This window comes from Salvelinus fontinalis, chromosome 34 (genome assembly GCF_029448725.1).
Source record: "Salvelinus fontinalis isolate EN_2023a chromosome 34, ASM2944872v1, whole genome shotgun sequence".
Classification (NCBI taxonomy): Eukaryota; Metazoa; Chordata; class Actinopteri; order Salmoniformes; family Salmonidae; genus Salvelinus; species Salvelinus fontinalis.
Window position 1 is genome coordinate 26,669,552 of NC_074698.1, and position 144,179 is coordinate 26,813,730.

The window sequence follows — 144,179 nt, forward strand, 5'->3', positions numbered from 1 at the left end:
CCTCCTCTCCCCTGTAACTATTCCCCAGGTCGTTGCTGCAAATGAGAACGTGTTCTCAGTCAACTTACCTGGTAAAATAACGGTAAAATAAAATTAAAATAAATAAATGGTCATTATGGCCAAACAGTTTTATTTTTGTTTCATCAGACCAGAGGATATTTCTCCAAAAAGTACGATCTTTGTCCCCATGTGCAGTTGCAAACCGTAGTCTGGCTTTTTTATGGCGGTTTTGGAGCAGTGGCTTCTTCCTTGCTAAGCGGCCTTTCAGGTTATGTTGATATAAGACTCGTTTTACTGTGGATATAGATACTTTTGTACCTGTTTCCTCCAGCATCTTCACAAGGTCCTTTGCTGTTGTTCTGGGATTTATTTGCACTTTTTGCACCAAAGTACGTTCATCTCTAGGAGACAGAACCCGTCTCCTTCCTGAGCAGTATGACGGCTGCGTTGTCCCATGGTGTTTATACTTGTGTACTGTTGTTTGTACAGATGAACGTGGTACCTTCAGGCATTTGGAAATTGCTCCCAAGGATGAACCAGACTTGTAGAGGTCTACAATTTTTCTCTGAGGTCTTGGCTGATTTCTTTTGATTTTCCAATGATGTCAAGCAAAGAGGCACTGAGTTTGAAGGTAGGCCTTGAATACATCCACAGGTACAGATCCAATTGACTCCAATTATGTCAATTAGCCTTTTAGAAGCTTCTAAAGCCATGACATAATTTTCTGGAATTTTCCAATCTGTTTAAAGGCACAGTCAACTTAGTGTATGTAAACTTCTGACCCACTGGAATTGTGATACAGTGAATAATTGAAATAATCTGTCTGTAAACAATTGTTGGAAAAATGACTTGTGTCATGCACAAAGTAGATGTCCTAACCGACTTGCCAACACTATAGTTAGTTAACAAGAAATTTGTGGAGTGGTTGAAAAACAAGTTTTAATGACTCCAACCTAAGTGTATGTAAACTTCCGACTTCAACTGTAACTACCTCATCTATCACTGATATTGTTATTGATATTTTTCTTGTACACACTGTATATTATTTTATTTATTTTGACACTTTCTGATATTGCTACTATGCAAGTAACCATTTGGCTGTACAATTTACACCTTCTGTAGAGACTAGAGGTCGACCAATTATGATTTTTCAACTCCGATACAGATACCGATTATTGGAGGACCAAAAAGGCTGATACCGATTAAATCGGCCAATTTTTATTATATGTATTTGTAATAATGACAATTACAACAATACTGAATGAACCCTTTTATTTTAACTTAATATAATACATCAATAAAATCTATTTAATCTCAAATAATGAAACATGTTCAATTTGGTTTAAATAATGCAAAAACAAAGTGTTGGAGAAGAAAGTAAAAGTGCAATATGTGCCATGTAAGAAAGCTAACGTTTAAGTTCCTTGCTCAGAACATGAGAACATATGAAAGCTGGTGGTTCCTTTTAACATGAGTCTTCAATATTCCCAGTTAAGAAGTTTTAGGTTGTAGTTATTATAGGACTATTTCTCTCTATACCATTTGTATTTCATATACCTTTGACTATTGGATGGTCTTATAGGCACTATAGTATTGCCAGCCTAATCTCGGGAGTTGATAGGCTTAAAGTCATAAACAGCGCAATTCTTGAAGCACAGCGAAGAGCTTCTGGCAAATGCAGGAAAGTGCTGTTTGAATGAATGCTTACGAGCCTGCTGCTGCCTACCACCGCTCAGTCAGACTGCTCTATCAAATCATAGACTTAATTATAATATAATAACACACAGAAATACGAGCCTTAGGTCTTTAATATGGTCAAATCCGGAAACTATCATTTCGAAAACAAAACGTTTATTATTTCAGTGAAATACGGAACCGTTCCGTATTTTATCTAACGGGTGGCATCCCTAAGTCTAAATATTGCTGTTACATTGCACAACCTTCAATGTTATGTCATAATTATGTACAATTCTGGCAAATTAATTCCGGTCTTTGTTAGGAAGAAATGGTCTTCACACAGTTCACAACGAGCCAGGCGGCCCAAACAACTGCATATGCCCTGACTCTGCTGGCACAGAACGCTAGAGAATCGACACAATTTCCGTAGTTAAAAGAAATTCGTTAGCAGGATATACTAACTAAATATGCAGGTTTAAAAATATATACTTGTGTATTGAATTTAAGAAAGGCGTTGATGTTTATGGTTAGGTACACATTAGTGCAACGACAGTGCTTTTTTCGCGAATGCACTTATTAAATCATCACTTGTTTGGCAAAGTAAGCTGTGATTCAATGATAAATGAACAGGCACCGCATCGATTATATGCAACGCAGGACAAGCTAGATAAACTAGTAATATCATCAACCGTGTGCAGATAACTAGTGATTATGTTAAGATTGATTGTTTTTTATAAGATAAGTTTGCTGCACTCCCTTAACAGGTAGTTAGCCTGCCATGCAGTCTCCTCGTGGAGTGCAATGGAATCGGCCATAATCGGTGTCCAAAAATGCCGATTACCGATTGTTATGAAAACTTGAAATCGGCCCTAATTAATCGGCCATTCTGATTAATCGGTCGACCTCTAGTAGAGACCCATCCACTTGGCAAATAGTCTGGGTAGCCATTTGATGAGCTGTTCAGCAGTCTTATGGCTTGGGGGTAGAAGCTGTTTAGAAGCCTCTTGGACCTATACTTGGCGCTCCGGTACTGCTTACCGTGCGGTAGCAGAGAGAACAGTCTATGACTAGGGTGGCTGGAGTCTTTGACCATTTTTAGAGCCTTCCTCTGACACCGCCTGGTATAAAGGTGCTGGATGGTAGGAAGCTTGGCCCTGGTGATGTACTGGGCTGTTCGCACTACCCTCTGTAGTGCTATGCGGTCGGAGGCCGAGCAGTTGCCATACCAGGCAGTGATGCAACCCGTCAAGATGCTCTCGATGGTGCAGCTGTAAAACCTTTTGAGGATCTGAGGACCCATGCCAAATCTTTTCAGTCTCCTGAGGGGGAATAGGTTTTGTCGTGCCCTCATCACGACTGTCTTGATGTGTGTATGGAGACAGAATGAATGAAAATGAATGAATGAACTAAATTCCTCAATTGATTTTATATTGACAGGAAACAACTCAGCTGCAGTACACTCACGTGGCACGTAGCAGGGGCTATCAAAATCACTGTCAGGACACCCCTCCACAGAGCCCTGCACAAAACTGGCAGATGAATTAATATCCTGAGAACAGAGGGACAAGAGAAAGAGTATGCTGGGATGCTGAGTAGCATTGACACAGCCTGGATGATGCAAGCTTGTTAGTGCAAATATTGAATACAATACAATACAATACAATAGGGGATGATTTCAGCCCTCTACAAGACATTTCTATCTGCGACACACTCACAATCAACAGGCCATCCAGGGGGACTCTGGAGTGGAACTCCTGGATGCAGTCCTCCACCAGCTCTGTGTCTCTGGGTTGGTGAAGTCAGGGAACGCTGTCGAACCAGGCCACACCTGGACACAAGAAGAGTGAGGTACCAAACATGCATACCTTTCCACACAACACACACACCTGCATGCACGCACACACACGGCTTTAAGAGGGGGTTTTGTTTTGTGTAACCTTGCTTTTCAGCGGACACATTTCTTGAATACACAATGGACTTACACAATGTTTTTTTCAAGCCTGTTAAAAATATGTTATTTCCAAACTATTCAGAATATATGTAGCCCAGTTTACAGTGGGTCTCCAGATAGAGGAGAAGTGAGAGTTTTAGGTCTGACCTTCCCTAGGAGTGTCTGTCCTGTAGAGTTCCTTCCGTCATAGCTAACGTTTACCCCATCTTCTTCCCCCAGGGTACCCTATGATGCCTCCTTATTGGTCACTGGGGTTCCACCTGTGTCGCTGGGGTTACCGGTCCACCAACGCAATCCGAGAGTTGGTGCGACGCATGCACAACGCCAGGACAGCTGATCACTGGTATTCTCTGCATGTCAGCTCAACAGAACCTGTCCACTCACTACAACCTGCACAACCTCTATGGGCTGAAGGAGGCTAGCGCCACCCACAGGTCAGACAGGGATCAGTGTCACATAGACTGTTCTCTCTACAGGGATCAGTGTCACACCTTATCCTGAAAATATGTTGGTACATTTACGTCTCTGGTTGTTTGAATGAAGCAGATTTTATTTACCTTGTGTAGATTACAAATTTGCCATCTTTAACTAGTTGGAGGATCCATTATAGCAGAAGTGACAGTGTTGAGTCAAATAAATGTTGAATCTATGTTTTACCTTGTTTTAAGACTGTGACATGACCTTCCATCTTTGACATTTTCTCAGTGCCCTGGTGAAGGTCCGTGGGTCATGACCCTTCATTCTGTCCCGCTTCTCTTTTCCTGGCATCGACCGTCCACTTCTCCTTTCCTGGCATCGGCCGTTTCTCTGGGGTTTGGACAGGACACGTGCGGCGCGACTGGGAGCACCTCAGAGCCACATTCCCAAAGCCAATTTATACCCGTTCATAATTAAGGTCTTTTACTATGCCTTTCTTACAGATACAGGGGCCTGGTATAGCCATCCACCATTATCCGTGTCCAATTGCCCATCAAACTGCCTGGCTCTCTTGCACGGTCCATCAAAAAGTTTTCACTCCAGGAGTATATAATCCGTCGGGCCTTTAGGTCCTGGCTATGTCTCAAGGACAGCCGCGGCCAGCGCTGTAATTGTTCACGATTTTGGAAAAGACTGTCCAGCTTATTCATAAGTGTTATGAAAATTGGATAATCCACCCATTTAAAACTAAACACAGGAATAAAAAAGTGTACATCTTTGCATGCTATGGAAGATACAGGAGAATTGACAGACTTTGTAGCATTAGCACCATCATAAAGTTCACAGGCTAAAATTGTCACTTTGGTGTCAGGGCTATAGGCCATTGAAGCGATTCTCAGGGCCTTCAGATCACTGCGGCCGCAGACCTGTTCTTCCAACGCATATCCGGGCACATTTGTACCACTCAGGCCCTGTTCAATTTTACAGAGCGCCAGCCTAATCTTTAGCCATTCTCTCATCCGCAGAGCAGGAGAAAAACTCCCAGGTTTTGCCTGATAAAGGGGTTTGGGGCCACTGTCTGTGAATATCTTTACCGTAGAATCCTCCGGCTGGAATATGTAAGACATATGTCCCTCACTCGTACCCAAAACTCCTTTAAAACATTCTGGAGCTTCACACAGAACTTCCTCAAGACTTTGGTCACTGGGTTCATGACAAGACGCTCATAACATACCGAAAATTGGCATAGGTGTCATTTTTGTTTAATATTCCGGGTGTTATCATGTACAGTCTTACACATGTATTGTTCTGGGGCTTTATAAGGCATCTGCAAAGCCCAATACCCCAGGACATTCGTGTTTCATAGACAACAACCCGGAGGGCAATAAAATAGGGGGTCCTTACTCTTTGAAATGCTTACTCTTTGAAATGTTCATTCCCCCCCACCCCGTTCCAAACAGGACACTAGACATCAAACATCATGACAACTTCAAAGACACTATAAAAAAAACGATTTTCACACTATAAACCGTGAGAAACAGGAACAGGATGCCCAAACACATGGTCACTTCCTACCCCCCGCCCCCCACCCCACCAGGATGTCCTGACCGGAAGCCCAAATATGGGCATGCACACGTCATCATGACATAGGGTCATAAATCAACATTTTGACGTGTGACATCTACTTTACTTTCTCTGAAGTAGATCAAGACATTATCTATGGAAGACATGAACGGTAAAATAACGAAGGAACCCCTTTCAAGTACAGCCGCAAGTTATTACAGGAATTATAACGCGTCGACTATTTCTCTCCAAACCATATACCTTTGACTAATCCGGAAACTATCACCTCGAAAACAAAACGTTTATTCTGTTCCGTATTTTATCTAACGGGTGGCATCCATGAGTCTAAATATTCCTGTTACATTGCACAACCTTCAATGTTGTCATAATTACGTAAAATTCTGGCAAATTAGTTCGCAAAGAGCTAGGCGGCCCAAACTGTTGCATATACCCTGACTCTGCGTGCAATGAACGCAAGAGAAATGACACAATTTCACCTGGTTAATATTGCCTGCTAACCTGGATTTATTTTAGCTAAATATGCAGGTTTAAAAATATATACTTGTGTATTGATTTTAAGAAAGGCATTGATGTTTATGGTTAAGTACACATTGGAGCAATGACAGTCATTGATTGATGTTTTTTATAAGATAAGTTTAATGCTAGCTAGCAACTTACCTTAGCTTACTGCATTCGCTAACAGGCAGGCTCTTCGCGGAGTGCAATGTAACCAGGTGTTAGAGCATTGGACTAGTTAACTGTAAGGTTGCAAGATTGGATCCCCCGAGCTGACAAGGTTAAAAATCTGTTCTGCCCCTGAACGAGGCAGAACGTTCCTAGGCCGTTTGTCACGACTTCTACCGAAGTCGTTGCCTCTCCTTGTCCGGGCGGTGTTTGGCGGTCGACTTCACCGGCCTTCTAGCCATCATCGATCCATTTTTCATTTTCCATTGGTTTTGTCTTGTCTTCCCACACACCTGTTGTCAATCCCATTCATTACCTGTTGTGTATTTAACCCTCTGTTTCCCTTCATGTGTTTGTCAGAGATTGTTTTTATGTCAAGTGTTGTTTGTTTGGTGTATAGGTGCGCGACGGGTCCTCGTACCCATTGTTATTTAATGTATATATAATTCTCGTGTGTAGAGCATGTCATGGTGATTTATTAAAAGTCTCCATCTACACTTCATTTACTCTCCTGCGTCTGACTTCCCTGCCACCTATACACACGACGCTGACACCGTTATTGAAAATAAGAATGTGTTCTTAACTGACTTGCCTAGTTAAATAAAGATTAAATAAAGGTGTAAAAAAATAAAAAAATAAAAAAAATACCAATTTCCGATTGTTATGAAAACTTGAAATCGGCCCGATTAATCGGCCATTCCGATTAGTCGGTCGACCTCTAATTTGATCTATTCAGTTGTGGAGGTTTGGAGTTGGACATGCGCTCCGATGTACGATAGACAGTGGTCACCAGATACTGACTGGTTTTCTGATCCACACAACCTACCTTCTTTCAAGGTATCTGTGACCAACAGCTGCTTATCTATAATATATGCCATTTAGCAGACGTGTTTATCCAAAGCGACTTACAGTCATGCGTGCATACATTTTATGTATGGGTGGTCCTGGGAATTGTACCCACTTCCCCGGTGTTACAATCGCCATGTTCTACCAACTGAGCGACAAAGGACCAGTCTGTATTCCCAGTCATGTGAAATCCATAGATTAGGGCCTAATAAATATAAGGAATTCAGTCAATTTACAAACATGAACTGTAACTCAGTAAAATCTTTGAAATTGTTGCATGTTGTGTTTATATATTTTTTCAGTGTATACGAATCACAATACAAATAGGAGAAGGACCAGAGAGAAATTAAAGCTAATATCACAGGGTATCTAAACCCAGAGGAACATCGCGTGACTTCCAGGAACGCTTGTGAAACAGACCAGGGGCCGGATTCACAAAACCTTCTTAAGAAATGTATTCTTAACTGCCATTTTTTCCATAACTATAGACTTAAGAAAGTTAACCTGTCTAGGACTAGGGTGCCGCTAGCGGCACACCCCCCCCCACCCCCACTGAAAAGGCAGAGCCGCGAAATTCAAAAAAAATATTTTTTTTAAATATTTAACTTTCACACATTAACCTGTTGAGGATGGGGGCGCTGTTGTCACTATTTATGCTAATCGTGTAATTTTTGAAACGGCTTCCCACAAAATTCTTGATCGTACAATATGCATATTATTATTATTATTGGATTGAAAACAGTCTATAGTTTCTATAGGAGTTGAAATTTTGTCTCTAAGTGGAACAGAACCCATTCTACAGCAATTTCCCTGACATGGAGTCAGATTTCAGAAATTTTGGCCCCTGATCTGGAGTCAGTTAAAAGGTCACAGTTATTGCTATGAGTATACGGACACTGCTTACGTCTTCCCCTGGATGCCTTTACGTGATGACGATTTGAATGGGGTCGATTGCGCGTTCACAGGCACTACAAATTAAAAAAACCTGTAGCTAGGAACTCTTTTCTTGCTGCGTAATGCGCCTGGAGGACATCGACCCGCACTTGTTCCAAGCATTAGTGGAGGGAGTAATATTACTCTGGTCATGTTTCTACTCGTTATGGGAGTTAAAAACATCATAAGGTAGTTAATTTAAAGCGTTTTATAGCAATTTATATCCGTTTAGTGCGATTTTGGGACATTTATTTCTGAAACGCTGTGAATTGCTGGGCACGCTTCCAGTTCATCCCGAACGCAGTTGGCATTTCCACATGGCAAGAGGACAGCTTTCCACCAAAAGACGATTAGACCCAAGAAAGGATCCTTTGCCCAAGATACTGATGGAAGAACAGCTCAAAGTAGGACATTTTTATTATGATAAATCGTGTTTCTGTCGAAAAATGTTAGTGGCTTAGGACGCCATGTTTTTTGACGTAGCTTCGCTTGGCGCAAACTGTATTGAAAAGTAAGGATAATTTAAAAAATGTAATTCCGCGATTGTATTAAGAATTAAATTGTCTATCAATCCCTGTCCACCCTATATTTTTTAGTCACGTTTATGAGTATTTATGTATAAGAGTAGATCACTGTCTAATATGGCGCACGGACATTATCTCACCAGCTGGGCTACATTTCACATTGTCTAACCATGATTTTGGTGGCTAAATATAAACATTTTCGATCAAACTCTATATGGATTGTGTAATATGATGTTACAGGAGTGTCATCTGAAGAATTCTGAGAAGGTTAGTGAAAAAATAATATATTTTGGCGATGTTTACGTTATCGCTCACTTTGGCTAGAATCAATGCTGGGCTGCTATGTGCTATGTGCTATGCTAATATAACGATTTATTGTGTTTTCGCTGTAAGACACTTAGAAAATCTGAAATATTGTCTGTATTCACAGGATCTGTGTCTTTCGATTAGTGTATGCTGTGTATTTTTACGAAATGTTTGATGATTAGTAAGTAGGTAAACACGTTGCTCTATGTAGTTATTCTAGTCCATTTGTGACGGTGGGTGCAATTGTAACCTATGCCATCTACCTGAAATATGCACTTTTTTCTAACAAAACCTATCCCATACCATAAATATGTTATCAGACTGTCATCTGATGAGTTTTTTTCTTGGTTAGGGGCTATAAATATCTTAGTTTAGCCGAATTGGTGATAGCTACTGGTGTTGGTGGACAAATAAAAGATGGTGGATTATGCTAATGTGTTTTTAGGTAATAGATGTACATCTTTACATATTGTGTCTTCCCTGTAAAACATTTTAAAAATCGGACATGTTGGCTGGATTCACAAGATCTGTGTCTTTCATTAGCTGTATTGGACTTTAATGTGTGAAAGTTAAATATTTAAAAAATATATTTTTTTTGAATTTCGCAGCACTGGTTTTTCAGTGGGGGTGGGGGGGGAGTGCCGCTAGCGGCACCCTCATCCTAGACAGGTTAAAGTCCAATACAGCTAATGAAAGACACAGATCTTGTGAATCCAGCCAACATGTCCGATTTTTAAAATGTTTTACAGGGAAGACACAATATGTAAAGATGTAAATCTATTACCTAAAAACACATTAGCATAATCCACCATCTTTTATTTGTCCACCAACACCAGTAGCTATCACCAATTCGGCTAAACTAAGATATTTATAGCCCCTAACCAAGAAAAAAACTCATCAGATGACAGTCTGATAACATATTTATGGTATGGGATAGGTTTTGTTAGAAAAATGTGCATATTTCAGGTAGCTGGCATAGTTTACAATTGCACCCACCGTCACAAATGGACTAGAATAATTACAATGAGCAACGTGTTTACCTAACTACTAATCATCAAACATTTCGTAAAAATACACAGCATACACTAATCGAAAGACACAGATCCTGTGAATACAGACAATATTTCAGATTTTCTAAGTGTCTTACAGCGAAAACACAATAAATCGTTATATCAGCATAGCACATGTGCAAACATTACCCCAGCATTGATTCTAGCCAAAGAGAGCGATAACGTAAACATCGCCAAAATATATTATTTTTTTCACTAACCTTCTCAGAATTCTTCAGATGACACCCCTGTAACATCACATTACAACATACATATACAGTTTGTTCGAAAATGTGCATATTTAGCCACCAAAATCATGGTTAGACAATGTGAAATGTAGCCCAGCTGGTGAGAAAATGTCCGTGCGCCATATTAGACAGTGATCTACTCGTATACATAAATACTCATAAACGAGACTAAAAAATATAGGGTGGACAGCGATTGATAGACAATTTAATTCTTAATACAATCGCGGAATTACATTTTTTAAATTATCCTTACTTTTCAATACAGTTTGCGCCAAGCGAAGCTACGTCAAAAAACATGGCGTCCTAAGCCACTAACATTTTTCGACAGAAACACGATTTATCATAATAAAAATGTCCTACTTTGAGCTGTTCTTCCATCAGTATCTTGGGCAAAGGATCCTTTCTTGGGTCTAATCGTCTTTTGGTGGAAAGCTGTCCTCTTGCCATGTGAAAATGCCAACTGCGTTCGGGATGAACTGGAAGCGTGCCCAGCGATTCACAGCGTTTCAGAAATAAATGTCCCAAAATCGCACTAAACGGATATAAATTGCTATAAAACGCTTTAAATTAACTACCTTATGATGTTTTTAACTCCTATAACGAGTAAAAACATGACCAGAGAAATATAACAGGCTAAACTAACGCTTGGAAAAATAGCAGGTCGATGTCCTCCACGCGCATGACGCAGCTGGAAAGGAGCTCCTACCTACAGGGTTTTTTAATTTATAGTGCCTGTGAATGCGCAATCGACCCCATTCAAATCGTCATCACATAAAGGCATCCAGGGGAAGACGTAAGCAGTGTCCGTATACTCATAGGAATAACATTGGCCTTAAAACTGACTCCAGAACAGTGGCCAAAATTTCTGAAATCTGACTCCATGTCAGGGAAATTGCTGTAGAATGGGTTCTGTTCCACTTAGAGACAAAATTTCAACTCCTATAGAAACTATAGACTGTTTTCTATCCAATAATAATAATAGTATGCATATTGTACGATCAAGAATTTTGTAGGAAGCCGTTTCAAAAATTACACGATTACCATAAATAGTGACAACAGCGCCCCCAGCCTTAACAGGTTTTAAGCAAAGTTGCTATTCCTCAATAAAAAGTTATTGGAAATGTTAAGGTTTTTCCTAAGTTTCTTCTTAAGAAAAAAGTGAAGAAGGATTCTTGAAAATAATGCTTTAGGATTTCTTCTTGGAAATGTACTTAGAACAGCTAAACCCTTGTCTTGAGACGAATGGATACTTTTGTAAACACAAACGTTTTCTTGCACCACAGACACAGTTAGCTACCGGATATTTAAATACAGCAAGTAAACAAATAAAAAAAAATTATAATAATTGCATTATCTAGCTAGCTATTAATTAACAATATATTACAATATTCTAGAAGTGTTAAATAGCTAGCGTTATCTCATCAATTTGCAAAGAAGAACTTGGCTAACGTTAACGTCGTTAGCTAGGTTGTTGGCTATAATGTCGGGACGCGTTGGCTAGCTAAGGTAGCTACCTAACTTACCGGTTGCTCAGTCCCTCTACCACCATTTCTCCTATCATGGACGATGTAACGGCTTTCTTCCTGGGATGAAGGAGAGGACCAAAATGCAGCGCAGTTAGTGTTCAACATTTTTAATTAAACAATAAACGATGAACATTAACAAATAACCAAATAACAAACGTGAAAGCCGAGACAGTCCTATCTGGTGCAGAACACAAACACAGAGACAGGAAACAACCACCCACAATCCCCAACACAAAACAAGCCACCTATATATGATTCTCAATCAGGGACAACGATTGACAGCTGTCTCTGATTGAGAACCATATTAGGCTGAACACAGAAACAGACTAACTAGACACACAACATAGAATTTCCACCCAGCTCACGTCCTGACCAACACTAAACAAGCAAAACACATAAGAACTCTGGTCAGGACGTTACAGTACCCCCCCCCCCCCCCTGAGGTGCGGACTCTGAACGCACCCCTAAAACTCAAGGGGAGGGTCTGGGTGGGCATCTGTCCGCGGTGGCGGCTCCGGCGGTGGACGAGGACACCACTCCACCACTGTCTTTGTCCCCCTCCTTAGCGTCCTTTGAGTGGCGACCCTCGCCCACGACCTTGGCCTAAGAATCCTCCCCAAGGCCCCCACATGATTTAGGAGGTAGCTCAGGACAGAGAGGTAGCTCAGGACAGAGAGGTAGCTCAGGACAGAGAGGTAGCTCAGGACAGAGGGGCAACTCCGGACAGTGGGGCAGCTCAGGATGAATGGCAGCTCCGGACTGAGTGGCAGCTCCGGGCTGAGTGGCAGCTCCGGGCTGAGTGGCAGCTCCGGGCTGAGTGGCAGCTCCGGACTGAATGGCAGCTCCGGACTGGAGGGCAGCTCATGACTGGAGGGCAGCTCATGACTATAGGGCAGCTCATGACTGTAGGGCAGCTCATGACTGTAGGGCGGCTCATGACTGGAAGGCGGCTCTGGCAGCTCCTGACTGGCTGGCGGCTCTGGCAGCTCCTGACTGGCTGGCGGCTCTGGCAGCTCCTGACTGGCGGCTCTGGCAGCTCCTGACTGGCTGGCGGCTCTGGCAGCTCCTGACTGGCTGGCGGCTCTGGCAGCTCCTGACTGGCTGGCGGCTCTGGCTGCTCCTGACTGACGGACGGCTCTAATGGCTCGGGACAGACGGCGGCTCTAATGGCTCGTGGCAGACGGATGGCTCAGACGGCGCTGGGCAGACGGATGGCTCAGACGGCGCTGGGCAGACGGATGGCTCAGACGGCGCTGGGCAGACGGATGGCTCAGACGGCGCTGGGCAGACGGATGGCTCAGACGGCGCTGGGCAGACGGATGGCTCTGACCTGCTGAGGCGCACAGTAGGCCTGGTGCGTGGTGCCGGAACTGGTGGTACCGGACTGGAGACACGCACCTCAAGGCTAGTGCGGGGAGCAGGAACAGGGCACACTGGTTTCTCAAAGCGCACTATAGGCCTGGTGCGTGGTGCCGGAACTGGTGGTACCGGACTGAGGGCACGCACCTCAAGGCTAGTGCGGGGAGAAGGAACAGTGCGTACAGGGCTCTGGAGACGCACAGGAGGCTTGATGCGTGGTGCCGGAACTGGAGGCACTGGGCTGGAGACACGCACCACAGGGAGAGTGCGTGGAGGAGGAACAGGGCTCTGGAGACGCACTAGAAGCCTGGTGCGTGGTGTAGGCACTGGTGGTACTGGGCTGGGGCGGGAAAGTGGCGCCGGATATACCGGACCGTGCAGGCGTACTGGCTCCCTTGAGCACTGAGCCTGTCCAACCTTACCTGGTTGAATACTCCCCGTAGCCCGACCAATGCGGGGAGGTGGAATAACCCGCACTGGGCTGTGTAGGCAAACCGGGGACACCATGCGTGAGGCTGGTGCCATGTACACCGGCCCAAGGAGACGTACTGGAGGCCAGATATGTATAGCCGGCTTCATGGCACTTGGCTCAATGCTCAATCTAGCCCACCCAGTGCCGGGGAGGTGGAATAACCCGCACCGGGCTATGCACACGTACAGGAGACACCGTGCGCTCTTCCGTGCGCTCTTCCGCATAACACGGTGTCTGCCCGTACTCCCGCTCTCCACGGTAAGCATGGGAAGTGGGCGCAGGTCTCCTACCTGACTTCGCCACACTACCCTTTAGCCACCCCCCCCCAAGACATTTTTGGGATTTCCTCTCGGGTTTCCGTGCTAGCCGCGTACCTTCATAACTCCGGTTCCTCTCACCGGATGCCTCTGTTCTCCTAACTGCCTCCAGCTGTTCCCATGGGAGGCGATCCCTTCCAGCCAGGATCTCCTCCCATGTGTAGCAACCCTTGCCGTCCAAAACGTCTTCCCATGTCCATTCCTCCTTTCTCTGCTCCTGCTGTCGCTGCCGTCGCTGCCCGTAGCCACGCTGCTTGGTCCCTTGTTGGTGGGTGGTTCTGTAACGGCTTTCTTCCTGGGATGAAGGAGAGGACCAAAATGCAGCGCAGTTAGTGTTCAACATGTTTAATTAAACAATAAACGATGAACATTAACAAATAACCAAATAACAAACGTGAAAGCCGAGACAGTCCTATCTGGTGCAGAACACAGAGACAGGAAACAACCACCCACAATCACCAACACAAAACAAGCCACCTATATATGATTCTCAATCAGGGACAACGATTGACAGCTGTCTCTGATTGAGAACCATATTAGGCTGAACACAGAAACAGACGAACTAGACACACAACATAGAATTCCCACCCAGCTCACGTCCTGACCAACACTAAACAAGCAAAACGCATAAGAACTCTGGTCAGGACGTTACAGACGACACCTTATCCTCCAGCTGGTCCACATGAATGGTCTCTCAGCTCCCTTCTTCTTAGCAGCCAACTTGATGTCGGACCACTTCTTTTTTACGGCGTCACTGTCCTTTGCCATACCCCAGACGGCAGAGACAGACTCTGCCAATCTTGCCCATCCTCTATTTTTGGTGTCTGCAGTGACCCCGCAGTTATCAAGTCTCCCCAACAGCAACCTTTTCCTGGCTGCTATTTCCTCCACCATCACTTCAAGCTCCTGTTTGCTGTAGTTTTTATTGCGCTTTCCTTGGTTATGCATTTTTGATTTTGATGTACAGTAGCTAACGTTAGTCTGGCTATAATGTGTGAAAAAGAAAGTTTTTTTGTGTGTGTATAAAGGGTTCGCGAGCCAACTAATTCTCGAGGCATAAAGCAAAAAAATAAATGTAATAAAATGTAAATATCAACACTTTATTATAGTGGGCCAAATCCTATCATCCCTGTCACATAGGCTTATTTATTAGCTTCAAGCACGTCACTAATGTCAATGCCACATAAGAAGATATTTACGAAGTTTTGACTCATCAGTAGGAAAGATTTGTTTCTCTTTTGGTCCATCCAACAACAGAGCGATACAAACCTTGTTTCAGCAGGATGTTGTATCTATACCTTATGTCATGCCTTATTAGAACGGATTTATTGATGATATCTGTTGGAAAAAAGTTGGGATGTTGCCACACACATACTTACTTGTTAACAAAATTAAGGAAGTTTCCTTTAAAATTATTCATAAATATCATCCTGCCGACCGCTATATGAAGAATTTTAAGGAAAACATAAACTCAAATTGTACCTTTCGTAATCACCACCCAGAAACGGTGTTGCATCTTTTTTGGCATTGTATTCATGAAAGGAAACTGTGGCAAGACATCAGTAGATTTATAATTGAACACATTTATGAAGATTTGAAACTTTTGTGGAGAGATGTCCTGCTTGGATTCTTTACCAACGATAGAAATAAGCTGAAACAATTATTCTTTTGGCCACATTTCATATTCACAACTGTAAATTTACAAACAAAACACCACATTTTCTTACCTTACAAAAAGAAATTGAACTGTATTTTAAGACAATTAAATACTCTACCTAACAAAAAGCTGTTCGAATAATAAGTGTATGTACTGTATGTTCCTTAAGGTCCTTGTGTAATGTGATAATGTACCCCCTATCCCAATTGTCCTTTATATATATTATTTATATATACTTGTGTTCCCACATGTACTTCCTGTATTGATTTGTGTTAAATAAAAATAATTACAAGGTATTTACGAAGTTCTTAAGAAATATATTTACGAAATTCCTAAGTAAACTACGAATTCCTAAGAACATTTTGAGGAATTGCATTAATGAACTATCTCATGAACTTCTTATTTTTTTGTCTTAAGCAGCTTCTTAAGTTTTTTCGTAAGTAATGTTTTGTGAATCCGGCCCCAGGCCTAGGTTTAGGTTTTGTGAAGTCAGAGAGAAGTGAAAAATTCTTCCTTAGTTGATAATTTTCTTGAAATCTAAAGGTATACCTAGATTCAAGCAAATGTCTTAAGTAGTTGAACATGTTATAATGTCGAACCTCGTGAAAGTGACAAACTGACAGGTTTTCATTTGTCAAAAGCAACTATATATCAAAGGAGTGCCTTTGATTTTGACGGCTTGCACATGCGCAGTTCGGCACGAAACGACCGTTAGATCCGATGACGTGTTTCTACGCATGAGCTTAGCTAGCCAATGTCGCCATGACATTGCCTACTAGTGTGATCGGGGATTTCTCTTGGAGAAGCAGTTTATTCATACTGTGTTGTCTTTTCTTGTTACGATCGTCTGAATGAATGGCCCAAGGCGCAGCGTACTTAGAGTTCCATATGATTAATAAATATTAAACTCACCAAAAACAATACAGAAGAAAATGAAACGTGACGTTCTGGGCTGCTCACAGGCAGCTACACAAAAACAAGATCCCACAAACAGGTGGGAAAAGGCTGCCTAAATATGATCCCCAATCAGAGACAATGATAGACAGCTGCCTCTGATTGGGAACCATACCAGGCCAACAAAGAAATAGAAAACATAGATTGCCCACCCTAGTCACACCCTGTCCTAACCAAATAGAGAATTAAAAGGATCTCTAAGGTCAGGGTGTGACATTTCTAATACTAATACAGGCGACTAATGGCTAAAAACAGGAAGTTGTTCGTTGCTGGAAGCAGATCGCAATGACCTTTATTACCAGGAAAAACACGCCCATCCCCGTAACCCCGCCTCCACGTGAAAAAAGTACCACAATTCAGTGGAGAGAAAAAAATATTTGAAGGAAGGTGGGGAAAGAAAACAAATGTATTGCAAGGACAAGAACTGAGAGTCAAAATAAGTTTTTGGACCAAAGAAACTAAGATTGGATGCAAACATCAACTGAATGCTTTCAAAAATAATTATCAATACGTTTTAAATACAAAAATGTTTCATACAATTTAATATTTTTAGTTTACATTTATTTTTACTTTTCAGTTTAAACGTGCATTACTTCACTTTTGCTTACAATATAATTTTTTTCATTTATTTTCTTTTGGTCCAATTCTTTTGAACTCAAATTGGCTCCACAAAGCACACCAAAGACGACATTAACGATAAATAAAATAAAAATTGCACTTCTAAAATACTATTTCACACCATAGCCTGCCGAATTTGCAAGATAATTATTTCAATTTGAAATTGGCACAAATTAAAATGTGGCACTGACTAGACCCTGGATTGATGTTTCATCATAGTCTCAATGAAGAGTTCGGCATTCGACCAGCCATGTGTGACATGCATGCACAGTTACAAGCCTGCTAGAGTTGGCTGCAGGAATGTGAAGCTAACTGAAGCGGAGTAGATCTAGCTTGCTTCGTAGTATACCACTCTGATGGGTTACTGCCCTATGCAGTAACAAATTCAGTGCAATTCAAATAAATACACAAATAATAAACTGCAATGGAGGATAGGATATATGGAACAAAACCCAGACAGCCAGGTACACAGTACATTTGACATTTTAGTCATTTAGCAGACACTCTTATCCAAAGCGACTTACATAATTCAGTCTCTTTGGTCCCTTCACTTGGGCAGATGACCAGTGACAGGCCTCCCAACTACCTCACTCATCTTATAACTCTCTCAGTACTGCCTCCAACCACCTCCTCTTACCCTTGGCCTCTGTCCCTTCCCCGTCACTCACCCCCTAGCCTTCTCTCCCACAGCTTACGCTTACCTCCCTACTAGCCTGGTGGAACCAGCGGTCAGGCTGGCTGCACCCGGCTGCCTCCCTACATACATTGCAGTAACAACAGCTTTATTATTTGACATTTATTTTTTTGAAGTTGGCCAAAACCCCAAACAGTTGCATGATAGTAGCAGACCTGATTATGAATAACACTATAACATGTTTTAATGCTTTAATCACACTTTTATTGTTGAAAGTAATTGATTGGAAGAAAATTGGTGTTGAGAGATAACAAGAGAAAAGGGTTTCGACTTCTGGACATTTGGATAACTGCTCTCACACTATTCTCACATGGGGTTCAGGAGAAACCCACTGAAGGTGGTGACATTAGAGCTGTCGCGGCTAGTAATTTGCAAGCCCTCGGGCAGACGCATGTAGACAGCATTCCCCTTTTCCAGTTGCAAGGTGATTGCATTTGTTGCGAAATCTTCATTGGATCCCTTTTTGGCCCCTAGCCACGCAAACAATATCTCCTTGCCATCCTTGTACATGGCTGCACCAACTTGGTTTCCATTGCACCAGCAATACACGGTGAAGGTGAAGTAGTAGACTCCACTCTTAGGAGCTGTAAACACTCCTGTATCAGAGGGAAAGCAATGAGATTTTCCCAATTAGTAGATGGTTAAAGGACAAGGTTTTTTTGCAAGCATGCGCATGCTTTTTTGTTTCCATTGTGGTGATATGAGAAAGCACGCACATGCTCGCACATGGAAAAGTATCACTTGTGTGTGTAGCTCACCTGTACTCAGATACTAATAGCTAATCTGTGATCTGTGATCACATATACATTAGCTCACCTGTAGTCAGATAGTTATCACATTTCCAGTATTAGTTATTTTCTGATGATCCTAGATCAGTACAACCATGGTTTCTTTGTTACATTTTCTGCTGACATCCTGTTTCTACATGTCTGATTATCAGCTTCATATACCTTTCCTGCTGACATTCAGTTTCTACATGTCTGGTGATGAGTTCCAATATCCCGGTAAATCTCAGTAAACCCTAGTGTAGTTACATCCATTTAATTTTTAACCATTCTTTTTTTTTACTGCAGGTACCAACATGGTAAAACACAGCTGACCAGTACTAAGATAGAAATATAAAGCTCACCTGTGTAGCGGTTATAGCCATTACCAATGTTTGTGATCACCTCGCTGAAGATCAGGGTAGTGGCAGAGGTGCTTGGTCCAGTGTTGCCATAACCATATTCCATAGATACACCTGGTGGTGGTCTAAGCGCCGCTGAAAAAGCCACCATGGATGTATCTATGTAAGGGAAAAGCAACACAAAATTAGCTTATTATGAAAGAAAAGTGGTATTTAGCAGAGAGCCATTGCATTGACAATATTTTAACCGTAACTATCAACAATATGATGAAGCCCTTATGAAACAGACACAGAGCCAGTCAAAAGTTTGGACACACCCACTCATTCCAGGGTTTTTCTTTATTTGTAATATTTTCTACATTGTAGAATAATAGTGAAGACATCAAAACGATGAAATAACACAAAGGAATCATGTAATAACCAAAAAAAGTGTTCAACAAATCAAAATATATTTTAAATTTGAGATTCTTCATATAGCCACCCCTGTCTTGATGACAGCTTTGCACACTATTGTGATAAAAAATATCTGTTGTATTCGGCGCATGTGACAAATAACATTTGATTTGAAATTGACCTCAACTGTGAAATATTAATTAAAAAATCCAAACCATTTTGCATCCTCTTGAGCTCATCCACCATGGACCTCAGTTCTCTGACCTCAGTGCGAATAGAGTCATCCATCCTGACTATCTGGTGTTCCTTTGCCGTTTGGATATGCTCAGGTGCATGGCACCCATTTATATTCCCTGCAGGTCATAAAAAGAAAAAAAAAAACGTTATTGCAATCGGGACGTGACATGGGAGTGTTTTAGTTTGTTTTCGGGAGAAATGTCATTTTCTGATTCTGAGGAAAATCTACTCCAGCATGTTGTTACTGTAGGGCGTGGGTCCCAAAGACCCTCCCCATTATTGATTAAGGGGACCTTAAGATTCATATGTTTTGCTGCAGGCCTTATAATAAGATACGGTTGTTACGTGTCTAACCCTGATATAGATAGCTTGTGCAACGTATAGTGGCAGTCTTTGTGGTTAAGGCTGTTGCGAGAGTGTGCTTGCAGGCTAGGTCTGAGTCAGACTGAAACTAGATAAAGGGAAGTAACCACTGTCTGGTTTTGATGGACAATTGTAATAAATTCAGAGAAGCTACTGTACTAGGTTGCCTTATAAGGTAGCCTCAGCTTATTGATACACACATACATTGACGTAGGTGATCATACCACTAGGGAGTGATCACATGTATAAAATCAGCTGAGCCCTTAGGGGTGCAGAACTTACTCGGAAACATGTGTGCTATGTTCCCGTTGTCAACTTCTGTCTGCAATTGCATTAATAAAGGTTTTTGATTGATTTAATTAAAGATATTGTCTGAATGCTAATTTCACCAATGAGCCAATGATTGACAAGGAACAAGGAACGTACCCCGACATTACCATTAAATATTAATTTGATTTATTTCATTCATGCTCGCTTTCGACAAGACTGAATTATGCAGAACTAACAGTTACACTAGACAATACTTTAAAAACACAATATACTACATTCAATTTGTTTTAAAGGTCCTAGTTTATAAGAAATTAGAGTTAAAAAATGTCACATTTGGTTATTTAAAATTCTGATGGAAGTGGCGATGACCTATCTGTCCTTGCGTGGATGCTGGACAGTTGTGGAGGACTCTTGACAGTACTGTCTCCTCTTCTCTGTTGTAGGATCTGTTTTGAGGCAAGCCAGCAATACTAGTTTTTGCATTCCTCAAGAGCAACTGTTATGAGCTTCTTGACATTGAGCCTTTCCTGGACTTTGCCCAGACAGGGTGTCAGGGATATTTGTCTACATTCACTTTTCTCTCCAGGACTGGAGACCTTAGGAACGGGGCAGATGGATGTTAGCCCTCTTCCACACTGTAGGTACAGAGCCCAGCTGAAAGGAAGTGTTAAGTGTGTGACCACTGGAGCTAGATCCTATTTTTAAAATCCTGATACGATCTGGACCACATGCTTTCTTTGCCTGTGTCTTGAAAGAGCTTGTTTCATGTGTGCAATGTTGCATAGTTCTCCCTCCCAAACTGGCCTACGATGAGGAAATGCCATTTTCTGACTCTGAGGAAAATGTATTGTTGAGTGGGGTGCTGCCTGGTTGGGTCTAGTATTACAACAGACCAAGAATGTGTTTCTTCAGAATCTGATAATGAAGCTGCATAAAACGCAACTTCTTCAGAATGAAGGAGTGGCAGTATGGTAGCTCAATTCTGAAGAAGTGCTGATGTAAAAGGGGCGATCTGTAGTTCAAACAATAACAAAGTGTTCCTCCCTGCCACTGTTTTGGTAAACACAGGATGGATGGGGTTAGAGAAATGTATGGACAGAGCTATGGATGCAAGGACTGACCATCCATGAGATCGAAATGATAGATTCAATCATGTTTTAAGGATGTACAATAAGATATACAACGTTTGTTTACAATTACATTGTTTACAAAGAATAGAGTGAAAAAGGTTATATTTGGGGTTCTGATGGTGTCCTCTGTAGCTCAGTTGGTAAAGCATGGCGCTTGCAGCAACAGGATAGTTAGTTTAATTCCCAGGACCACCCACAAGTGAAATGTATGCACACATGACTGTAAATTGACTTTGGATTAAAGCATCTGCTAAATGGCATATATTTAGTATCAAGCCTCAATCCAGTCCCACCAAAATGTCTGGATTCCATAAATGTTCTGTCTTTCATTATACACTTGTTTATGTGCTAATAATACACTCAATATTTGATGGATTTTCTAAATACAAAAAGAGTTGAGTATTTTACTCCATTATGCAGCTGTTCCATTTATCAGAATTATATTTTTAACCTTTTATAAATGTTGACATTGCTAGGGTAAGCCAGTTGAACTAAGTTCACGGGGCATTTATAAGTTACCTACTTCAAGAATCAATGAGTAGACAGTATATTGTTAATTTAAAAGTCAACAAATGAATGAAGCAAGATTTCTGCTTTGAGAGTGTCATTGCCTGATAATGAGGAAAAAAAATTGTTGAGTGAGGTGTTGCTACAGATGAGGAATAGAGTTTCTTCAGAATTGTTAGGCGTGTATATGGGAGGCGAAGTCAAGTGCAGGAGAGCGGAGTATATTAAACAGGCGCACTTTAATACCGGTCAACAACGACAGCACATAAAACATACTAGTGCCAAAAACACGGTCTATAACAAAAGTGCAGTGCCTGACAGAATATCACGTAACAATAAACAATTACACACAAAGACATGATGGGGAACAGAGGACTAAATACATGTAGATTGATTGGGGAATGAAAACCAGGTGTGTATGGAACAAGACAAAACAAATGGACATGAGTAATGGAGCGGCGATGGCTAAAAAGACGGTGACATCGATCGTCGAACGCCGCCCGAACAAGGAGAGGAGCCGACTTCGGTGGAAGTCGTGACAAGAATCAAGAAATGACACTCCTTAAAACTTCTTCACAAATGAGGAATGGCAGCATCGTGGGTTGAGGCAGCGGGGAAGAGGCGAAGTAAGAGCCCAGTGGGCAAAGGTTGGATGTAAAGACAAAAGATAGCATCAGACAAAAAAAAGAAAGAATCATAGCCCAAGTCCATAGACCTTGTTGGCTATATTGCACCTCCCTACATTTCACACAATATTTTATTGCCAATAATTACCAATATTGAAACGATTTATCACATAGGCCAACTACTGTCTTTTTGGTAAGCCACTGTATATTTAGCTTTGTGTTTAATTTATAGCAAAAATATGAATACAATGAGAAATTCCCATACTTGAATGGGCTTCAAATGTATATAATCAAATTCATGAAAACGCGGTGTCGTGGAATAACTAATTATTGAGGAGAGACCTTGTTATTTAGTCAAACAATTGAGCTTTAATAAGAATTGCAATAATGTAGCTGTCGACCCCACACTCTGAGATGGGAGGTCGAGAGCTCAAATGACACGAGTGCAGGAACCTTATATAGTCAGACTGTCTTATGCAAGCATATACAAAACACGTGATCTTGGTATGTGTACGTGTGTGGAGTAACAGGACGAAACTGGGATAAGAGGTATAGACTTTGGTCGTCTTGTTCTGTAGCAACTGTTGGTTATTCTAATCTTCTAGTGAGGACAAAGGACAATAGGTGTCAGAGCAACAGGAAATCACTCTAGACATAGTTACTCCTAAATTAGCCAGCAAGCACATTTTGCTGTCTGCCCAGATAATAGATGGTTTCACACCCACACACATACATACACAAGCATGAACCTGTCGCACAACTCCTTCAGCTCTGTCGCATGCTGGGTCTGTACATAGTCAACGGTAGGCTTCGAGGAGACTCCTATGGTAGGTTCACCTACAGCTCACCCCTTGGCAGTAGTACTGTAGATTACTTTATCACTGACATCAACCCAGAGTCTCTCAGAGCGTGCACAGTCAGCCCACTAACACCCCTTTCTGATCACAGCAAAATTTACCTGAACAAAGCAATACTCAGTCATGAGGCATCAAAGCCAAAGGAACTGCACGATATTAAGAAATGCTATAGATGGAAGGTGTCACGCACTGACTTTAGTTATATTTGTTTTCTTTGTTTTTTGGTTAGGTCAGGATGTGACAAGGGTGGTTTGTTTAGTCTTTGTATTGTCTAGGTTTTTTGGCTTGTCTAGGGTTTTTGTTTGTCTATGGGGATTTTGTATGGTCTAGGGGTTTGTAGGTTTATGGTGGCCTGAGTTGGTTCCCAATCAGAGACAGCTGTTTCTCGTTGTCTCTGATTGGGGAGCCTATTTAGGTTGCCATTTTCTATGTTGGTTTTGTGGGTAGTTGTTTTCTGTTTTGTGTGTCTGCACCAGACAGAACTTTTACGTTTGTTCCGCTTTGTTATTTTTTGTTCTAGTGTTCAGCTTTATTAAAAATCATGAACACGCTGCACCTTGGTCTACTCCTTCTTCCTCATACGAACATCGTTACAGAAGGAAAGTAGTGTAGAAACTGTTGTGGAAATATTCGGGCAATAATATTTCTCAGATACCGTAACTTGTGAATTCAAATAGACTTTATTACAAAGTAACAAGCCGAGCTGGCCAATGGACCAACTGTCTTTCACACACCGTCTATACTGTTATCATCCTTACGTCACACACATAGTATCTCAAATCAAATGTTATTCACCACATGCGCCGAATACAACAGGTGTAGACCTTACAGTGAAATGCTTACTTACGAGCCCCTAACCGACAGTGCAGTTTAAAAAAAACACGAATAAGAGATAAAGTAACAAGTAATTAAAGAGGAGTAGTAAAAAAATAATATATACAGGGGGGTGCCGGTACAGAGTCAATGTGCGGTGGCACCGGTTAGTTGAGGTACTATGTACATGTAGGTAGAGTTAATGGAAGTGACTATGCATAGATGACAACAGAGAGTGGCAGTGGTGTGGAGAGGGGGGGCAATGTGAATAGTCTGGGTAGCCATTTGACTAGATGTTCAGGAGTCTTATGGCTTGGGGGTAGAAGCTGTTAAGAAGCCTCTTGGACCTAGACTTGGTGCTCCGGTACCGCTTGCCGTGTGGTAGCACTTTGATAATTTTTAGAGCCTTCCTCTGACACCGCCTGGTATAGAGGTCCTGGATGGCAGGAAGCTTGGCCCTGGTGATGTACTCTGCCGTTCGCACTACCCTCTGTAGTGCCTTGCGGTCGGAGGCCGAGCAGTTGCCATACCAGACAGTGATGCAACCCGTCAGAATGCTCTCAATGGTGCAGCTGTAAAACCTTTTGAGGATCTGAGGACCCATGCCAAATCTTTTTAGTCTCCTGAGGGGGAATAGGTTTGTCGTGCCCGCTTCACAACTGTCATCGTGTGCTTGGACCACGTTAGTTTGTTGGTGATGTGGACACCAAGGAACTTGAAGCTCTGAACCTGCTCCACTACAGCCCCGTCGATGAGAATGGGGGGGTGCTCGGTCCTCTTTTTCCAATAGTCCACAATCATCTCCTTTGTCTTGGACACGTTGAGGGAGACGTTGTTGTCCTGGCACCACACGGCCAGGTCTCTGACCACCTCCTTATAGGCTGTGTCGTTGTTGTCGGTGATCAGGCTTACCACTGTTGTGTCATCGGCAAATTTAATGATGGTGTTGGAGTTGTGCCTGGCCGTGCAATCATGAGTGAACAGGGAGCACAGGAGTGGGCTGAGCACGCACCCCCGAGGGGCCCCTGTGTTGAGGATCAGCACGGCGGATGTGTTGTTACCTACCCTTACCACCTGGGGGCGGCCTGTCAGGAAGTCCAGGATCCAGTTGCAGAGGGAGGTGTTCAGTCCCAGGGTCCTTAGCTTATTGATGAGCTTTGAGGGCACTATGGTGTTGAACGCTGAGCTGTCGTCAATGAATAGCATTCTCACATAGGTGTTCCTTTCGTCCAGGTGGGAAAGGGCAGTGTGGAGTGCAATGGAGATTGCATCATCTGTTGATCTGTTGGGGCGGTATGCAAATTGGAGTGGGTCTAGGGTTTCTGGGATAATGGTGTTGATGTGAGCCATGACCAGTCTTTCAAAGCACTTCATGGCTACAGATGTGTGTGCTACAGGTCGGTAGTCATTTATGCAGGTTACCTTAGTGGTCTTGGGCACAGGCGCTATAGTGGTCTGCTTAAAACATGTTGGTATTACAGACTCGGACAGGGAGAGGTTGACAATGTCATTGAAGACATTTGCCAGTTGGTCAGCGCATGCTCGCAGTACACGTCCTGGCAATCTGTCTGGCCCTGCAGACTTGTGAATGTTGACCTGTTTAAAGGTCTTACATCAGCTGCGGAGAGCGTGGTCACACAGTCTTCCGGAACAGCTGGTGCTCTCATGCATGTGTCACAATGATGACGCTGGAGAGACGAAGCAGGTACGGGGAGTAACATTTAATAAATAACGGACATGGAACGAGACATAAACAGCGTTAGCAAACAGAAAACAATCAATGCAGAAGCGGGGAACAGAGCTGGGGAACTGACACATATAGGGGAGGAAATGAACAGGTGATAAGAGTGTCCAGGTGATTCCAATAACGCTGATGCGCGTGACGAGGAAAGGCAGGTGTACGTGATGGATGGCAGGAGTGAGTGATGCAAGGCATTCTGGCGCCCTCAAGCGCCAGGGGGAGGGGGAAGAGCGGGAGCAGACGTGACAGTACCCCCCCTCTAGGGGCGCCACCCGGCATCCCACCTGGGCGAACCGGCCGAGACATGGGCGCTGGGCAAGCCGGTTGAGGCGTGGAAGCCCGACGAACCGGCAGGAGCGTGAGAGCCTGGCGAGCCGGCTGAGGCATGGGAGCCTGACGATCCGGCTGAGTCCAGACGCCTGTCGATCCGGCTGAGTCCAGACGCCTGTCGATCCGGCTGAGTCCAGACGCCTGTCGATCCGGCTGAGTCCAGACGCCTGTCGATCCGGCTGAGTCCAGACGCCTGTCGATCCGGCTGAGTCCAGACGCCTGTCGATCCGGCTGAGACCAGACGCCTGTCGATCCGGCTGAGTCCAGACGCCTGTCGATCCCGCTGAGGAAACCCGATGATCCGGTGGATTGTGACGTGGGATGGGAAGCCACCGAGCCAACCGAGGCAATGAAACCTCTCGAGCCAGCCAGGGCATGAAAGCTCGACGAGCTGGCTTAGGCACCCCCGGTTCCATCGGCGGCAGAATCCACCCCCGAAGTCACCGACAAAACAAAAAACAAACAAACAAAAAACTCCTGGAACAGCTGGGCAGACAAGAACTGACGATCCAGCTGAGGCCCGACGTGGGATGGGCGCCATCCGAGCCAACCGGGGCAAGGAAACCTCTCGAGCCTGCTAGGGCGTGGAAGCCCGACGAGCAGGCTAGGCACCCCCGGTTCCATCGGTGGTGACCCAGAGCCGATGCCACTAAACCAACCAGAACGCCAGTACTCCCCGTTGCTTCGTGTGATGGCTTCTGCATTCTGTCACAATGATGACGCTGGAGAGATGAAGCAGTTACGGGGAGTAACATTTAATAAATAACGGACATGGAACGAGACATAAACAGCGTTAGCAAACAGAAAACAATTAATGCAGAAGCGGGGAACAGAGCTGGGGAACTGACACATATAGGGGAGGAAATGAACAGGTGATAAGAGAGTCCAGGTGAGTCCAATAACGCTGATGCGCGTGACGAGGAAAGGCAGGTGTACGTGATGGATGGCAGGAGTGAGTGATGCAAGGCATTCTGGCGCCCTCAAGCGCCAGGGGGAGGGGGAAGTGCGGGAGCAGACGTGACAGCATGTTTCAGTGTTATTTGCCTCGATGCGAGCATATAAGTAGTTTAGCTCATCTGGTATGCTCGTGTCACTGGGCAGCTCTCGGCTGTGCTTCCTTTTGTAGTCTGTGCGTCTCTGTGTGTGGAGTAAAGGTGGTCCAGAGTTTTTTTCCCTCTGGTTGCACATTTAACATGCTGATAGAAATTTGGGAATCATATATAGGTGGTTTGTTTTGTGTTGGGTTTTTGTGGGTGGTTGTTTCCTGTCTCTGTGTTTTCTCTGCACCAGATAGGGCTGTATCGGTAAGCCACATTTGTTATTTTGTAAGTGTTCACAGTTTCGTCTTGTTTATTAAAATCATGTTGAACACGAGCTACGCTGCGTCTTGGTCCGATCCCTGCTACAAATCCTCTTCAGACGAAGAGGAGGAAGGCTGCCGTTACAGAACCACCCACCAATCTCGGACCAAGCAGCGTGGCTACGGGCAGCAGCGGCCCACTACACAGGACTCCTGGACATGGGAGGAAATTCTGGAGGGTAAAGGACACTGGGCTAACATTGGAGAATATCGCCGCTCTAGTGAAGAGATGGAGGCAGCTAAAGCCCAGGAGCGGTGGTATGAGGAGGCAGCACGGAAGCGTGGCTGGAAGCCCGAGAAGAAACCCCAAACATTTCTTGGGGGGGGGGGGGGTAAAGAGGAGTGTGGCGAAGTCAGGTAGGAAACCTGCGCCCACTTCCTGTGCTTACCGTGGAGAGCGGGAGTACAGGCAGACACAGTGTTATGCGGAAAATCGCACGGTGTCTCCTGTATGTGTGCTTAGCCCAGTGCGGTACATTCCAGCTCCACGTATCGGCCGGGCTAGAGTGGGCATCGAGCCAGGTGCCATGAAGCCGGCTCAAGCGTCTGGTCTCCAGTGCGTCTCCTCGGGCCGGCATACATGGCATCAGCCTTACGCATGGTGTCCGCGGTTTGCCAACACAGCCCAGTGCGGGTTATTCCACCTCCCCGCATTGGTCGGGCTACAGGGAGCATTAAACCATGTAAGGTTGGGCAGGCGTGGTGTTTAAGAGCTCCTGTAGGCCTTCATGGTCCGGTCTATCCGGCGCCACCTCCCCGCCCCAGCCCAGTACTACCAATGCCTACACCACGCACCAGGCTTCCAGTGCGTATCCAGAGCCCTGTTCCTCCTCCATGCACTCTCCCTGTGGTGCATGTCTCCAGCCCAGTACCTCCAGTTCCGGCACCTCGCACCAAGCCTTCTGTGCGTCTCCAGAGCCCTGTACGCACTGTTCCTTCTCCCCGCATATTCTTTATGCATTAATGTATTCCTGATCCTCTGTGGACCCTGACATAGGCACATCCAACGGAGTTCATCATTTTATTTTTATTGCTGTACTTTGTTTTGTTGATGTCTGTGTATAGATGATGTAATGCTTTATAGATGACGCCTGCACCATGTTTGACTATGATTGCTTTTAGTGCCTCAACTCAATTTGAGTGGTCCACAATGTTTTTATTTTACTTTTAATCTGTATTTTGTATTATTGTATCATTGTGTAGTAGATGAGAAAAAAGAAGAAACCCGCACACTGCTCTTGATAGTATCACTGCTCTTTATTAAGATTTACGTATCGGCCTCAAGGCCTTCGTCAGAGTTCTTTTGAGTGTTTTTAATTGGCACCCTTATGTAGACTTTGCTCCTCCCACATCCGTTCAATGCATCGAATGGGTTTGGAGTATAGGGAAAACAAGTATATGTTACCAAATATAACAATGTGCATTTCATAAGTATTCTAATAACTCTAATACAGTGTGTACATAAAACTTATTAAACAGACTGTAAAACCACAATGAGGACATCGACCTATCAACTAAGGTTTCATAAATCATTGGGTACAGTACAAGAACAAACATCCGAGTGATCTGAAGTGGCGACATTAACTCATATTCACATTTACAACATAACACGCATGAGCATTTCATCATTAAGACCTTTTGGGTATAATGTCTGGAGGGTGAAAATCCCAAAACCTTCTCTTTTGCTCAGAGTATTATTAATATCACCTCCCCTGTCTGATATCTTGACTTTCTCTATACCACAACATCTAAAGGTAGAAATGTCATGTTGTAGGTCATTAAAATGTACTGCAACTGGATAATCACTGTCCTTTCTCCTGATTTAACTTTTATATTCACTAATTATCTATTTGAGAGAGGTTTTACCTACATAACACAGCCCACATGGACATTTAATCATATAGATAACATGGGTGTTGGCGCACGTAATAATGTCATTTATTTGGAACCGTTTTCCTTTATGTGGGTGGCAGAAATATTCACACTTCATCTTATTATTGCACTGTGAGCAACCCATGCAAGTATAGCTACCATTCGGAAGAGGGCGTAAAAGAGCCTGGCTCATTTTTTGGGGGGGCTGGCAGTTGGCATGGACCAATTTGCCGCGTAAATTGCGACCTCTCCAATATACAATAAGTGGTGGGTGCCAGTGGCATGTGCCAACACATGCCAGTGTTTCTTGACAGCATCTCCCACTTTGCGCGAGTTCAGAGTATATGTGGTGGTGAACATTACAGTGTGTTCTTTACCTTTAGTGGGTCTTTTTTTGTAGCAGTTCATCTAGTGTTTCCCCCAATGCCAAATCAAGAGCTTCATCCACACATTATGGAGAGTAGCCTCTTAGAAACGTATTGCGCATCTCCGCTGCTAGATAGTCCTCTGGCATTATACTGCGCAGTCTGAAAAACTGGCTTCTTGGAAGTCCTCTTTTTAACGGCCCAGTGTGGAAGCTGTCCACCTGTAATATAGTATTTATTGTAACTGACAGTTAGACTTACAGGTTATGTCGTTGTTTTGTGTTTGAATTGTGTAACTGACAGTTAGATTTACAGGTTATGTCGTTGTTTTGTGTTTGAATTGTTTACGTGTCCGCTGTGCGGGGAAATGATAAAACAAGCGGAACTACGTAGCTAATAACTGTTGTAACGGGGATTCTTATTGTAGCAACACACTTTTGGAGGGAAGGCAATCCCGCGCTGTGTTAGCTAAGTTTTCATGTCATCGGGTGTAGTTCATAAAGTTTGAAGCGTATATGTTAGGATGGTAACGTTATAATAATTAAGGATGAAGCGTGAATTCATGCCAGGAATAATAAGTGTGAAGTTTGATTTCCTCCCTTCTGTAATAAGCAGCCAATTAGGTATTTTTCCTTTATTCATGTGTTTAATCTAATACTGTTATAGCGCCGGATAAACTGTTTATGTATGTAAGCACTTCAGAGTTATACCAAGCGAATAAGTCACTCGTAAGATAAGGTTGTAAGAGTATGCTTAACTGTATTTTTCATTTACTTTATAGTTCTCACGGAAGGTGATAATTCTGACTAAATCTACAGAATAAAGCCGCCAGTTAAAATCAAGGAACGGTTGTGCTCGTGGTTACTGGAGGGAGCTACATTTATGTCCGTTTATTTTCTGTACACTGTTGTAAACAGGGTTCTATTTGATTTTTAAGTCCACATATCGAGGTAATGAATACGTTTAATGTCACATTCAATAGTGCATTTGAAGATTGGGGTCAAAGTCATTGAGTAATGCCATAAAGTCTGACAGCTCTTCTCTCGTTCCTCCCAATATGCAAACATTGTCATCAATATAGCGATACAACTTCAAGATTTTATTCCAAAAATGATTTTAATTTTCATTGTTAACAAAACGTTATTCAAAAATTACCCATATAAAGGATAGCATAGCTTGGAGCGAATGTCGAGCCCATCGATGTTCCATTAGTTTGGAGGGAGTATTCATCATCAAACCTGAAATTTTTATAAGTCAAAAGATATTCAGCCAGCTACCCTGCCTGGTCCTTCTGATCACTGCTAGTCTATTAGAGTCTACCCTGGTCCTTCTGATCACTGCTAGTCTATTAGTCTACCCTGGTCCTTCTGATCACTGCTAGTGTTTTAGAGTCGACCCTGGTCCTTCTGATCACTGCTAGTCCATTAGAGTCTACCCTGGTCCTTCTGATCACTGCTAGTCTATTAGAGTCTACCCTGGACCTTCTGATCACTGCTAGTCCATTAGAGTCTACCCTGGTCCTTCTGATCACTGCTAGTCTATTAGAGTCTACCCTGGACCTTCTGATCACTGCTAGTCTATTAGAGTCTACCCTGGTCCTTCTGATCACTGCTAGTCTATTAGAGTCTACCCTGGTCCTTCTGACCACTGCTATTCTATTAGAGTCTACCCTGGTCCTTCTGACCACTGCTAGTCTATTAGAGTCTACCCTGGTCCTTCTGATCACTGCTAGTCCATTAGAGTTGACCCTGGTCCTTCTGATCACTGCTAGTCTATTAGAGTCTACCCTGGTCCTTCTGATCACTGCTAGTCCATTAGAGTTGACCCTGGTCCTTCTGATCACTGCTAGTCTATTAGAGTCTACCCTGGTCCTTCTGATCACTGCTAGTCTATTAGAGTCTACCCTGGTCCTTCTGATCACTGCTAGTCTATTAGAGTCTACCCTGGTCCTTCTGATCACTGCTAGTCTATTAGAGTCTACCCTGGTCCTTCTGATCACTGCTAGTCTATTAGAGTCTACCCTGGTCCTTCTGATCACTGCTAGTCTATTAGAGTTGACCCTGGTCCTTCTGATCACTGCTAGTCCATTAGAGTTGACCCTGGTCCTTCTGATCACTGCTAGTCCATTATTCTACCCTGGTCCTTCTGATCACTGCTAGTCTATTAGAGTCTACCCTGGTCCTTCTGATCACTGCTAGTCTATTAGTCTACCCTGGTCCTTCTGACCACCGCTAGTCCATTAGAGTCTACCCTGGACCTTCTGATCACTGCTAGTCCATTATTCTACCCTGGTCCTTCTGATCACTGCTAGTCTATTAGAGTCTACCCTGGTCCTTCTGATCACTGCTATTCTATTAGAGTCTACCCTGGTCCTTCTGACCACTGCTAGTGTTTTAGAGTCGACCCTGGTCCTTCTGATCACTGCTAGTGTTTTAGAGTCGACCCTGGTCCTTCTGATCACTGCTAGTCCATTAGAGTCTACCCTGGTCCTTCTGATCACTGCTAGTCTATTAGAGTCTACCCTGGTCCTTCTGATCACTGCTAGTCTATTAGAGTCTACCCTGGTCCTTCTGATCACTGCTAGTCTATTAGAGTCTACCCTGATCCTTCTGATCACTGCTAGTCTATTAGAGTCTACCCTGGTCCTTCTGACCACTGCTATTCTATTAGAGTCTACCCTGGTCCTTCTGATCACTGCTATTCCATTAGAGTTGACCCTGGTCCTTCTGACCACTGCTAGTCTATTAGAGTCTACCCTGGTCCTTCTGATCACTGCTAGTCTATTAGAGTCTACCCTGGTCCTTCTGACCACTGCTAGTCTATTAGAGTCTACCCTGGTCCTTCTGATCACTGCTAGTCCATTAGAGTTGACCCTGGTCCTTCTGATCACTGCTAGTCTATTAGAGTCTACCCTGGTCCTTCTGATCACTGCTAGTCCATTAGAGTTGACCCTGGTCCTTCTGATCACTGCTAGTCTATTAGAGTCTACCCTGGTCCTTCTGATCACTGCTAGTCTATTAGAGTCTACCCTGGTCCTTCTGATCACTGCTAGTCTATTAGAGTCTACCCTGGTCCTTCTGATCACTGCTAGTCTATTAGAGTTGACCCTGGTCCTTCTGATCACTGCTAGTCCATTAGAGTTGACCCTGGTCCTTCTGATCACTGCTAGTCCATTATTCTACCCTGGTCCTTCTGATCACTGCTAGTCTATTAGAGTCTACCCTGGTCCTTCTGATCACTGCTAGTCTATTAGTCTACCCTGGTCCTTCTGACCACTGCTAGTCCATTAGAGTCTACCCTGGTCCTTCTGATCACTGCTAGTCCATTATTCTACCCTGGTCCTTCTGATCACTGCTAGTCTATTAGAGTCTACCCTGGTCCTTCTGATCACTGCTATTCTATTAGAGTCTACCCTGGTCCTTCTGACCACTGCTAGTGTTTTAGAGTCGACCCTGGTCCTTCTGATCACTGCTAGTCTATTAGAGTCTACCCTGGTCCTTCTGATCACTGCTAGTCTATTAGAGTCTACCCTGGTCGTTCTGATCACTGCTAGTCTATTAGAGTCTACCCTGGTCCTTCTGATCACTGCTAGTGTTTTAGAGTCGACCCTGGTCCTTCTGACCACTGCTAGTCTATTAGAGTCTACCCTGGTCCTTCTGACCACTGCTAGTGTTTTAGAGTCGACCCTGGTCTTTCTGATCACTGCTAGTGTTTTAGAGTCGACTCTGGTCCTTCTGATCACTGCTAGTCTATTAGAGTCTACCCTGGTCCTTCTGATCACTGCTAGTCTATTAGAGTCTACCCTGGTCCTTCTGATCACTGCTAGTCTATTAGAGTCTACCCTGGTCCTTCTGATCACTGCTAGTCTATTAGAGTCTACCCTGGTCTTTCTGATCACTGCTAGTGTTTTAGAGTTGACCCTGGTCCTTCTGATCACTGCTAGTGTTTTAGAGTCGACCCTGGTCCTTCTGACCACTGCTAGTCTATTAGAGTTGACCCTGGTCCTTCTGATCACTGCTAGTCTATTAGAGTCTACCCTGGTCCTTCTGATCACTGCTAGTCTATTAGAGTCTACCCTGGTCTTTCTGATCACTGCTAGTGTTTTAGAGTCGACCCTGGTCCTTCTGACCACTGCTAGTCTATTAGAGTTGACCCTGGTCCTTCTGATCACTGCTAGTCTATTAGAGTCTACCCTGGTCTTTCTGATCACTGCTAGTGTTTTAGAGTTGACCCTGGTCCTTCTGATCACTGCTAGTCTATTAGAGTCTACCCTGGTCCTTCTGATCACTGCTAGTCTATTAGAGTCTACCCTGGTCCTTCTGATCACTGCTAGTCTATTAGAGTCTACCCTGGTCCTTCTGATCACTGCTATTCTATTAGAGTCGACCCTGGTCCTTCTGACCACTGTTAGTCTATTAGAGTTGACCCTGGTCCTTCTGATCACTGCTAGTCCATTAGAGTTGACCCTCGTCCTTCTGATCACTGCTAGTCTAATAGCCTACCCTGGTCCTTCTGATCACTGCTAGTCTATTAGAGGTGACCCTGGTCCTTCTGATCACTGCTAGTCCATTATTCTACCCTGGTCCTTCTGATCACTGCTAGTCTATTAGAGTCTACCCTGGTCCTTCTGATCACTGCTAGTCTATTAGTCTACCCTGGTCCTTCTGACCACTGCTAGTCCATTAGAGTCTACCCTGGTCCTTCTGATCACTGCTAGTCTATTAGAGTTGACCCTGGTCCTTCTGATCACTGCTAGTCTAATAGCCTACCCTGGTCCTTCTGATTACTGCTAGTCCATTAGAGTCTACCCTGGTCCTTCTGATCACTGCTAGTCTACTAGAGTCGACCCTGGTCCTTCTGATCACTGCTAGTCCATTAGAGTCTACCCTGGTCCTTCTGATCACTGCTAGTCTATTAGTCTACCCTGGTCCTTCTGATCACTGCTAGTCCATTAGAGTCGACCCTGGTCCTTCTGATCACTGCTAGTCCATTAGAGTCTGCCCTGGTGATTCTGATCACTGCTATTCTATTAGAGTCTACCCTGGTCCTTCTGATCACTGCTAGTCCATTAGAGTCTACCCTGGTCCTTCTGATCACTGCTAGTCTATTGGAGTCGACCCTGGTCCTTCTGATCACTGCTAGTCTATTAGTCTACCCTGGTCCTTCTGATCACTGCTAGTCTATTAGAGTCGACCCTGGTCCTTCTGATCACTGCTAGTGTTTTAGAGTCGACCCTGGTCCTTCTGATCACTGCTAGTCCATTAGAGTCTACCCTGGTCCTTCTGATCACTGCTAGTCTATTAGAGTCTACCCTGGTCCTTCTGATCACTGCTAGTCTATTAGAGTCTACCCTGGTCCTTCTGATCACTGCTAGTCCATTATTCTACCCTGGTCCTTCTGATCACTGCTAGTCTATTAGAGTCTACCCTGGTCCTTCTGACCACTGCTAGTCTATTAGAGTCTACCCTGGTCCTTCTGATCACTGCTAGTCCATTAGAGTTGACCCTGGTCCTTCTGATCACTGCTAGTCTATTAGAGTCTACCCTGGTCCTTCTGATCACTGCTAGTCTATTAGAGTCTACCCTGGTCCTTCTGATCACTGCTAGTCTATTAGAGTCTACCCTGGTCCTTCTGATCACTGCTAGTCCATTATTCTACCCTGGTCCTTCTGATCACTGCTAGTCTATTAGAGTCTACCCTGGTCCTTCTGACCACTGCTAGTCTATTAGAGTCTACCCTGGTCCTTCTGATCACTGCTAGTCCATTAGAGTTGACCCTGGTCCTTCTGATCACTGCTAGTCTATTAGAGTCTACCCTGGTCCTTCTGATCACTGCTAGTCTATTAGAGTCTACCCTGGTCCTTCTGATCACTGCTAGTCTATTAGAGTCTACCCTGGTCCTTCTGATCACTGCTAGTCTATTAGAGTTGACCCTGGTCCTTCTGATCACTGCTAGTCCATTAGAGTTGACCCTGGTCCTTCTGATCACTGCTAGTCCATTATTCTACCCTGGTCCTTCTGATCACTGCTAGTCTATTAGAGTCTACCCTGGTCCTTCTGATCACTGCTAGTCTATTAGTCTACCCTGGTCCTTCTGACCACTGCTAGTCCATTAGAGTCTACCCTGGTCCTTCTGATCACTGCTAGTCCATTATTCTACCCTGGTCCTTCTGATCACTGCTAGTCTATTAGAGTCTACCCTGGTCCTTCTGATCACTGCTATTCTATTAGAGTCTACCCTGGTCCTTCTGACCACTGCTAGTGTTTTAGAGTCGACCCTGGTCCTTCTGATCACTGCTAGTCTATTAGAGTCTACCCTGGTCCTTCTGATCACTGCTAGTCTATTAGAGTCTACCCTGGTCCTTCTGATCACTGCTAGTCTATTAGAGTCTACCCTGGTCCTTCTGATCACTGCTAGTCTATTAGAGTCTACCCTGGTCTTTCTGATCACTGCTAGTGTTTTAGAGTTGACCCTGGTCCTTCTGATCACTGCTAGTGTTTTAGAGTCGACCCTGGTCCTTCTGACCACTGCTAGTCTATTAGAGTCGACCCTGGTCCTTCTGATCACTGCTAGTCTATTAGAGTCTACCCTGGACCTTCTGATCACTGCTAGTCTATTAGAGTCTACCCTGGTCTTTCTGATCACTGCTAGTGTTTTAGAGTTGACCCTGGTCCTTCTGATCACTGCTAGTGTTTTAGAGTCGACCCTGGTCCTTCTGACCACTGCTAGTCTATTAGAGTCGACCCTGGTCCTTCTGATTACTGCTAGTCTATTAGAGTCTACCCTGCTCCTTCTGATCACTGCTAGTCTATTAGAGTTGACCCTGCTCCTTCTGATCACTGCTAGTCTATTAGAGTCTACCCTGGTCTTTCTGATCACTGCTAGTGTTTTAGAGTTGACCCTGGTCCTTCTGATCACTGCTAGTGTTTTAGAGTCGACCCTGGTCCTTCTGACCACTGCTAGTCTATTATAGTCGACCCTGGTCCTTCTGATTACTGCTAGTCTATTAGAGTCGACCCTGCTCCTTCTGATCACTGCTAGTCTATTAGAGTTGACCCTGCTCCTTCTGATCACTGCTAGTCTATTAGAGTCTACCCTGGTCCTTCTGACCACTGCTAGTGTTTTAGAGTCGACCCTGGTCTTTCTGATCACTGCTAGTGTTTTAGAGTCGACCCTGGTCCTTCTGATCACTGCTAGTCTATTAGAGTCTACCCTGGTCCTTCTGATCACTGCTAGTCTATTAGAGTTTACCCTGGTCCTTCTGATCACTGCTAGTCTATTAGAGTCTACCCTGGTCCTTCTGATCACTGCTAGTCTATTAGAGTCTACCCTGGTCTTTCTGATCACTGCTAGTCTATTAGAGTTGACCCTGGTCCTTCTGATCACTGCTAGTCTATTAGAGTCTACCCTGGTCTTTCTGATCACTGGTAGTGTTTTAGAGTTGACCCTGGTCCTTCTGATCACTGCTAGTCTATTAGAGTCTACCCTGGTCCTTCTGATCACTGCTAGTCTATTAGAGTCTACCCTGGTCCTTCTGATCACTGCTAGTCTATTAGAGTCTACCCTGGTCTTTCTGATCACTGCTAGTCTATTAGAGTTGACCCTGGTCCTTCTGATCACTGCTAGTCTATTAGAGTCTACCCTGGTCTTTCTGATCACTGGTAGTGTTTTAGAGTTGACCCTGGTCCTTCTGATCACTGCTAGTCTATTAGAGTCTACCCTGGTCCTTCTGATCACTGCTAGTCTATTAGAGTCTACCCTGGTCCTTCTGATCACTGCTAGTCTATTAGAGTCTACCCTGGTCCTTCTGATCACTGCTAGTCTATTAGAGTCTACCCTGGTCCTTCTGATCACTGCTAGTCTATTAGAGTCTACCCTGGTCCTTCTGATCACTGCTATTCTATTAGAGTCGACCCTGGTCCTTCTGACCACTGTTAGTCTATTAGAGTTGACCCTGGTCCTTCTGACCACTGCTAGTGTTTTAGAGTCGACCCTGGTCTTTCTGATCACTGCTAGTGTTTTAGAGTCGACCCTGGTCCTTCTGATCACTGCTAGTCTATTAGAGTCTACCCTGGTCCTTCTGATCACTGCTAGTCTATTAGAGTTTACCCTGGTCCTTCTGATCACTGCTAGTCTATTAGAGTCTACCCTGGTCCTTCTGATCACTGCTAGTCTATTAGAGTCTACCCTGGTCTTTCTGATCACTGCTAGTCTATTAGAGTTGACCCTGGTCCTTCTGATCACTGCTAGTCTATTAGAGTCTACCCTGGTCTTTCTGATCACTGGTAGTGTTTTAGAGTTGACCCTGGTCCTTCTGATCACTGCTAGTCTATTAGAGTCTACCCTGGTCCTTCTGATCACTGCTAGTCTATTAGAGTCTACCCTGGTCCTTCTGATCACTGCTAGTCTATTAGAGTCTACCCTGGTCTTTCTGATCACTGCTAGTCTATTAGAGTTGACCCTGGTCCTTCTGATCACTGCTAGTCTATTAGAGTCTACCCTGGTCTTTCTTTTTAGAGTTGACCCTGGTCCTTCTGATCACTGCTAGTCTATTAGAGTCTACCCTGGTCCTTCTGATCACTGCTAGTCTATTAGAGTCTACCCTGGTCCTTCTGATCACTGCTAGTCTATTAGAGTCTACCCTGGTCCTTCTGATCACTGCTATTCTATTAGAGTCGACCCTGGTCCTTCTGACCACTGTTAGTCTATTAGAGTTGACCCTGGTCCTTCTGATCACTGCTAGTCCATTAGAGTCTACCCTGGTCCTTCTGATCACTGCTAGTCTATTAGAGTTGACCCTGGTCCTTCTGATCACTGCTAGTCTAATAGCCTACCCTGGTCCTTCTGATAACTGCTAGTCCATTAGAGTCTACCCTGGTCCTTCTGATCACTGCTAGTCTACTAGAGTCGACCCTGGTCCTTCTGATCACTGCTAGTCCATTAGAGTCTACCCTGGTCCTTCTGATCACTGCTAGTCTATTAGTCTACCCTGGTCCTTCTGATCACTGCTAGTCCATTAGAGTCGACCCTGGTCCTTCTGATCACTGCTAGTCCATTAGAGTCTGCCCTGGTGATTCTGATCACTGCTATTCTATTAGAGTCTACCCTGGTCCTTCTGATCACTGCTAGTCCATTAGAGTCTACCCTGGTCCTTCTGATCACTGCTAGTCTATTGGAGTCGACCCTGGTCCTTCTGATCACTGCTAGTCTATTAGTCTACCCTGGTCCTTCTGATCACTGCTAGTCTATTAGAGTCGACCCTGGTCCTTCTGATCACTGCTAGTGTTTTAGAGTCGACCCTGGTCCTTCTGATCACTGCTAGTCCATTAGAGTCTACCCTGGTCCTTCTGATCACTGCTAGTCTATTAGAGTCTACCCTGGTCCTTCTGATCACTGCTAGTCTATTAGAGTCTACCCTGGTCATTCTGATCACTGCTAGTCTATTAGAGTCTACCCTGGTCCTTCTGATCACTGCTAGTCTATTAGTGTCTACCCTGGTCCTTCTGACCACTGCTATTCTATTAGAGTCTACCCTGGTCCTTCTGATCACTGCTAGTCCATTAGAGTTGACCCTGGTCCTTCTGACCACTGCTAGTCTATTAGAGTCTACCCTGGTCCTTCTGATCACTGCTAGTCTATTAGAGTCTACCCTGGTCCTTCTGACCACTGCTAGTCTATTAGAGTCTACCCTGGTCCTTCTGATCACTGCTAGTCCATTAGAGTTGACCCTGGTCCTTCTGATCACTGCTAGTCTATTAGAGTCTACCCTGGTCCTTCTGATCACTGCTAGTCCATTAGAGTTGACCCTGGTCCTTCTGATCACTGCTAGTCTATTAGAGTCTACCCTGGTCCTTCTGATCACTGCTAGTCTATTAGAGTCTACCCTGGTCCTTCTGATCACTGCTAGTCTATTAGAGTCTACCCTGGTCCTTCTGATCACTGCTAGTCTATTAGAGTTGACCCTGGTCCTTCTGATCACTGCTAGTCCAGTAGAGTTGACCCTGGTCCTTCTGATCACTGCTAGTCCATTATTCTACCCTGGTCCTTCTGATCACTGCTAGTCTATTAGAGTCTACCCTGGTCCTTCTGATCACTGCTAGTCTATAAGTCTACCCTGGTCCTTCTGACCACTGCTAGTCCATTAGAGTCTACCCTGGTCCTTCTGATCACTGCTAGTCCATTATTCTACCCTGGTCCTTCTGATCACTGCTAGTCTATTAGAGTCTACCCTGGTCCTTCTGATCACTGCTATTCTATTAGAGTCTACCCTGGTCCTTCTGACCACTGCTAGTGTTTTAGAGTCGACCCTGGTCCTTCTGATCACTGCTAGTCTATTAGAGTCTACCCTGGTCCTTCTGATCACTGCTAGTCTATTAGAGTCTACCCTGGTCCTTCTGATCACTGCTAGTCTATTAGAGTCTACCCTGGTCCTTCTGATCACTGCTAGTCTATTAGAGTCTACCCTTGTCTTTCTGATCACTGCTAGTGTTTTAGAGTTGACCCTGGTCCTTCTGATCACTGCTAGTGTTTTAGAGTCGACCCTGGTCCTTCTGACCACTGCTAGTCTATTAGAGTCGACCCTGGTCCTTCTGATCACTGCTAGTCTATTAGAGTCTACCCTGGACCTTCTGATCACTGCTAGTCTATTAGAGTCTACCCTGGTCTTTCTGATCACTGCTAGTGTTTTAGAGTTGACCCTGGTCCTTCTGATCACTGCTAGTGTTTTAGAGTCGACCCTGGTCCTTCTGACCACTGCTAGTCTATTAGAGTCGACCCTGGTCCTTCTGATTACTGCTAGTCTATTAGAGTCGACCCTGCTCCTTCTGATCACTGCTAGTCTATTAGAGTTGACCCTGCTCCTTCTGATCACTGCTAGTCTATTAGAGTCTACCCTGGTCTTTCTGATCACTGCTAGTGTTTTAGAGTTGACCCTGGTCCTTCTGATCACTGCTAGTGTTTTAGAGTTGACCCTGGTCCTTCTGATCACTGCTAGTCCATTAGAGTTGACCCTGGTCCTTCTGATCACTGCTAGTCCATTATTCTACCCTGGTCCTTCTGATCACTGCTAGTCTATTAGAGTCTACCCTGGTCCTTCTGATCACTGCTAGTCTATAAGTCTACCCTGGTCCTTCTGACCACTGCTAGTCCATTAGAGTCTACCCTGGTCCTTCTGATCACTGCTAGTCCATTATTCTACCCTGGTCCTTCTGATCACTGCTAGTCTATTAGAGTCTACCCTGGTCCTTCTGATCACTGCTATTCTATTAGAGTCTACCCTGGTCCTTCTGACCACTGCTAGTGTTTTAGAGTCGACCCTGGTCCTTCTGATCACTGCTAGTCTATTAGAGTCTACCCTGGTCCTTCTGATCACTGCTAGTCTATTAGAGTCGACCCTGGTCCTTCTGATCACTGCTAGTCTATTAGAGTCTACCCTGGACCTTCTGATCACTGCTAGTCTATTAGAGTCTACCCTGGTCCTTCTGATCACTGCTAGTCTATTAGAGTCTACCCTGGTCTTTCTGATCACTGCTAGTCTATTAGAGTTGACCCTGGTCCTTCTGATCACTGCTAGTCTATTAGAGTCTACCCTGGTCTTTCTGATCACTGGTAGTGTTTTAGAGTTGACCCTGGTCCTTCTGATCACTGCTAGTCTATTAGAGTCTACCCTGGTCCTTCTGATCACTGCTAGTCTATTAGAGTCTACCCTGGTCCTTCTGATCACTGCTAGTCTATTAGAGTCTACCCTGGTCCTTCTGATCACTGCTATTCTATTAGAGTCGACCCTGGTCCTTCTGACCACTGTTAGTCTATTAGAGTTGACCCTGGTCCTTCTGATCACTGCTAGTCCATTAGAGTCTACCCTGGTCCTTCTGATCACTGCTAGTCTATTAGAGTTGACCCTGGTCCTTCTGATCACTGCTAGTCTAATAGCCTACCCTGGTCCTTCTGATAACTGCTAGTCCATTAGAGTCTACCCTGGTCCTTCTGATCACTGCTAGTCTACTAGAGTCGACCCTGGTCCTTCTGATCACTGCTAGTCCATTAGAGTCTACCCTGGTCCTTCTGATCACTGCTAGTCTATTAGTCTACCCTGGTCCTTCTGATCACTGCTAGTCCATTAGAGTCGACCCTGGTCCTTCTGATCACTGCTAGTCCATTAGAGTCTGCCCTGGTGATTCTGATCACTGCTATTCTATTAGAGTCTACCCTGGTCCTTCTGATCACTGCTAGTCCATTAGAGTCTACCCTGGTCCTTCTGATCACTGCTAGTCTATTGGAGTCGACCCTGGTCCTTCTGATCACTGCTAGTCTATTAGTCTACCCTGGTCCTTCTGATCACTGCTAGTCTATTAGAGTCGACCCTGGTCCTTCTGATCACTGCTAGTGTTTTAGAGTCGACCCTGGTCCTTCTGATCACTGCTAGTCCATTAGAGTCTACCCTGGTCCTTCTGATCACTGCTAGTCTATTAGAGTCTACCCTGGTCCTTCTGATCACTGCTAGTCTATTAGAGTCTACCCTGGTCATTCTGATCACTGCTAGTCTATTAGAGTCTACCCTGGTCCTTCTGATCACTGCTAGTCTATTAGTGTCTACCCTGGTCCTTCTGACCACTGCTATTCTATTAGAGTCTACCCTGGTCCTTCTGATCACTGCTAGTCCATTAGAGTTGACCCTGGTCCTTCTGACCACTGCTAGTCTATTAGAGTCTACCCTGGTCCTTCTGATCACTGCTAGTCTATTAGAGTCTACCCTGGTCCTTCTGACCACTGCTAGTCTATTAGAGTCTACCCTGGTCCTTCTGATCACTGCTAGTCCATTAGAGTTGACCCTGGTCCTTCTGATCACTGCTAGTCTATTAGAGTCTACCCTGGTCCTTCTGATCACTGCTAGTCCATTAGAGTTGACCCTGGTCCTTCTGATCACTGCTAGTCTATTAGAGTCTACCCTGGTCCTTCTGATCACTGCTAGTCTATTAGAGTCTACCCTGGTCCTTCTGATCACTGCTAGTCTATTAGAGTCTACCCTGGTCCTTCTGATCACTGCTAGTCTATTAGAGTTGACCCTGGTCCTTCTGATCACTGCTAGTCAAGTAGAGTTGACCCTGGTCCTTCTGATCACTGCTAGTCCATTATTCTACCCTGGTCCTTCTGATCACTGCTAGTCTATTAGAGTCTACCCTGGTCCTTCTGATCACTGCTAGTCTATAAGTCTACCCTGGTCCTTCTGACCACTGCTAGTCCATTAGAGTCTACCCTGGTCCTTCTGATCACTGCTAGTCCATTATTCTACCCTGGTCCTTCTGATCACTGCTAGTCTATTAGAGTCTACCCTGGTCCTTCTGATCACTGCTATTCTATTAGAGTCTACCCTGGTCCTTCTGACCACTGCTAGTGTTTTAGAGTCGACCCTGGTCCTTCTGATCACTGCTAGTCTATTAGAGTCTACCCTGGTCCTTCTGATCACTGCTAGTCTATTAGAGTCTACCCTGGTCCTTCTGATCACTGCTAGTCTATTAGAGTCTACCCTGGTCCTTCTGATCACTGCTAGTCTATTAGAGTCTACCCTTGTCTTTCTGATCACTGCTAGTGTTTTAGAGTTGACCCTGGTCCTTCTGATCACTGCTAGTGTTTTAGAGTCGACCCTGGTCCTTCTGACCACTGCTAGTCTATTAGAGTCGACCCTGGTCCTTCTGATCACTGCTAGTCTATTAGAGTCTACCCTGGACCTTCTGATCACTGCTAGTCTATTAGAGTCTACCCTGGTCTTTCTGATCACTGCTAGTGTTTTAGAGTTGACCCTGGTCCTTCTGATCACTGCTAGTGTTTTAGAGTCGACCCTGGTCCTTCTGACCACTGCTAGTCTATTAGAGTCGACCCTGGTCCTTCTGATTACTGCTAGTCTATTAGAGTCGACCCTGCTCCTTCTGATCACTGCTAGTCTATTAGAGTTGACCCTGCTCCTTCTGATCACTGCTAGTCTATTAGAGTCTACCCTGGTCTTTCTGATCACTGCTAGTGTTTTAGAGTTGACCCTGGTCCTTCTGATCACTGCTAGTGTTTTAGAGTTGACCCTGGTCCTTCTGATCACTGCTAGTCCATTAGAGTTGACCCTGGTCCTTCTGATCACTGCTAGTCCATTATTCTACCCTGGTCCTTCTGATCACTGCTAGTCTATTAGAGTCTACCCTGGTCCTTCTGATCACTGCTAGTCTATAAGTCTACCCTGGTCCTTCTGACCACTGCTAGTCCATTAGAGTCTACCCTGGTCCTTCTGATCACTGCTAGTCCATTATTCTACCCTGGTCCTTCTGATCACTGCTAGTCTATTAGAGTCTACCCTGGTCCTTCTGATCACTGCTATTCTATTAGAGTCTACCCTGGTCCTTCTGACCACTGCTAGTGTTTTAGAGTCGACCCTGGTCCTTCTGATCACTGCTAGTCTATTAGAGTCTACCCTGGTCCTTCTGATCACTGCTAGTCTATTAGAGTCTACCCTGGTCCTTCTGATCACTGCTAGTCTATTAGAGTCTACCCTGGTCCTTCTGATCACTGCTAGTCTATTAGAGTCTACCCTTGTCTTTCTGATCACTGCTAGTGTTTTAGAGTTGACCCTGGTCCTTCTGATCACTGCTAGTGTTTTAGAGTCGACCCTGGTCCTTCTGACCACTGCTAGTCTATTAGAGTCGACCCTGGTCCTTCTGATCACTGCTAGTCTATTAGAGTCTACCCTGGACCTTCTGATCACTGCTAGTCTATTAGAGTCTACCCTGGTCTTTCTGATCACTGCTAGTGTTTTAGAGTTGACCCTGGTCCTTCTGATCACTGCTAGTGTTTTAGAGTCGACCCTGGTCCTTCTGACCACTGCTAGTCTATTAGAGTCGACCCTGGTCCTTCTGATTACTGCTAGTCTATTAGAGTCGACCCTGCTCCTTCTGATCACTGCTAGTCTATTAGAGTTGACCCTGCTCCTTCTGATCACTGCTAGTCTATTAGAGTCTACCCTGGTCCTTCTGACCACTGCTAGTGTTTTAGAGTCGACGCTGGTCTTTCTGATCAATGCTAGTGTTTTAGAGTCGACCCTGGTCCTTCTGATCACTGCTAGTCTATTAGAGTCTACCCTGGTCCTTCTGATCACTGCTAGTCTATTAGAGTTTACCCTGGTCCTTCTGATCACTGCTAGTCTATTAGAGTCTACCCTGGTCCTTCTGATCACTGCTAGTCTATTAGAGTCTACCCTGGTCTTTCTGATCACTGCTAGTCTATTAGAGTTGACCCTGGTCCTTCTGATCACTGCTAGTCTATTAGAGTCTACCCTGGTCTTTCTGATCACTGGTAGTGTTTTAGAGTTGACCCTGGTCCTTCTGATCACTGCTAGTCTATTAGAGTCTACCCTGGTCCTTCTGATCACTGCTAGTCTATTAGAGTCTACCCTGGTCCTTCTGATCACTGCTAGTCTATTAGAGTCTACCCTGGTCTCTCTGATCACTGCTAGTCTATTAGAGTTGACCCTGGTCCTTCTGATCACTGCTAGTCTATTAGAGTCTACCCTGGTCTTTCTGATCACTGGTAGTGTTTTAGAGTTGACCCTGGTCCTTCTGATCACTGCTAGTCTATTAGAGTCTACCCTGGTCCTTCTGATCACTGCTAGTCTATTAGAGTCTACCCTGGTCCTTCTGATCACTGCTAGTCTATTAGAGTCTACCCTGGTCCTTCTGATCACTGCTATTCTATTAGAGTCGACCCTGGTCCTTCTGACCACTGTTAGTCTATTAGAGTTGACCCTGGTCCTTCTGATCACTGCTAGTCCATTAGAGTCTACCCTGGTCCTTCTGATCACTGCTAGTCTATTAGAGTTGACCCTGGTCCTTCTGATCACTGCTAGTCTAATAGCCTACCCTGGTCCTTCTGATTACTGCTAGTCCATTAGAGTCTACCCTGGTCCTTCTGATCACTGCTAGTCTACTAGAGTCGACCCTGGTCCTTCTGATCAATGCTAGTCCATTAGAGTCTACCCTGGTCCTTCTGATCACTGCTAGTCTATTAGTCTACCCTGGTCCTTCTGATCACTGCTAGTCCATTAGAGTCGACCCTGGTCCTTCTGATCACTGCTAGTCCATTAGAGTCTGCCCTGGTGATTCTGATCACTGCTATTCTATTAGAGTCTACCCTGGTCCTTCTGATCACTGCTAGTCCATTAGAGTCTACCCTGGTCCTTCTGATCACTGCTAGTCTATTGGAGTCGACCCTGGTCCTTCTGATCACTGCTAGTCTATTAGTCTACCCTGGTCCTTCTGATCACTGCTAGTCTATTAGAGTCGACCCTGGTCCTTCTGATCACTGCTAGTCCATTAGAGTCTACCCTGGTCCTTCTGATCACTGCTAGTCTATTAGAGTCTACCCTGGTCCTTCTGATCACTGCTAGTCTATTAGAGTCTACCCTGGTCCTTCTGATCACTGCTAGTCTATTAGAGTCTACCCTGGTCCTTCTGATCACTGCTAGTCTATTAGTGTCTACCCTGGTCCTTCTGACCACTGCTATTCTATTAGAGTCTACCCTGGTCCTTCTGATCACTGCTAGTCCATTAGAGTTGACCCTGGTCCTTCTGACCACTGCTAGTCTATTAGAGTCTACCCTGGTCCTTCTGATCACTGCTAGTCTATTAGAGTCTACCCTGGTCCTTCTGACCACTGCTAGTCTATTAGAGTATACCCTGGTCCTTCTGATCACTGCTAGTCCATTAGAGTTGACCCTGGTCCTTCTGATCACTGCTAGTCTATTAGAGTCTACCCTGGTCCTTCTGATCACTGCTAGTCCATTAGAGTTGACCCTGGTCCTTCTGATCACTGCTAGTCTATTAGAGTCTACCCTGGTCCTTCTGATCACTGCTAGTCTATTAGAGTCTACCCTGGTCCTTCTGATCACTGCTAGTCTATTAGAGTCTACCCTGGTCCTTCTGATCACTGCTAGTCTATTAGAGATGACCCTGGTCCTTCTGATCACTGCTAGTCCATTAGAGTTGACCCTGGTCCTTCTGATCACTGCTAGTCCATTATTCTACCCTGGTCCTTCTGATCACTGCTAGTCTATTAGAGTCTACCCTGGTCCTTCTGATCACTGCTAGTCTATTATTCTACCCTGGTCCTTCTGACCACTGCTAGTCCATTAGAGTCTACCCTGGTCCTTCTGATCACTGCTAGTCCATTATTCTACCCTGGTCCTTCTGATCACTGCTAGTCTATTAGAGTCTACCCTGGTCCTTCTGATCACTGCTATTCTATTAGAGTCTACCCTGGTCGTTCTGACCACTGCTAGTGTTTTAGAGTCGACCCTGGTCCTTCTGATCACTGCTAGTCTATTAGAGTCTACCCTGGTCCTTCTGATCACTGCTAGTCTATTAGAGTCTACCCTGTTCCTTCTGATCACTGCTAGTCTATTAGAGTCTACCCTGGTCCTTCTGATCACTGCTAGTCTATTAGAGTCTACCCTGGTCTTTCTGATCACTGCTAGTGTTTTAGAGTTGACCCTGGTCCTTCTGATCACTGCTAGTGTTTTAGAGTCGACCCTGGTCCTTCTGACCACTGCTAGTCTATTAGAGTCGACCCTGGTCCTTCTGATCACTGCTAGTCTATTAGAGTCTACCCTGGACCTTCTGATCACTGCTAGTCTATTAGAGTCTACCCTGGTCTTTCTGATCACTGCTAGTGTTTTAGAGTTGACCCTGGTCCTTCTGATCACTGCTAGTGTTTTAGAGTCGACCCTGGTCCTTCTGACCACTGCTAGTCTATTAGAGTCGACCCTGGTCCTTCTGATTACTGCTAGTCTATTAGAGTCGACCCTGCTCCTTCTGATCACTGCTAGTCTATTAGAGTTGACCCTGCTCCTTCTGATCACTGCTAGTCTATTAGAGTCTACCCTGGTCTTTCTGATCACTGCTAGTGTTTTAGAGTTGACCCTGGTCCTTCTGATCACTGCTAGTGTTTTAGAGTCGACCCTGGTCCTTCTGACCACTGCTAGTCTATTAGAGTCGACCCTGGTCCTTCTGATTACTGCTAGTCTATTAGAGTCGACCCTGCTCCTTCTGATCACTGCTAGTCTATTAGAGTTGACCCTGCTCCTTCTGATCACTGCTAGTCTATTAGAGTCTACCCTGGTCCTTCTGACCACTGCTAGTGTTTTAGAGTCGACCCTGGTCTTTCTGATCACTGCTAGTGTTTTAGAGTCGACCCTGGTCCTTCTGATCACTGCTAGTCTATTAGAGTCTACCCTGGTCCTTCTGATCACTGCTAGTCTATTAGAGTTTACCCTGGTCCTTCTGATCACTGCTAGTCTATTAGAGTCTACCCTGGTCCTTCTGATCACTGCTAGTCTATTAGAGTCTACCCTGGTCTTTCTGATCACTGCTAGTCTATTAGAGTTGACCCTGGTCCTTCTGATCACTGCTAGTCTATTAGAGTCTACCCTGGTCTTTCTGATCACTGGAAGTGTTTTAGAGTTGACCCTGGTCCTTCTGATCACTGCTAGTCTATTAGAGTCTACCCTGGTCCTTCTGATCACTGCTAGTCTATTAGAGTCTACCCTGGTCCTTCTGATCACTGCTAGTCTATTAGAGTCTACCCTGGTCCTTCTGATCACTGCTAGTCTATTAGAGTCTACCCTGGTCCTTCTGATCACTGCTAGTCTATTAGAGTCTACCCTGGTCCTTCTGATCACTGGTAGTGTTTTAGAGTTGACCCTGGTCCTTCTGATCACTGCTAGTCTATTAGAGTCTACCCTGGTCTTTCTGATCACTGGTAGTGTTTTAGAGTTGACCCTGGTCCTTCTGATCACTGCTAGTCTATTAGAGTCTACCCTGGTCCTTCTGATCACTGCTAGTCTATTAGAGTCTACCCTGGTCCTTCTGATCACTGCTAGTCTATTAGAGTCTACCCTGGTCCTTCTGATCACTGCTATTCTATTAGAGTCGACCCTGGTCCTTCTGACCACTGTTAGTCTATTAGAGTTGACCCTGGTCCTTCTGATCACTGCTAGTCCATTAGAGTTGACCCTGGTCCTTCTGATCACTGCTAGTCTAATAGCCTACCCTGGTCCTTCTGATCACTGCTAGTCTATTAGAGGTGACCCTGGTCCTTCTGATCACTGCTAGTCCATTATTCTACCCTGGTCCTTCTGATCACTGCTAGTCTATTAGAGTCTACCCTGGTCCTTCTGATCATTGCTAGTCTATTAGTCTACCCTGGTCCTTCTGACCACTGCTAGTCCATTAGAGTCTACCCTGGTCCTTCTGATCACTGCTAGTCTATTAGAGTTGACCCTTGTCCTTCTGATCACTGCTAGTCTAATAGCCTACCCTGGTCCTTCTGATTACTGCTAGTCCATTAGAGTCTACCCTGGTCCTTCTGATCACTGCTAGTCTACTAGAGTCGACCCTGGTCCTTCTGATCACTGCTAGTCCATTAGAGTCTACCCTGGTCCTTCTGATCACTGCTAGTCTATTAGTCTACCCTGGTCCTTCTGATCACTGCTAGTCCATTAGAGTCGACCCTGGTCCTTCTGATCACTGCTAGTCCATTAGAGTCTGCCCTGGTGATTCTGATCACTGCTATTCTATTAGAGTCTACCCTGGTCCTTCTGATCACTGCTAGTCCATTAGAGTCTACCCTGGTCCTTCTGATCACTGCTAGTCTATTAGAGTCGACCCTGGTCCTTCTGATCAATGCTAGTCTATTAGTCTACCCTGGTCCTTCTGATCACTGCTAGTCTATTAGAGTCGACCCTGCTCCTTCTGATCACTGCTAGTCGATTAGAGTCTACCCTGGTCCTTCTGATCACTGCTAGTCTATTAGAGTCTACCTGGTCCTTCTGATCACTGCTAGTCCATTAGAGTCTGCCCTGGTCCTTCTGATCACTGCTATTCTATTAGAGTCTACATTGGGCCTTCTGATCACTGCTAGTCCATTAGATTCTACCCTGGTCCTTCTGATCACTGCTAGTCTATTAGAGTCGACCCTGGTCCTTCTGATCACTGCTAGTCTATTAGTCTACCCTGGTCCTTCTGATCACTGCTAGCCTAATAGAGTCTACCCTGGTCCTTCTGATCCCTGCTAGTCTATTAGAGTCTACCCTGGTCCTTCTGATCACTGCTAGCCTATTGGAGTCGACCCTGGTCCTTTTGATCACTGCTAGTCTATTAGAGTTGACCCTGGTCCTTCTGATCACTGCTAGTCTAATAGCCTGCCCTGGTCCTTCTGATTACTGCTAGTCCATTAGAGTCTACCCTGGTCCTTCTGATCACTGCTAGTCTACTAGAGTCGACCCTGGTCCATCTGATCACTGCTAGTCCATTAGAGTCTACCCTGGTCCTTCTGATCACTGCTAGTCTATTAGTCTACCCTGGTCCTTCTGATCACTGCTAGTCCATTAGAGTCGACCCTGGTCCTTCTGATCACTGCTAGTCCATTAGAGTCTACCCTGGTCCTTCTGATCACTGCTAGTCTATTAGTCTACCCTGGTCCTTCTGATCACTGCTATTCCATTAGAGTCTACCCTGGTCCTTCTGATCACTGCTAGTCTATTAGAGTCGACCCTGGTCCTTCTGATCACTGCTAGTCTATTAGAGTCTACCCTGGTCCTTCTGATCACTGCTAGTCCATTAGAGTCTGCCCTGGTCCTTCTGATCACTGCTATTCTATTAGAGTCTACGCTGGTCCTTCTGATCACTAATAGTCTATTAGTCTACCCTGGTCCTTCTGATCACTGCTAGCCTAATAGAGTCTACCCTGGTCCTTCTGATCCCTGCTAGTCTATTAGAGTCTACCCTGGTCCTTCTGATCACTGCTAGTCTACTAGAGTCGACCCTGGTCCTTCTGATCACTGCTAGTCCATTAGAGTCTACCCTGGTCCTTCTGATCACTGCTAGTCTATTAGAGTTGACCCTTGTCCTTCTGATCACTGCTAGTCTAATTGCCTACCCTGGTCCTTCTGATTACTGCTAGTCCATTAGAGTCTACCCTGGTCCTTCTGATCACTGCTAGTCTACTAGAGTCGACCCTGGTCCTTCTGATCACTGCTAGTCCATTAGAGTCTACCCTGGTCCTTCTGATCACTGCTAGTCTATTAGTCTACCCTGGTCCTTCTGATCACTGCTAGTCCATTAGAGTCGACCCTGGTCCTTCTGATCACTGCTAGTCCATTAGAGTCTGCCCTGGTGATTCTGATCACTGCTATTCTATTAGAGTCTACCCTGGTCCTTCTGATCACTGCTAGTCCATTAGAGTCTACCCTGGTCCTTCTGATCACTGCTAGTCTATTAGAGTCGACCCTGGTCCTTCTGATCACTGCTAGTCTATTAGTCTACCCTGGTCCTTCTGATCACTGCTAGTCTATTAGAGTCGACCCTGCTCCTTCTGATCACTGCTAGTCGATTAGAGTCTACCCTGGTCCTTCTGATCACTGCTAGTCTATTAGAGTCTACCTGGTCCTTCTGATCACTGCTAGTCCATTAGAGTCTGCCCTGGTCCTTCTGATCACTGCTATTCTATTAGAGTCTACATTGGGCCTTCTGATCACTGCTAGTCCATTAGATTCTACCCTGGTCCTTCTGATCACTGCTAGTCTATTAGAGTCGACCCTGGTCCTTCTGATCACTGCTAGTCTATTAGTCTACCCTGGTCCTTCTGATCACTGCTAGCCTAATAGAGTCTACCCTGGTCCTTCTGATCCCTGCTAGTCTATTAGAGTCTACCCTGGTCCTTCTGATCACTGCTAGCCTATTGGAGTCGACCCTGGTCCTTTTGATCACTGCTAGTCTATTAGAGTTGACCCTGGTCCTTCTGATCACTGCTAGTCTAATAGCCTGCCCTGGTCCTTCTGATTACTGCTAGTCCATTAGAGTCTACCCTGGTCCTTCTGATCACTGCTAGTCTACTAGAGTCGACCCTGGTCCATCTGATCACTGCTAGTCCATTAGAGTCTACCCTGGTCCTTCTGATCACTGCTAGTCTATTAGTCTACCCTGGTCCTTCTGATCACTGCTAGTCCATTAGAGTCGACCCTGGTCCTTCTGATCACTGCTAGTCCATTAGAGTCTACCCTGGTCCTTCTGCTCACTGCTAGTCTATTAGTCTACCCTGGTCCTTCTGATCACTGCTATTCCATTAGAGTCTACCCTGGTCCTTCTGATCACTGCTAGTCTATTAGAGTCGACCCTGGTCCTTCTGATCACTGCTAGTCTATTAGAGTCTACCCTGGTCCTTCTGATCACTGCTAGTCCATTAGAGTCTGCCCTGGTCCTTCTGATCACTGCTATTCTATTAGAGTCTACGCTGGTCCTTCTGATCACTAATAGTCTATTAGTCTACCCTGGTCCTTCTGATCACTGCTAGCCTAATAGAGTCTACCCTGGTCCTTCTGATCCCTGCTAGTCTATTAGAGTCTACCCTGGTCCTTCTGATCACTGCTAGTCTATTAGAGTCTACCCTGGTCCTTCTGATCACTGCTAGTCTATTAGAGTCTACCCTGGTCTTTCTGATCACTGCTAGTCTATTAGAGTTGACCCTGGTCCTTCTGATCACTGCTAGTCTATTAGAGTCTACCCTGGTCTTTCTGATCACTGGTAGTGTTTTAGAGTTGACCCTGGTCCTTCTGATCACTGCTAGTCTATTAGAGTCTACCCTGGTCCTTCTGATCACTGCTAGTCTATTAGAGTCTACCCTGGTCCTTCTGATCACTGCTAGTCTATTAGAGTCTACCCTGGTCCTTCTGATCACTGCTATTCTATTAGAGTCGACCCTGGTCCTTCTGACCACTGTTAGTCTATTAGAGTTGACCCTGGTCCTTCTGATCACTGCTAGTCCATTAGAGTCTACCCTGGTCCTTCTGATCACTGCTAGTCTATTAGAGTTGACCCTGGTCCTTCTGATCACTGCTAGTCTAATAGCCTACCCTGGTCCTTCTGATAACTGCTAGTCCATTAGAGTCTACCCTGGTCCTTCTGATCACTGCTAGTCTACTAGAGTCGACCCTGGTCCTTCTGATCACTGCTAGTCCATTAGAGTCTACCCTGGTCCTTCTGATCACTGCTAGTCTATTAGTCTACCCTGGTCCTTCTGATCACTGCTAGTCCATTAGAGTCGACCCTGGTCCTTCTGATCACTGCTAGTCCATTAGAGTCTGCCCTGGTGATTCTGATCACTGCTATTCTATTAGAGTCTACCCTGGTCCTTCTGATCACTGCTAGTCCATTAGAGTCTACCCTGGTCCTTCTGATCACTGCTAGTCTATTGGAGTCGACCCTGGTCCTTCTGATCACTGCTAGTCTATTAGTCTACCCTGGTCCTTCTGATCACTGCTAGTCTATTAGAGTCGACCCTGGTCCTTCTGATCACTGCTAGTGTTTTAGAGTCGACCCTGGTCCTTCTGATCACTGCTAGTCCATTAGAGTCTACCCTGGTCCTTCTGATCACTGCTAGTCTATTAGAGTCTACCCTGGTCCTTCTGATCACTGCTAGTCTATTAGAGTCTACCCTGGTCATTCTGATCACTGCTAGTCTATTAGAGTCTACCCTGGTCCTTCTGATCACTGCTAGTCTATTAGTGTCTACCCTGGTCCTTCTGACCACTGCTATTCTATTAGAGTCTACCCTGGTCCTTCTGATCACTGCTAGTCCATTAGAGTTGACCCTGGTCCTTCTGACCACTGCTAGTCTATTAGAGTCTACCCTGGTCCTTCTGATCACTGCTAGTCTATTAGAGTCTACCCTGGTCCTTCTGACCACTGCTAGTCTATTAGAGTCTACCCTGGTCCTTCTGATCACTGCTAGTCCATTAGAGTTGACCCTGGTCCTTCTGATCACTGCTAGTCTATTAGAGTCTACCCTGGTCCTTCTGATCACTGCTAGTCCATTAGAGTTGACCCTGGTCCTTCTGATCACTGCTAGTCTATTAGAGTCTACCCTGGTCCTTCTGATCACTGCTAGTCTATTAGAGTCTACCCTGGTCCTTCTGATCACTGCTAGTCTATTAGAGTCTACCCTGGTCCTTCTGATCACTGCTAGTCTATTAGAGTTGACCCTGGTCCTTCTGATCACTGCTAGTCCATTAGAGTTGACCCTGGTCCTTCTGATCACTGCTAGTCCATTATTCTACCCTGGTCCTTCTGATCACTGCTAGTCTATTAGAGTCTACCCTGGTCCTTCTGATCACTGCTAGTCTATAAGTCTACCCTGGTCCTTCTGACCACTGCTAGTCCATTAGAGTCTACCCTGGTCCTTCTGATCACTGCTAGTCCATTATTCTACCCTGGTCCTTCTGATCACTGCTAGTCTATTAGAGTCTACCCTGGTCCTTCTGATCACTGCTATTCTATTAGAGTCTACCCTGGTCCTTCTGACCACTGCTAGTGTTTTAGAGTCGACCCTGGTCCTTCTGATCACTGCTAGTCTATTAGAGTCTACCCTGGTCCTTCTGATCACTGCTAGTCTATTAGAGTCTACCCTGGTCCTTCTGATCACTGCTAGTCTATTAGAGTCTACCCTGGTCCTTCTGATCACTGCTAGTCTATTAGAGTCTACCCTTGTCTTTCTGATCACTGCTAGTGTTTTAGAGTTGACCCTGGTCCTTCTGATCACTGCTAGTGTTTTAGAGTCGACCCTGGTCCTTCTGACCACTGCTAGTCTATTAGAGTCGACCCTGGTCCTTCTGATCACTGCTAGTCTATTAGAGTCTACCCTGGACCTTCTGATCACTGCTAGTCTATTAGAGTCTACCCTGGTCTTTCTGATCACTGCTAGTGTTTTAGAGTTGACCCTGGTCCTTCTGATCACTGCTAGTGTTTTAGAGTCGACCCTGGTCCTTCTGACCACTGCTAGTCTATTAGAGTCGACCCTGGTCCTTCTGATTACTGCTAGTCTATTAGAGTCGACCCTGCTCCTTCTGATCACTGCTAGTCTATTAGAGTTGACCCTGCTCCTTCTGATCACTGCTAGTCTATTAGAGTCTACCCTGGTCTTTCTGATCACTGCTAGTGTTTTAGAGTTGACCCTGGTCCTTCTGATCACTGCTAGTGTTTTAGAGTTGACCCTGGTCCTTCTGATCACTGCTAGTCCATTAGAGTTGACCCTGGTCCTTCTGATCACTGCTAGTCCATTATTCTACCCTGGTCCTTCTGATCACTGCTAGTCTATTAGAGTCTACCCTGGTCCTTCTGATCACTGCTAGTCTATAAGTCTACCCTGGTCCTTCTGACCACTGCTAGTCCATTAGAGTCTACCCTGGTCCTTCTGATCACTGCTAGTCCATTATTCTACCCTGGTCCTTCTGATCACTGCTAGTCTATTAGAGTCTACCCTGGTCCTTCTGATCACTGCTATTCTATTAGAGTCTACCCTGGTCCTTCTGACCACTGCTAGTGTTTTAGAGTCGACCCTGGTCCTTCTGATCACTGCTAGTCTATTAGAGTCTACCCTGGTCCTTCTGATCACTGCTAGTCTATTAGAGTCTACCCTGGTCCTTCTGATCACTGCTAGTCTATTAGAGTCTACCCTGGTCCTTCTGATCACTGCTAGTCTATTAGAGTCTACCCTTGTCTTTCTGATCACTGCTAGTGTTTTAGAGTTGACCCTGGTCCTTCTGATCACTGCTAGTGTTTTAGAGTCGACCCTGGTCCTTCTGACCACTGCTAGTCTATTAGAGTCGACCCTGGTCCTTCTGATCACTGCTAGTCTATTAGAGTCTACCCTGGACCTTCTGATCACTGCTAGTCTATTAGAGTCTACCCTGGTCTTTCTGATCACTGCTAGTGTTTTAGAGTTGACCCTGGTCCTTCTGATCACTGCTAGTGTTTTAGAGTCGACCCTGGTCCTTCTGACCACTGCTAGTCTATTAGAGTCGACCCTGGTCCTTCTGATTACTGCTAGTCTATTAGAGTCGACCCTGCTCCTTCTGATCACTGCTAGTCTATTAGAGTTGACCCTGCTCCTTCTGATCACTGCTAGTCTATTAGAGTCTACCCTGGTCTTTCTGATCACTGCTAGTGTTTTAGAGTTGACCCTGGTCCTTCTGATCACTGCTAGTGTTTTAGAGTCGACCCTGGTCCTTCTGACCACTGCTAGTCTATTAGAGTCGACCCTGGTCCTTCTGATTACTGCTAGTCTATTAGAGTCGACCCTGCTCCTTCTGATCACTGCTAGTCTATTAGAGTTGACCCTGCTCCTTCTGATCACTGCTAGTCTATTAGAGTCTACCCTGGTCCTTCTGACCACTGCTAGTGTTTTAGAGTCGACCATGGTCTTTCTGATCACTGCTAGTGTTTTAGAGTCGACCCTGGTCCTTCTGATCACTGCTAGTCTATTAGAGTCTACCCTGGTCCTTCTGATCACTGCTAGTCTATTAGAGTTTACCCTGGTCCTTCTGATCACTGCTAGTCTATTAGAGTCTACCCTGGTCCTTCTGATCACTGCTAGTCTATTAGAGTCTACCCTGGTCTTTCTGATCACTGCTAGTCTATTAGAGTTGACCCTGGTCCTTCTGATCACTGCTAGTCTATTAGAGTCTACCCTGGTCTTTCTGATCACTGGTAGGGTTTTAGAGTTGACCCTGGTCCTTCTGATCACTGCTAGTCTATTAGAGTCTACCCTGGTCCTTCTGATCACTGCTAGTCTATTAGAGTCTACCCTGGTCCTTCTGATCACTGCTAGTCTATTAGAGTCTACCCTGGTCTCTCTGATCACTGCTAGTCTATTAGAGTTGACCCTGGTCCTTCTGATCACTGCTAGTCTATTAGAGTCTACCCTGGTCTTTCTGATCACTGGTAGTGTTTTAGAGTTGACCCTGGTCCTTCTGATCACTGCTAGTCTATTAGAGTCTACCCTGGTCCTTCTGATCACTGCTAGTCTATTAGAGTCTACCCTGGTCCTTCTGATCACTGCTAGTCTATTAGAGTCTACCCTGGTCCTTCTGATCACTGCTATTCTATTAGAGTCGACCCTGGTCCTTCTGACCACTGTTAGTCTATTAGAGTTGACCCTGGTCCTTCTGATCACTGCTAGTCCATTAGAGTCTACCCTGGTCCTTCTGATCACTGCTAGTCTATTAGAGTTGACCCTGGTCCTTCTGATCACTGCTAGTCTAATAGCCTACCCTGGTCCTTCTGATTACTGCTAGTCCATTAGAGTCTACCCTGGTCCTTCTGATCACTGCTAGTCTACTAGAGTCGACCCTGGTCCTTCTGATCAATGCTAGTCCATTAGAGTCTACCCTGGTCCTTCTGATCACTGCTAGTCTATTAGTCTACCCTGGTCCTTCTGATCACTGCTAGTCCATTAGAGTCGACCCTGGTCCTTCTGATCACTGCTAGTCCATTAGAGTCTGCCCTGGTGATTCTGATCACTGCTATTCTATTAGAGTCTACCCTGGTCCTTCTGATCACTGCTAGTCCATTAGAGTCTACCCTGGTCCTTCTGATCACTGCTAGTCTATTGGAGTCGACCCTGGTCCTTCTGATCACTGCTAGTCTATTAGTCTACCCTGGTCCTTCTGATCACTGCTAGTCTATTAGAGTCGACCCTGGTCCTTCTGATCACTGCTAGTCCATTAGAGTCTACCCTGGTCCTTCTGATCACTGCTAGTCTATTAGAGTCTACCCTGGTCCTTCTGATCACTGCTAGTCTATTAGAGTCTATCCTGGTCCTTCTGATCACTGCTAGTCTATTAGAGTCTACCCTGGTCCTTCTGATCACTGCTAGTCTATTAGTGTCTACCCTGGTCCTTCTGACCACTGCTATTCTATTAGAGTCTACCCTGGTCCTTCTGATCACTGCTAGTCCATTAGAGTTGACCCTGGTCCTTCTGACCACTGCTAGTCTATTAGAGTCTACCCTGGTCCTTCTGATCACTGCTAGTCTATTAGAGTCTACCCTGGTCCTTCTGACCACTGCTAGTCTATTAGAGTATACCCTGGTCCTTCTGATCACTGCTAGTCCATTAGAGTTGACCCTGGTCCTTCTGATCACTGCTAGTCTATTAGAGTCTACCCTGGTCCTTCTGATCACTGCTAGTCCATTAGAGTTGACCCTGGTCCTTCTGATCACTGCTAGTCTATTAGAGTCTACCCTGGTCCTTCTGATCACTGCTAGTCTATTAGAGTCTACCCTGGTCCTTCTGATCACTGCTAGTCTATTAGAGTCTACCCTGGTCCTTCTGATCACTGCTAGTCTATTAGAGTTGACCCTGGTCCTTCTGATCACTGCTAGTCCATTAGAGTTGACCCTGGTCCTTCTGATCACTGCTAGTCCATTATTCTACCCTGGTCCTTCTGATCACTGCTAGTCTATTAGAGTCTACCCTGGTCCTTCTGATCACTGCTAGTCTATTATTCTACCCTGGTCCTTCTGACCACTGCTAGTCCATTAGAGTCTACCCTGGTCCTTCTGATCACTGCTAGTCCATTATTCTACCCTGGTCCTTCAGATCACTGCTAGTCTATTAGAGTCTACCCTGGTCCTTCTGATCACTGCTATTCTATTAGAGTCTACCCTGGTCCTTCTGACCACTGCTAGTGTTTTAGAGTCGACCCTGGTCCTTCTGATCACTGCTAGTCTATTAGAGTCTACCCTGGTCCTTCTGATCACTGCTAGTCTATTAGAGTCTACCCTGGTCCTTCTGATCACTGCTAGTCTATTAGAGTCTACCCTGGTCCTTCTGATCACTGCTAGTCTATTAGAGTCTACCCTGGTCTTTCTGATCACTGCTAGTGTTTTAGAGTTGACCCTGGTCCTTCTGATCACTGCTAGTGTTTTAGAGTCGACCCTGGTCCTTCTGACCACTGCTAGTCTATTAGAGTCGACCCTGGTCCTTCTGATCACTGCTAGTCTATTAGAGTCTACCCTGGACCTTCTGATCACTGCTAGTCTATTAGAGTCTACCCTGGTCTTTCTGATCACTGCTAGTGTTTTAGAGTTGACCCTGGTCCTTCTGATCACTGCTAGTGTTTTAGAGTCGACCCTGGTCCTTCTGACCACTGCTAGTCTATTAGAGTCGACCCTGGTCCTTCTGATTACTGCTAGTCTATTAGAGTCGACCCTGCTCCTTCTGATCACTGCTAGTCTATTAGAGTTGACCCTGCTCCTTCTGATCACTGCTAGTCTATTAGAGTCTACCCTGGTCTTTCTGATCACTGCTAGTGTTTTAGAGTTGACCCTGGTCCTTCTGATCACTGCTAGTGTTTTAGAGTCGACCCTGGTCCTTCTGACCACTGCTAGTCTATTAGAGTCGACCCTGGTCCTTCTGATTACTGCTAGTCTATTAGAGTCGACCCTGCTCCTTCTGATCACTGCTAGTCTATTAGAGTTGACCCTGCTCCTTCTGATCACTGCTAGTCTATTAGAGTCTACCCTGGTCCTTCTGACCACTGCTAGTGTTTTAGAGTCGACCCTGGTCTTTCTGATCACTGCTAGTGTTTTAGAGTCGACCCTGGTCCTTCTGATCACTGCTAGTCTATTAGAGTCTACCCTGGTCCTTCTGATCACTGCTAGTCTATTAGAGTTTACCCTGGTCCTTCTGATCACTGCTAGTCTATTAGAGTCTACCCTGGTCCTTCTGATCACTGCTAGTCTATTAGAGTCTACCCTGGTCTTTCTGATCACTGCTAGTCTATTAGAGTTGACCCTGGTCCTTCTGATCACTGCTAGTCTATTAGAGTCTACCCTGGTCTTTCTGATCACTGGAAGTGTTTTAGAGTTGACCCTGGTCCTTCTGATCACTGCTAGTCTATTAGAGTCTACCCTGGTCCTTCTGATCACTGCTAGTCTATTAGAGTCTACCCTGGTCCTTCTGATCACTGCTAGTCTATTAGAGTCTACCCTGGTCCTTCTGATCACTGCTAGTCTATTAGAGTCTACCCTGGTCCTTCTGATCACTGCTAGTCTATTAGAGTCTACCCTGGTCCTTCTGATCACTGGTAGTGTTTTAGAGTTGACCCTGGTCCTTCTGATCACTGCTAGTCTATTAGAGTCTACCCTGGTCTTTCTGATCACTAGTAGTGTTTTAGAGTAGACCCTGGTCCTTCTGATCACTGCTAGTCTATTAGAGTCTACCCTGGTCCTTCTGATCACTGCTAGTCTATTAGAGTCTACCCTGGTCCTTCTGATCACTGCTAGTCTATTAGAGTCTACCCTGGTCCTTCTGATCACTGCTATTCTATTAGAGTCGACCCTGGTCCTTCTGACCACTGTTAGTCTATTAGAGTTGACCCTGGTCCTTCTGATCACTGCTAGTCCATTAGAGTTGACCCTGGTCCTTCTGATCACTGCTAGTCTAATAGCCTACCCTGGTCCTTCTGATCACTGCTAGTCTATTAGAGGTGACCCTGGTCCTTCTGATCACTGCTAGTCCATTATTCTACCCTGGTCCTTCTGATCACTGCTAGTCTATTAGAGTCTACCCTGGTCCTTCTGATCATTGCTAGTCTATTAGTCTACCCTGGTCCTTCTGACCACTGCTAGTCCATTAGAGTCTACCCTGGTCCTTCTGATCACTGCTAGTCTATTAGAGTTGACCCTTGTCCTTCTGATCACTGCTAGTCTAATAGCCTACCCTGGTCCTTCTGATTACTGCTAGTCCATTAGAGTCTACCCTGGTCCTTCTGATCACTGCTAGTCTACTAGAGTCGACCCTGGTCCTTCTGATCACTGCTAGTCCATTAGAGTCTACCCTGGTCCTTCTGATCACTGCTAGTCTATTAGTCTACCCTGGTCCTTCTGATCACTGCTAGTCCATTAGAGTCGACCCTGGTCCTTCTGATCACTGCTAGTCCATTAGAGTCTGCCCTGGTGATTCTGATCACTGCTATTCTATTAGAGTCTACCCTGGTCCTTCTGATCACTGCTAGTCCATTAGAGTCTACCCTGGTCCTTCTGATCACTGCTAGTCTATTAGAGTCGACCCTGGTCCTTCTGATCACTGCTAGTCTATTAGTCTACCCTGGTCCTTCTGATCACTGCTAGTCTATTAGAGTCGACCCTGCTCCTTCTGATCACTGCTAGTCGATTAGAGTCTACCCTGGTCCTTCTGATCACTGCTAGTCTATTAGAGTCTACCTGGTCCTTCTGATCACTGCTAGTCCATTAGAGTCTGCCCTGGTCCTTCTGATCACTGCTATTCTATTAGAGTCTACATTGGGCCTTCTGATCACTGCTAGTCCATTAGATTCTACCCTGGTCCTTCTGATCACTGCTAGTCTATTAGAGTCGACCCTGGTCCTTCTGATCACTGCTAGTCTATTAGTCTACCCTGGTCCTTCTGATCACTGCTAGCCTAATAGAGTCTACCCTGGTCCTTCTGATCCCTGCTAGTCTATTAGAGTCTACACTGGTCCTTCTGATCACTGCTAGCCTATTGGAGTCGACCCTGGTCCTTTTGATCACTGCTAGTCTATTAGAGTTGACCCTGGTCCTTCTGATCACTGCTAGTCTAATAGCCTGCCCTGGTCCTTCTGATTACTGCTAGTCCATTAGAGTCTACCCTGGTCCTTCTGATCACTGCTAGTCTACTAGAGTCGACCCTGGTCCATCTGATCACTGCTAGTCCATTAGAGTACCCTGGTCCTTCTGATCACTGCTAGTCTATTAGTCTACCCTGGTCCTTCTGATCACTGCTAGTCCATTAGAGTCGACCCTGGTCCTTCTGATCACTGCTAGTCCATTAGAGTCTACCCTGGTCCTTCTGATCACTGCTAGTCTATTAGAGTCGACCCTGGTCCTTCTGATCACTGCTAGTCTATTAGAGTCTACCCTGGTCCTTCTGATCACTGCTAGTCCATTAGAGTCTGCCCTGGTCCTTCTGATCACTGCTATTCTATTAGAGTCTACGCTGGTCCTTCTGATCACTAATAGTCTATTAGTCTACCCTGGTCCTTCTGATCACTGCTAGCCTAATAGAGTCTACCCTGGTCCTTCTGATCCCTGCTAGTCTATTAGAGTCTACCCTGGTCCTTCTGATCACTGCTAGTCTACTAGAGTCGACCCTGGTCCTTCTGATCACTGCTAGTCCATTAGAGTCTACCCTGGTCCTTCTGATCACTGCTAGTCTATTAGAGTTGACCCTTGTCCTTCTGATCACTGCTAGTCTAATAGCCTACCCTGGTCCTTCTGATTACTGCTAGTCCATTAGAGTCTACCCTGGTCCTTCTGATCACTGCTAGTCTACTAGAGTCGACCCTGGTCCTTCTGATCACTGCTAGTCCATTAGAGTCTACCCTGGTCCTTCTGATCACTGCTAGTCTATTAGTCTACCCTGGTCCTTCTGATCACTGCTAGTCCATTAGAGTCGACCCTGGTCCTTCTGATCACTGCTAGTCCATTAGAGTCTGCCCTGGTGATTCTGATCACTGCTATTCTATTAGAGTCTACCCTGGTCCTTCTGATCACTGCTAGTCCATTAGAGTCTACCCTGGTCCTTCTGATCACTGCTAGTCTATTAGAGTCGACCCTGGTCCTTCTGATCACTGCTAGTCTATTAGTCTACCCTGGTCCTTCTGATCACTGCTAGTCTATTAGAGTCGACCCTGCTCCTTCTGATCACTGCTAGTCGATTAGAGTCTACCCTGGTCCTTCTGATCACTGCTAGTCTATTAGAGTCTACCTGGTCCTTCTGATCACTGCTAGTCCATTAGAGTCTGCCCTGGTCCTTCTGATCACTGCTATTCTATTAGAGTCTACATTGGGCCTTCTGATCACTGCTAGTCCATTAGATTCTACCCTGGTCCTTCTGATCACTGCTAGTCTATTAGAGTCGACCCTGGTCCTTCTGATCACTGCTAGTCTATTAGTCTACCCTGGTCCTTCTGATCACTGCTAGCCTAATAGAGTCTACCCTGGTCCTTCTGATCCCTGCTAGTCTATTAGAGTCTACCCTGGTCCTTCTGATCACTGCTAGCCTATTGGAGTCGACCCTGGTCCTTTTGATCACTGCTAGTCTATTAGAGTTGACCCTGGTCCTTCTGATCACTGCAAGTCTAATAGCCTGCCCTGGTCCTTCTGATTACTGCTAGTCCATTAGAGTCTACCCTGGTCCTTCTGATCACTGCTAGTCTACTAGAGTCGACCCTGGTCCATCTGATCACTGCTAGTCCATTAGAGTCTACCCTGGTCCTTCTGATCACTGCTAGTCTATTAGTCTACCCTGGTCCTTCTGATCACTGCTAGTCCATTAGAGTCGACCCTGGTCCTTCTGATCACTGCTAGTCCATTAGAGTCTACCCTGGTCCTTCTGCTCACTGCTAGTCTATTAGTCTACCCTGGTCCTTCTGATCACTGCTATTCCATTAGAGTCTACCCTGGTCCTTCTGATCACTGCTAGTCTATTAGAGTCGACCCTGGTCCTTCTGATCACTGCTAGTCTATTAGAGTCTACCCTGGTCCTTCTGATCACTGCTAGTCCATTAGAGTCTGCCCTGGTCCTTCTGATCACTGCTATTCTATTAGAGTCTACGCTGGTCCTTCTGATCACTAATAGTCTATTAGTCTACCCTGGTCCTTCTGATCACTGCTAGCCTAATAGAGTCTACCCTGGTCCTTCTGATCCCTGCTAGTCTATTAGAGTCTACCCTGGTCCTTCTGATCACTGCTAGTCTACTAGAGTCGACCCTGGTCCTTCTGATCACTGCTAGTCCATTAGAGTCGACCTTGGTCCTTCTGATCACTGCTAGTCTATTAGTCTACCCTGGTCCATATGATCACTGCTAGTCCATTATTCTACGATGGTTCTTCTGATCTCTGTTAGCCTATTGGAGTCGACCCTGGTCCTTCTGATCACTGCTAGTCTATTAGAGTCTACCCTGGTCCTTCTGATCACTGTTAGTCTATTAGAGTTGACCCTGGTCCTTCTGATCACTGCTAGTCTAATATCCTGCCCTGGTCCTTCTGATTACTGTTAGTCCATTAGAGTCTACCCTGGTCCTTCTGATCACTGCTAGTCTACTAGAGTCGACCCTGGTCCTTCTGATCACTGCTAGTCCATTAGAGTCTACCCTGGTCCTTCTGATCACTGCTAGTCTATTAGTCTACCCTGGTCCTTCTGATCACTGCTAGTCCATTAGAGTCGACCCTGGTCCTTCTGATCACTGCTAGTCCATTAGAGTCTACCCTGGTCCTTCTGATCACTGCTAGTCTATTAGTCTACCCTGGTCCTTCTGATCACTGCTAGTCCATTAGAGTCTACCCTGGTCCTTCTGATCACTGCTAGTCCATTAGAGTCTACCCTGGTCCTTCTGATCACTGCTAGTCTATTAGAGTTGACCCTGGTCCTTCTGATCACTGCTAGTCCATTAGAGTTGACCCTGGTCCTTCTGATCACTGCTAGTCCATTATTCTACCCTGGTCCTTCTGATCACTGCTAGTCTATTAGAGTCTACCCTGGTCCTTCTGATCACTGCTAGTCTATTAGAGTCGACCCTGGTCCTTCTGACCACTGCTAGTCCATTAGAGTCTACCCTGGTCCTTCTGATCACTGTTAGTCTATTAGAGTCTGCCCTGGTCCTTCTGATCACTGCTATTCTATTAGAGTCTACATTGGGCCTTCTGATCACTGCTAGTCCATTAGAGTCTGCCCTGGTTCTTCTGATCACTGCTAGTCTATTAGAGTCTACCCTGGTCCTTCTGATCCCTGCTAGCCTATTAGAGATGACCCTGGTCCTTCTGATCACTGCTAGTCTATTAGAGTCGACCCTGGTCCTTCTGATCACTGCTAGTCCATTAGACACGACCCTGGTCCTTCTGATCACTGCTAGTCTATTAGTCTACCCTGGTCCTTCTGATCACTGCTAGTCCATTAGAGTCGACCCTGGTCCTTCTGATCACTGCTAGTCTATTAGTCTACCCTGGTCCTTCTGATTACTGCTAGTCCATTTTTCTACCCTGGTCCTTCTGATCACTGCTAGTCTATTAGTCTACCCTGGTCCTTCTGATCACTGCTAGTCCATTAGTCTATATACAGTGCATTCGGAAAGTATTCAGACCCCTTCCCTTTTTCTTCATTTCGTTACGTTACAGCCTTATTCTGAAAATGAATAAATACAAAAAGTTCCTCATCAATCTACACACTATACCCCACAACGACAAAGCAAAAACTGTTTTTTAGAAATGTTAGCAAATGTATTACAAATAAGAAACAGAAGTACCTTATTTACATCCTGTTTCCATTGATCATCCTTGAGATGTTTCTACAACTTGATTGGAGTCCACCTGTGCTAAATTAAGTTGATTGGACATGATTTGGAAAGGCACACACTTGTCTATATAAGGCCCCATTGTTGACAGTGTACGTCAGAGTAAAAATCAAGCCATGAGGTTGAAGGAATTGTCCGTAGAGTTCCAAGACAGGATTGTGTCGAGGCACAGATCTAGGGAAAGGTACCAAAAAATGTCTGCAGCATTGAAGGTCACTAAAGAACACAGTGGCTTCCATCTTTCTTAAATGGAAGAAGTTTGGAACCACCAAGACTCTTCCTAGAGCTGGCTGCCCGGCCAAACTGAGAAATCGAGGTAGAAGGTCTTTGGTCAGGGAGGTGACCAAGAACCCGATGGTCTAGTGGGTAGAGCGTTGGGCCAATAACCGGAAGGTTGCTGGATCGAATCGACGAGCTGACAAGGTAAAAATCTGTCATTCTGCCCCTGAGCAAGGCAGTTAAACCACTGTTCCCCAGGCGCTGAAGACATGGATGTCGATTATGGCACCTCGCACCTCTCTGATTCATAAAGGTTGGGTTAAATGTGGAAGACACATTTCAGTTAAATACATTCAGTTGGACAACTGACTAGGTACCCCCCTTTCCCTTTCACTCTGACAGAGCTCCAGAGTTCCTCTGTGGAGATGGGAGAACCTTCCAGAAAGACAACCATCTCTGCAGCACTCCACCAATCAGGCCTTTATGGTAGAGTGGCCAGACAGAAGCCACTCCTCAGTAAAAGGTACATGACAGCCCGCTTGGAGTTTGCCAAAAAAGCACCTAAAGGACTCAGACCAGGAGAAACAAGATTATCTGGTCTGATGAAACCAAAATTGAACTATTTTGCCTGAATGCCAAGTGTCATGTCTGGAGGAAACCTGGCACCATCCCTATGGTGAAGCATTATAGTGGCAGCATTATGCTGTGGGGTGTTTTTTATCTGCAAGGACTGGGAGACTAGTTAGGTTTGAGGGAAAGATCAATCAATCAATCAAATGTATTTATATAGCCCTTCTTACATCAGCTGATGTCACAAAGTGCTGTACAGAAACCCAGCCTAAAACCTCAAACAGCAAGCAATGCAGGTGTAGATGCACGGTGGCTAGGAAAACCTCCCTAGAAAGGCCAGAACCTAGGAAGAAACCTAGAGAGGAACCAGGCTATGAGAGGTGGCCAGTCCTCTTCTGGCTGTGCCGGGTGGAGATTATAACAGAACATGGCCAAGATGTTCAAATGTTCATAAATGACCAGCAGGGTCAAATAATAATCACAGTGGTTGTCGAGGGTGCAACAGGTCAGCACCTCAGGAGTAAATGTCAGTTGGCTTTTCATAGCCGATCATTCAGAGTATCTCTACTGCTCCTGCTGTCTCTAGAGAGTTGAAAACAGCAGGTCTGGGACAGGCAGCACGTCCGGTGATCAGGTCAGGGTTCCATAGCCGCAGGCAGAACAGTTGAAACTGGAGCAGCAGCATGGCCAGGTGGACTGGGGACAGTAAGGAGTCATCAGGCCAGATAGTCCTGAGGAATGGTCCTAGGACTCAGGTCCTCCGAGAGAGAGAAAGAAAGAGAGAAAGAGAGAGAATTAGAGAGAGCATACTTAAATTTACACAGGACACCGGATAAGACGAGAGAAATACTCCAGATATAACAGACTGACCCTAGCCCTCCGACACAAACTACTGCAGCATAAATACTGGAGGCTGAAGATGAAAGGAGCAAAGTATACAGAGATCCTTGATGAAAACCTGCTCCAGAGCGCTCAGGACCTCAGACTGGGGCGATGGTTCACCTTCCAACAGGACAACAACCCTGAGGGCACAGCCAAGACAACGCAGGAATGGCTTCCGGACAAGTCTCTGAATGTCCTTGAGTGGCCCAGCCAGAGCCCGGACTTGAAACCAATCAAACATCTCTGGAGAGACCTGAAAATAGCTGTGCAGCGACGCTCCCCATCCAACCTGACAGAGCTTGAGAGGATCTGCAGAGAATGGGAGAAACTCCCCAAATACCGGTGTGCCAAGCTTGTAGCGTCATACCCAAGAAGACTTGAGGCTGTAATCGCTGCCAAAGGTGCTTCAACAAAGTACTGAGTAAAGTATGTGTATATTGATGAGGGGGGGAAACGATTTAATCAATTTTAGAATAAGGCTGTAACAAAACTAATAAGAGCTAAGACACTACAATGGTAATGAGGATGATTACCTGCAGTGTGCATCACGAATGAAGATGGAGCTCGTAGGAAGAGAGGAAGATTTTGACCCTGTAAGAGAGGAAGATTTTGACCCTGTAGCACAACAGCTAGCAAGCAGTTACAACGAGGCGGCAGATCAAAGACCCTTGGAGCGGGAGATAAAGAAATGGCTAGCATCGGGAAAATAGATGTGTTTGATGACACGCAAGAAAACTGGGCAACTTACATTGAACGACTGGAACAGTACTTCATTGCAAACGACTTTGCTGATAACAAGAGAGTACCAGCGTTGTTGAGTTTAATTGACCCAAAAACATACAGTTTGCTAAGAGATCTGACTGCCCCTCTGAAGCCCTCCAATAAAACATTCACAGAGATTGTGGAGATATTGCAAAATCACCTAAACCACTCCTCATCGCGGAACGTTTTCGTTTCCACAAGAGAGATCAGAATGAGGGGGAGGGTGTTAGTACATATGTAGCAGAGTTGAAGAAACTGTCTGAACATTGCCAGTTTGGAGAGAACCTAAATGACACATTAGGGGATAGATTTGTTTGTGGACTGAAACATGAACACATTCAAAAACGTTTGCTCACAGAATCAGATCTCACGTTTGCAAAGGCTGTTGAAATTGCTGTGACTATGGAAATCGCGACTAAAGATGCATTTGAGTTGCAAAGTAAAAGAAATACTGACCTATCACAAACTCCCTGCACAAGTTTTTACGCAGCCGACAGCGCCCCGTGTGGCCGACAAATACAACAGGTGTGACAGAGATGGTCACAGCAGAGGACTGCCGTTTCAAAGACGAAATTTGTCACAAATGCAGTAGAAGGTGGCACATTCAAAGAGCATGCAGAGCAAAATCCAGTCACAACAGGAAAACTGAGAAAATTAAAGGGTCTGTGAATGCACTAGCAGAGAACAGTGGCAGTGATTCAGATGAACGATTAATTGGTACAATGGAGTTAAACACAGTGACTTCTCCCAGCAGTAGCATAATATGGGTGACACCAGATATCGAAGGCAAACCCCTCAAAATGGAGCTGGACACAGGATCTGCAGTGTCTATAATTTCCACTACTGTCTACAATGAGCACTTCAAGGCTATCAAGCTGAAGAACACAAATGTGTTGCTGAAGACCTACTCAGGAGAGAGATTGAGCCCAATGGGGGCGTTGCAGGTCAGAGTGCGGTATGGGGGGCAAACACAGCAGTTACAGCTGTATGTGGTGCCTGGAACTGGCCCCCCATTATTTGGCAGGGAATGGCTTTCAAAAATAAAGCTGAACTGGTGTGATTTGAAAATGCTCCTCACGTTCCAGTCCAAAGAGAAAGGCACAGACCAAACACTGGAACACTTGCGGAAGAAATACAACACAGTGTTCAGTGATCAGATGGGAACAGTAAAAGGCTTCACAGCAAATCTTGTACTGAGAAATGACGCAACCCCAAAATTCTGCAATGCCAGATCTGTTCCATACTCCCTGAGACCAAAGGTGGAAGCGGAAATCGATCGCTTGCAGGATACATGGATCCTGACGAAAGTGGACAGAAGCGAATGGGCCACACCCATAGTTCCTATTGTGAAGAAAGACGGGTCTGTTAGAATGTGTGGGGACTTCAAGGTAACTGTGAATTCAATGTTGCATGTGGACCAATACCCCCTGCCACGTCTGGATGACATCTTTGCTGCACTAGCTGGTGGGAAACACTTCAGTAAAATCGATCTGAAACAGGCTTTCCTGCAGCTACCGGTTGAAGAGAGCTCCAAACCTGACAATAAACACATGTAACAGTATAACTTTAGTCCGTCCCCTCGCCCCGACCCGGGCGCGAACCAGGGACCCTCTGCACACAGACAACAGTCACCCACGAAGCATCGTTACCCATCGCTCCACAAAAGCCACGGGGGGAACCACTACTTCAAGGTCTCAAAGTGAGTGACGTCACCAATTGAAACGCTATTAGCGCGCACCACCGCTAACTAGCTAGCCATTTCACATCGGTTACACACACACAAAGGTCTATACAGGTATAACCACCTGGTTTTTGGCATTGCATTGGCCCCAGCCATTTGGCAACGAACTATTGACCAGATTTTGCCAGGAATCCCAGGAACCCAGTGTATCCTGGATGACATGATCATAACAGGACGCACCGACAAAGAGCACCTGGCTAACCTGGAAGAGGTCCTGAAAAGACTGAAAGAGTATGGTCTACAGGCAAACTTACAGAAGTGTGAGTTCTTCAAAGACAAGATTGTCTTCTGTGGACATGAAATCGACCGCAATGGATTGCACAAAACACAGGACAAAATCGAGGCAGTGGTACAGGCACCACGATCACAAAATATCACAGAAGTGAGATCTTTTGCGGGACTGATCAATTACTACAGAAGATTCCTCCCAAACCTTTCAGCAGTACTCCAGCCTCTAAATCAGCTCCTGGAAAAGAATAGGACATGGCGGTGGACAGAACAGTGTGAAAATGCATTTCTTGAGGCAAAACGTCTCATCACATCTGAACAGGTCCTGATGCATTACGACCCTGAACTGCCAGTGAAGTTGGCTTGTGATGCGCCCCCTTATGGCTTAGGGGCTGTCCTTTCACACACACTGAAAGATGGGTCAGAGAGGCCAGTTACATTTGCGTCACGAACGTTGAATGATGCAGAGAAAAACTACTCACAAATTGACAAAGAAGCACTGGCGCTAGTGTGTGGCGTAAAGAAATTCCACGCATACCTATATGGCAAGCGTTTCACACTGGTTACGGATCACCAGCCGTTGCTTTCCATTTTCAGTCCAAAGAAAGGCATTCCGGCAATGACAGCAGCCAGGTTACAGCGAGACGCCTTGTTCCTTGCCAGTCATATGTATGACATTGAGTTTAAGCCGTCGTCCCTCCACACAAATGCAGATGGATTATCCACTGCCGTGTATAAGAGAAAGACAAAGGAGTGTGGATGCAGTGGACATTTTCCATACCGCTCAGCTCGAGGCACTACCGGTCACAAGCACAGTTATCAAACAGGGGACAAGGAAAGATGTGACCTTGTCAAAAGTGTACACCTACACCATGTCAGGATGGCCAGCTACAGGCAGAAAGGAGCTGACTCCGTATTTCCAGCGGAGAAACGAAATTACAACGTACCAAGGATGTTTGATGTGGGGAATGAGAGTAATGATACCCCAGAAATGCCAACATCAGGTTTTGCAGCAACTACATGAAGGTCATGTTGGAATTGTCAAAATGAAGCTGCTCGCAAGGAGCCACTTCTGGTGGCCAGGTCTGGATCAACAGATAGAAAATATGGCGAAGAACTGTAGCGGATGTTTAGAAACCCTTCACATGCCTGCTCCTGTCCCAGTCCACCCATGGGAATGGCCCACAGAGCCATGGCAGAGAATTCATGTGGACTACGCTGGTCCCTTTGAAAAGCACATGTTTCTGGTTATAGTTGATGCCCATTCCAAATGGCCAGAGGTGTTTTGCACTGACTCCTCCACCTCAGCTCAGACGATGTCTCAGAACAACGTTTGCACGCTTCGGATTGCCACTGCAGCTGATAAGTGACAACGCACAAGCTTTTGTAAGTGACGAGTTTACAAGATTCATGTCAGTAAATGGAATCAAACACTCAACCTCAGCTCCGTACCACCCTGCCACCAATGGGCTGGCAGAACGCTTTGTGCAAACCCTAAAGCAAGGACTCCGTGCAGCAAAACGAGACGAAGGGACTTTGCAAACAAAACTGGCCAAGTTCCTGGCCTCCTACCGAAACATCCCACATGCCACGACAAATGAAAGCCCAGCCGCACTGATGTTCGGGAGGCCTCTCCGCGTTCGGGAGGCCTCTCCGCACCATCATGAAGCCAAACAGGCGTAATGAAGTGCTGAACAAACAAGCCAAGATGCTCTCCGGTGGCCGGGAGCGCCATCTCCAAACAGGACAGGAAGTGATGGTGCGAGACTACAGAAAAGGAGGGAAATGGACAAGAGGGACCGTACATACACAAACGGGACCCATAACTTACCAGGTTCAAGTGAGCCCAGACATAATGTGGCGGCGTCACATTAACCAAATGCATTCCACGGAAAACAGCACAACAATCGAGAGAGAACAGGCACAGAGAGCTCCTGAGAGTGACACACAGGGAACTGTAGAGGACAGTGGGGAAGTAAAGAGACCCCAGGCTGAAAGAAGCGAACGTGTTGATTAAGGTGCTGCTATAGCAGAAGCTATAATGGAACTGAGGATGTTCAGGAGACTCCAGACAATCTTAGGCGCTACCCAGAACGAAGGCACCATCCACCAGACAGACTGGACTTATAAACAAACAAACAAAAACGAACTGTTCAAGTTCAAATAAAAAGATACTAAATAACTACAACAAGTTCTGGGAATGTTTCAGTTGTGGTTTGGTAAAAGTAACTCTGATTGTATAAGAGAAGGAATGTTATGTTCTGTTAATTACTGATGTCCCCTTTAAGAATGGAGCATCATTGGTCATGCGCAGTTTTGTTCTATGTTATTCGTTTTAGTAAATGTGAAGCTCCAGTTCAATTTCTTGTATTCAGAGTCTTTCTTATTATATAAATAAGTAATAAGAGCTAAGACACTACAATAACAAAATGTGGAAAAAGCCAAGGGGTCTGAATACTTTCCGAATGTGATAACATGATGTCTGTACTGTAGCTACTGATTCATTATGAAGTGCTAATATGCGAGCCTGCTTCACGAAATCTAATCACTCAAACTAGTGGTTCACATGGTGCCTCAATATCCTCAATATTCTCTAAGTCCCAGTAATTGGAAATGGGTTCACTTCACATTTAACACAATTAACACAGGAGCATAATGGATCATGTTTGTATTGGTATTATGTTTGTATTCGTAGTTATACAACACAATACGTTTTGCATTAGATAGATGGACTCAAATAATCGAAGTATAGCTTACTTCCACTGTGTGGTAGCCCAATAGGCAGCGCCCAGTTTGTCCCTAGCGGCATGCTGTCGAAATTGCTCAGTCCAGTTCAACAACAACTTTTCACGTGCGTGGACAGGCGACATTCAGTAAGTCCTGGGGAAAATGCATACATTTAATCTTCTCATTTTCACCCGCTTTCTAATATCCCTTGCTAACATTTAGCTATGTATGCACTAGGTATACAATTCTAGCTACAGTCTGTTCTAGCTAGCTTGCACACTTCCTTGTTAATGTGTGTAGACTGTGCAACGTTACATCTGTCAGCTGACAAATAACATCTGTCGTAAGTGGTAGGTCCACAATTTGCTGTAGTACGTCCATAGTTGCCAATTATCCTAGGCGACCGTTTCATATCATTTTCATTTTTCAGACTTCTACACTGAAATGCGGGCTCGTCAGCAGACAGTTTTTCCCACCACCTCCCAGATGTCCCAACTCGACACAGGACATGGGTTTGTCTAGTTGTCTGTCTGCCCTGTCTCTCTCAGTCCTGCTCACCCTGGCCTTGATAACATGTTTACACCTTAGCTACCTGTCTGACCAAAAGTTGTCACTGATAAAGTTAACTAGCAAACAACAACCAGATGAGACACCAATACACCTGTCAATAAGACCTGGTTTAGAGGAAGATCCAGCAACAAAACAGGCCGGTGAGAGGGAGATAGTGAACCTCCAGAGGGGTAGCTCCCATCCAGCCCCCAGCCACAGATTGCTGTGGGAAGGCCCCCATCCAGCCAGCTCCAGTGGTCCCAGAGAGGCAGAATGTAGGAGGGTAGCCCTGGAGAGCCGCTTTGACTGCGCCCGGGACCGAGTTCTGAGCCAGACAGAGTGTCAGGGGAGAGGGTGCTGCTATGCCCCCCTACCACAAGGCCTCTCTGGAGGACCCCCTTGGTGCTTTTACCCCCCGTCATACAGCGGCTACAGGATGGGGCCCCTCACCCCCACTTCCAGGGGCCAGGCTGCCACCCTTATGAGGCCCACTCCCTCCTACCTGCCCCGGGATATCTCTACGCTCCGGTTGGAGATCCTGGATGGGACAGAAGGCCGACTGCACCTCACTGTGCGTCTCTGTGGCTGTATAACCACTCGTATATTTACTGCCAAACAGGGTTTGGTTGCCATTGTCTTTCTCAATAACATTGCTTTTAAAAGTGTTGCCTCTGAAAATGGCGTACAGTATTTGCTAAGTGTTTTATCTCATTACTTTTTCATGACTTTTATTATAACCAATCGCTCATCACCGAGAATCATTCTCCTCGGACCACATTATTGTGTAAGGGTCATAACACATTTCTTCTCCTGACAGTTGAAGGATCCGTCGTCCCGGCGATATGAAGTTCCTCTCTCCACTGCCCAGTCCAGGGGTAACACTGACACCCAGGACCACCAATATGTCACTGAGTTTCAACCCGACCCTTTTGGGTTCATAGTGCGCCGAAAATCCAACGGCCGTGTCCTGTGAGTATTCATTGTCAGTTGTTCTTTATGTCTAATATGTCTGGCACTGGTTCATTGATCAGATCTCATAAACCTGACATAAAACTGTTGTAACCATGTCATAGGCCTAACACATAAGATCAGTTAGGATTTATAGATCCCAAAGGGTAAATTGGCTTGCAGATACTACTGCGCTGTTGGAGCTAGGAACACAAGCATTTCGCTACACCCGCAATAACTTCTGCTAAATATGTGTATGTGACAAATACAATTTCATTTGATTTATATCGCTGTGTTTCTACTTGTAGCATGATATGAGGTGCCCCTGTCCCTACTTATAGTTGCCAAAAGCATGACATAAGATGCTCTCTGTCCTGACAACTGTCATAAGCATGACACCTCTGTCTTCTGTCTGTCAGTGTGAACACCACGGTGGCCCCACTGCTGTATGCTGACCAGTACCTGCAGCTGTCCACCTCCCTCGCCTCCTCACTGGTGTCTGGGCTGGGGGAACACTACACCCCCCTCAGCCTGGACCTCAATTGGACCTCCCTTACCCTTTGGAACAGGGACATGGCGCCCCACGTGAGTCTGACGTCATCGTCATTATCGTCATCATTACCATTCATTTGTTTCCTTTTTAAATCATGGTCAGGAGTGGTAAGTAAGTCAGATGGGTCTTCTTTGTCCACCTTGCAGGGCGATGCCAACCTTTATGGCTCCCATCCGTTCTACATGGTGCAGGAGGGGGGTGGACAGGCTCACGGGGTCTTCCTGCTCAACAGTAATGCCATGGGTAAGAAAGCATGTTGCTCCATGTACCATATCCTTAAGCAGAAATGTTTTGTTCTAATAGAAAAGCTTTGGTTTGAGCTAGTAGAGTTTGTAATGTATCATGCTACTTAGCAGCTCTGGACAGATTTTTTTTGCGTTCACATGGCACAGTACTTCAACTGTATCAAGATACAGGTTTACATGATTGAGCTGAGTTTGACCTCTCCTTCTCTCTGTAGAGGTGGTGTTGCAGCCTAGCCCTGCTCTGACCTGGGTGGCTGTGGGAGGAATCCTGGACCTGTACTTCTTCCTGGGCCCTGACCCTCAGAGTGTTGTCAGACAGTACCTCCAGGTTATAGGTATGGCTTTATATGACCTTTAGCTGTAACTTCCTGTTACTGAATATCCTATTCTTGTCTCCTATCCCAGTGTTGCTATGGTGGGTCAGGCCACTGGTGGGTCAAAACTAATTCCTTTTGGGTAATAGCTAAGGAAAAGATAGTGGCTGTCTGTGTCCCAATGTCCTAGTAGTCTGAACTTGCTGCCTCATCTCCTTTCCTTCATCTCCTTTCACTTATGTGTAAGAACTAGACTGGTGAAAGCGAATACATTTTCTACCATTAGGCACCATCCACCATAATATGGTGTGGCTTGTTTGGTGTCGGCTGTGAAGTAATACCACAACAAGTCAACTACTTGATTGATGAAAGCATGTCATTCAGCAAAGGCAGCAGCGCAGTCATCAACTACATGCCCCATTTCTTCACCAACTACGGAGTTGGGGAAACACGTGTGGACCTGAATTGTGATAATAACTGCAGTGGCCAAAAGAAGAACAAGTTTGTGCTCTGGTATTGTGCCTGATGGACCATGCACAAGCTCCACCACAGTCTGGACCTTCACTTCCTGATCACAGGCAACTCCAATTTTGCCCCCGACTGGTGCTTCGGCCTCATCAAGCAGCGCTTCAGAAAGACCAGAGTGAACACTTTGTCTGAGATTGCTGGCGTTGTGAAGGACAGCACTGTGACAGGGGTCAACATCCCACAGCTGGTTGGACTGGCTGACAACAACACCTGACTCCGTATTTCAGGCCGCTGCCACAGTTCAAGCAGTACCAGCACTTCAGGTGAATAACATTTTCATTGCATTGTATGAGGTTATCCTTCTTATCTAAACTTGGGAGGTGAATTGATGTCTTCTACGTTTTTTGGGTTATTTCCTGTTTTACAGCGTCAATGCTCTGGAGTCTGGTGTTGTTGTCGCCAAGGAGCGTTCGGACTGGTGAGCCTGGTGTTGTTGTCGCCAAGGAGCGTTCGGACTCTGTTGCTGCGCAATGCTGACATTCTTCCTCCCACGGATGGTCTGCCTGTACAAGCGCCACCTGGACACAGCTAGACAAACATATGTTTTTGAGAAGATCAGGGATTTTTGCTGACGAAGAGGCTATGGGCATCACATGCCCTGCACCAAAGTCAAGGGCAGGACAGAAACGGGCTCTCCAAATAAATATAGATTCCCTTGTTCATGTGTGGTTCAGTTGGACCATCAGCACTATCTGCAGTGCCTCTATTCAAATGACTCCTGCTACTATTATTTAATTATTCTGCTGCTCAATCACTTTACCCCTGATTGTATGCATATAACTACCTCATCTATCACTGATATTGTTATTGATATTGTTCTTGTACATACTGTATATTATTTTCTTTATTTTGGCACTTTCTGATATTGCTACTATGAAAGGTACCATTTGGCTGTACCGTTTACACCTTCTATAGAGACCCATCCTGGCAAGATGTGCCTGGGGTTATAGCATTTCTTTCACATGACCCATCAATTAAGTGTGTCTGCGTAAGAGTCAATCAATATTTATAAAATATTTTTTATCTGGACACTTTCTGTTTACCTGGAATGTTTCATTATTGTAGACTACTACTTTTACCACTTTAAATCTTAATCTTTCATTAAAGAGATGGGTGGGGCTACGGCTTAAGAGGGTGTGAACAATGCTGAATGGGTGTGACTCTTCCGTCATAGCTAATGTTTACCCCGTCTTCCTCCCCCAGGGTACCCTATGATGCCTCCTTATTGGTCGCTGGGGTTCCACCTGTGTCGCTGGGGTTACCGGTCCACCAACGCAACCCGAGAGGTGGTGCGACGCATGTACAACGCCAACTTCCCCCTGGTAAAGATGCTGGAGAAAACACTTGTATTGTAGTACAGTATTATCACTTGGGTTGACAACCATTGGGTAATGCTAACATTGAATGAGCATTAACATTGGATTAGCAGATTAGCATGGAGAAAACTCATTACAATATTATCATGCTACAATGGGTTTTCTCCATGCTAATGCTAATTGGATGTTTGCGTTCCCAAGTACAGTGTTATCATGCCACTGAGGGTTCACAACTCATGGAAAACACTCACTGCATTCTTTAGTTCAACTGCTTTTGGTTTTGGTCAGGACGTGCAGTGGAATGACCTGGATTACGCAGACAAGCGTCGGGTGTTCACCTTTGACCCCCAGCGCTTTGTGGACCTGCCAGACATGGTGAAGGAGTTCCATCAGAAGGGCATGAAGTACATTCTCATCCTGGTAAGAGAGAGGCCTCAACCCTCCCAACATGTGGGACACATAGGCACACTAATAACTCATATTAGGTTGAAATAGTGGTTCAATGTCATTTTTGATTCCAAATAACAGCCTGCGTTGTGTTTAAATTGTTAAATGTGCAGTATTGGAAGGTACAAGTCAAGGAAACTTTGCTTCTCAATCCACAAGATGGCAGCAAAAGCATTACTGCCATTTATTTTAGAAGCATCTTTCCTGTTTGTTCTCTTTCCCAGGACCCTGGGATCAGCAGCACCAGCCCCCCTGGTACTTACCCACCCTTTGATGAGGGTCAGCGGAGAGGGGTCTTCATCAGGAACTCTACAGGACAGACACTCATAGGGGAGGTCAGACCTAAAACTCTCACTTCTCCTCTATCTGGAGACCCACTGTAAACTGGGCTACATATATTCTGAATAGTTTGGAAAGAACATATTTTTTATCTGCTTGATAACATTGTGTTTGTCCATTGTGTATTCAAGTAATGTGTCCTCTGAAAAGCAAGGTTACACTAAACAAAAAACCCTCTTGTGTGTGTGTGTGTGTGTGTGTGTGTGTGTGTGTGTGTGTGTGTGTGTGTGTGTGTGTGTGTGTGTGTGTGTGTGTGTGTGTGTGTGTGTGTGTGTGTGTGTTATGTGGAAAGGTATGCATGTTTGGTTCCTCACTCTTCTTCCTCTGTGTCCAGGTGTGGCCTGGTCCGACAGCGTTCCCTGACTTCACCAACCCAGAGACACAGAGCTGGTGGGAGGACTGCATCCAGGAGTTCCACTCCAGAGTCCCGCTAGATGGCCTGTGGATTGTGAGTGTGTCTCAGATAGAAGTGTCTCGTAGAGGGCTGAAATCATCCCCTATTCTATTGTATTGTATTATATTCTATATTTGCACTAACAAGCTTGCATCATCCAGGCTATCCAGCATACTCTTGTTCCTCTGTTCTCAGGATATGAATGAACCAGCCAGTTTTGTGCAGGGCTCTGTGGAAGGGTGTCCTGACAGTGATTTGGATAGCCCCCCCTACGTTCCACGTGAGTGTACTGCAGCTGAGTAGTTTCCTGTCTATATAAAATCAATGGAGGAATTTAGTTCATTTATTCATTTCCATTCTGTCTCCATACACACATGCAGGGGTGGTTGGAGGACAGCTGAACACTGGTACACTCTGCATGTCAGCTCAGCAGAACCTGTCCACTCACTACAACCTGCATAACCTCTATGGGCTGACGGAGGCTAGCGCCACCCACAGGTCAGACACAGCACTACAGGGATCAGTGTCTCACTTATCCTGAGACTGTTGGCACTTTTACTTCTGCTTGTTTGAATGAAGCAGATTTGATTTATCTTGTCTACATTACACATTTGTAACTGTAGTTGGAAGATCAGTTATAGCCTTTGACTCTCAGTGCCCTGGTGAAGGTCCGGGGGTCGCGACCCTTCGTGCTGTCCCGCTCCTCCTTCCCTGGCATCGGCCGTTTCTCCGGAGTCTGGACGGGAGACGTGAGGAGCGACTGGGAGCAGCTCAGATACTCCATTCCTGGTGAGGGGAAAGACATTCCCATCTCCGTTCCAAGCCTTTCCTATTCTCAACGAGATTGCCAAAGCCATTCACAAGCCCTGTGTGTTTTAGCCATCAGAGTATTAATGGTACTGATGCACCATCCAGACAGTACATGTTGCAGTGTGCTCTTACTCAGCGGTTTGTCTCTATTGTCTTTAGTTAAAAGAGTGCCTAGACAGAGTTGGAGTCTTTTCAGTGGTAGTTATCTATGGACTTGAATGAGGGGTTTGAACAGAAAAATACCCAGACTTGTAATGGAACCAATTTATTTGACTGTATGTAGCTAGCAATTACAGATATTACAGCCTCTGACTGCCTGACATCAAAGTTAAATAATGAATACAGTAATAATGAATAAAGGGAATTAATATGTTCAATATCCATCTGTCCCTCCACCCCCCCAGCGGTGCTGCTGTTTGGCCTGTTTGGGGTGCCCCTGGTGGGGGCGGATGTGTGTGGGTTCGGGGGGGACACCACAGAGGAGCTGTGTGTACGCTGGACCCAGCTTGGAGCCTTCTACCCCTTCATGAGGAACCACAACGACAAGCCCAACGCTGTGAGTGGTGCTGCGTGTGTGTGTGTGTGTGTGTGTGTGTGTGTGTGTGTGTGTGTGTGTGTGTGTGTGTGTGTGTGTGTGTGTGTGTGTGGGTGGGTGGGTGGGTGGGTGGGTGGGTGGGTGGTTTTATGGTCTTTACAGTTAACTCAGTTGGATAGGAATTTACCACAATTTTTTCCTGACCTGCTAATATCTTTTCACTGTCTCTATGTAACCAAGTGACAATGTTTTCCTATTTACCATGGTGGCTGACCTGCTAGTGTCTTTTCACTGTGTCTATGTAACAGTCCATCAGTCCCATGTATTATGAATGGAAGTAACTCTAGCTCTGTGTGTAGCCCCAGGAGCCCTATGTGTTTGGTCAGGAGGCACAGGCAGCCATGCGTAGCGCGGTGATGTTACGTTACTCTCTCCTGCCGTTCCTCTACACACTCTTCTACCACGCACACACCTCCGCAGACACCGTGGCCACGCCTCTCTTCCTCCAGTACGTCCCTCTACTCCTCTTTTTCAGTTGCCATTGTCCACTCTTCCCTTCTCTCTCTTCAACATTTGGATACTATTGTAACACATCTTATTTACTGTGTTGATACTGTTCTCTGGCCCTCCCTCTCTGTCCATCTCTCCCAGGTTCCCCTCGGACCCTAACTGCCAGACCATAGACAGACAGTTCCTGTGGGGGAGTTCTCTGCTCGTCAGCCCAGTGTTAGAGCAGGGGGCAGTGGAGCTGGCTGCCTACCTCCCCCCGGGGACTTGGTACAGTCTGCACAATGTAAATAGCTCCTAGATTCAATACAGTTATACACTGAGCGTACAAAACGTTACGAACACCTTCCTAATATTGAGTTGGACCTCTTTCACCCTCAGAACAGGCTCAATTTGTCGGGGCACGAACTCTACAAGGTGTCGAAAGCCTTCCACAGGGATGCTGGCCCATGTTGACTCCAATGCTTCCCACAGTTGTGTCAAGTTGGCTGGATGTCCTTTGGGCAGTGGACCATTCTTGATACATACGGGAAACTATTGAAAGACCAGCAGCGTTGCAGTTCTTGACACAAACTGGTGCGCCTGGCACCTACTACCATACCCCGTTCAGAGGCACTTAAATATTTTGTCTTGCCCATTCACCCTTTGAATGGCATACATACACAATCCATGTCTCAATTGTCTCAAGGTTTAAAAATCCTTCTTTAACTTGTCTCCTCCCCTTCATCTACACTGATTGAAGTGGATTTAACAGGTGACAACAGGGGATAATAGATTTCACCTCAATCAGTCCATGGCATGGAATGAGCAGGTGATCCTAATGTTTTGTATACTCAGTGTATTTCTATAGGCCTTTCATAATGTCACTGCTATTAGTTCGCAACTGCTTAAAGGGATTCCTTGGAGACCAAGACCATCTTTTCTGTCGTTAACAGACATAAATTGATAAAAATCCATCTGTGTGAGCCTTTCTTAGGGTCTTGTAGGCTTACTTTAGGACCAGACAAAGATCTGTAATACTGTTGTACTGTGTATACTAGAACCATATTTCAGTGGTCACCTCTTTCATCCCTTCCTCCCTAGGGCCAGCCGTTCTACAGTAAGGGACAGTACCTGCTCCTCCCAGCCCCTCTGGACACCATCAATGTCCATGTGAGAGAGGGACACATCATCCCACAGCAGGTGTGTGTGTCCTCTGGACACAATAGAATTTGGTTGGCTGTTGTTTCATCGTGTGACAAAGCTTCATCTTAGGCCCATATTGTGGGTGTTACATACTGATGGTGGAGGAGGTGAATGAGCTGCCAAACTCTCATATCATGAAATCAATTCAAGTTATTTGTCATAGAACAAGACACCCACAATTCCTTTGTGAAACTGTGATAAAACCTAAAATGAAATAGTCTCTGACAATTTTGTTTTGAAGCTTGTATGAGTTTGTGTAAAACCTGTTGCCTGTCTTAATCAGTAATTATATTATATATTTCAATGAAAAATCCCCTCAAACCCCCTCTAACTGAGATACAGGAGCCAGGCCTGACTACCTCAGCTTCTCGCAGTAACCCTTTCCTCCTGATGGTGGCGCTGTCTGCTGGGGGCTGGGCCTGGGGTGACCTGTTCTGGGACGACGGGGACAGTCTGGACACCTTCCAGAGAGGAGACTACTCCTATGTTATCTTCATCGCTGGACAGGTAGGAGATGTAGAGGTCACATAGGGTCCTGAGTTTTTCCTGATCACATGACCTAACCAAGGAAAACTCTGGGCCCTAGTTATAGCCCACTTCAAGGCTATCCCTGATGCAGTGAACATATATATATTTTTAAATTAGTAGTATGTTTTATGCAACATCTTTTTGAGTGCGGACCCATCACACCTTTTGTTTGTCCTACTTCAAGGTATCTGGGTAGGAAAAACGTAGGGCCCTAAATTGACTTTAAAGAGAGGATGGAGATCAGAGAATTATCTCGGGTGATTTGGATGTTTCTGCAGTACAGTATATTTCTAGCAATGCTCTCAAGATTGAGATCCAGGTCCAATCCAATCAGGATAGAAGACATACTCTTTCCCTGCCATCCTGTAAACAGTAGACCTAACTGTAATATCTAATGTATTGTGGTACTATACATGTGTGTGTTTGCCAGTGGGGATCAATACGGTTTTCATTTGATCCAGTCCCAGGTGGTGAGTGACCCCCTGCGTCAGAACGGGGCGCTGGACGGGCTGGTGCTGGGAGGGGTGCGGGTGTTTGGGGTGCCCTCCCCACCCCGCTATGTATGGGCTAACGGAAAGAAAGTGTGGGATTTCTCTTATCGGACTGACACCAAGGTGAGCTGTAGTTGGCTGAGTTACCTCTATAGAGCGTGGGATTTCTCTTATCGGACTGACACCAAGGTGAGCTGTAGCTGGCTGAGTTACCTCTATAGAGCGTGGGATTTCTCTTATCGGACTGACACCAAGGTGAGCTGTAGCTGGCTGAGTTACCTCTATAGAGTGTGGGATTTCTCTTATCGGACTGACACCAAGGTGAGCTGTAGCTGCCTGAGTTACCTCTATAGAGTGTGGGATTTCTCTTATCGGACTGACACCAAGGTGAGCTGTAGCTGGCTGAGTTACCTCTATAATGTGTGGGATTTCTCTTATCGGACTGACGCCAAGGTGAGCTGTAGCTGGCTGAGTTACCTCTATAAAGTGTGGGATTTCTCTTATCGGACTGACACCAAGGTGAGCTGTAGTTGGCTGAGTTACTTCTATAGAGTGTGGAATTTCTCTTATCGGACTGACACCAAGGTGAGCTGTAGCTGGCTGAGTTACCTCTATAGAGCGTGGGATTTCTCTTATCGGACTGACACCAAGGTGAGCTGTAGCTGGCTGAGTTACCTCTATAGAGCGTGGGATTTCTCTTATCAGACTGACACCAAGGTGAGCTGTAGCTGGCTGAGTTACCTCTATAGAGTATGGGATTTCTCTTATCGGACTGACACCAAGGTGAGCTGTAGCTGGCTGAGTTACCTCTATAGAGTGTGGGATTTCTCTTATCAGACTGACACCAAGGTGAGCTGTAGCTGGCTGAGTCACCTCTATAGAGTGTGGGATTTCTCTTATCGGACTGACACCAAGGTGAGCTGTAGCTGGCTGAGTTACCTCTATAGAGTGTGTGATTTCTCTTATCGGACTGACACCAAGGTGAGCTGTAGCTGGCTGAGTTACCTCTATAGAGTGTGGGATTTCTCTTATCAGACTGACACCAAGGTGAGCTGTAGCTGGCTGAGTTACCTCTATAGAGTTCAGAATTAAGAAATAGTAGAACGAACAGTCTAATTCTGCCTGCCTGTCTATTCTATTCTAATCTATGGTATAATTTGATCAATTGTTTATAATCCTTTCTTTCTGTGTCTGTCTAGGTTCTGACGGTGACCAGCCTGGCCCTGCCCATGTCAGAGGTGTTTGAAGTCCTGTGGACCTTGTGAGCCTTATGAACTGTATGACTTAGTGGACTCTGACCCAGTAGACGGCCTCTCAGGTGGTTCTGGAACTCCTGACCTCGCACATCTCTGACAAAAACCTCCACCCAAAGTTTCCCCTCAATCACTGCTACCCTGGGTAAGACATTGCTCTAATAGACTCCTGGGTTTCTGAATGGACAGACTACACTGAAGAATTTTTGGAAATCATGTTTTTATAATCAACTGTATTTTCAATAAAATGATGTGAACTGAGTGAACTGTGTGGGTTAAAGCTCTATCAGATATCTCTCCATTTCCTTGTTGTTGCAGATGAGTGATTACATGACATTGTCTCAGGTGAGTTGCTGAGACAGTGGTGTGAGATACAATATTGTGGTCATTCTAGAACACTAGGCTGAAATGTATTGTTGTTTTACTATTTTAATTTGTCTCTAAGAATATATAAATCTGTTTATCTTTCTAACCTTTTATTTTATTTGTTAAGCACTTTTGAAATGCATCACCTGTAAGAAATGTTCTCTATAAATAACATTTGATTGATTGATAAATCTTGTGCTGAGGAGGACAGCATTGGCTCTACACAATTGTTTGAATTAATTGAATATGAATCTAAAATTGACCAGAATATGCCCATTCTGTACTCTTCTAGTATGATGGTAGGCTCTGTGTTAAGTCTCACCAAATTACTTCCAGTGATATTGCCACATTGTTACCATTAAAGGCAATTGATAGCTCTGGGTTTGTTTCCCCTAAGCTAAGCATTGTTTCTCATGTTCTCCTATTAGTGAGCTGTCACCACTCAGTGTTTGAATGTGCAGTCAATTATCTCTTTCTTAATCTACTTCATAGTCCCGAGGGCGGTCTAAGGCACTGCTTCTCAGTGCTACTACAGACCATGGTTCGATTCCAGGCTGTATCACTTCCGGCCGTGATTGGGAGTCCCATAGGGCAGCGCACAATTGGCCCAGCGTCGTCCGGGTTTGGCCAGGGTAGGCCGTCATTGTAAATAAGAATTTGTTCTTAACTGACTTGCCTAGTTAAATAAAAATTGTCTTCCCATCTGGAACATCTGCCTTATAACTCAGTGCAGTTAAGCTCAATACAGTTACATATTGTAAACAATTCTGAATTGTACAAAATATCATACCTGTAGTATGGTTATGTTAGCTTATGTTTTAAATTCTTTTTTGTTATTGTTTAAAACATTGGCCTCAAATACCTTGTTTTGAAATAGTCATTTTGAGATGTGCTGTTTATTGTTTAAATGATTGCTCATTGTCCTTGCTGCTCGTGGTTTACCTGCCATATATAAGAGTTCCAGCGGGACATCTGAGATCCGCGTCATGCTGCTCCGACTCCAGCTCCTAGTCCTGATGATGCTCATGTGAGTTCGGGATCAGCCAACTGCAGTGAAGCTTTCGGCATTGACCTCTAAAACGTCATACTATGATAAAAGGTTAGCCTTACTTAGATGTATCATTGTGATGTGTTGACGATCATTTGCTTTTGCTAATAAGACAAACATACTTCCAAATGTAAGGTGATCCTAATAGTTGACTGGTCCGTGCATTCACAGAAGCAGCCTTTATCCAGTCTGCCATCCCGGAAGCAGAGGAATTTGGGGGTTGGGTTAGAGAAACATAGCAGCTCTGCGTGCGGTAGAGAAAGACCGCACGGATACAAACACTCACACCGCGTAACAAAATACCGAAGACGTGACCTCAAACTACACGGATACAACCACCATAAACATCGCTTCGGAATGGATAAGCGGCAAAGACAGTAGTCTCGGGTGGGACAGAGGGTGAGAAAGCAAGACCGCATCGCCTGTGTTTTTGAGTGTGCATTTATTTATTAAGTCCTCTGCTCGCACAGGTGTACACCGATGACCGAGAAGGAATCAAACGACCTCGTTTATTATGGATAAGGTTATGCTGTTGTAGCCTACACGACCCCCTTATTTCCCAAGCTAGGCTATTCCTTTGGCGAACTATGCGGGTTGGTCGGGATGTGCACTGCATGTGATGGGGAGAAATTTGAGGACATAGGCCAGCCAACTAGACTAAAATATGTATTCGTGATGGTAGGCTTAACTACAGATACAATCCCTGCCCGGCCAAACCGATAGCAATGTCGGAGAGGCAGGAGAAGGACCGGGCCCGTGAAAAATAATGGTGCGGCAGCGAGAATCCCGCTGTTTCATCCTCTCCTGTCAAATGGATGTTGCCTGTCATTGATACAATGTGTCAATAGTTGACGTAGCCTCGTCATCACGGACTGCACGCCACTCTTGAGGATACTCATCTGTTACTATGTCGCGTAGGCTATTGATAGCCTACAGCTATAATTTCCATATAGCTATCTCATTGACTTCATATCTATCTGTTTATAGCTATAACAGGGTCAAATTATAGGCCTATGCCTTGTGAATGTGATTTGGGAAGGTGGGCTAAACCAACAATTTTCAGCTCCCATTCGAGTTGTCTCACCTAGGCTACTTCCATTCAAGCTCTACTTTACTAGGTCTAATGTAAACAGAATACGTATTGCTCTGTCTGTGTCTGATACATAGTCTATTGACTCTTTGCTCATGGAAGTGAGTCAGCCTGAGGGATTGCAACTCACTGAGTGCATGTGGTTATTTCAAGTCTTTTAGCTGCCCCCCAGGCAGTGGTTTGGTGTCACAATCCAGATGAACAGGAGAGGCAGTTAATTATGGAAGCCTCCTCTATTCAAATGTCAGCAGCCTGACAAGTTTGTTAGCGTGGCCCGGAGGTGAACTAGGACCCACTGATCTGAGGCACTGGAATCCTCTGCCTGTATAGTCATTGAGGCTGGCAGGACACAGTGGGTGAACTAGGACCCACTGATCTGAGTCACTGGAATCCTCTGCCTGTATAGTCATTGAGGCTGGCAGGACACAGTGGGTGAACTAGGACCCACTGATCTGAGGCACTTGAATCCTCTGCCTGTATAGTCATTGAGGCTGGCAGGACACAGTGGGTGAACTAGGACCCACTGATCTGAGGCACTGGAATCCTCTGCCTGTATAGTCATTGAGGCTGGCAGGACACAGTGGGATACTGTACTGATACACTCGCTCTGTAATCTCGTTGGGGAACGTTTAGTTGTTTCAGAAAATCCTTTTGTTTGAAGTGTTTCTGAACAAAACAACTCCATACAGCAAGGCAGAAGGAGATGAATACTAAATGAGATGAATGGCTGCAGATAAAATGATGACCGACTGCAGACTTCACACTCACAGGAGAGTCACACCTTCTTTGGAAAGCTGTCTCCATTGTTGGAATGCTACAGTAGGACCAGTGTGAGGTGACCGAGGCTGAAGTGGAGGAGACAAGGCAATGTGTGAACACACACTGAGGTGATGACTGCATGGAAGAAGGAGAGAGCATTGTGCTATATCAGTCAGGCTCCCTGCTTAGTCATATGCTGAATATGGAATCATATCACACTCTGACCTCTTCTCGCCCTGCTGCTATCATACCGACCAGAATAACCTCAGGCTATGGATACACACAGAGAACTGGTTATTGCTGTTTTACCACCAAATAACCTCTAACTTCCCTGTTTTGGTGGAGATCTCCACTGTCTATCAACTGGTTGGGGTAGCTGTTGTCTGGGGTGACCAGAAGGAGAACAATGGACTATGAGATGTAGCTTTAATCTGCTGAGGTATGGATGGAAGGTCCAGAGGGGTATGGTTGACACTGAACACCTGGTATAGTGAGTTCAGCCTGGTTTACTACTGCTCATTTGCAAGTGGATTCAATGGATTGGCTTTGTTCTGTAAGCAGTTACCATGCAAATGTCCGTGTGAGCAGCTCAGCGCTATGGCCAGAGGGCTTTTAGGATGGTTGTAGTACTGAAGTATAGTGTGTACATGCAGTGTTCTAAGAAAGGTAGCCTAAAAGAGAAACGTAATCATTGTAAAGTGTTACCTGGCCAAATGAGTACATTTGTTGCATTCCTAGGAACCTCACTCACTCTCCCTAGCCTGGTACCCGGTCTTTTTTTAAATATTATTTATTTTTCTCCCCTTTTCTCCCCAATTTTTCGTGGTATCCAATCGCTAGTAATTACTATCTTGTCTCATCGCTACATCTCCCGTATTGGTGTTCGGGAGAGACGAAGGTCGAAAGTCATGCGTCCTCCGAAGCACAACCCAACCAAGCCGCACTGCTTCTTTAACACAGCGCGCCTCCAACTCGGAAGCCAGCCGCACCAATGTGTCGGAGGAAACACCGTGCACCCGGCTCCCTTGGTTAGCGCGCACTCCACCACAGGAGTCGCTGGAGCGCGATGAGACAAGGAAAATCCCTACCGGCCAAACCCTCCCTAACCCGGACGACACTAGCCCAATTGTGCGTCGCCCCATGGACCCCCCGGTCGCGGCCGGTTGCGACAGAGCCTGGGGGTGAACCCAGAGAGGCCCTGGTACCCGGTCTTTTTGTGCTGTCCTGCCAATTCCTATGATCATTGTCAGTCCAAAGACCATAGCAGTTGGCAAGATGGCACAAACATATCTGGGACCAGGCTTCAGTACATACTCACTGGCCTTGCCTGGATTCCAGGGCAGAAGACTTCCTGTCCGAGTCCTGATAAGCCAGTAGGAAGTTACCCGTAGATGCTGATCTTGTGTCAGTTTTGCATTTCCTCCACAAATGGTTAGAAGTGGGAGAGGGGAAGCTGATCCTAAATCTTTACAGAGGGGAAACGTCACCCTGGAGCCCTGTTAACAGGAAGTCAGGGGCATAGAGTTAATCAGAGGAGGTAAACATGGCTACCTCCCAAATGGCACTCTATTCTCTATGTAGCGCAGTACTTTCTACCTCGGCACATAGGGCTCTGGACTAAAGTAGTGCACCATATAGGGGATAGGGTGCCATTTGGGTCACAGGTCATGACGCAGGGTTCTGAGGAAGAGGACAAGGAGGGAACATTCCACACATTCAGGAGTAGTGGGGCACTGGGAATGTGTTCCATGTCATAGACTGTAGTGATAGGGAACTGGGCTACATTATCATAGGGTCGCACAGAGGAACTTACACACTATGGAGTAACACTGATATGCCAGTAGCGCTAGTGGCCAATTCCAGTCATAGCAGAAAGATTGACTGGAGTGAACAGCAAAATGATTTTGTTTACAGTCCTTGGATAGTCTCTTTCATCATCCGCTGTGAAAGCTATGAGTCTGGCACATGAGACCAATCATAGTGTAGTCTCTTTCATCATCCGCTGTGAAAGCTATGAGTCTGGCACGTGAGACCAGTCATAGTGTAGTCTCTTTCATCATCCGCTGTGAAAGCTATGAGTCTGGCATGTGAGACCAGTCATAGTGCACAGTTGTGTGACATGTTGAGAATAGCCATAGATGCTGACATCTGTTTGCTCCTAATAACAGACTAGGATTTCACATGGAATGATTGACCAGGTTTGTGTAGTGTGTGTGTGTATGTTTATTCAAGGTGGGGGACACACTTGCACACACACGCCTACACTAACAGAGCCAAGTGTGTGAGTCAAGATAGTTGACGTGGCATAGGGAAACACTAACTGTGAATCTTTGTTGCATGCCAGGGTTGACTTGTCGGGGTAAGAACACACTAATACTATACAAACATCACAGTGTAACTTGAGCACAAATGTCTGTCACGGCCTTTAAATGAAAACTCAAACTGTAAGAGAGTTAGCTTTGCCGTGTTAGATTGTATAACGATTATATACGTTGCCTTCACAAAGTATTCACACCCCTCGATTTATGTTATAGCCTGAATGAAAAATGAATCAAATAATATTTTTCACACCCATCTACACACGATAATAATGACAACGTGAGAAGATGTTTTTAGAAATGTTAGGACATTTTAAAAGCTTTGCACACCTGGATTGTACAATATTTGCACATTATTCTTTAAAAAATTCTTCAAGCTCTGTCAAGTTGGTTGTTGATCATTGCTAGACAGCCATTTTCAATTCTTGCCATAGATTTTGAAGTAAATTTGAGTCAAAACTGTAACTAGGCTACATTGAAACATTCAATATCGTCTTGGTAAGCAACTCCATTGTATATTTGACCTTGTGTTTTAAGATATTGTCCTGCTGAAAAGTGAACTTGTCTCCCAGTGTCTGTTGGAAAGCAGACTGAACCAGGTTTTCCTCTAGGATCTTGCCTGCGCTTAGCTCTATTTGTTTCTTTTCATACAAAAAATCAAGATTCTCTGGTCTGATGAAACCAAGATTGAACTCTTTGGCATGAATGTCAAGCGTCACGTCTGGAGGAAACCTGGCACCATGCTGTGGGGATGTTTTTCAGTGGCAGGGACTGGGAGACTAGTTTGGAACGAGGGAAAGATGAACGGAGCAAAGTACACAGAGATCCTAGATGAGAACCTGCTCAGGACCTCCAACTGGGGCAAGGGTTCACCATCCAACAGGACAACAACCTTAAGCGTACAGCCAAAACAACGCATGGGAGAATCTCCCCAAATATAGGTATGTCAAGTTTGTAGCGTCATACCCAAGAAGAATTGAGGCTGTGATCGCTGCCTAAGGTGCTTCAACGAAGTTCTTAGTAAAGGTTCTGAAAACTTATGTAAATCAAATCAAATTGTATTTGTCACGTACATGTTTAGCAGATGTTATTGCGGGTGTAGCGAAATGCTTGTGTTTCTAGATCCAACAGTGCAGTAATATCTAACAATTCCCAACAATACACACAATATGCACAACCTAAAGGTAAAATAATGGAATTAAGGAATATGTAAATGTGATATTTCAGTTTTTATTTTTAATAAATTAGCTAACATTTATAAAATTCTGTTTTTGCTTTGTCATTATGGGGTATTGTGTATAGATTGATGAGGGGGAAAAAACAATTTAATACATTTTAGAATAAGGCTGTAACGTAACAAAATGGATAAAAAGTCAAGGGGTCTGAATACTTTCCGAAGGCACTGTATATATGATTTGTTAATTTGAATAGGCAAATGTCATACTGTAAAACACTAGTCCTCCATTCTGACCTGATTCTGTCTCTCTCCATCCCTGTCCCCCTCTCTCACCTTTCCTCCTCCCCCCACCCCAGAGGATGGGCGCAGAGTCCTGGTGTCGGTGTAGATGTCTCTCGGTCGGCTCTTGCGACGCGCCTCCTCCAAGGCCTCGGACCTCCTGACCTTTAACCCAGGGTCGGCGGGGTCACGGAATGGCTTGGACGGAGAGATCATCTTCTCCAAGAACAATGTGTGTGTGCACCCTGCCGAGCCCCTGCCGGGCCTGCCCGAACACCATCCAGGTACAGTATATAGCTGTCTAAGAGTCCCCTACATAAGGGTCCTATTCATTAGGGCACACCGTAGCGAACGTCTATGCAACGGAGAAGAGCATTTCTTATCGGACAAGTTCAGGCAGTCCATTCTTGTTTCAGTCCGTTCTCTTGCATTTGGTGCCTAATACATACAACCCTGGGGTGTATTCAGTGAGCTGAACTATTCTGAACATCACAGACATGTAATGAATAGTACTAACGCGATTCCCTATTCTATCTGACCAACAATCTTATTTGTTCTACACCATACATTTCTATCTGAATGTTCTGTAACATTACATCCTCCTGAACAGGCCCCAGCTATGACTATAGCGTTCACCTATTCCTCTGCTGTTCTTCTCTTCCCAGTGTGTCCTATAGTGTCTCTCTCTTTTCCGCCATGTACAGATGAACTCTCACCTGAGAGATATGAGACTGTATGGTTCATTGTCTTTCGTCTCTGCATTTCCTTGTTTGTTCACGAGTCAGATCTCCTTACCTTCTTTTCATGTTATTTCCTCTGTCTCACTTGTTTTGTGTCATACCTAGTAATGTTTCCACGTACAGTATGCCACTGCTTTGCCACCTCTTCCATCATGGTATGGTATGTTAGCTATGGACAGTATGTTTGTGTATCAACTTATTAAGGTTATAGATGTCTAATCTATTATAGTTCTCAGGCCAAAATCTTTTTCCCATGAACCATAAGTCAGATTGACTCCAGGTTTGGTATATCTATCTATCTGACTTCTGGTTCATGGGAAGAAGGTTTTGTCCTGAGGAGAACTGACTTGGTTCAGGCATCCTTTTCTCTTATAGTGTGATCTTCTCAGGTGACTTCGTTGCTTGTGTTTTCTTGTGTGTGTCCTCTCTTTCTCAACCTGTCTCAACCTCTGATGATATGATCTCATCAGGGTGAGTGTGTGTGTTCTTGTTTGTGTTCTTGTCCACATGTCTGTGTTCCTGTGTGTTTGCGGCCATGTTTCTCCATCTCTCTCATGACTCCCTTCTCTCCTCAGGGTACCTGTGTGTGCACATGGAGAAGGATGAGAGCCTGGGAACCACTCTGATCCTAACCTGGGTTCCCAACTCCCGCATCCAGAGACAGGACGAGGAGGCATTGCGTTACATCACCCCAGAGAGCTCACCTGTCCGCAGGAACGCTCGGCGCAGGCCCCGCAGGTAGAGTGGGGAGAGGTGGAACGTAATGGACTTCTGTTGGTAGTGATATTGCAATAACTGGTGTTATCGTGAAAACGGCTTGTATCGCGGTAACAGGTTTTATTGCAGTAACTAGTTTTATTGTGATAACTGCTTGTATCCCGACAACTGAGCCTGAACTTTTGTAATTTAGGTGAACACTGTTTCCGGCTGGTGCTTAATTTCCATCTGGTCTTATCTAACTGAATCTCATCCTCTGAAAAACATATTTTACGGTGACACTGTAATGTTAATCCTACCTGCAGGCCCCACTCCCGACACCCTCCTGCCCAGGAGGAAGATGAGGACCGGGAGGAGGAGGAGAGGATCGGGAACGGAACTGGGAATGGAGGGGGCCTGGGTCTGGAGGCCAGCATAGAGCCCCCTCGTCCCCAGCTGCAGCAGTCCCAGTCTGGGGGGGATGAGGGGGATGAGGGGTCCTGTGAGCTGTCGGCTGACGAGGTGAGCAGGGACAGCACCATGGGCTCGGACTCGGACACCACCTTCTCCTCACCCTTCTGCCTGTCGCCTGTCAGCGAGTCCCTCTTTGAGAGCAGCGGCTCTGTGTTCCTGGACAATGAGAGCAGGTGAGCTGGGAGGGGATGGGTTTGTGTGTGTGGATAATACAGACCTTGGTTCAAATTGTAATTTTAATAATTTCAAATACTTTATTAGGGCTTGATTTGAGTTTGCATGTTGTCATTAAACCAATAGAAAAAGTCAGGCTAATCCAAATACTAAAAGTATTTCAAAGATTTCCGTATTTGAATGCAGGTCTGTTATGTGTGCACGTATTTGTTTGTGACTTGTGTTTGACATGGATACGAATAGGGTGTTTTGGTGAGAAAAATGAAAGTTATTATCAGTTGGAGTTTGTGTGAATTATCTATGCGAGGTAGCTATTGATATGCAGGGCACAAATGGAGCTGTAGTTTCCATGGTATTTATAATTTATGTATGTATTGAATCCAGTCTCTGTCGGTTCAGACGCTGAATATTGGTGTCTTATCTCGCAGTGGAGACATATTGAAATAGTTTAAGCATAGAAGCACATGACAGAAATGCTTCCAACTTGTTAAATACATATTTGAAACTGACTGCCTGAATGCCAACAAGAACCTGCAACCATTTGCATAAATATTCAATGTATATTTTAGGTAACTGGCAATTTGATCGTTTCCCCACCACTTTATAAAAGAGTTTAAAAAAGAGGGCGAGAGAGCAGCAACAGTTGTCCGTTTTTAAAGGCTATAACCTTGAATAATGTTGAACCCACACTCCAAATGCCAGTTTCTCACCTCACAAGACAGAATTTCTCACCAGATCAAGGTAGTTGTAATAGGCCAAACCTACCACATGGTGGAGCCACAGAGAAGAGCATAAGTACTCTTACTGTCATTGTGGGAGGTTCACACTTCACACAGCATTTTTTAAATTAAACCTTTATTTAACTAGGCAGGTCTGTAAATGAGAATTTGTTCTTAACTATTACTGCCTCCCAAGGCTGGATGTGTGCACTCTGTAGGGAGAGAAAGGGCTGTTAAAGCAGATCATTACAAAGTTATGGTAATATCCTGTAGATGTAGGTTCTTATTGGCAACATGGGCCAAAACACACACATTGTCCTTCGCTAAATCAATCCAATTAAAGCAGCTTAGTTAGCAGTTAGGAGTTAGCAGTTAGGAGTTAGCAGTTAGCACACACATTCATTATATGGTCCATGCAGGAATTCTACCGATAGCCTTGGTGTTGCCAACACTCTGCTCCAACCAACTAAACCATCTGGACTAAACCACTATCATGTTGCTGTACTGACCTTATGGCCATTCTCCTTTATACATCCCTCAGAGGTCGTTTCCACACAGAGGTATTTGGCCAGAAACACAGCCCAGGATGAGGGAGTTTGAAGTGTGTGTGTGCGTTTGTCCATTTAACACTAAGTGCAGTTAGTGTGTGACTTGGCAGCTTTCTCTTGCACTGCCTCTAACCTTTTCTTCCTCTCCCTCTCTCTTTCTCTTTTTCTTCCTTTCTCTCTCTTTCTCTCTCTATCCTTCGCTAATGTTTCACTTTAACCCAATCTCCATTTTTTTTCTCCCTGTACTTCCTCTCCCCCTCTTCACTCCCTCTCCCTCCCTGGGTCTGTGTGAAACTCTCTTTGATTCCTCCCTGCTCCTGGGGTTGTTGTGCTGGGCTGTGTGTCAACTGGGTGGATTAGAGGAATGGAGAGTGGTCTGGTTCGGGCCTACAGGCAGCAGCCAACCCCTCTGGAACAGCACAGCTCTCAGCTTTAATTGACACTGTTAAGGGGCCTGGGACTGGAAACATGTCACTAGGAATCATGCAGAGAGAAATAATCTGTGTGTAAGAAAGTGAGTGGGGAGAGGGAGAAAGAGGCCTTGTGTAAGACAGCGAGAGAGTACATTATGTTGGTGTGTGGGAGAGACTGTGTATTGTAGCTTGTGTGTGTGTGTGTGTGTGTGTGTGTGTGTGCGTGCATACGTGTTCACAATGCTATTATTGTTTCACACTTTTGAAACTCATCTATATGGTTAAGCTATTAGTGGCTCCAGTACAGCATCTACAGTTGAAGTCGGAAGTTTACAAACACTTAGGTAGGATGCCATTTTCAACCACTCCACAAGTTTCATGTTAACAAACTATAGTTTGGCAAGTCGGTTAGGACTATCAACTTTGTGCATGACTCAAGTAATTTTTCCAACAATTGTTTACAGACAGATTATTTCACTTATCATTCACTGTATCACAATTCCAGTGGGTCAGAAGTTTACATACACTAAGTTGACTGTGCCTTTAAACAGTTTGGAAAATTCAAGAAAATTATGTCATGGATTTAGAAGCTTCTGATAGGCTAATTGACAATTTGAGTCAATTGGAGGTGTACATGTGGATATATTTCAAGGCCTACCTTTAAACTCAGTGCCTCTTTGCTTGACATCATGGGAAAATCAAAAGAAATCAGCCAAGACCTCAGAAAATAAATGGTAGACCTCCACAAGTCTTATTCATCCTTGAAAGCAATTTCCAAACGCTTGAAGGTACCACGTTCATCTGTACAAACAATAGTACGCAAGTATAAACACCATGGGACCACGCAGCCGTCATACCGCTCAGGAAGGAGATGCGTTCTGTCTCCTAGAGAGGAACGTACTTTCAGTCCTATAGAAAATGTGTGGGCAGAACTGGAAAAGCATGTGTAAGCAAGGAGACCTACAAACCTGACTCAGTTACACCAGCTCTGGCAGGAGGAATGGGCCAAAATTCACCCGACTTATTGTGGGAAGCAAGTGGAAGGCTACCCAAAACATTTGATCCAAGTTAAACAATTTAAAGGCAATGCTACCAAATAATAATTGAGTTTATGTAAGCGTCTGACCCACTGGGAATGTGCTTAAATAAATAAAAGCTGAAATAAACAATTCTCTCATATTATTCTGACATTTCACATTCTTAAAATAAAGTGGTGATCCTAACTGACCTAATACAGGGAATTTTTACTAGGATTAAATGTCAGGATTTGTGAAACTGAGTTTAAATGTATTTGGCTAAGGTGTATGTAAAATTCCGTCTTCAACTGTATATGGCTCCAGTACAGCATCTATATGGCTCCAGTACAGTATTCTAAACCACTGAATGTAGTGCGTCTGTAGGACAAAATTGCTATTATTTTTCTTTATCTTTAAAACTTTTAAATTCATAATGTATCAAGTATTTTGCTGCCCTGTACAATTGTTAGAATCCTTAACATAGGTAATTAAATGATAGTGAATTTCCATGCAAATGTACAGTAATATATTTATATAACATAAAACCTATTTTTTAGCTCTCCTCCTCTCCCTGCCCTCCCCAGAGTTTTGATTAGATGTTTTTATACTAAACAAAAATATGAATGCAACACGTAATGTGTTGGTCCCCTGTTTCATGAGCTGAAATATAAGATCTCAGAAATGTTCCATACGAACAAAAAGCTTTTTTCTCTCAAATGTTGTGCACGAATTTGTTTACATCCCTGTTGGTGAGCATTTCTCCTTTGTCAAGATAATCCATCCACCTGACAGGTGTGGCATATAAAGAAGCTGATTAAATAGCATGATCATTACACAGGTGCACCTTATGCTGGGGACATTTTTATTCTTCACAAAACACAAGTCTACAGATGTTTTGAGGGAGCATGCAATTGGCATGCTGACTGCAGGGATGTCCACCAGAGCTGTTGCTAGATAATTTAATGTTTATTTCTCTACCATAAGCCGCCTCCAACATTGTTTTAGAGAATTTGGCAGAGCCCAACCGGCTTCATAATCGCAGACCACGTGTAACCACGCCAGACCAGGATCTCCACATCTGGCTTCTTCACCTGCGGGATCGTCTGAGACCAGCCACGCAGACAGCTGATGAAACTGTGGATTTGCACAACCGAAGAATTTCTGTACAAACTGTCAGAAACCGTCTCAGGGAAGCTCATCTGCGTGCTGGTCATCCTCACCAGGGGCTTGACCTGACTGCAGTTCACCAACTTCATGGGGCAAATTCTCACCTTCGATGGCCACTGGCATGCTGGAGAAGTGTGCTCTTCATGAATTAATTTCAGTTTCAACTGTAACGGTCAGATGGCGTCGTGTGGGCGAGTGGTTTGCTGATGTCAACGTTGTGACCTGAGTGTCCCATGGTGTGGTTATGGTATGGGCAGACATAAGCTATGAACAAACACAATTATATTTTATCGATGGCAATTTTCAATGCACAGAGATACCATGACGAGACCCTAAGGCCCATTGTCGTGCCATTCATCTACCGCCATCACCTCATCTTTCAGCATGATTATTTACTGCCCTATGTCACAAGGATCTGGACACAACTCCTGCAAGCTGAAAATGTCCCAGTTCTTCCATGGTCTGCATACTCACCAGACATGTCACACACTGAGCATGTTTGGGATGCTCTGGATCTACGCGTACTACAGCGTGTTCCAATTCCTGCCAATATCCAGCAACTTCGCACAGCCATTGAGGAGTGGGACAACATTCCACAGGCCACAATCAACAGCCTGATCAACTCTATGTGAAGGAGATGTGTCGCACTATGTGACGCAAATGGTGGTCACACCAGATACTGACTGGTTTTCTGATCCACGCCCCTACCTTTTCTTGAAGGTAGCTGTGACCAACGGATGCATTTCTGTAGTCCAGTCATGTGAATCCATAGATTAGGGCCTAATGAATCTGTTTCAATTGACTGATTTCCTCATATGAACTGTAATTCAGTAAAATCGTTGAAATTGTTGCGTATTTGTGTATTTAATTCAGATCCCAATTTAGCTGTTTAAAAAGCAGCAGCCAAACAACATAGACCATGACAACTTGCAGAACACTAATGTAAAGCTACATTTAAAACATCTAAAGGAAACTGTGTTAGTGTGTGTCTCTTCACAGTCCACGTTGTTCCTTGAGGTGTTTCATATTTCTTGCCTGAGTTACCATGTCATTTTCCCAGCCTCTGTTCTTACTTGGGGACTGTGTTTTTGAGCTGTGATAACTGGCTGACAAGACAACTTGGTACTTTCAACACATCAGTATTTCTTACAGCGATCGACAGTGATTCAGTCAATCTCTCGTCCACTCTGAGCCAGGAGCGACTGATATGCATATTATTCACATTGGCCCTCCGTGTACATTTGAGGGCCAGACGTGCTGCTCTGTTCTGTGCCAGCTGCAGCTTTTCTAGGTATATTTTTGCCGCACCTGACCGTACAACTGTTTGGTTGCATGTGATGTAAAAAAATCTGAGCATCTCTTTATCACAGACAGACCTCTCCCCATCTTTACAACAATGCAATCAATATGCTTTGCCCTTGACAGTTTACAATCTAATAGAACACCAAGAAGTGTAGTGTCTTCTACTTGCTCAACAGCCACATTATTCATTGCGTTTAGGGACCATGGGGGTTGAGCCCCAGGCTCTGGTTCTCAGGGTGACGCCAGAGCTCTGTCCCTAGGGTAGAGCATCACGTAGGTGGGGAGCTTGTAGCTGTAGCTCCCCTGGCGAGGGACATGCCATTTAAACAGCTTTTACATCTAAACATGCTGTTGACATATACTGAGTGCACTAAACATTAAGAACACCTTCCTAATATTGAGTTGCACCCCCCCAAACCCCCCCACCAGTATATGTCCTGGTGGCTGCCCTCAGAACAGCCTCAATTTGTCGGGGCATGGACTCTACAAGGTGTCAAGCGTTCCACAGGGATGCTGACCCATGTTGACTCCAATGCTTCCCACAGTTGTCAAATTGGCTGGATGTCATTTGGGTGGTGGACCATTCTTGATACCCACCGGAAACTGTTGTGCACTTAAATCTGTTGTCTTGCCCATTCACCCTCTGAATGCCACACATACATACATACAATCCATGTCTCAATTGTTTCAGAACTTGAAAATCCTTCTTTAACATGTCTCCTCCCCTTCATCTACACTTATTGAAGTGGATTTAACAAGTGACATCAATAAGAGGTCATAGCTTTCACCTGGATTCAGTCTATGTCATGGAAAGAGCAGGTGTTACTAATGTTTTGTGCACTCAGTGCATAGTCTGTGTATAACACTGTATACATAGGCTATAGTGTAGTCGCTATAGAGAACAGCATCAGCTATTAGTGTGAACATTTAGCATGAACTAATTGAGATCCACTGATGAGGTAGATGGCATTGAAAACCTCTCCGTAAGCACCCACTGTTATGTTACTGTAAGCTATCTTCACTTCATTGATTAAGTAGACGACATTTAAAACAGGTCCATGTTCAACACCTTCTGTTGATGCTGATTAGTTAACTGGAAAGACCATAGAGACAGTTAGCTTAGCAATATCTCTGACAGTTACAGTAGTTAGCATGTAGCGCAGTTAAAATATTCCTTTGAGACAATGTTTTAATCAATCAAATGTTGTCAGGTTATATTCAAGCAGACCATTAAGTGTGAGACTTGGTTTCTGTATGTTCTCTCTGCACCTCAATGTAATACAATAGGCCTATGACTCAGACTTGGGTTCAAATACTTTCAAAAATCATTTCAAATGCTTCTGCCGGGCTTGATTGAGTGGCTCCGATAGAAAAGTCCCAAATCTGCAAAGCCCACTCACCTGGCACTCCAGACAGGCTAAAGCAAAGGCTCAAAATATTTGAAAGATTTCAAATAGTATTTGAGCCCAGGTTTGCTATGACTAGGTTTATATTGAGACAGACAGAATCTCCCCACTTCTCTGTGCTGTAGTGTCCCAGAACTGGGACCTTGTTCATGATTTGATACATGATCCAGAGGGCAGTGAATCTGACCAATGAGGGGAGACCTTGCTGTCTCTGTGGATCTCACATTATTTTCCCATATACAGGTATGTGACGACCCGAGACATGATCAATTCACAACCATTGATTTAGTTTGAAACTGACCAGCTCTGGCTCCTCTCATGGGACCAATAGGCTGTTTGTATTTATTATGGACTTAGAGAAATACTGTTCCATCAGCATACAAGGAAACAGCATTTAAATGTACATGCTTTTCCATATTATTGACTTGTGTTTACCTGCCCCATTAATACATCACTGTGCTTCTCAGGTCTGGCTCTCCGAGACGTGTCTTGGGGTGTGTTTTGGTTGTTAGTTGTTTGATTTACCCCCTTACCCAGTTGTGTGTGTTAACGCAGTTGTGGAACCCCCAGCTCAGGTTACAGTGTGGGGAAAACAGTGGCCGTGGGGGAATGACTGGAGAAATTGGAAGGCAGACGCTGTGATTTGTGTGTGTGTGCACAGTTTCTGTTGTATGCACTGTGTGTGTGTGCACAGTTTCTGTTGTATGCACTGTGTGTGTGTGCACAGTTTCTGTTGTATGCACTGTGTGTGTGTGCACAGTTTCTGTTGTATGCACTGTGTGTGTGTGCACAGTTTCTGTTGTATGCACTGTGTGTGTGTGCACAGTTTCTGTTGTATGCACTGTGTGTGTGTGCACAGTTTCTGTTGTATGCACTGTGTGTGTGTGCACAGTTTCTGTTGTATGCACTGTGTGTGTGTGCACAGTTTCTGTTGTATGCACTGTGTGTGTGTGACGTGCGTGGTTCCCCCCCACAGTAACCGCCATGCATTCTTCTCATTCTCTGTCCCATGGTGTAAGCCAGAACAATCTCAGGACATTAAACAAGAGACCACAACAGGGCAGTAAATAGACTCCTGATATTCAACACTAGCCACAGGCAGTACATAGCACTCCGGACCCTGTTTGCCATATCTATGCTTATGTGTTGTTAGAATTACATCTGTGTGCAATGCAATGATTCTCCAAAATCATGGTCCCATCAGTTTCCCTTAGACGCTGATCTAAGGTCTGTTTTTCATTTAGCCAGTAATAGTTGTGGGTGTAAGTTAATCTGATCCTATAACCAACTCAACTTCTCCCCTCTCATTTTCTCAGGGAGCTGTGTGATGAGTCCATGACCCATTCGGCTAGCTCCGCCTCCAGCCTGGACAGCCACGCTCCCTCTGAGAACAACAGCCAATCACAGGGCATGCGGTGGGAGGAACAGCAGAAGGTGCTGGCGTTGGAGCAGCTGGGGGGAGTGTTCCGGGTCGACCTGGGTCACATGAGGTCGCTCCGCCTCTTCTTCAGGTCAGCCAGGGGTCATGGGGGGGGGGGGGGTCATGATGTCTGGATATTTTATGACCTCAGGAACTTTACTCTCATAACAACTCAATCAAGGAAATGTTTCTGAAATTCTTCTCCAACTGAGAGTTTGCTGTATATGTTATAAGCCATGTTTTAGCAGTGCAGGAACATTGTATGTGTATTTCTTTCAGCCAGTGTTTCTGTATGTTTGAATGGTATGTTGTGATTCCAGTGATGAGGCGTGTAACAGTGGTCAGATGGTGATCGCCAGCAGGGAGAGCCAGTATAAGGTCCTCCACTTCCACCACGCAGGTCTGGACAAGCTGGCTGAGGTCTTTCAACAGTGGAAGTGCTGCAGAGAGACCCAGCTCAAAGACCAGGTGAGACATGTTAGCATTGGGGCTAGATATCATGTTCCTACAGTGTTAGCATTGTGGCTAGATACCATGTTATTTCAGTGTTAGCATAATGGCTAGTTCCTTTATCTCTCGCTCTCTGCCCCACACCCATCTGTCTCGCTCTCTCTCTGCCCCCCACCTATCAATCTCTTTCTCCTCCCTCTCTCTTCCAGGTAGTGGATGAGAAGTCATGTATGCAGTTCTCCATCCGGAGGCCCACCCTACCGTCCGCTGAGACCCACCCAGAGGAACGTCTGTACCGCCGCCTGGACGTCACCACCTGGCTCCGACACCTCAACCACAACGGACAGGTGGAAGAGGAGTACAAGCTACGCAAGGTGAGTCTGTAACTGGGATAAGACCTTGGAAGACTGACAGACTTGCTTACATTTGTATACGATGATGTGTCTCTCTATTATGCATGGGAATATTTGGGAGCAGATTTCTGAAATAAAAATGACATGGAGCTGATTTCCTGGTGTTTTTAGTCTTAAGTCAAACAATGGAAATGCAAAAAAACATTTTCTTTTTACAAAATTCTTGGAGGCCAAATAAAACCACCTGCAGCACTAATTCGGCCCATGGGCCACCAGTTGGGGAACCCTGGTGTAGTTACTGTAGCTAACATTGTTGAATTCTAGACTTCTACTACCCAGGCTGATCATGTCCTCTCTGTCCCCCCCAGGCCATCTTCTTTGGGGGCATTGACCCTTCCATCCGCGGGGAGGTGTGGCCCTTCTTACTGCACTACTACAGCTGTGACTCCTCCTCCCAGGAGAGAGAGGCCTGGAGACTGCAGAAACGCTCCGAGTACCATCACATCCAGCAGAGGAGGTAGGGGGCTGGGGGGTTTACTATAACTAATGGCTCTCCATCCAGGGGAGCTGCACTGCTGCTGACCGTGTGTGTGTGTGTGTGTGTGGGGGGGGGGGTGTGTTCTATTGTGTTGTTTTCGATGAAAGAAGGACATTCATGTGGTTAATTTATACAAAGGAATAAGGTGGCACCAAGCCATATCCTGCTCACTGTTACAGACACAGACACACACACACAGACACACACACACCTTGTGGTTTCACTTTGCAAATGGAGCAATCAATAGACACAATTACAGAACGTGTTATGGGAGTGCTGGGTGTAAATTAACAGGCCACCTGGGTAAAAACATGTAATCGCTGATCAAATCATATTCTCATATTCTATCAATATAATGACTACAGCTCGATACGCACACACCACGCACGCAGGCACCACGCACGCAGGCACCACGCACGCAGGCACTACGCACGCAGGCACCACGCACGCAGGCACCACGCACGCAGGCACTACGCACGCAGGCACTACGCACGCAGGCACTACGCACGCAGGCACTACGCACGCAGGCACTACGCACGCAGGCACTACGCACGCAGGCACCACGCACGCACGCACGCAGGCACCACGCACGCAGGCACCACACACCGCGCACGCAGACACCACGCACCACACACCACGCACGCAGGCACCACACACCACGCACGCAGGCACCACACACTAAAAGAGAGTAAAGGGTGCAACCAGTCAGTTTATTTTAGCCTCCCAGCGTTACTTGTCTGTGTGTCTGTCCCTAATTTGAGTCATTTAGAAGACGCTTGTCCAGAGCTACTTACAGGAGCAATTAGGGTTAAGTGCCTTGATCAAGGGCACATTGACAGATGTTTCACCTAGTCATCTTGGATATTCGAACCAGCGACATTTTGGTTAATGGCCGTACGCTCTGAACCGCTAGGCTACCTAAGCTTCCACACAGTGTGCATGTGTGCGCAAGTGTGTGTGCACGAGTGCACAGAATTGATATGATAATTGGCCGGTCTTCAGCGGAATGGCGTATTAACCTTTAGAATACATCAGAAGATGTAATCCAGATCAGCCAATTAGACGCTCTATTCCTCGTGTGATGTGATGAGACTGATGGAAAAACACTTGACTGAGCCTCCAGGGGCCATTGGCTCATCATTAAGACCCTGGAACTACAGTCTCTGCCTTCTAAAGGTGGTGGCACCGGTAACACTCTGCTTAAAGCCTACAGATGTAATGCATTATGATGCAGGTATAATAACTGATTAGACTTGTCATGAACATGTATGACACCCTTATAATCATCTGTTTGTGATCCTGACTAAAGACCAGCCCCTGTTAATTAAACCATTTAGTTCTATATGGAAATATAACATTAGATTATATATATATGTCACATTTTGAAGAATCAATTATTGCTTGTTTGATTTGATGTTCTGTGCTGTAGCCAGTACTGTTGAAGATGTTAAACATGGATGATCCTGCTGGAGAGGAGAGAGATGTCAATATATACCTGTTCTGAACAAACACTGGAGGAGGATAGGGTTGTGGAGAGTTGATTCAGTTTGCTCGTCTATTTTCTACAAGGTCTGATGTCTCTGTGGTCTTACATGTTAATGTTGAGTTACACGATTAGGGGATTCTGGTAGCAGGACCAGGTACAGCTGCTGACAGTTCTCCAGAAAGGGAGGGAGAGGCATGGAGGGAGAGAGGGGACAAGGGACTGGGAGAGAGGGATCAAGGGACTGGGAGAGAGAAGGAGTGAGGGAAGAGACACCGAGGGAGAGGCAGACAAACACAGAAAGTAAACAGTTGCGTGAAGTTGCATCAGGCCTAGTGTTATTGTTCCTAGCGAGGCTCAATGAAAAACAAATAGTGTTAATTAAATCCCCTCTGCTCTGCTCGTTAGGGTAGGGGTCAGGTTCTCAGCCAGAGAGTGATGGCAGGGGGTTAGGGTTAGATCATAGGTTGTTTAAGTGGTTTACAGTGCTCCAACATCCTCACCCTACCCTTTTTCTGACATCCTATCAAGGGTTAAATGAAAAGTTAATTTTTGAAGTTGAGTAACTGCCTTTCAGTTTGGTTGACATTAGTGCATAGCCCCAGTATTTAACCCAGTTTAAAACCCCTTCCTCCCCATGTCTGTCCCTGCCATCCCCAGGTTGTCTATGAGTCCTGAGGAGCACAGTGACTTCTGGAGGAAGGTTCAGTTCACCGTGGATAAGGACGTGGTGAGAACAGACCGCAGCAACCACTTCTTCAGGGGAGAGAACAACCCCAATGTGGAGATCATGAGGTCAGGACAGATGGCTCTGTCTGGGCATTTCCCTCTTTTCTCTTCTCTTACTCTCTCTGCTGTCATTATTTTTCTTTCAATCTTACACTTTCTCTCCCCTACCACTCCCCTTTCTCTTTCCTCTCATCTCTATCCATATCCTTTCCTCTCTGTCTTTATTCTATATTTCACTCTCTCCTCTCTTACCACTCTTTCTCACTCTTTTCCCCTCCCTTTCTTCCTCATCTTTTCAATTTCTCATCATCTTTCCTATCCCATAGTCCAGTGCACAGGAGGTAATATTGTACATGAATATCATATTCTGAACCCTGGGGGAAGCTAGCTAATGACTTTCATGCTTTATTGACTCCCAGTAAGTTGTTAGAGCACTAGTTCTGATGCATACTTACAGCTAATAGCTTCCCAAACGAGGAGCTAAAGGCTTTCAGAACCAGGCTGTTTGTTAAGTGACTCTCATGGCTGGATCTCAGTATTGGTAAAAGTAACTGGGTCTAGTAGAGTAGGGGTGGGGGAGGTTAGAACTCTCATGGCTGGATCTCAGTATTGGTAAAAGTAACTGGGTCAAGTAGAGTAGGGGTGGGGGAGGTTAGAACTCTCATGGCTGGATCTCAGTATTGGTAAAAGTAACTGGGTCAAGTAGAGTAGGGGTGGGGGAGGTTAGAACTCTCATGTATTATTATGGCCCAATATTATCTCACCACTTCATATTTGTCTTATTCATTCGCTTACTCTGTTTTAATGCCATAGTGTTAATTAGCTTTAAGTTCCTCTGTGTCCACATCACTAAGGAATGATCATGGTCCACACACTCCAACACAGTCGTGAAGGCACAACAACACCTCTTCCCCCTCAGGAGGCTGAAAAGATTTGGCAGGGACCCTCGGATCGTTATAAAGTTCTACAGCTGCACCATTGAGAGCATCTTGACTGGCTGCATCACCGCTTGGTTTGGCAACTGCTTGGCATCCGACCGCAACGCTCTACAGAGGGTAGTGTGTACGGCCCAGTACATCACTGGGGCCAAGCTTCCTGCCATTAATAAGGACCTCTATACCAGGCGGTGTCAAAGGAAGGCCCTAAAAATTGTCAGACTCCAGCCACCCAAGTCATAGACTGTTCTCTTTGCTACCGAACGGAAAGCGGTACCGATGCACCAATTCTGGAACCAACATGACCCTGAACAGCTTCTACCCCCAAACCATAAGACTGCTAAATAGTTAGTCTGGGTAGCTATTGGTTAACTATTTAACTATCTTCATTGACCCTTTTAGCCTTAACTCTTTTGATTCATCGCGTACACTGCTGTTACTGTTTATCGATCCTGTTACCTGTTATTTCTGCATTTTTCTCTGAATAGTTGGGATGAGAAGTAAGCATTTCACTGTTGGTCTACACCTGTTTACAAAGCATGTGAAAAATCCAATTTGATTTGATCTAATTGATTGTTTTAACGAAAGTGTCTAAACATCTATATGACCTGTTGGTTAGTGTGATGGGTTAGTATGACTTTGTATGTATGACTTGGTATGAGGTAATATGTATGACTTGGTATGAGGTAATATGTATGACTTGGTATGAGGTAATATGTATGACTTGGTATGAGGTGATATGTATGACTTGGTATGAGGTGATATGTATGACTTGGTATGAGGTGATATGTATGACTTGGTATGAGGTGATATGTATGACTTGGTATGAGGTGATATGTATGACTTGGTATGAGGTGATATGTATGACTTGGTATGAGGTGATATGTATGACTTGGTATGAGGTGATATGTATGACTTGGTATGAGGTGATATGTATGACTTGGTATGAGGTGATATGTATGACTTGGTATGAGGTGATATGTATGACTTGGTATGAGGTGATATGTATGACTTGGTATGAGGTGACTATGATCTGTTGATATTGTCTGTGGTGGTGTTCCTCCCTTCCTCCAGGTGTGTGCTGCTGAACTACGCCGTGTTCAACCCAGAGATGGGCTACTGCCAGGGCATGTCTGACCTAGTGGCTCCCCTACTGACCGAGGTGCAGGACGAGAGTGACACGTTCTGGTGCTTCGTCGGCCTGATGGAGAACACCATCTTCATCAGCTCTCCCCGCGACGAGGACATGGAGAGACAACTGGTAAGGGGACAGAGGGACAGATCGTGTCTCTTTCTCTCCTTTTTATTACACACACTTTTCTCTCTTCTCTCTCGCTATCTGTGATTCTCGTGTTTTATTTTGTGTGTGTGTGTGTAGCGTTACATTCATATCCACATTAGTGCCCTAACCATCTCTCTCTCCCCCGTTCCAGATGTACCTGAGGGAGCTGTTGCGTCTGATGCTGCCCCGGTTCCACCAGCACCTGACCCAGCTGGGGGAGGACGGGCTACAGCTGCTGTTCTGTCACCGCTGGATCCTACTCTGCTTCAAACGGGAGTTCCCCGACACCGAGGCCATGCGTATGTGGGAGGCCTGCTGGGCACACTACCAGGTACGCAACTTTACATCAGCATACGCAGAGCAACATCATGTTGTACATGGCATTGGTTTACACAGAGCAACATCATGTTGTACATGGCATTGGTTTACGCACAGCAACATCATGTTGTACATGGCATTGGTTTACACAGAGCAACATCATGTTGTACATGGCATTGGTTTACGCACAGCAACATCATCTTGTACATGGCATTGGTTTACACAGAGCAACATCATGTTGTACATGGCATTGGTGTACACAGAGCAACATGTTGTACATGGCATTGGTTTACACAGAGCAACATCATCTTGTACATGGCATTGGTTTACACAGAGCAACATCATGTTGTACATGGCATTGGTTTACACAGAGCAACATCATGTTGTACATGGCATTGGTTTACACAGAGCAACATCATGTTGTACATGGCATTGGTTTACACAGAGCAACATCATGTTGTACATGGCATTGGTTTACACAGAGCAATATCAAACACACAACATTGGCATACATACACAAATATCAAACAATGTGTGTAATAATGTGTATTAACAACTGTGTGTAACAATGTTAGGAGTTTATAGCCTGGTATAGGTATAACCATACAACATACTGCTTATGGAGATTAGAGTTGGATGTAGACAACCAGACACAGAAACTGTACTGTAGGCAGGCTCTCCACAGTCCAGTATAAATGTACTTTGTCAATAACACGCTATCGCTCCCTCAGACGGACTACTTCCATCTGTTTGCGTGTGTGGCCATCATCGTGCTGTACGGGGATGACGTGACGGAGCAGCAGTTAGCCACCGACCAGATGTTGCTCCACTTCAGTAACCTCTCCATGCACATGAACGGGGAGCTGGTGCTGCGCAAGGTAACGCTAGCAGTTATCCTTAGCATGACGATGCGCTACTCCATCCAAGGCTGGGCCACTTTTCCTCATGCTATGCTAGGCTATACTAGCCTGTTATGCAACGCTAGCATTTTACCCTCTAGTTAGCATACTATGGTGGTTGTTTAATTCTTAACTCATCCCCTCAGTGTACACTCATCGACTGCGCCAAATGGATTTAAAAGGAATGGTGTTTGTAATACAACAAAGCATAATAGTCCTTGTTGCTCCCCAGCCCTGAAGGAGTCTTGAAATACTTGCTGTGATCCTGCCATGTTGAGGATTTCTGAGTCATGGCCGGTAGTGTGTCTCTGTCTTCTCCTCATGTTTATGGATGCCATGTTAGAACTGCTGCTGCAGCAACAGCACATTTTAGCATGCAGGTGTTAGGACTGTTATAGAACCCCTATCAGATTTGATGTGTCTGTGAACAGCTCAGCCCTATTTAGTTTAAATTAGATCACGTTAATTGATTTTGGCTGCGTTAGATCATGTTCTTCCATGTCTGAAGGAGCTATTGATTTAGTCAAATGTTATTCAAATCTCCATGATACTAAGTGTGATGCTGTTTTGCAAGTCTTGAGGTGTAGCTTCTTAGCTGCCTTCTATTTCCTCCTTTCTACGTGTTTTCCTCATGTTTAACCTTTCTCTCATACTGCCTCTCTTCCAGTCCCTTGTTCTCTCATACTGCCTCTCCTCCAGTCCCTTGTTCTCTCATACTGCCTCTCCTCCAGTCCCTTGTTCTCTCATACACTGCCTCTCCTCCAGTCCCTTGTTCTCTCATACACTGCCTCTCCTCCAGTCCCTTGTTCTCTCATACACTGCCTCTCCTCCAGTCCCTTGTTCTCTCATACACTGCCTCTCCTCCAGTCCCTTGTTCTCTCATACACTGCCTCTCCTCCAGTCCCTTGTTCTCTCATACACTGCCTCTCCTCCAGTCCCTTGTTCTCTCATACACTGCCTCTCCTCCAGTCCCTTGTTCTCTCATACACTGCCTCTCCTCCAGTCCCTTGTTCTCTCATACACTGCCTCTCCTCCAGTCCCTTGTTCTCTCATACACTGCCTCTCCTCCAGTCCCTTGTTCTCTCATACACTGCCTCTCCTCCAGTCCCTTGTTCTCTCATACACTGCCTCTCCTCCAGTCCCTTGTTCTCTCATACACTGCCTCTCCTCCAGTCCCTTGTTCTCTCATACACTGCCTCTCCTCCAGTCCCTTGTTCTCTCACATGCTCTCTTTCTCTCCATTTCTTCTCTCCCAACCTGTTTACTACCAGGCCCGTAGTCTGCTCTACCAGTTCCGTCTGTTACCCAGAATCCCGTGCAGCCTCCATGACCTGTGTAAGCTGTGCGGTCCAGGGATGTGGGACAGTCGCTACATCCCGGCCGTGGAGTGTTCTGGGGAGCACCCCGACTCCCAGAGCTGCCCCTATGGAGGCACAGCCACCCCCCAGCCCTCTGCCTCCCCGTCGCCCTGCCCCTCACCCAACCCCACCCCACTCCCCATGGGCAAGAGAGGCTCCAAGACCAGAGACATCTTCATGTTTCGGAAGCAGTCCTGAGTTGAAATAGGGGGGAGGGAGATAATGGTGCTAATTCTAACTGTTGAGTAGATCAGGAGCTGCAGTACCACTTTTCTGCCACTAGGATTCCCAACATACTGTATGTGCTTCTCTTCACACTCTCCTCCTTTTCACAATCCCCATCTTATTAAAGGGATTTTCCACCTGATCCTTTTGTCCGGTGTGACATGGAACACTGCCTTATAAGAATGTATATTTATTTGGAACATTCAGTACCACAGACACTTGGCACTACGGTTCCCATGAAGAAGAAGCTGCTGTTCTGCTATTGGAGGAGATTGGACAATCATCACTCTGTGTTGGACTGTAACCGTTCAGGGTCCACACTGGTTTAAGGTTGCTGGACTGGATTCAAGGTGACTCCAACAGTCAAATACTGACTTGAGGTGTGTTGTCGTGATTTGAACTCCATCAAAAGGTTTTCATATGCTCACAATGGAATGTTTGTGTGAAAAATGGAATGATATATTATCTCAGCATATTGCAATCAGGCTGAAGCCTTTTAACACTACACACTTATAAACCTCCATCAACCAAGAGAGGCAAGCTGTCATTTCAACTGTCAGTAAGTTGAAATATTGTTACTTTTCAAATCATATATTTTTTCCGTTCCCTTCAGAGGGAGTGTGTGTATCTGTGGGTTTGCGATTACAATATTTAGCAATATAGTACGATTATATCCTTGCATGAGCAATCCTTTAAGTATAGAGGGCACAACCTGTTTAGCGAATAACACAACGCCCAAAACAGAGGTATATAGGAAACTGTTTCCACAACAAGTTTTCTACAAACTTCCTTATCAGATTCCTGTTCAGAAATCTAATTTATTCTCACATTATCAGATGACACTCCCTGTCAGGCAGAAGGAAGGTGGGATTTCATTTATCTTTGATAAGAGGGGATATGAATAAATATGGCATCTATCAAAGCAATAGGGATTGAAAAATGTTTTTTGACCAGATGTAGAGTTTGTGAAAAATATGCGGTGATGGTTGTGGATATCACACCATTACCAGTCAGTGTACAGTTTGGTCAGCTAGCTACATATCGAATACGGGGCAGGATATTAGAAAATGTGTTTGTAAGTTTACTTTAAGTTTGTTTTTGTTAAATAATGTCAGACAGGGCGGTTGTGTAAAAGCTCAGTGTTTTTGTTTTTTCATATCTAGAAACACATTGACCTCCACCTTGACCTCCAAGTGAATGAGCACCACCATTGTCACTGCACTAAACAATATTAGAATTCATTTGATTTGTACAGCACAGCTTCAATCAAATACAATGACATCTCAAGGTTCTTCACCTGCACCAAACAAGTGAATTTGTCCATATGAATGTATCCACTTTGTTGCTTTCTATTCTCTTGACTGTTTATTTCACGTGTGTGTGTGTGTGTGTGTGTGTGTGTGTGTGTGTGTAAACGGCAGTGACCTCCCAACATCTGGTAATGAGTTGGGGAGCAGCCACCAATAGGCCTCCACTGACTAATCTCAATTACACAACACATCATCACAGAGAGAGAACGAAAGGGGGAGAGCGAGCAGAAGAGAACCAACCAGAGAGGAATGGCAGCTCTGTACCCGACCTGCTCCAAATACTATTTCAACTCATTTTAAATGGTTTATTTGTGGTTGAGTGAGCTTGCCTGGCTGAATAATGGGCCAATAGATTAGTCTCAAAAGGTAGGCAGACAACACCAAAAGCTTAAGGTATTTGAAAGATCTTAATTTAAATGTATTTCCCAGAGAACTATCAAGGCCTATCAAGTGAAGTGTTGAGATCTGCATGTTTCCTGTAATCTGTGACTTGTCACGGTGGCGATGGTTCTGGGGGGGGGGGGGGTGTTAAAGTGCCACTCCTGGGGGAAAAACATCTTCAAATTGCCACTAAAAGGTAACATTAGGATCTTCAAGCTGCTTCCCCTCTCTCTCCCGCTCAACATGCAGTCTCTGCAAATGACATGCATTACTGGCCCCTGCGTCCATTAGTCATCTATGGCTGCTGCTCGCTGAAAAAGCCTGGAGATTTAGAAGATTGTACCAACCACTTTATAAAGGGCTAACTGATGGATGGTAACGTGGTTTGGAAAATAATTGGGTGGCAAGGCGGCGGAGCTTTGTGTGTGTTTATTTAGTTGCTTATCTCGATTCTTCATCTCTTTCCATGGACTGCTTATCTCACATGTTGAAACTGTTTCTGCACGTGAGTCACTGTAACATGTCTTTGGCTTTAGTTCTATTTAAAAAATGTTTGTGACTGAGTTATCACTGAATGTACAGTTCTATAAGGTTCTATAATAAGACACAGGCCACTGACAAGAGGGCCTACTGTGGTCCTATGATGTAGTGTAGCCAACACATACAAGACTGGCTTTCACATGCTGGAGGGCTGTGGTGAAGGCAGAAACCTTCGTGATTTGAAATAAATGGTGTAAATGGAACTTTTATTTTAAACACACTTTTCTCTCTGCATTCTGACCTTGAACTTAAGCATGAGGAAATACATGTGCCAGCCAGCTATTCGTTTGGGTGGAGATCACATAAATGGCGGTCTGGCAGAGGTGTGTCTACAGATACTCTACATGTATTCAGAACGTGACTTTCTGACCTTCCCTAATAACTTAAACACCTTTATGCTATTTTTCCATGAAGTAGGATTTGTGATTATTCCCTAAACATAAATGTGTGTAAAATCCCTGTTTTTAAATCTAATGGTGGGTTCTGAAATGGAGACAATTATCCACTGATTGTACAAAACATTAGGAACGTGACTCAATTTGTTGGGGCATGGACTACAAGGTGTCAAGCCTTCCACAGGGATCCTGGCCCATGTTGACTCCAATGCTTACCACAGTTGTGTCAAGTTGGCTGGGTGTCCTTTGGGTGGTGGACCATTCTCGATACAGACAGGAAGCGGTTGAGTGTGAAAAACACAGCAGTGTTGCAGTTCTTGACACACTCAAACGGTTGCCCTGACACCTACAACCATACCCTGTTCAAAGTTACTTAAATATTTTCTCTTGGCCATTCACCCTCTGAATGGCACACATTACACATGTCCATGTCTCAATTGTCTCGAGGCTTAAGCATCCTTATTTAACCTGTCTCCTCCCCTTCATATACACTGATTGAAATGAAAATAACAGGTGACATCAATAAGGGATCAGAGCTTTCACCAGGATTGGCCTGGTCAGTCTGTCATGGAAGAGCATGCTTTGTGTTAATGTTTTCATGGCTATCTTTCCATATTGTGAACATAGTCTACATTCTAGTCTGGTGCCGACCAAATTCAAATTAAAGGTACACAGTATTAAATGGATTATTTTAGATAAAAGAACAGAAAAAGAAATTGAACAACTCCCTCATCAAATTGGTAGGCTACCCAGCGGGTGTGTATTCTGGGGTGGAATTATATTTATTGAGTGTGCACAAGGGAGCCACACCCGCAAACCTTGTTACACACCTTCATACGGTAAAAGCCGATTTATGGTCAATTGGACATCTGCAGAAGCAGTACAGCATTTACAGCAATGGGGCCTCTGCAGAAGTCAGAGCATTCAGACTTCTTGTGCATCAGGGAGCTGTCATAGGCATCCAATAAATAGTTGTGCACCGCACCACTCGTAGTGATTCAGGGCTAATCTCTATAGGCATCCAGCTAATTACGAGCAACTGGCTAAAAGAAAAGACTAAACCTTACCTCGTCTGAGAGATGGCATGAAGTAAAAAGACTAAACCTAACCTCGTCTGAGAGATGGCATGAAGTAAAAAGGCTGCACTGTTTTCCCACCTGCATCTCCATCCTGAATCTCCTCACTGCCCCCCAGCAAAATGATCCTACATTTAGGCTATTGTATATGTGTATTTCACAGTATGTTGAGGTAAACATTGGAGTATAATGCTGGTATGGATGTCAACCCCAAAACATGTCTGTCATCGTTACCAATCAACTGCACTACAGTTAAGAATGATTTTGACTACCATCACCCATTTCTCTATGCTAGCTATGCTAATCAGCTTATCCAAACGGGAGTTAGCATTTAGCAGTCACTTCTTCTAAACCTGAAAAGGGTTTCTTCTAAATGAGCAGTCACTTCTAAATGTTCTGCAGCTAAAAAATCTGATTTTAGTAGCCACATTGTGGGCCTGTTGCAATACCTATATCATGACGGATTTGACAAATATCCACTTTGTTAGAATCAGATTTGTTGACTGTGCGCCTATCCACTGTCCTATCCCAAACGGTCTGAATTCCATTAACCTCTTTACTACGTCTATCCCCATTACATCCCCAATCTCTTTCCATGAGTTCAAACACATTTTGGTGTCTTTTGAAATCCCAACACAAGGTATCATAAAGATGTATTTTATTTTTTGATCTTGTTATAATAGCCTTTCGTCAAAGATTCTCCGGGTGTTTGTCAAGGAAGTTAGTTTGTGTTTATACAGGATGTACCGCCCCCACCTACCGTCAACCAATCATGTCAATGTGGAGCTATGCGGAGCCCTCCACATTGTTACAACATTTAGGAGGGGCATGACGATGCAGTAACAGAGCTCGATTTGGCCTCTGCAAGCTTCCGGAGGCTCCTCAATTGTGTCACACGTCCATATGGAGCCTCCGGTCCGCATTCCTAGATCAACCATAAATCGTCTTTAAGTCTGAATAGCAACTACTGAGAAGTGAGTAGGAAAAGGCATACATTTCCTATGTCTGAATCGGCCCCCAAATGAAAGAGAACTCAAAAACAGCGAGAGACTACTTGGACTTGTCCAATAAGAAACCATTATTTCTGTTTTCCCGTTGAAACAGTTTTAAAATGATTTTTGTTGCTAATGAACAAGAACCAGATAGAATCGGTGTCTGCCAGTAAAGGGTTGTTAACATGGTGACAGTATAGGTGTTTTTCCTCGAGTTCCACCCTGAAAACTAGGCTATTTAGTACACAATCTAACCTGGAATGATTATTTGCTGTAGCTTCTCATTATGGTTGGAGGACTGTAACACGTGCTGGATTCTTAAACTGCCTGTCATCAACATCTGTTAAGATGGCATCAGAATGATCGCCAGGTGGCCTTGTCTTGGAGAGCAACAGGAACACTCAAACCAGGGTTGCCAGATTTGTATAAAATCCCCCGGTCTCTGCTCTTTACTCATGTTGGATCAATTGAAGCCTTATAAGAAGATGGTCTCTGTCTATTTAGTTTAAGATATCACTGCAACTCTGACATATTTATCATAGTTCATCATTTGAAAAGGGGGAGGTCGCTGAAACTAGCCAACAAGAATTTGATAGCAATGTTCTATGACATTTAGATATGTAAAATAAATTGGACATGATTTCAAAATGTGATCATGTTCGTTGTAGTTCACGGGCTGATGCTGCAGGCCTATTGGCCGGTTTCATCCTGAGTGACACTACTGTCTCTCAGATTTGAACCAAAGAAATACCATGACTAGAATGGACATCCCCATTCAAGTCAATGATCTTTAATTGGTGGATCGTCAGCCATATTGAGTGTACCCATTAGAATGCACGTTTTATTTCCGTTCTAATAACTATATTTCTATGCTTGGAACTGACTGAAATTACACAACCCATTAGCAGCTGATTGATAGCCCCTGTCAGGCTTAATGCTTTTCAAGAGCAGTAAACCAGATAAAGGGAAAATGACAATAAATACATAAATGAATAAAACGCCACTTGTCATTACTCCTATCTACAGCCTCCTTTGAGTAACTCCTGTGAGGTTCATCTACACAACAACATTACTGTTGAGTGATGATGGAAGCTGACTGAGGAATTGCACATGTGAAGGAAGAGCACTATAAGATCTGTGGGGCCCCGTATTCATGAAGCGTCTTACAGTAGGAGTGCTGATCTAGGATCAGGTTTCCCCTTGAACATTTAATCTTATTCATTATGATCTAAAAGGCTAAACTGATCTGTGTGCAGCAGCATTGCAGGAAAAGCAGATGTCATCTTCTGCCTTCATGTTCATGTAAAGTGTTCATCTGAGAGGCGCGCATCGTCATGTGTTGCTTTGCCTAAACCTACAGTGGCGAGGTGGATTAAACAGCTGTCATCACAGCTCTGTGTGATTGATAAGATCTGAGGTGTAACTGTAAGTGCTCTATCTATCTCAGACTTGGGTGGAAGCCCAACCAACCAACCAGCACCATCTGCAACCTCACACAGCTGCCACCATAGACATTCAGACACGTTCCAGTCAGTACCTCTGCCACTGTGCCACACCTACAGCACTAACAGAGAGAGAGTGTGTGTGTGTGTGTGTGTGTGTGTGTGTGAGTGTGTGTGTGTGTGTGTCAGTCTCTGTGTTGTCCATTAGAATGTGTATGCTGCAGATTAGTGTGGGTGTGTGATTCATCTGTGTGGTCCTCCTTTATCACATCTATCTGTTTCTCAGCATTGTGTGTGTGCGTGAGGGCATGCCTGCCTGCCTAAGTTCATGCCTGCGTTCATGCCTGCCTATGTGCAAGCCATACCTGCCTGTTTGTGTGTTTGTCTCTCCAAGCTTCCCTTACTGAATTGCAGCCAACAACCTACCCCCCATCTCTCTCCCTCTCTCTTTTCTTTGAGTGACAATGTGGGGCCTGGCCCCTCCCTCTCCCTCCCCTGCTGTCGGTCTGCATTGACCACTGGTTTATTGCCCCTTAATTATCAATTACAGGGCCACACTTCCACACCTGGAGACAGGCTGGGCTGAGAATGAGTTTGGCCCATTAGGGTGGACCCCGGCTGGGCTGTTTATCGAGGGGGCTGGTGCGGAGGTGTTAATGGACCTGCCACTGCCACAGTCAGTCACCACCATAAAACAGTAGTGAATGGAGAGTGACAGGGAAGCTTGGTGCTTGTGGAAGCTACTATGTTCTCTGTGTTCATTGGATCATTTCCTGGTATTGTTCGGTTGGATTTTATGTTTGTTTTGGTTCATTGTTTTTGAATTTATTTAGGCTTTTTTTAAATGTTAAACTACTGACGTTTTCCTGTTCATTTGTTCAAACTCAAGATATATGTTGTGTTCTTTCAGTACAGTAACAGTAGTCCAGAATAAATACTGGTCTTATGGTGACATACACAGTAGTATACAAGTAGTGTTATATGGAGAAGTACTGCATATAACAATGACTCTGAAACATAATTTCATAAAGACCCAGTCCACAGGCTTAGTTTAGCTTTCAATGCGATTATGGAGCTCAGATATTTTATGATCAATGATACAGACACAGTTTCGCTCTCCTAAATTGGCCACACTATCTATGCTATTATCATTGCATGGGAGTGGGAGGATGTGGATGGGGATGGGGAGGGGGAGAGAGAGGGAGAGAGAGAGATGACTTATTGAATATACTCTGATGACTGCCTTATTGACAGAAGTATGAAAACCTTTTCTCCCTCTGTCTGGATTTGTGATGTCATTATGGAAGAATTATGGGCCATAAATTATGGCTGATCATTCTCAATTACTTCTAGATTGGGTCAGGCCAAAGTTTGTATCAGGACAAAATCTTATAAACAAGGAATTTTCCTTGCATAATGCTTATTCTTAGCTAGAGCAAAAAGAGTCATGGCATTGGAAAAAAATATATCCGTATTTCATACATTGTAATCATATTTCTAAGTGTATAGCATGTTATTTCATTAGACAGCTGATAATTATTTTCCTTTATACACTGAGTGTACAAAACATTAGGAACCTGCTCTTTCCATGACAGACTGACCAGGTGAATTCAGATGAAAGCTATGATCCCTTATCACTCGTTAAATCCACTTCAATCAGTGTATATGAAGGGGAGGAGACGGGTTAAAGAAGGATTTCTAAGCTTAGACAATTGAGACATGGATTGTGTATGTGTGCCATTCAGAGGGGGAATGGGCAAGACAACATATTTAAGTGCCTTTGAACGGGGTATGGTAGGAGGTGCCAGGTACACCGGTTTGAGTGTGTCAAGAACTGTAACGCTGCTGGGTTTTTCCACACATAACAGTTTCCCGTGTGTATCAAGAATGGTCCACACCCAAAGGACATCCAGCCTATTTGACACAACTGTGGGAAGCATTGGGGTCAGCATCCCTGTGGAGCGTTTTCGACACCTTGTAGAGTTCATGCCCCAATGAATTGAGGCTGTTCTGAGGGCAAAAGGGGGTGCAACTCAATATTAGTAAGGTGTTCCTAATGTTTTGTACATTCAGTGTATATTGCATCTGCTGTGTCACTTTGGGAGCAGCCATCTTGCCTGTACTCTGTGTTCTCTGTCCATGTAAGGATCAGGGAAAAAATAGATTCATGTTCACGCTCTAATGCAAATAGCTTAACTTGTCTTAACTTGGCCTCTCACCATAATGTCAAAACTCAGCTCTGCCACAACGGTACTATTCCAACATTGGTGGCATGCTGGTGAAAAGTTTGACTTATTACAGAAATATAGTGGTTCACAAAATAGCAACATATTATGCTTGGTTGTCTGTGCAAAACAGTAGTAACTTTGAAATGTGCACTTTGTGTCATTGTGTGTACAGTTGAAGTCGGAAGTTTATGTACACTTAGGTTGGAGTCATTAAAACTCATTTTTCAACCACTCCACAAATTCTTGTTAACAAACTATAGTTTTGGCAAGTCGGTTAGGACATCTACTTTGTGCATAACACAAGTAATTTTTCCAACAATTGTTTACAGACAAATTATTTCACTTATAATTCACTCTCACAATTCCAGTGGGTCAGAGGTTTACATACACTATGTTCACTGTGCCTTTAAACAGCTTGGAAAATTCCAGAAAATGATGTCATGGCTTTAGAAGCTTCGGATAGGCTAATTAACATCATTTGAGTCAATTGGAGGTGTACCTGTGGATGTATTTCAAGGCCTACCTTCAAACTTATTGCTTCTTTGCTTGACATCATGGGAAAATCAAAAGACATCAGCCAAGACCTCAGAAAATAAATGGTAGACCTCCACAAGTCCGGTTCATCCTTGGGAGCAATTTCCAAATGCCTGAAGGTACCACGTTCATCTGTACAAACAATAGTACACAAGTATTAACACCATGGGATCACACAGCCGTCATACCGCTCAGGAAGGAGACGCGTAATGTCTCCTGGAGATGTACGTAGTTTGGTGCCAAAAGTGCAAATCAATCCCAGAACAACAGCAAAGAACCCTGTGAAGATGCTGGAGGAAACAGGTACAAAAGTATCAATATCCACAGTAAAACGAGTCCTATATTGACATAACCTGAAAGGCCACTCAGCAAGGAAGAAGCCACTGCTCCAAAACCAACATAAAAAAGCCTGACTACAGGTTGCAACTGCACATGGGGACAAAGATCGTACTTTTTGGAGAAATGTTGTCTGGTCTGATGAAACAAAAATAGAACTGTTTGGTCATAATGACCATCGTTATATTTGGAGGTTAAAGGGGGAGGCTTGCAAGCCAAAGAACACCATCCCAATCGTGAAGCACGGGGTGGCAGCATCATGTTGTGGAGGTGCTTTGCTGCAGCAGGGACTGGTGCACTTCACAAAATAGATGGCATCATGAGGAGAAAAAAAAGTGTGTATATATTGAAGCAACAACTCAAGACATCAGTCAGGAAGTTAAAGCTTGGTCGCAAATGGGTCTTCCAAATGGACAATGACCCAAGCATACTTCCAAAGTTGTGGCAAAATGGCTTAAGGACAACAAAGTCAAGATATTGGAGTGGCCATCACAAAGCCCTGACCTCAATCCCATAGAAAATGTGTTGGCAGAACTGAAAAAACATGTGCGAGCAAGGAGGCTTACAAACCTGACTCAGTTACACCAGCTCTGTCAGGAGGAATGGGCCAAAATTCACCCAACTTATTGTGCGAAGCTTGTGGAATGCTACCCGAAACGTTTGACCCAAGTTAAACAATTTAAAGGCAATGCTACCAAATACTAATTGAGTGTGTGTAAACTTCTGACCTACTGGGAATGTGATGAAAGAAATAAAAGCTGAAATAAATCATTCTCTACTATTATTCTGACATTTCACATTCTTAAAATAAAGTGGTAATCCTAACTGGCCTAAAAGAGGGAATTTTTACTAGGATTAAATGTCAGGAATTGTGAAAAACTGAGTTTAAATGTATTTGGCTAAGGTGTATGTAAACTTCTGACTTCAACTGTACGTGCTTGTGGATGTGTGTCAGCTACTGTAATGAACGTCCAGAGAGAGAAAATGAATTACTAAGAGAGCTGCGTATTTATTTTTCTAAAATTGTAATCATAATGGTTCTGGAATAGAGGGGAGATGGAAAAGATTTGGATATTATGGAACAGTTGGGCTCTCTGACTTATAATGACAAAGTCAGGGGTGAGGAAAACTGATGTTAGATCCGCTGTTCAGGTGCAGCCCTCACTTTGTAACTCAGCTTTCAGGTTAATGTAGACCACATGGAATGAAGCATGGAAAATGTGTTGCCATGGTGATGGGTTTACTGTAGCCTCTATGTCATGTCATATCACCTCATCAGACTAAACGTCACTGTTTCTGTGCCTCAGTCGTTCAATGGCTCACACAAAATATTGTTGACTGCTTTTTATACATTAGGCTGAACCTCTGTTTTTTTTTAATTAAAATAAATTAAAATTAAAATAAAATGTATGTAAGAACCGTAATAAGATATTAGTATTTTTCTCAACGTAAGGCTCTCAGAATAGAATAAAATACAATAGACTAGAATAACAACTGCTCTGAAGATGATGAAACTCCTGCTTGGGGTAACGTGACTCATGTACTGTATAATGTGAATGATGTAACATGGTCACAGTAGTGCTGATAAAGGCCCAGTGCAGTCAAACTAGATTTTCCTGTGTGCTATATATAATTACACACCATGAGGTTGGATTAATACTGTGAAAATTATGATAATGCATTTTTAGTGTAACAGCTGTTTTGAAAAGACCGCCTGAAATTTCTGCCTGTTTTTGGTGGGATGGAGTTTTGGCCTTCCATGGTGACATCACCAGGCGGTAAATTAGTTGATAGACCAAGACAAAGAGAGTTTCAAGCCCCTCTGCTAATAACTGCTAGTTTTCTCCCTCCCCACTCAGACCAATCTCAGACCGTCCTAGATAAAAAAAAAATATTGCTTGAGAAATTGCTCTTTGCTAAGAAGCTATTTTTGTTTCTTTTTGACAATTTTATTTGAAAACAATCACAGTAAGGTACTTAATTGTTACCCAGAAATGATTTGATATGATAAAAACAGCTGCATTGGACCTTTAAGGGTTGTTAAGGGTTAAAACATTAGCTCCAGTCTCTCCCCTGACATGCTCCACCGGAGCCATGGGATACGGGTGATGACGCAAGTTAAAACCCCACACGACACGAGCCAGCAAGTAAATAAGCAGTCCGGTTAGCAGAGCTCAGCGGTTGAAGGCACAGTAACACTGATGATAAACGGTGAGCCATGTTGATCAAAACAAAGTACATGATGCATTTTCACTGGAAGGCTATCCTTTTATTTTATACACTGATTTGATTGACTTATTGTACTTTACAATGTAGGTTATATTTTAGTATCATAGTGCAGTAGTTATTAGGTTAATATTATGTCACTGACATACTATATCTCCAGCCCATTTTCCCAGGGCTTAACACTGTGTCATCTGTATTCAGCAACCTGGTTTATGTTTCTGTTTTGAGTTTTAACCATCACAGTGAAATGTAAGCATCTGAAAACGAATTTATCATTGATTGAACACCATTTTACTATCGGTCCTTGATTTGACAAATTAAACGCCAAAGGAAATGATAAAGGTTCTGGCTATCATCCGTTAACCATCCATTCTTCAAGCCAAACTCATACAGTACAGAGGACAGTCACTGGATCTGCTGTTAACTATCGTTCCCTATGATGTGCTCTCTCTGGGAGGGCAGTACTGGATCTGCTGTTAACTAGCGTTCCCTATGATGTGCTCTCTCTGAGAAGGCAGTACTGGATCTGCTGTTAACTAGCGTTCCCTATGATGTGCTCTCTCTGAGAGGGCAGTACTGGATCTGCTGTTAACTAGCGTTCCCTATGATGTGCTCTCTCTGAGAGGGCAGTACTGGATCTGCTGTTAACTAGCATTCCCTATGATGTGCTCTCTCTGAGAGGGCAGTACTGGATCTGTTGTTAACTAGCGTTCCCTATGATGTGCTCTCTCTGAGAGGGCAGTACTGGGGTCATTCCTAGCAGGCTTGTGGTGTTGACACACCTGGTGTTGTTGCTCAGAGCATGGTGACTCTCTCACGTCTAGGAGGACCAACATTAAAGGGGTGATTTGTCACTCTCTAATGTCCTGTGAAACCCCCTTGTGGTTTTAGAAATGATGGTGAGGTCCCTCTTTTGTGGTCCTTACCTCTGGTTGTCCCCTCAGGCAACTCTGGCTTTGTTCCATATCTGTGGTTCACGCTTTCATTCTTTCGTTCTCTTGTTCATGCCTTTTTCTATTCTCTCGTTCTCTTGTATCTCTCTCTCTATCTCTCTGTCTCTCTCTCTATCTCTCTCTCTCTCTCTCTCTCTCTCTCTCTCTCTCTCTCTCTCTCTCTCTCTCTCTCTCTCTGTGTCTCTCTCTCTCCCCTTCCTCTTTTCCTCCCTCCCACCGTTCAGGGCTTTCACCCGACACGTGTACTTTGTTATTTTGTTTTACTCATGTTGTGAATATGTGCTAATAAATTCCAGTGGTCCCAGTCAATGCCATGGAACAATCAAACCAAGAATCAGTGGCGTATATCTACTTGAGATTGTTTCAGGCCTTACCCTAATGTCTGCCGAGCCTGTGGCTACGATGACAGTCAAAACACCCCTTTACCAGACAGAAGACACCTGTAAGGGCTCTCTGTATGTCAGCATACAGGATTATTCCTGTACAGCAGCCTCGCCCAATGCTTTTATATGTGTACAGAAGTCATGCTTGTTTCATGTTTCATTGCCTCTTCAAATAAGATTTGATATGTTACAGAGTGTGTGAGTGTGTTATGTGTGGTGAGCGACTGAGCATTCTATGACAAAATGGCCGCCGTGGGCTATGAAGATGATTTAGTCTAGCGCTGCACCGTAACCACACATCGTTGGTGGCTCTCTTCTAACAATCTCACCACCAACCTCTTAGATCGTAAATTAAATTCTGTTGAATACAAATATCATCCACTATTATCCCTCTTTATCAACCATCATCATTCAATATCATTCATCTCCCCATGCTTTTCTCTCATAACTGGTTGAATCAATGCAATGCCCCTGAGGCGACTGCCTGCCTTGGCTGGGGTAGGGTTTGCTGCCATTTTGTCTAATAAGCCTGTGTTTGTCTGTGTTATTGGATTGGATGGATTGTCTCCTCTCCGTTCCTCTGTGAGTGACTGTGAGGGGGTAAAGCCGGTGCCTGAGGCGCAGCTGTGTACGATCAGCCCCCTTTGGAGTCCGCGGTCGCTCCGTAGGGAGCAGCTCCTAAATCCAGGATTATTCTGGCAGGGCCCACAGCCCGGGATTAGGATGGGAAAGGGCACAGTCAGCACTCTCTTCTTTAGCAGCTCAAGGGATTACCCAACACAGACGAGGCACGACGAGGTCTTGGTTTCTGTGAGGGGTCGCTTGCTCCTTTTGCAGCCAGGGCACTATGTGGAGATGGGAGAAGGTGTCAGAGAACACTCACACTGGAGAGGTGTTGGTGCTTTAGGTTCTTGTTTTAGATTTCTTGAATACAGTGTCAACTATACAAGGGGTGATCGGGAAGATGAGTGCTGGATGTTTGAGTGGAGATGTTGTATATTATTTGAAATGTTACTCAAACATTCCTTTCACACTTTAAAAATGCTACAGTTCAGGTATTCCACATTAGAAAGCATGCTTAACTAATTGTTTTTCTCCCTTATCTGGATACGAGTCGAAAAACCCTCACGTTCATAGATTCAGTGTGACACCATGCCAGTTTTCTTCATGGCATTACTCCATGCCAGTTGGCACGATGGCAGTTGTACGACCACCTCACCTGTTTTGCAGGTACTGCCTGTGTGGCACATAACTGTGTGGGCTATAACTGTGTGGGCTATAACTGTGTGACACATAACTGTGTGGGCTATAACTGTGTGGGCTATAACTATGTGGGCTATAACTATGTGGGCTATAACTGTGTGGGCTATAACTGTGTGGCACATAACTGTGTGGGCTATAACTGTGTGAGCTATAACTGTGTGAGCTATAACTGTGTGGGCTATAACTGTGTGGGCTTTAACTGTGTGGCACATAACTGTGTGGGCTATAACTATGTGGCACATAACTGTGTGGGCTTTAACTGTGTGGGCTATAACTGTGTGACACATAATTGTGTGGGCTATAACTATGTGACACATAACTGTGTGGGCTATAACTGTGTGGGCTATAACTGTGTGACACATAACTGTGTGGGCTATAACTATGTGGCACATAACTGTGTGGGCTTTAACTGTGTGGCACATAACTGTGTGGGCTTTAACTGTGTGGCACATAACTGTGTGGGCTTTAACTGTGTGGCACATAACTGTGTGACACATAACTGTGTGGGCTATAACTGTGTGGGCTATAACTGTGTGACACATAACTGTGTGGGCTTTAACTGTGTGGCACATAACTGTGTGGGCTTTAACTGTGTGGCACATAACTGTGTGGCACATAACTGTGTGGCACATAACTGTGTGACACATAACTGTGTGGGCTTTAACTGTGTGGGCTATAACTGTGTGGCACATAACTGTGTGACACATAACTGTGTGACACATAACTGTGTGGGCTTTAACTGTGTGGGCTATAACTATGTGGCACATAACTGTGTGGGCTTTAACTGTGTGGGCTATAACTGTGTGGCACATAACTGTGTGGGCTATAACTGTGTGGCACATAACTGTGTGGCACATAACTGTGTGGGCTATAACTGTGTGACACATAACTGTGTGGCACATAGCTGTGTGGGCTATAACTGTGTGGCACATAACTGTGTGGGCTATAACTGTGTGGCACATAACTGTGTGGGCTATAACTGTGTGGGCTATAACTATGTGGGCTATAACTGTGTGGCACATAACTGTGTGGGCTATAGCTGTGTGGGCTATAACTGTGTGGCATATAACTGTGTGGGCTATAACTGTGTGGCACATAACTGTGTGGGCTATAGCTGTGTGGGCTTTAACTGTGTGGCACATAACTGTGTGGGCTATAACTGTGTGGCACCTAACTGTGTGGGCTTTAACTGTGTGGCACATAACTGTGTGGGCTTTAACTGTGTGGCACATAACTGTGTGGGCTATAACTGTGTGGCACATAACTGTGTGGCACATAACTGTGTGGGCTATAACTGTGTGGGCTATAACTGTGTGGGCTATAACTGTGTGGGCTATAACTGTGTGGCACATAACTGTGTGGGCTTTAACTGTGTGGCACATAACTGTGTGGGCTATAACTGTGTGGCACATAACTGTGTGGGCTATAACTGTGCGGGCTATAACTGTGTGGGCTTTAACTGTGTGGCACATAACTGTGTGGCACATAACTATGTGGGCTATAACTGTGTGGGCTTTAACTGTGTGGCACATAACTGTGTGGCACATAACTATGTGGGCTATAACTGTGTGGCACATAACTGTGTGGGCTATAACTGTGTGGCACATAACTGTGTGGGCTTTAACTGTGTGGGCTTTAACTGTGTGGCACATAACTGTGTGGGCTATAACTGTGTGGCACATAACTGTGTGGGCTATAACTGTGTGGCACATAACTGTGTGGGCTATAACTGTGTGGCACATAACTGTGTGGGCTATAACTGTGTGGCACATAACTGTGTGGCACATAACTGTGTGGGCTATAACTGTGTGGGCTATAACTGTGTGGGCTATAACTGTGTGGGCTTTAACTGTGTGGGCTTTAACTGTGTGGGCTTTAACTGTGTGGGCTTTAACTGTGTGGCACATAACTGTGTGGGCTATAACTGTGTGGGCTATAACTGTGTGACACAACTGTGTGGGCTATAACTGTGTGGGCTATAACTGTGTGGGCTATAGCTATGTGACACATAACTGTGTGGCACATAACTGTGTGGCCAGTGCAGCCAAAATAGTATTACACTCAAAGCCCCAAATATTGGTGTGTGTGCGCCAGCACGCCCAGTCATTGAGCGCGTGGCTGGTCAGTCTACCCCCATAATCAGGTGATATTGATTGAGAACCAGTCAATGTGAGAGGAAGGTTTGCATTCTCCCTATATGAAGCTTTGGACCCGTGATCAATAATTCATACAATCAAAATATTAGGCCTACATTTCTAAGGATGTGAATGAAATACCATGCTTCATCTAATTTCCCTGCAATGAACCCATCTATATCTTCACTATGACTGAATCTGAATCACATCCCATTGATTGTGATCCCAGGAAACTATATGATAACGAACCATACTGAAAAAGACAGGTGCCTTAATTTGGTCTTTGTCACAGATAATTGAAAGCAGCCTCCTCCCTCCCCCACTCTGGCAGAGAGTCTTGCCTTATAAGGTTGCAGTGGCTTCCAGTGACGTCTCATTCCCAGCAGTAGATCCCTGGCAGCCAGACGAGAGCGTAAAGCCCACCATCTCAAACCCATCTGAAAGAGGAAGTCTCCCAGGCTTTGATTTGATAGCTCCAGCTGTCTACTGCTGCTGCTTGGTTGTGGATGGGAGGAGGATGATGATGATGATGGTGGAGTGTGGTTATGTCATAGTGGTGTTATTGACTCCAGTCCCGAATCACGTCCAACATTTTCTTTCTCTGCAATGGGGTTATTTGTTTCTTTTTGTTTGTGTGTGTGTGTGTGTGTGTGTGTGTGTGTGTGTGTGTGTGTGTGTGTGTGTGTGTGTGTGTGTGTGTGTGTGTGTGTGTGTGTGTGTGTGTGTGTGTGTGTGTGTGTGTGTGTGTGTGTGTGTGTGTGTGTGTGTGCGTGCGTGTGTAGATGCTGAGTCAGTTGGGGGATGTTGTAGGATGATGTTTCCATGGTGAAGAGAAGCAGGTGTGGACTTGGACTCATCATTCCAACATGGATTTTCTCACTGCACAGGAAAAATGCTAATATCCACCTATCCTGGAAAGTGGTTAATGGATTTCATTCAATCCCAAGTCTCTGGATATCTTTCATATTCCGTCCATCAGTCTTCCATCCCGTCCTCCCATCTCTCCTTCCTTTCCCCTTACTTTAATTTCTCCTTTCCCCATTCCTCTCTTTTCCTTTACCTCTGTATCTTTCCTATTCTCTCCCATTCTTCCTCCCTCTCCCTCTCCCTCACCCTTTCTCATTCTCCCTTCTATTTCTCTCCCTCGTTTTCCCTTTCTCTTCCTACCCCCTCCCTCCTCCATCTCTCCGTCTCCCTCCCTCCGTCTCTCTGTCTCTGTTCCCCTCCCCCAGACTGGGGCTGTGTGGTGTGTATCTCTCAGTCGGGGGCAGCAGCAGGGAGGGATGTTATTTGGGGAAATGGAGGACAGCGTGCAGTCTGCTCGTTTGGAGGACGATCTGCCTCCTGCTGTCTCTCTCTCTCTCTCTCTCTTCTCATTCTCTCTTTCCTTCTCCTCTCTCTCTCTTCTCCTCTCTCATTCTCTCTCTCTCTCCTTCTCTCTCTCTCTTCTCCTCTCTCATTCTCTCTCTCTCTTCTCTCTCATTCCCTCTCTCTTTCCTTCTCCTCTCTCTCTCTCTCTCTCTCTCTCTCTCATTCTCTCTCTCTCTTCTCCTCTCTCATTCTCTCTCTCTTTCCTTCTCCTCTCTCATTCTCTCTCTCTTTCCTTCTCCTCTCATTCTCTCTCTCTTTCCTTCTCCTCTCATTCTCTCTCTCTTTCCTTCTCCTCTCTCTCTATCCTTATCTCTCTCTCTTCTCCTCTCTCATTCTCTCTCTCTTTCCTTCTCCTCTCATTCTCTCTCTCTTTCCTTCTCCGCTCTCTCATCTCCTCTCTCTCTATTTCTCCTCTGTCTCTTTGATTGAGACTGTAACTCTTTCTTTTCTGTAATTGCTCTCCCTCCCTCTCACCATTTAACCCTGTCTCTCCTTTCAACATGTCTCTATCCATCCATCTAGCACTCTCTTGCCCTATCCTTCTACCCATGTATGCATCTCTGTCTTCCCCCCTCTCTCCCTCTGTGCAGATGCCCTCCTGGTTGGGTGGTTATCTGGTAATGTCGTCTCCCTCCCTCTGCTTGGTGCCAGCTCTAACAGTGGGGGCATTCTTCTGTCATTAGAGACCCTTCACAGGGAGTCCACTCAGCACGCCGACCCGCGTCTTCAAAGCCAACGCCGTCGTTTGTCTCTTCTCCTCCTCTCCCCTCCTCTCCTATCATCTTTCTAAACCCCCCATCCAACGCCTTTCTATGATCTTATAGTGGTTACTGTACACCGGTCCGTGGCCGCTTGGAAACAGCTTTGGGCAAATATTTTCCTTTCATGAATATGCTGTCATTAAGCAGTGACCTCATAGGTGTGACCTCATAGGTGTGGGAACACTGTCGAAATGTTAATTGCCGCGCTATATGAGGGCCTCTCCTCGTTGCATTCCTCCCACTCTGGAATCTGGCAGGAGGAACACAGACAGACATAGAGGAGAGAGACTGTCTGCATCTCAAATGGCATCTTATTCCCTATGTAGTGCACTACTTACCCTATAGGCCCTGGGCAAAAGTTGTGCACTACACAGGGAATAGGGTACCATTTGAGACGCAGGCAGTGTCTGGGTGGCGGCAGGCTGAGACGTAGTAGGAGACACTGAGGGCTGATATCTGTTGAAGTTGACCGTGCGGCAGTGAAGTAGGGAAGGAGTTTTGCTGGAGTCCTCACACTGGACCAGAAGATTTACATGCAGGTGATAGATGATTCTTTTGATTCCTCTGGGTCCCGATCACAATGCGGTCACAGATACCAAATCAAATCTAATTTTATTTGTCACATACACATATTAAACAGATGTTATTGTGGATGTAGCGAAATGCTTCTGTTCCTAGCTCCAACAGTGCAGTAGTATCTAACAATACACAACAGTACACACAAATCTAAAAGTAAAATAATATAATTAAAAAATATGTAAATATTAGGACGAGCTATGTCACAGTGGCATTGACTAAAATACAGTAGAATAGAATACAGTATATACATATGAGATGAGTAAAGCAGTATGTAAACATTATTAAAGTGATTCCATGTCTATGTATATAGGGCAGCAGCCTCTAAGGTGCAGGGTTGAGTAACCAGGTCATAGAGGATCATCCCAATCATCCCAGTGACACCAGCCTCTCTGACTCTGAGACTCACGGCTGGTGGTGACAGAGGCAGGGCCAGGCTGTCACACAGAGGCAGGGCCAGGCTGTCACACAGAGGCAGGGCCAGGCTGTCACACAGAGGCAGGGCCAGGCTGTCACACAGAGGCAGGGCCAGGCTGTCACACAGAGGCAGGGCCAGGCTGTCACACCAGCACCATGTCCATGTTTGTGGCAGCTCTTCCTTTATCTGGCCTTGTGGGTTCATGAGAGAGAGCACTGGAGTGAGTCCAGGAGGATACATTCTCCAGTGCACAGGGATGTTCCCCCTATGGAACAGAACACTGCAGTGGCTGCATTGAAACAGGTCTGTCATGCTTCTGGATCTGAAGTGGGTGTAAGGTCCTCAAGCCTATCTCGCCAACTCATCCAGCGGAGGCTTGTGATTGGACAAATCGATGGATGGGGCTCATTGTCATGGCTGGAATGGAATGAATGGAAAGATTGAAACACTTTTAAATTCAATCCATTATTACAGTTATTACAATGACTCATCCTATTGTCCTCTATCTCTCCCTATTCCGTTCCTTCTCCCTTTCTGCCTCTCTCCCTCTCTCCTTTTCTCTCTCCATTTCCCTTCATCTCCTTCGCTCTCCTTCTCTTCTCCTGCTGCCGCTCCTTCTTCCCTCTACCTTGATTTTCCTCTGCCTTCTACCTCTCCATTATCCCCCTTTCTCTCTTTCTTCCTCTCCTTTCTCATCCCCCTTTAGCTCCTTCTTCATCTCCTTTCTCCATCCCCCTTTCTCTCCTCTTACCTCTCCTTTCTCCATCCCCCTTTCTCTCTTTCTTCCTCTCCTTTTTCCATCCCCCTTTCTCTCTTTCTTCCTCTCCTTTCTCCATCCCCCTTTCTCTCCTCTTACCTCTCCTTTCTCCATCCCCCTTTATCTCCTTCTTCATCTCCTTTCTCCATCCCCCTTTCACTCTTTCTTCCTCTCCTTTCTCCATCCCCCTTTCTCTCTTTCTTCCTCTTCTTTCTCCATCCCCCTTTCTCTCCTCCTACCTCTCCTTTCTCATCCCCTTTTCTCTCCTCTTACCTCTCCTTTCTCCATCCCCCTTTCTCTCTTTCTTCCTCTCCTTTCTCATCCCCCTTTCTCTCCTTCTTCATCTCCTTCTCCTTCCCCTCAATCTTTCCCTCCTTCCACCATCTCCCTCTTTCTTTCCCCCTCCCTCTCTCTTTCCCTCTCCCTCTCCATCAGCTCCGTTCCCTGGAGGGTGAACCTGCAATCGTCTGGGTCTATGTTTAGCTCAGGGCTGGAACAGTGAACAGCGACCCACTCATCTCCGTGCCTCCCTGCCCGCCAGCCCTTACACTTAGCCCTGCTCTACAGTAACCTAGCCAGCTCACTAACTACTGTCTTCACCAGGTCTGCACGGAACACATCCTGTGTCATGTTCCAGCCAGCTCACTAACTACTGCCTTCACCAGGTCTGCAGGGAACACATCCTGTGTCATGTTCCAGCCAGCTCACTAACTACTGCCTTCACCAGGTCTGCAGGGAACACATCCTGTGTCATGTTCCAGCCAGCTCACTAACTACTGTCTTCACCAGGTCTGCACGGAACACATCCTGTGTCATGTTCCAGCCAGCTCACTAACTACTGCCTTCACCAGGTCTACAGGGAACACATCCTGTGTCATGTTCCAGCCAGCTCACTAACTACTGTCTTCACCAGGTCTGCACGGAACACATCCTGTGTCATGTTCCAGCCAGCTCACTAACTACTGCCTTCACCAGGTCTGCAGGGAACACATCCTGTGTCATGTTCCAGCCAGCTTACTAACTACTGCCTTCACCAGGTCTGCAGGGAACACATCCTGTGTCATGTTCCAGCCAGCTCACTAACTACTGTCTTCACCAGGTCTGCACGGAACACATCCTGTGTCATGTTCCAGCCAGCTCACTAACTACTGCCTTCACCAGGTCTGCAGGGAACACATCCTGTGTCATGTTCCAGCCAGCTCACTAACTACTCTCTTCACCAGGTCTACAGGGAACACATCCTGTGTCATGTTCCAGCCAGCTCACTAACTACTGCCTTCACCAGGTCTGCACGGAACACATCCTGTGTCATGTTCCAGCCAGCTCACTAACTACTGCCTTCACCAGGTCTGCAGGGAACACATCCTGTGTCATGTTACATTTACATTACATTTAAGTCATTTAGCAGACGCTCTTATCCAGAGCGACTTACAAATTGGTGCATTCACCTTATGATATCCAGTGGAACAACCACTTTACAATAGTGCATCTAAATCTTTTAAGGGGGGGGGGGGGGTCAGAATGATTACTTTGTCCTATCCTAGGTATTCCTTAAAGAGGTGGGGTTTCAGGTGTCTCCGGAAGGTGGTGATTGACTCCGCTGTCCTGGCGTCGTGAGGGAGTTTGTTCCACCATTGGGGTGCCAGAGCAGCGAACAGTTTTGACTGGGCTGAGCGGGAATTGTACTTCCTCAGTGGTAGGGAGGCGAGCAGGCCAGAGGTGGATGAACGCAGTGCCCTAGTTTGGGTGTAGGGCCTGATCAGAGCCTGAAGGTACTGAGGTGCCATTCCCCTCACAGCTCCGTAGGCAAGCACCATGGTCTTGTAGCGGATGCGAGCTTCAACTGGAAGCCAGTGGAGAGAGCGCAGGAGCGGGGTGACGTGAGAGAACTTGGGAAGGTTGAACACCAGACGGGCTGCGGCGTTCTGGATGAGTTGTAGGGGTTTAATGGCACAGGCAGGGAGCCCAGCCAACAGCGAGTTGCAGTAATCCAGACGGGAGATGACAAGTGCCTGGATTAGGACCTGCGCCGCTTCCTGTGTGAGGCAGGGTCGTACTCTGCGGATGTTGTAGAGCATGAACCTACAGGAACGGGCCACCGCCTTGATGTTAGTTGAGAACGACAGGGTGTTGTCCAGGATCACGCCAAGGTTCTTAGCGCTCTGGGAGGAGGACACAATGGAGTTGTCAACCGTGATGGCGAGATCATGGAACGGGCAGTCCTTCCCCGGGAGGAAGAGCAGCTCCGTCTTGCCGAGGTTCAGCTTGAGGTGGTGATCCGTCATCCACACTGATATGTCTGCCAGACATGCAGAGATGCGATTCGCCACCTGGTCATCAGAAGGGGGAAAGGAGAAGATTAATTGTGTGTCGTCTGCATAGCAATGATAGGAGAGACCATGTGAGGTTATGACAGAGCCAAGTGACTTGGCGAGAATAGGAGAGGGCCTAGAACAGAGCCCTGGGGGACACCAGTGGTGAGAGCACGTGGTGAGGAGACAGATTCTCGCCACGCCACCTGGTAGGAGCGGCCTGTCAGGTAGGACGCAATCCAAGCGTGGGCCGCGCCGGAGATGCCCAACTCGGAGAGGGTGGAGAGGAGGATCTGATGGTTCACAGTATCGAAGGCAGCCGATAGGTCTAGAAGGATGAGAGCAGAGGAGAGAGAGTTAGCTTTAGCAGTGCGGAGCGCCTCCGTGATACAGAGAAGAGCAGTCTCAGTTGAATGACTAGTCTTGAAACCTGACTGATTTGGATCAAGAAGGTCATTCTGAGAGAGATAGCAGGAGAGCTGGCCAAGGACGGCACGTTCAAGAGTTTTGGAGAGAAAAGAAAGAAGGGATACTGGTCTGTAGTTGTTGACATCGGAGGGATCGAGTGTAGGTTTTTTCAGCAGGGGTGCAACTCTCGCTCTCTTGAAGACGGAAGGGACGTAGCCAGCGGTCAAGGATGAGTTGATGAGCGAGGTGAGGTAAGGGAGAAGGTCTCCGGAAATGGTCTGGAGAAGAGAGGAGGGGATAGGGTCAAGTGGGCAGGTTGTTGGGCGGCCGGCCGTCACAAGACGCGAGATTTCATCTGGAGAGAGAGGGGAGAAAGAGGTCAGAACACAGGGTAGGGCAGTGTGAGCAGAACCAGCGGTGTCGTTTGACTTAGCAAACGAGGATCGGATGTCGTCGACCTTCTTTTCAAAATGGTTGACGAAGTCATCTGTAGAGAGGGAGGAGGGAGGGGGGGGGGGGATTCAGGAGGGAGGAGAAGGTGGCAAAGAGCTTCCTAGGGTTAGAGGCAGATGCTTGGAATTTAGAGTGGTAGAAAGTGGCTTTAGCAGCAGAGACAGAAGAGGAAAATGTAGAGAGGAGGGAGTGAAAGGATGCCAGGTCCGCAGGGAGGCGAGTTTTCCTCCATTTCCGCTCGGCTGCCCGGAGCCCTGTTCTGTGAGCTCGCAATGAGTCGTCGAGCCACGGAGCGGGAGGGGAGGACCGAGCCGGCCTGGAGGATAGGGGACATAGAGAGTCAAAGGATGCAGAAAGGGAGGAGAGGAGGGTTGATGAGGCAGAATCAGGAGATAGGTTGGAGAAGGTTTGAGCAGAGGGAAGAGATGATAGGATGGAAGAGGAGAGAGTAGCGGGGGAGAGAGAGCGAAGGTTGGGACGGCGCGATACCATCCGAGTAGGGGCAGTGTGGGAAGTGTTGGATGAGAGCGAGAGGGAAAAGGATACAAAGTAGTGGTCGGAGACTTGGAGGGGAGTTGCAATGAGGTTAGTGGAAGAACAGCATCTAGTAAAGATGAGGTCAAGCGTATTGCCTGCCTTGTGAGTAGGGGGGAAAGGTGAGAGGGTGAGGTCAAAAGAGGAGAGGAGTGGAAAGAAGGAGGCAGAGAGGAATGAGTCAAAGGTAGACGTGGGGAGGTTAAAGTCACCCAGAACTGTGAGAGGTGAGCCGTCCTCAGGAAAGGAGCTTATCAAGGCATCAAGCTCATTGATGAACTCTCCGAGGGAACCTGGAGGGCGATAAATGATAAGGATGTTAAGCTTGAAAGGGCTGGTAACTGTGACAGCATGGAATTCAAAGGAGGCGATAGACAGATGGGTAAGGGGAGAAAGAGAGAATGACCACTTGGGAGAGATGAGGATCCCGGTGCCACCACCCCGCTGACCAGAAGCTCTCGGGGTGTGCGAGAACACGTGGGCAGACGAAGAGAGAGCAGTAGGAGTAGCAGTGTTATCTGTGGTGATCCATGTTTCCGTCAGTGCCAAGAAGTCGAGGGACTGGAGGGAAGCATAGGCTGAGATGAACTCTGCCTTGTTGGCCGCAGATCGGCAGTTCCAGAGGCTACCGGAGACCTGGAACTCCACGTGGGTCGTGCGCGCTGGGACCACCAGGTTAGGGTGGCCGCGGCCACGCGGTGTGAAGGTATCATTTTAATCATTTTAGTCAATAAGATTTTTGCAACGTAAGCTTAACTTTCTGAACATTCGAGACGTGTAGTCCACTTGTCATTCCAATCTCCTTTGCATTAGCATAGCCTCTTCTGTAGCCTGTCAACTATGTGTCTGTCTATCCCTGTTCTCTCCTCTCTGCACAGACCATACAAACGCTACAGTACTGCTGAAGAAGGCTAGCTAGCAGTGGCTGCGTTGTTGACTTTGTTTGAAAGTGTAGCTGGCTAGGTAACCTCGATAGCTGGCTAGGTAACCTCGGTAACTGGCTAGATAATTAGTCTAAACTACACAATTGTCTTAGATACAGGACAGCAAAGACAACTATGTAGCTAGCTAACACTAGCTAGCTAACACTACACTAATCAAATCGTTCCGTTGTAATGTAATAGTTTCTACAGTGCTGCTATTCGGTAGAAGTTGGCTAGCTAGCAGTGTTAGCAGTGTTAGCAGTGTTGACTAGGTAGGAGAACGGCAGCGCGGCGGATGAAAATAGCTGGCTAGCTAACCGATAATTGCTCTAGACTCCACAGTTATCTTAGATACAAAGACAGCAAAGACAACTATGTAGCTAGCTAACACTAATCAAGTCGTTCCGTTGTTCCGTTGAATGTAATTGTTTCTACAGTGCTGCTATTCGGTGGCTAGCTGGCTAGCTAGCAGTGTTGATTACGTTACGTTACGTTAAAAGGACGAAAATAGCTGGCTAGCTAACCTAGAAAATCGCTCTAAACTACACAATTATCTTTGATACAAAGACGGCTATGTAGCTAGCTAAGATCAAACAAATCAAACCGTTGTACTATAATGAAATGAAATGAGAAATGTGATACTACCTGTGGAGCGAAGCGGAATGCGACCGGGTTGTTGAATGCGGAAGCGACTGTTCCAGCCAGCTCACTAACTACTGTCTTCACCAGGTCTGCAGGGAACACATCCTGTATCATGTTCCAGCCAGCTCACTAACTACTGTCTTCACCAGGTCTGCAGGGAACACATCCTGTATCATGTTCCAGCCAGCTCACTAACTACTGTCTTCACCAGGTCTGCAGGGAACACATCCTGTATCATGTTCCAGCCAGCTCACTAACTACTGTCTTCACCAGGTCTGCAGGGAACACATCCTGTATCATGTTCCAGCCAGCTCACTAACTACTGTCTTCACCAGGTCTGCAGGGAACACATCCTGTATCATGTTCCAGCCAGCTCACTAACTACTGTCTTCACCAGGTCTGCAGGGAACACATCCTGTATCATGTTCCAGCCAGCTCACTAACTACTGTCTTCACCAGGTCTGCAGGGAACACATCCTGTATCATGTTCCAGCCAGCTCACTAACTACTGTCTTCACCAGGTCTGCAGGGAACACATCCTGTATCATGTTCCAGCCAGCTCACTAACTACTGTCTTCACCAGGTCTGCAGGGAACACATCCTGTATCATGTTCCAGCCAGCTCACTAACTACTGTCTTCACCAGGTCTGCAGGGAACACATCCTGTATCATGTTCCAGCCAGCTCACTAACTACTGTCTTCACCAGGTCTGCAGGGAACACATCCTGTATCATGTTCCAGCCAGCTCACTAACTACTGTCTTCACCAGGTCTGCAGGGAACACATCCTGTATCATGTTCCAGCCAGCTCACTAACTACTGTCTTCACCAGGTCTGCAGGGAAAACATGCAGCAGCAACATGGTCTGGTTGTTGTCTCCTCTACACTGTGACTCTGTAGATGCAACATGGTCTGGTTGTTGTCTCCTCTACACTGTGACTCTGTAGATGCAACATGGTCTGGTTGTTGTCTCCTCTACACTGTGACTCTGTAGATGCAACATGGTCTGGTTGTTATCTCCTCTACACTGTGACTCTGTAGATGCAACATGGTCTGGTTGTTGTCTCCTCTACACTGTGACTCTGAAGATGCAGCAGCAACATGGTCTGGTTGTTGTCTCCTCTACACTGTGACTCTGTAGATGCAACATGGTCTGGTTGTTATCTCCTCTACACTGTGACTCTGAAGATGCAGCAGCAACATGGTCTGGTTGTTGTCTCCTCTACACTGTGACTCTGAAGATGCAACATGGTCTGGTTGTTATCTCCTCTACACTGTGACTCTGTAGATGCAACAGGGTCTGGTTGTTATCTCCTCTACACTGTGACTCTGAAGATGCAGCAGCAACATGGTCTGGTTGTTGTCTCCTCTACACTGTGACTCTGTAGATGCAACATGGTCTGGTTGTTATCTCCTCTACACTGTGACTCTGTAGATGCAGCAGCTACATGGTCTGGTTGTTGTCTCCTTTACACTGTGACTCTGAAGATGCAGCAGCAACATGGTCTGGTTGTTGTCTCCTCTACACTGTGACTCTGTAGATGCAGCAGCAACATGGTCTGGTTGTTGTCTCCTCTACACTGTGACTCTGTAGATGCAACATGGTCTGGTTGTTGTCTCCTCTACACTGTGACTCTGTAGATGCAACATGGTCTGGTTGTTGTCTCCTCTACACTGTGACTCTGAAGATGCAGCAGCAACATGGTCTGGTTGTTGTCTCCTCTACACTGTGACTCTGTAGATGCAACATGGTCTGGTTGTTGTCTCCTCTACACTGTGACTCTGAAGATGCAGCAGCAACATGGTCTGGTTGTTGTCTCCTCTACACTGTGACTCTGTAGATGCAACATGGTCTGGTTGTTATCTCCTCTACACTGTGACTCTGAAGATGCAGCAGCAACATGGTCTGGTTGTTGTCTCCTCTACACTGTGACTCTGAAGATGCAACATGGTCTGGTTGTTATCTCCTCTACACTGTGACTCTGTAGATGCAACAGGGTCTGGTTGTTATCTCCTCTACACTGTGACTCTGAAGATGCAGCAGCAACATGGTCTGGTTGTTGTCTCCTCTACACTGTGACTCTGTAGATGCAACATGGTCTGGTTGTTGTCTCCTCTACACTGTGACTCTGTAGATGCAACATGGTCTGGTTGTTGTCTCCTCTACACTGTGACTCTGAAGATGCAGCAGCAAAATGGTCTGGTTGTTGTCTCCTCTACACTGTGACTCTGTAGATGCAACATGGTCTGGTTGTTGTCTCCTCTACACTGTGACTCTGAAGATGCAGCAGCAACATGGTCTGGTTGTTGTCTCCTCTACACTGTGACTCTGTAGATGCAGCAGCAACATGGTCTGGTTGTTGTCTCCTCTACACTGTGACTCTGTAGATGCAACATGGTCTGGTTGTTGTCTCCTCTACACTGGGACTCTGAAGATGCAACATGGTCTGGTTGTTGTCTCCTCTACACTGTGACTCTGAAGATGCAGCAGCAACATGGTCTGGTTGTTGTCTCCTCTACACTGTGACTCTGTAGATGCAGCAGCTACATGGTCTGGTTGTTGTCTCCTCTACACTGTGACTCTGAAGATGCAGCAGCAACATGGTCTGGTTGTTGTCTCCTCTACACTGTGACTCTGTAGATGCAGCAGCAACATGGTCTGGTTGTTGTCTCCTCTACACTGTGACTCTGTAGATGCAGCAGCAACATGGTCTGGTTGTTGTCTCCTCTACACTGTGACTCTGAAGATGCAGCAGCAACATGGTCTGGTTGTTGTCTCCTCTACACTGTGACTCTGTAGATGCAGCAGCAACATGGTCTGGTTGTTGTCTCCTCTACACTGTGACTCTGTAGATGCAGCAGCAACATGGTCTGGTTGTTGTCTCCTCTACACTGTGACTCTGAAGATGCAGCAGCAACATGGTCTGGTTGTTTCCTCCTCTACACTGTGACTCTGTAGATGCAGCAGCAACATGGTCTGGTTGTTGTCTCCTTTACACTGACTCTGTAGATGCAGCAGCTACATGGTCTGGTTGTTGTCTCCTCTACACTGGGACTCTGTAGATGCAGCAGCAACATGGTCTGGTTGTTGTCTCCTCTACACTGTGACTCTGAAGATGCAGCAGCTACATGGTCTGGTTGTTGTCTCCTCTACACTGTGACTCTGAAGATGCAGCAGCAACATGGTCTGGTTGTTGTCTCCTCTACACTGTGACTCTGTAGATGCAACATGGTCTGGTTGTTGTCTCCTCTACACTGTGACTCTGTAGATGCAGCAGCAACATGGTCTGGTTGTTGTCTCCTCTACACTGTGACTCTGTAGATGCAACATGGTCTGGTTGTTGTCTCCTCTACACTGTGACTCTGTAGATGCAGCAGCAACATGGTCTGGTTTCTCCTCTACACTGTGACTCTGTAGATGCAACATGGTCTGGTTGTTGTCTCCTCTACACTGTGACTCTGTAGATGCAGCAGCTACATGGTCTGGTTGTTGTCTCCTCTACACTGTGACTCTGTAGATGCAACATGGTCTGGTTGTTGTCTCCTCTACACTGTGACTCTGTAGATGCAGCAGCAACATGGTCTGGTTGTTGTCTCCTCTACACTGTGACTCTGAAGATGCAGCAGCAACATGGTCTGGTTGTTGTCTCCTCTACACTGTGACTCTGTAGATGCAACATGGTCTGGTTGTTGTCTCCTCTACACTGTGACTCTGTAGATGCAGCAGCTACATGGTCTGGTTGTTGTCTCCTCTACACTGTGACTCTGAAGATGCAGCAGCAACATGGTCTGGTTTCTCCTCTACACTGTGACTCTGTAGATGCAACATGGTCTGGTTGTTGTCTCCTCTACACTGTGACTCTGTAGATGCAACATGGTCTGGTTGTTGTCTCCTCTACACTGTGACTCTGTAGATGCAGCAGCAACATGGTCTGGTTGTTGTCTCCTCTACACTGTGACTCTGTAGATGCAGCAGCAACATGGTCTGGTTTCTCCTCTACACTGTGACTCTGTAGATGCAACATGGTCTGGTTGTTGTCTCCTCTACACTGTGACTCTGTAGATGCAGCAGCTACATGGTCTGGTTGTTGTCTCCTCTACACTGTGACTCTGAAGATGCAGCAGCAACATGGTCTGGTTGTTGTCTCCTCTACACTGTGACTCTGAAGATGCAGCAGCAACATGGTCTGGTTGTTGTCTCCTCTACACTGGGACTCTGTAGATGCAACATGGTCTGGTTGTTGTCTCCTCTACACTGTGACTCTGTAGATGCAGCAGCAACATGGTCTGGTTGTTGTCTCCTCTACACTGTGACTCTGTAGATGCAGCAGGGACAAGGACCTTAGCACTGTCAGACACAAACCCTCTTAACAGCGCTCAGATTTCTGGATTAAGGGGGAGATTTTCACACCTCTGAATTGTATTGTACAACGGGGCTCATGCATCTTTTCATGCATCTTTTCTCCCTCGGGATGTGAGCCTTTCCTTATTTATAGTGAATTCTGATCTTTGTTGAGCGGGATGAGTTCATGAGCTGCATGTACAGAACATACTAATGAGGTGGATGGTGAATGGTGGGTTGGTACAGTATATTACCACTATGGGAGAAGGTTTTGACTGGGAAAGAAAGGGTGAGGAATAAGAGATGATTGTCATCAAATCCTTTCTAAATGGATTTGGGATGAGTTGGGTAGTGAGCTCCATAATAAACATTCTCATAGGTAGTTCAGTTCCACACGAACACATGCCGATCATACTGTTTGGCTCAGTGAGACTCAGATATTAGTTCAATGAGTACTCAAAGAGTTGATTATGTTGTGTATACTGTAATTAATGTATGTACTATCAACATGTAAATTGTATGATCTGTACGTTACACAAATGGTAAAATACACAAATCCTTTGTATACACAAAGTGGTTATTTCCCCTTTCCTTGTCACCTAAATACCTTTCCTATCCTCAGTTTCCTACAGCTCTTCCTCCTTCACTCAGCCTCCTCTCTCTCTCTCTGTCTCTCTCTCTCTGTCTCTCTCTCTCTCTCTGTCTGTCTGTCTGTCTGTCTGTCTGTCTGTCTGTCTGTCTGTCTGTCTGTCTGTCTGTCTCTCGCTCTCGCTCTCTCTCTCTCTCTCTCTCTGTCTCTCTCTCTCTCTGTCTCTCACTCTCTCTCTCTGTCTCTCTGTCTCTTATTTTTATTTATTTCAGTGGAACTTTGACACTCTGACACTCAATGTTCCGCAGGGTTCCGCATTCTCAGCATCCCGTCCTGCCGGAAGAAATCCCAGCCTGTGATTACCTACTCATATTTCATACTTCACTTCCCTTCCTGCACCGGCTATAAATGAATGCCTTTTATTAGTTGGCAGTTCCAGTGAACAAAAGGATTGACGGGGTCTTGCGTTCAGGTTTCGTATTGATTTATGGACGCATTCCAAGATGTCCAAATGCCATTGATTTTCTTCTGATTGATCAATTTAGAGAGATTTAGATAAGATGTCTGTGTGTGTGTGTGTGAATGCTTTGTCACCCAAATGTGACAGATATGCCCACCAGGAACATACTGTACACATCTCACATGTATCTAGTGACTGTTGAAGCAATAAAGAAAAGTTACCTAACACATATAGCTCATGGATTATATTTCTGTCCTTGTTGCAAATACCTGTCGTATCAAACAAGCGTTTTCCACACACACCTTTATTCTGTGTTGTCATTATTGAGGATGTTTGTTTACAGGGCTCTGGTGATTACCTGATCATTAGGACAGTAGCACGTACAGACAGCAGACTTCAGCAACGAGGTGAGACTGATGTGTTTATATTCACAGGCAATTAAAACTGTAGGAGCAGAAGATACATGTGTCCATCTGTTCCTGGTGTGTCCTACGTGGTGAGGAATGTTCATTCTGAAGGTAGTGGAGAAGGTCTCTGTAGAAACAGTGGAGAGACTGGATAGTGACAGGAAGGGGAAGTGAACTAGTGTGGTTCTGGTGGTGGTGTTTTTGTCTTGTTTCCCCACATTAACACCTACCGTACATAAGGCTACGTGTACATTATGCATAAACAAATAGAATAGTAAGTTTACTATTTTGAATAGGTAATCTCTCTCTCTCTCTTTCTCCCTCTCTCTCTTTCCATCTCTTTCTCTCTGTGTGTGGGTGACTCTCGTTGTATAATTGTCATGCATGACAGTAAAAGTCTGTATGTGTCTGGCAGTAGTTTTCATCAGTCTGCAGTGTGATCTGGGTCTTGTCTGGCAGTAGTTTTCATCAGTCTGCAGTGTGATCTGGGTCTTGTCTGGCAGTAGTTTATCAGTCTGCAGTGTGATCTGGGTCTTATCTGGCAGTAGTTTTCATCAGTCTGCAGTGTGATCTGGGTCTTGTCTGGTAGTAGTTTTCATCAGTCTGCAGTGTGATCTGGGTCTTGTCTGGCAGTAGTTTTCATCAGTCTGCAGTGTGATCTGGGTCTTGTCTGGCAGTAGTTTTCATCAGTCTGCAGTGTGATCTGGGTCTTGTCTGGCAGTAGTTTATCAGTCTGCAGTGTGATCTGGGTCTTATCTGGCAGTAGTTTTCATCAGTCTGCAGTGTGATCTGGGTCTTGTCTGGTAGTAGTTTTCATCAGTCTGCAGTGTGATCTGGGTCTTGTCTGGCAGTAGTTTTCATCAGTCTGCAGTGTGATCTGGGTCTTGTCTGGCAGTAGTTTTCATCAGTCTGCAGTGTGATCTGGGTCTTGTCTGGCAGTAGTTTATCAGTCTGCAGTGTGATCTGGGTCTTATCTGGCAGTAGTTTTCATCAGTCTGCAGTGTGATCTGGGTCTTGTCTGGCAGTAGTTTATCAGTCTGCAGTGTGATCTGGGTCTTGTCTGGCAGTAGTTTTCATCAGTCTGCAGTGTGATCTGGGTCTTGTCTGGCAGTAGTTTTCATCAGTCTGCAGTGTGATCTGGGTCTTGTCTGGCAGTAGTTTTCATCAGTCTGCAGTGTGATCTGGGTCTTGTCTGGCAGTAGTTTTCATCAGTCTGCAGTGTGATCTGGGTCTTGTCTGACAGTAGTTTTCATCAGTCTGCAGTGTGGTCTGGGTCTTGTCTGGCAGTAGTTTTCATCAGTCTGCAGTGTGATCTGGGTCTTGTCTGGCAGTAGTTTTCATCAGTCTGCAGTGTGATCTGGGTCTTGTCTGACAGTAGTTTTCATCAGTCTGCAGTGTGATCTGGGTCTTGTCTGGCAGTAGTTTTCATCAGTCTGCAGTGTGATCTGGGTCTTGTCTGGCAGTAGTTTTCATCAGTCTGCAGTGTGATCTGGGTCTTGTCTGGCAGTAGTTTTCATCAGTCTGCAGTGTGATCTGGGTCTTGTCTGGCAGTAGTTTTCATCAGTCTGCAGTGTGATCTGGGTCTTGTCTGGCAGTAGTTTTCATCAGTCTGCAGTGTGATCTGGGTCTTGTCTGGCAGTAGTTTTCATCAGTCTGCAGTGTGATCTGGGTCTTGTCTGGCAGTAGTTTTCATCAGTCTGCAGTGTGATCTGGGTCTTGTCTGGCAGTAGTTTTCATCAGTTTGAAGTGCAGTCTGGGTCTTGTCTGGCTGTAGGAGGTCTGGTCTGGAACATGTGTTCTCCTAATAGCTTTAATATGGCTGGAAATAAGAGAGGCAGAACCTAGAGTCATAGTCACATGACAATGAACACAGCTAAGGGATTTATAAGCTGCTATAGAACTTGTGTGAGTGTATGTGTGTTTTTGAGTGAGTGTGTATATGTATATATATGCTGATTGAATGTGAGTGGTAGCAACATACAGGCAGCTCTTAACCTGAGCCTCTGCTTAATTATGACTGTCTCTGTTGCCATGGTTCTCTATTAAGGCACTGAGATTAAACACTGATTTGCATGTGAAAGGGAAAGGAGAGGAGAGGAGTCTGAAAAAAAGTCTGAAATATCTTCTAGTTGCATCACCCCTGTCAACTAACTCCAAACAACTACAGTGCGTGTTGTGTCAAAATACCCTATATTGTAGTTGCCTTTACATTGCAGATGTATGTCTTGGCCTTGGACTGTGAGCTCTCTCTCTGTGTGTTTCATTAGCTGTTATCCACTGTGGTGGCTGTCAGTGTGGTTTCACTCTGTGTAGAATAGCAGCAGGCCACAGCGCAGCGTGCTGCTGTACCGGTAGACAGCTGGGCTTTTACATACTGTATGTAGGCTGACACTACATCTGCCTCTCTTGGTTTCCTATGAACATCCTGAGAGAGAGGGAAGAAGAGAGGGAAGGAAGGAGAAAGAGAGAGGGAAGGAGAGCGAGATATATATATTTAGGAACTTGTTTTGAATAGGGAACAAATTTGAAATGTGAAGAAAAATAATTTGATGGCAAAAATGAGCGAGTACAGATGGTGTAATATGTTGATGTTGAGTTTGTTGTTGAGAGATGGCCAGACTGGATCTGAATGGATCTGGGTGCACTGAGGTGATGAGTCATCACTCAGTCCTCATCAAGGGCTTTATTGGCATTGGAAACTTATGTTTACATTGCCAAAGCAAGTGAAATAGATAAAAATCTAAAATGAAATTAACAATAAAAAATATACAGTAAACATTACACTCTCTCAATCTCTGTCTCTTTCTCTCTCTGTCCCCCCGCAACCCCCCCCCCCCCCCCCCCCCCACCATCAGGAAGTTCATTAGAAACCAAAAAACAAGAAGTGAAACAAGGGATCTTTCTCTTTCATTCTGACTCACCTTTCCACAACACTCAACCCAAAACAATCCTTATGCACATCTAGTCTACAACAACCAAACACTGATTCTAGACTACATATTCATAACAGCACAAACTCCTGCAGTGTCTATAAATTCATAATGATAATCCAGTCTTTGAGTATTCACAACAATAGAAGCCACTAGAGAGTGTGTATATTGTATATTAAAAATAACAAAACTCCTACAGAGAGAGAGAATAAGCATGAATATTAATGCTGAGTACGGGGGAGGCTGAGGAGGCCACAGGGTGGAAAACCTTCAAGCCTCCTCCAAATCCTCAGCAGATAAACGGAGGAGGAAAGAGATCATTACACGCATCGTTTTTCACAGGGCTTCCCAAATCTCATTTTCCGTAGTGTATTTTAATGGGCTCCTCTCTCGCAGCTCACCGTGTGTGTGTGTGTGTGTGTGTGTGTGTGTGTGTGTGTGTGTGTGTGTGTGTGTGTGTAACCTCTGCAAAGGCTGAGGGTGCTGCCTCCACCAGTGCTCTGATTATTTCCCACATCAAGAGATTTTTTTTCCGCGTTGGAATTCGGGAGGGAAGGGGAACCCGGTGAGCCTGTGTGTTCACGGTTTTTAATGCTTGTCAAAATGTTGTCTTTGTACGGTGTCGTGTGGATCCCTGTGTGGCATGTAAATGCAGCCTGAGGAAATACAAAGCTCCTGAAGCTAGATAAATGAGTTCGGATACAGAATAACTAGGAGAGGAATCAAAGTCATTTCCCTCCATAAGATTGTGTGATTTATTATTTATTATCATTACCATGTGTAGCACAGATTATTGGGGTGTATTTATCAAATACAGTGTCATGGAAACCTAATGTAACAAGAAACTCAATGCTGTATTAGACTGAGAAAGACACCTCAACCAAACCAATCCCAACAGCTAGATGACCTGAAAATAGCTGTGCAGCGACGCTTCCCATCCAACCGGACAGAGCTTGAGAGGATCTGCAGAGAAGAATGGGAGAAACTCCCCAAATACAGGTGTGTCAAGCTTGTAGTGTCATACCCAAGAAGAGTCAAGGCTATAATCACTGCGTAAGTTACTGCATCAAGGTACTGAGTAAAGGGTCTGAATACTTATGTAAATGGGATATTTCCATTTTTTGTATTTGTATAAATTTGCTAAGAAATTCTAAAAACATGTTTTTGCTTTTTCATTATGGGGTATTGAGTGTAGATTGATGAGGGAAAAAATGATTGAATCCATTATAGAATAAGGCTGTAACTTTCCGAATGCACTGTCAAAGATAAGGATATACAATGTACGAGGTATCTTTGACTAGAAAAGTTATAGGAATGGCAGTGAGAAGGCTACAAGGTGATTGAAG

At 45.3% G+C, this 144,179-nt stretch overlaps 4 protein-coding genes across 8 annotated transcripts; 3 read left to right on the forward strand and 1 right to left on the reverse strand.

Annotated features, from left to right (window-relative positions):
• Nucleotides 1-17,976: 17,976 nt before the first annotated feature.
• On the reverse strand, nt 17,977-72,250 carry LOC129833631 (complement C1q-like protein 4). Its single transcript, XM_055898326.1, has 4 exons — nt 72,164-72,250; nt 19,530-19,667; nt 18,925-19,080; nt 17,977-18,391 (listed from the first exon to the last, which is right to left on the reverse strand). Exons 1-4 carry the CDS (start codon nt 72,213-72,215, stop codon nt 18,102-18,104), a joined length of 636 nt encoding a protein of 211 aa, XP_055754301.1. The 5' UTR covers nt 72,216-72,250; the 3' UTR covers nt 17,977-18,101.
• On the forward strand, nt 72,198-83,337 carry LOC129833629 (lysosomal alpha-glucosidase-like). 2 transcript variants are annotated; one of them, XM_055898324.1, is made up of 20 exons: nt 72,198-72,279; nt 72,564-73,253; nt 73,500-73,651; nt 74,050-74,215; nt 74,330-74,426; nt 74,644-74,763; nt 76,474-76,592; nt 76,875-77,006; nt 77,258-77,368; nt 77,707-77,820; nt 77,962-78,046; nt 78,147-78,264; nt 78,422-78,555; nt 78,981-79,132; nt 79,471-79,619; nt 79,763-79,904; nt 80,702-80,800; nt 81,146-81,310; nt 81,793-81,945; nt 83,022-83,337. In XM_055898324.1, the coding sequence occupies exons 1-20, from the start codon at nt 72,214-72,216 to the stop codon at nt 83,085-83,087; spliced, it is 3,030 nt and encodes a 1,009-aa protein (XP_055754299.1). In that variant the 5' UTR covers nt 72,198-72,213; the 3' UTR covers nt 83,088-83,337. The 2 variants fall into 2 exon arrangements, with proteins under 2 accessions (XP_055754299.1, XP_055754300.1); XM_055898325.1 differs by lacking the exon at nt 81,793-81,945.
• Nucleotides 83,338-84,424: 1,087 nt separating this feature from the next.
• LOC129833632 (TBC1 domain family member 16-like) lies at nt 84,425-111,191 on the forward strand. Of its 4 annotated transcripts, XM_055898327.1 has the most exons (14): nt 84,425-84,540; nt 84,661-84,888; nt 90,190-90,396; nt 91,428-91,590; nt 91,875-92,195; nt 100,084-100,278; nt 100,508-100,655; nt 100,847-101,011; nt 101,359-101,507; nt 103,672-103,806; nt 105,750-105,936; nt 106,109-106,288; nt 107,007-107,153; nt 108,446-111,191. In XM_055898327.1, exons 3-14 carry the CDS (start codon nt 90,222-90,224, stop codon nt 108,728-108,730), a joined length of 2,250 nt encoding a protein of 749 aa, XP_055754302.1. In that variant the 5' UTR covers nt 84,425-84,540; nt 84,661-84,888; nt 90,190-90,221; the 3' UTR covers nt 108,731-111,191. The 4 variants fall into 4 exon arrangements, with proteins under 4 accessions (XP_055754302.1, XP_055754303.1, XP_055754305.1 ...); XM_055898328.1 differs by lacking the exon at nt 84,661-84,888; XM_055898330.1 differs by lacking the exons at nt 84,425-84,540; nt 84,661-84,888 and adding an exon at nt 84,895-86,466.
• A 10,381-nt stretch (nt 111,192-121,572) lies between these two features.
• Nucleotides 121,573-124,783, forward strand: LOC129833961 (protein psiQ-like). Its single transcript, XM_055898764.1, has 2 exons — nt 121,573-121,612; nt 122,784-124,783. The coding sequence occupies exons 1-2, from the start codon at nt 121,573-121,575 to the stop codon at nt 124,781-124,783; spliced, it is 2,040 nt and encodes a 679-aa protein (XP_055754739.1).
• The last annotated feature ends 19,396 nt before the right edge of the window (nt 124,784-144,179 follow it).

Bases quoted from the DNA above. Each gene is read 5' to 3' on its own strand.
- LOC129833629 (XM_055898324.1), top strand. From the start codon at position 72,214: ATGCTGTCGAAATTGCTCAGTCCAGTTCAACAACAACTTTTCACGTGC. The intron at 78,047-78,146 runs GTGAGTGTACTG...ACACACATGCAG, and splicing joins TAGCCCCCCCTACGTTCCAC to GGGTGGTTGGAGGACAGCTG. The intron at 79,620-79,762 runs GTACGTCCCTCT...CATCTCTCCCAG, and splicing joins GCCACGCCTCTCTTCCTCCA to GTTCCCCTCGGACCCTAACT.
- LOC129833631 (XM_055898326.1), bottom strand. From the start codon at position 72,215: ATGCCGCTAGGGACAAACTGGGCGCTGCCTATTGGGCTACCACACAGT. The intron at 19,668-72,163 runs GTAAGCTATACT...TATGACCTGCAG, and splicing joins TGGGCTACCACACAGTGGAA to GGAATATAAATGGGTGCCAT. The intron at 18,392-18,924 runs GTGAGCTTTATA...CCTCTGATACAG, and splicing joins TGGCTATAACCGCTACACAG to GAGTGTTTACAGCTCCTAAG.
- LOC129833632 (XM_055898327.1), top strand. From the start codon at position 90,222: ATGTCTCTCGGTCGGCTCTTGCGACGCGCCTCCTCCAAGGCCTCGGAC. The intron at 90,397-91,427 runs GTACAGTATATA...TTCTCTCCTCAG, and splicing joins CCTGCCCGAACACCATCCAG to GGTACCTGTGTGTGCACATG. The intron at 100,656-100,846 runs GTGAGACATGTT...TCTCTCTTCCAG, and splicing joins AGACCCAGCTCAAAGACCAG to GTAGTGGATGAGAAGTCATG.
- LOC129833961 (XM_055898764.1), top strand. From the start codon at position 121,573: ATGACAGTCAAAACACCCCTTTACCAGACAGAAGACACCT. The intron at 121,613-122,783 runs GTAAGGGCTCTC...CCTGTTTTGCAG, and splicing joins TTACCAGACAGAAGACACCT to GTACTGCCTGTGTGGCACAT.